Consider the following 144,179-nt stretch of genomic DNA (forward strand, 5'->3'; position numbering starts at 1 on the left):
GATCAGAGGATTCCTTGGTAAAGATAGAATTAGGATTTCAGATTACCTCAAATAATGTCTCTACGTCCTCAGGAATTTGTGTGCCAAGCTAACCTGAATAGTTGCAAGAGCTCATCGTCACCAAGACGATGCAGGAGATAATCAGTACCCTCCTCAGCCTCCCAGGTCTGTGTTTATTCTCAGTGGAATAAAGATCCCAAGGAAAGAAAACCTGGAACCCCACCAAACCTAGTTCTACCGTCTTGCTGTATCTTCTGGCCTTCTGTCTTTGGTATATACATTAAAAAAAAAAAAAAAAAGGTTGACTCACATGTTGCAGCCTGCTTTTTGTCCCCACCAAGCACTGTGAACATAAGGTACTTACATTCTAAGTTGAAGGAATTCTTCTTTTCTAGACACATATCTTTGCTGTTATCTAGGGTTTCCCAAGCTTGCCTGCTAAGAATCAGTGACCATCTGGGATGCTTATGTGAGGAAGGCAGGCAAGGAAAGGCTATTTTCCCCCCAGCTGTTGAGAAATCTCTGAGGGGTGAGCCTGGGAATTCCGGGTGATTCTTTGGGATATTCTGATTTAGATTGTAATAACCAGGTAAGGCCATTTTAACTTCATTGTAATTTGATCGCGATCCAATCACTGTGACATCTGCATTCAACCACATATTTTGTATCTCCCTACATATCGGACTCACATTTAGAACCAAGTGAGCTCATTAACATTAGCTGATCTTCCGACCCTTTCTAACCCGCGGGATCATTCCTCCCCTGGCAACCCCACACGACAGCACTATGCGGTCTCGGGTAAGTGACAGTTGAAAGTGCCGCCGCTCCAACCGAGCGAGGGTTTGGCCTCCTTTCTTTGCCACGCAACAGAACCCCAGGCATCATCTCAGTAACAAAGGGCTTGGCGGTACCGCGTTTGGAAAACCTCAAGCTGTTCCATCTTTTTCATTTTGCAGATGAGGGAACTTGAGTTTCAGAGGCTGTGACCCGCCAAAGGCCACGCAGACTATTTTCTTGCTACGGTTGGGAACATACTGCACTAATCCCCGGGTAACTTGCCAGATCACCTGTGGCGGGTCATTTGTGCAAATGTGCAGATATCAGGATGGGCACAGGGGTCTCCAGTAGAAACCAGGGAGTTGTACTTTTAAAAAGTGTTTTAGGAGCCCTGAAGCAAATACAGGGCCTTTTTCTCTCTACAGTTACTCAGGCAGATGTCCCCCCTCCTCTCCTTGTCATGTGCCATTCACCAGGTTTGTGGCCTTGATTTACTTACGTGGCTTCATCTATATCTGTCTCACGCATAAAGCAGGGATTCTCTCAGTATGCACCTCTGTGGAGGCGTCACGGGGAAGTAAGGGACTGCACGTGAAGTGCCGAGAAGTACCTGGCTCATAGGGCGCCCTCAGTGATTTTAGCTATCACTGCTGCGTCCCACAGGACATCACACAGGTTATTCGCATCATCCTAGTGCCAGTTCATGGATGACACCCTTGGCAGGGATGAGAGCGCCATCCTCCAGGGTATGTTTCGGGCATTAAACCAGCAGTTGGCAAACTATGGCCTGCAGGCCAAATCTGGCCCACTGCCTGATTTTGTAAATAAAACTTTATTGAAACACAATCCCAGGCATTTGTATTTGTATTCTCTATGGCTGCTTTTGCACTATGATGGCCAAGCAGTTGTGGCCGAGATCATTATGGTCCATAAAGCCTAAAACATTTACTATCTGGCCCTTTATGGAAAGTGTGCAGGCCCCTGGAGTAAACCAAGGGTTCTTGTTCCCAGCAGTGACAGTATACAGTAACAGAATACAGGTCTACACGCCAGTGATCTTGGCCTCGCTCAGCATCCTTCCCTTTAACGCATTTGCAGAATTTATGCTTCCCGTCTGCAGCTGTCGGCTCTACGGTAGTGGAGCTCCCAAATCCCAAATACAGGGCGGGTTCCACGGAACCTGAAACTGTCCGCCACGTACACACTTGGAGATTTGCACACTGGTGAAAAGCAGGCAAAGCAAGCAGGTATCACACTGGTCATCTGTGTCAGGAGAGGCTGGACTTGACTGCTGTCTAACGGGGCAGAGAATTCAGAAGTAACCTGGTGTCTCCATGCTCAGTGGTTACCCTCTACTGGCAGCCAAAACCACCACAGCCTGATAAGGGACAAGGGCTCTGAGCCCCCAGCAATGAGGGTGTGATCACTGCACCAAACCGGCGGTACAGCTGAAGTACTGGCCAAGAGTGAGAAACCTCTAGAAACGGTGGGAGAGGAGATAAATCGTTATGGCCTTGTGCGCAGCAGCAGCAATGGGAACTAGCAAGTTCCACTAACCTTCCTGAATTATATTCTCTAGAGATGATAGCTGGCCTCCCTCAAAAAGCCCACAGTGGACTTAATGAGGGCACGAGTGGATCTGAGTGACGCCAGGGTGGCTGAAGGAGATGCTTTTGGTGCCCTGCGGCCTGTCTCCTCTGCGCCTTTGATCTCAGACAGTTCCGGTGAGCTCGTTTCGTGTTGACAGCATCCCCCCCTCAAGCCTGCACCACAGACATCTTCGCTTTGCTGCTGTGCGGCCTGCAAAGCTGAAAGAGCCTGCTTGGCCCGAGTGCAGGCCTGGCCTGAAAGGGTGGGGGTGTCCGCCCTCCACCAATAGGAACCAGGGCCAATGGATAAAACCCCGGCCTTACCTTCTTCAGACAAGGAATTAGGGGAGGCCTTCTGTAGTGTCCTCGGAGGTGGCGCTGGGCTCCTGTTGCCTCCAGAGGTACCTTCAGTAGCATACCTGTGTACTGGCATCTCCTCCCTTCCGGGCTCACGCTGTGTCCTGGTCCAGTTCCAAATAAACGATCTGAATTCAGGTCCTTGTCTCGGCTTTTCTTTCAGGACTCCGAAACACATTCCCATGAATACCAGGAACAAAACAAGCATGTCTACTCTCACTGCTACTCTCCAACATAGTACTGTCCTTTCTTTCAAATGAGCTTCTCTTCTCCCCAGAAAATCCAAAGAACCAATACAGAATCTGTTAGAACCAGTAAAGGAGTTCAACACGTGTGATATATGGAAGATTAATTTATAGAACATTTGTAATTTCCCTTCATATCAGCAATAACCACCTAGAAAATATAATAGATTCTCATACTACCAATAAAACTATATTAAAAATGCATAAGTTCTTTAAGAAATTGTAAGAAACACTTAAAGGACATTAAGGAAGTTCTGAATAAAGGAAGAACTGTTTCTGATAGTGTTAAGATGTCAGTTCTCCCTAAACTAATGGATAAATTCAATGCAATTACAGTTAAATTCCAGTGGGAACTTTCTCTCTGTCCACCCCCGCCCCCATAGGAGCCCACCAACCTTGTTTGCACACTTGCATGGAAAAATAAAGTTTCACAAAAATAGCACAATTTCGGGGGGGGGGGGGGAAGACCTTACCACATATGAACACAAACTATAAAGTCATAATAATAAAAATTGTGCAAGAACATTCATAGATCAGTTTTTAAAAGGCTAAAGAGTTAAAAAAAACCACACATTTATACATGAAACAGAAACGACATCATGAAGTAACAAGGTAAAGTAACTTAAATTATTTAATAGAGAATATTGACAAAACTGTCTCACTGTATGGAGAAAATACCTGTGGGCCTTACACAAGGTTACTCTTACACAAGGTATTAAATGTGAAAGGTAAAACTGTAAGTTTAATAAATACAAGTTTTTGACCTTACAAAGGTCTCAAAACCCGACACAATAAGGCAAAATAAATTGATGGATTTTTTAAAGTATAAAAACCAAGAAAATATTGACAAAATTATCAGTTGGATGAGAGATATAAGAGTCCGAAACCGATAAGGGATTAATACTTAAACCATACAAGGAACTTGATTTGTTGATTCACAAATCAACAAAAAAGGCCGTGACCCAGTAGAAAAATAAGCAATGAACACAAACATACGTGTTTCCCATCAGATCAAAGTGTAAGATTTTAAAGGTTTGAATAGGCAACTTACCAAAAGGGAAACCCAAATGTTGAACAATTACGAGGGGATGTCCAACCTTAGGAATTAAGAGTCAGAAATGCAAAATAAAGTGAGACCTTACTTTAAAACCATGCCATTGGGGCGCCTTGGTGGAGCAGTCATTAAGCGTCTGCCTTCGGCTCAGGGCGTGATCCCGGCATTGTGGGATTGAGCCCCACATCAGGCTCCTCTGCTATGAGCCTGCTTCTTCCTGTCCCACTCCCCCTGCTTGTGTTCCCTCTCTCACGGGCTGTCTCTGTCAACTAAATAAATAAAATCTTTTAAAAACAAAACAAAACAAAACCATGCCATTAACAAAAAGTAGGAAGCTGGATGGTCCTGATGCTGGTGAGGGTATGCATAAAACTGGTAATCTCATGCCCATAGTGGAATTGTAGACTGGGGCAGTCATTCCGGAGGGCAATCTGACAGTTCTGAATAAAATTAAATATTTACAGGGGGCCTGGGTGGCTCAGGCAGTTAAGTGTCCGATGCTTGATTTCAGCTCAGGTCATGATCTCAGGATCCTGGGATCAAGCCCCGCATTGGGGTCCCCGCTCAGTGCAGAGTCTGCTTGAGATTCTCTCTCTCCTTCTCCCTCTGCCCCTCCCCCCTGCTCATGTACTTTCTCTCCCTGTAAAATAATTTTTTTAAAAAAATTAAATATTTATAGACCTGGCATTCGGCACTCTGACTCCTGTTATATACCCATGGAGGAACTCATGAAAAGCCAACAAGGAAATTATGTTCAAAGATTTTGAAATAACAGAAATATTAGGGCCAACTATTCACTATAGAAAAGCATAATAAAAGGTGGTGGCCGCACAACAGGAAGTACTACAGGATCCTCAGAATAACCTCCTAGAGGCACAGACTGCAGAAGGAGTAATATGTCAGATTGCTCTTTGGACATAAAGAAAGAAGATGCCTCTTTCAAAGTCTAAGCCTTTACTAATGAGTCTCATGATACAAATTACCCACTGCTTCTACTTAGGAGACAGACACCTATTACTTATACCAAGTCTTTATTGAGAAGTAAAGTGCTCGATATTACACATGAATGAAATCTCGATTGTCGAGAGACTTGCATATGTAACATCTTAATAATACAAATATAGAGGGGAAGATGATAGGAGAGGGATGAGAAGGGAGTTCTCCATGACTAAAGAGAAAAAAATATGTAACTTACGGGTAAAAAGAAAGAATTTTGTAAAATCTTACAGGTGAAATGAGAAACAGTATAATAATAAGTATATAAAAAGACTTTCTAGTGACCATAACTGATATATGGCACGTGGTCAATACACATGGATACCACATAATGACTGCACTTCAAACTGAAGTTTGTTTACACATAACAACATGGTACACATAAATACGTACTCTGTATCCCTGGAATGCAAACTGTAGTACCTAGTAATAAGCACTTTGTGTAGCATATTCGAAAGAAAGTAAAGAGGGAAAGAATGCCACGAGAAATCCTGTTAAAGAAACCCAATGTGTATCACTTCTACGGAAGCCAGCTTAAAAAGGTTTGTTTGCTCATGTTTTCATTGAAGATTTCACTGACATATTCTACCAATTACATGAACAGCATGTGAATTCAAAACAAGGCACTACAACACAAGCCTCTCTTCTACTGTTCTCTGAGTCGGAGTTAATTCACCAGCACTGCATTCTCTCTTGCTCGTCCCATTAGCTCTCAAAAGGTACCTCATTCAACACTTGAAAAATAAGATCTTTACTTTTTATTGAGAAATAGATTTCTTCTCCATAAATTTGGTGAGACCCTCTCCTAATGAAAAAAAAAAAAACCTGCTGTAAACTCAAACTTCGGGTGATACGTTCTGATAATGAATTTTCAACACCAGAAACTCCTTTTGATTAAACTGAGCTCCACTTAGATGATCAATTCTAGTTTTGAAATACAGGATCAAGAGTATTTGAGTTCTAAGGGCGCCTGGGTGACTCAGTTGTTCAAGTGTCCAACTCTTATTTCGGCTCAGGTCATGATCTCAGGGTCAAGAGATTGAGCCTCGAGTTGGGCTCTGTGCTGAGCATGGAGCCTGCTTAAGGTTCTCTCTCTCCCTCTGCCCCTCCCTCTCTCTCACAAAAAAAAAAAAAAAAAAAGAGTATTTGAGTTCTATATTCTCAAAACAGCATAAAACTCAAACTTTAGTTTTACAATATTTATATATGAATTTCAAAAGTCCTTTAAATTTTTGTGTAAATGAACACATTTGCTGAGTCAAAACCTTCAGTACCTACTTAAAACATTTAGTAAGTTGGCCTTCCCAGATTCATTACAACATAAAAATCAGTTGCAAATAAGCTGGATCACCTGGGAAGAGAATATATGGACAAATCTTTATACTAAACTAATTATTAGAATAAGTCAAACTTAGTGATAGGGCTCCTTCCAGTTTTCCCATGTTATGGTGAGAGATGACGTTTTAACCCACAATCAATCCTTGGTGGCTTCCTGCAGCTCAGAGTAAAAAGAGTGAATAAGCGGAAGTTATTCCCACAGACATTAGATACTATACAGTAACGACGACAAAAAAAAGCACAACATTCAACATTTAGCTTAACCATTCATACGAATTCTAGCATAATGACTACATACCCATTCTATGGTTTGGGGTTCTTTTCCAGCTCATCTTTTAGAAAAGTTTACCCCAGAAAGGTAGTTGAAATAAAAGGCTCCTTTCTTAAAAGAAAGCTCTATATTATGTCCATGAGCTCAGCTTGAGTGGGAAGGAATGCCTCTACTTTCCCCTCACACACTGGGCAAAAAGGACAATACTGATTTTTGTGATGGGAAATAAAACTCAGAAGCCTTTTGACAGTTCTCTCCTCGCTTTAAAGGCTACTTCATTGTCAACTGAGAAGACTCAGCCATGGGAGCAGGTGGGCACACCACTCCGTATACTTTACAAAGACTTTTTCCTAGACTCAATATTTACACCTAGATTTCTTACGTGAGAAAAAAAAAATCTTCTTTGATCCATGGGCAAGGTTTAAAATAAATTAAAGTGCAGAAACATTAACAGCTGGTCACAAAGACCAGCATCCTGTGGTGGTCAGGGCATACAGACAGTGCACTTGCCATGGCAATGCGGGACAGCCCCTCTCTCACCAATCCGAACACATACTAACACATGTCCTAGACGTGGATATTGGAACTCCCGTTTGCACCTGCACCTTCTATTCCTTCTGTAGACTGGGAGGAAGAAGGGCGGGAGCTTCTGGAGCGAGGCTGACCATTCAGTCCCACGGGTGTGCCTAAACCGTGACTTATTTGGGAAGCCGCATCATCAGATTCCCAGCGTTCCAGCTCTTCCCGTACCAGCCGTTCCATCTGCTCCCTGTGGATTTCACCGTCACGACCCAGTCTCTCATCCTAATAAAGGAAAAAGAGACCACGATGTTGGGGGTAGGGTGATGCATACTTTTGTACTTAGGAGTTGCCCTAGGAAATTAAGGGGCCAAATAATCTGTCATTAATTGACACTGGCGATTGATAGCATAGAAAGCAATTCTTGGAGCTACTGGAGTAACTTTTTGCTTAATTCGACCATTCAGTGAAGGCAGAAGCATCAGTGCTTGTAGTACTCAGTAACACCTCCAGAGTATCATCTGATTGCACTGATCTGCAGTTACAGACATTTCAAAACACGCATCTCAGATTAAAGGTTACAAAACATGACTACCCCAATATTTTATAGAATCAGTGTTTCTGTGTCAGATGACCACTTACCTCCACCACCCCATCCAGCAGCCTTCCCAACACTTCCCTTCTCTTCAGTTTGGCCCGCTCCATGATCTCCAGCTTCACGATCACAGCGTCAATCTTGGACACGATGCTGCCGATGGAGTGCTCCATGCGGTCCACGCGTCTCACCAGGCTGTGGGAAAGCACAGGTGAGAGGGTCAAAGCCACCTTGTGTAGTCGGTTGCCTTTTCAGCCCAGCTGGCTTTTCAAATGGAAGTGCTAAGATATTTTTTATTAAACAATATGATAATCTGAACACATTCTAAATAGTCTCAAGCTTTAGCGATAAACTCGTACATTGCTGATGGGAATGCTAACTGCACAACTTCTCTGCAAGTCAACATTGTATTGGAAGTCTTAAAAATATATGCTTAGCTTATATTCAGATATACCATTTAAAAAAAAATTTCTAAAGGAAATATGTATACTTTTTTTGGCTTTTTTGGCTACTAGCATACTCATTAGAGTTCTGCTTATTAATAGTGAGTCATTGAAAAATAGTTATGTTAGGGGTGACTGCGTGGCTCAGTTGGTTAAATGTCTGCCTTGGACTCAGATCGTGATCTCTGGGTCCTGGGATCGAGCCCCACATTGGGCTCCTTGTTCAGTGGGGAGTCTGTTTCTCTCTCTTCCTCTGCCCCTCCCTCTGCTTGTGCTCTCTCTCTCTCTCGCCCTCTCAAATAAAATCTTTCAAAAAAAAAATAAAAATGACTATTTTTATAATTAACAGAAAATTATTCAAATGTGTTATTGTTCATCTATACAATGGAATTCCAAGGAGACACCAGAAATTATATAGTGATGGATTATTTAATGAAATAGTAAAGTTCATGATATATTAAGCAAATAAAGTAGTTAGAAAACACTGTTCACTAATGATCCCATTATTTTGAATAAAAAATTACATAAATGCTTTAAAAACATAGAAATAGACAACCTCTGGAATGGTGGCATGGGGCTCTGTAGGCACTCTCCCCAGAGAAACAACCATAACTGTTGAAAATTATTTAAAATTTTTTTCAAAATTCTGTAAATCTTAAGAGTATACAGCAAATGAAGAAGCATTTATTTAAGAAAATCCACTGGATTTTAGTAAGAAGAGTGAGAGTCTGACATGTGAGCTATGGTCTACGGTCTACTCCCTCTCTGTTTCCCCCAGCTCAGTGTGACAGAAGTGTCACTCCAGTTGGGTTCGGCATGGACACAGGGCCCCCACTCCCTTCGGGTCCCAGTGGGGGGCTGTGGTGTCTCTGAGGGAGGCGGAGGCTGCTGCATGTCTCATCTCTATGCCCCACCTCCAAATTCATGTTGCAGAGGATCTAATCCAGGCAAGAGTGGCTGAGAGGAACGAGGTTCTCTTCCTCCACCCAACCGCCAACTGTGGGGTGGAGTTTCCATGCCAGGAGAGGAAAGCTGAGGAGACTGAAGACCACCCTAGCCCAGTGGCTTATTCATGAAACAGGGGTATTGCTTTGGGAAGTAGACTACCGTCCCTGCCCCTAGCTCCGAATCAGTGGCACATAGGTTTTGCCCACGAGGAGAGTCAGGCAAGAACAGAGAGCTCCAAAGCTTCCCCCAGGAGGACTGGCTTTGTTAGGAACAAAGTACTAAGCCTAAGAGGGCTCCTCAAAACATCAGAGATTGTGGTGATAAGCCGTTCAGACTAGGTTGGTCACCTCATGAGATAAAAAAGGAAAATTGTTTGCTGAGCCTGGGTGGCTCAGCCGTTAAGCATCTGCCTTCAGCTCAGGTCATGATCCCAGGGTCCTGGGATCGAGTCCCGCATCGGGAAGCCTGCTTCTCCTTTTCACACCCCCCTTGCTTGTGTTCCCTCTCTCGCTGTCTCTGTCAAATAAATAAATAAAATCTTAAAAAAAAAAAAAAAGGTAAATTGTTTACCAGCTAGCTTAACAGAAAGAACCAGGAAAAGAGACAGCTAAGGAGACTGCTAAAGACTGGCTTCAAAAACTACCCTTGCAAAGGGGCCTGGATTGAATTGGATCAGAGTGTGAACAGTTTATATCCCAAGGCATTACTGAAAACAATAGACCAATCAGCCAACAATTAGTGGAAGCTAAGAGGTGGAAGTAATATCAAGAGGCAGGAGGTGGGGCGCCTGGGTGGCACAGCGGTTAAGCGTCTGCCTTCGGCTCAGGGCATGATCCCGGCGTTATGGGATCGAGCCCCACATCAGGCTCCTCCGCTATGAGCCTGCTTCTTCCTCTCCCACTCCCCCTGCTTGTGTTCCCTCTCTCACTGGCTGTCTCTATCTCTGTCGAATAAATAAATAAATAATCTTTAAAAAGAAAAAAAAAAAAAAAGAGAGGCAGAAGGCTTCACAGACAGATCCAGGAAAGACAATGAGAGCCCTGCTAAAAGCACTGTCTTTTCAAAAGGACTGTATGTGGTCACGTGGTCACGGCTCTGCCCTCTGAGAGGCAACATCAGAGGCTTTACAATGTGGGGGAAATAGACTTCATTAAAAAACAAGCATGCAAACTGCAAACAGAACAAGCCTGGGGGGTAGGGGGAGGAAGAAAATAAGTATTCTAAATGGCTGTAATATTTCTTTAATATCTCCAGTTTTCAATAAAAAATTATGAGACAGGCAAAAAAACAAAACAGAAAAAAATGTGACCCATAATACACAGAGAAAGAGCCAGCAACAGAAACTGCCTTTGAGAGGGCCCAGACAGATTTAGTAGACAAAAAGCTCAAAGTAATTATTATAAATATATTCAAAGAACTAAAGGAAATCAAGCTTAAAAAGACATAGGACAATATGATGACACTGTCTCATCGAACAGAGAATATCAATAAAGAGATGCAGATTATTTCAAAGAACCAAAGAGAAATTCTGGAGTTGTAAAGTACAATAAATGAAACAAAAAGTCACTAACGGGGTCTCAACAGATTTGAGCTGGCAGAAGAAACAATCAGCACACCTGAAGACAGATGGACAGAAACTATGGAGTCTGAAGAGCAGAGAGGAAAGAAAGAGTGAAGATGTGGGATACCGGTAAGCACTTCAACATACACAGGATAGGAGACCCAGAAGGAAAGGAGAGAAAGCAGAAAAAAAAAAAAATCTGAGGCCATAATAGTTGAAAACTTCCTAAATTTGATGAAAATATTATATACCCCAGCAGCTTAATGAACTCCAACTAGGATAACTACAAAGAGATCCACGTCCAGACAGATCATGGTCAAAATATTGAAAGGCAAAGACAAAGAAAAAATCTTGCAAGCAGCAAGAGAAAAGTGACCCATCACATACAACGGAACCTCAGTAAGATTAACAGCTATCTTCCCATCAGAAACAGTGGAGACAAGAAGAAAATGAAGAAGAAATAAAAATATTCTTAGATAAAGAAAAACAGAGAATTCTAGCTAGCAGGCCTGCTTTATATTTTATTTTTATTGTTAAATATTTTATTTATTTATTTGAGAGAGCACACACAAGCTGGGGGGAGGGAAAGGGAGAGGGAGAAGCAGACTCCCGGCTGAGCAGGGAGCCCGACATGGGGCTCGATCCCAGGACATTGAGATCATGTTCTGAACCAAAAGGAGAGGCTTAACTGACTGAGCCACCCAGGTGCCCCAGCAGGCCTGCTTTAGAAGAGATACTAAAGGAAGTTCTTCAGGCTGAAAGCAAGTGATCCAGATAGTAATTAGACTCCACATGAAAAAACAAAGAGCACTGGTACTGGTACACAGTATTATGCAACTGTAAAAACACAAATGCATATTCCTTTTCCTTTTTTTCCTCTTAACTGATTTAAAAAGCAACTGTGTAAGACAATATGTACCTGATTATATGTTGGGCCACATAAAAATGTAATAATATATTTGACAATACCAGGACAGAGGAGGTGGGTATTATCAAAGTTGTACTGGAATACAGAAATGACACCAGATGGTAACTTGAATCCACAGGAATGAATGATGAGAACCAGAAATGGTAAATATGAAAAAGAATATTCCAAACTCTCTAAATATATACTTTCTCTTCTTTCTTGTCTCAGCTCTTTTATGAAGTGATCATTCTAACAACGTGATACTGGATTTGTAACATATATAGATGACTGTGTATAATAATGACACAAAAAAGGGGAGGAGTTAACAGAGTTATATAGGATATTTCTAGATCTCCTTGGATTAAGTTAATATAAATCTGAGGTAGATTCTGATAAATTGATTTGTATATGTTAAGTCCTAGAGCAATCACTAAAAAAATAACTGAAAAATGTAATGAAAAAAACTATTAAGGGAAATTAAATGTTGCATTAGGAAATATTCACTTTATGTAAAAGAAAGCAATAAAGGAGAAAAAGAGGAACAAAAAAAGACATAAGACCTATAGAAAATGAAAAATAAAATGGTAGATGTAAGTCCAACTATATCAATGGTAACATTAAATGTAAATGAAGTAAACATTCTAATCAAAAGGCAAAGACTATCAGACTGGATAAAAAGACCAGATCCAACTATATGTTGTCTACAGGTGACATACTTGAGATTCAAGGATACAAACAGGTTGTAAGTGAAAGAATGGAAAAAGATGTATCATGTAAAAAGCAACAATAAAGAAGTTGGAGTTGTTGTAGTAATATCAGATGAGAAAGACTTTAAAACAACAACAAAAAATCTTACTAGAGATACAGTAGGACATTTTATAATGAAAATAGGGTCAATCTATTAGGAAAATGTACCAATTATAAACATGCATACACACGAACAGCAATACACAAAGCAAAACCTTACAGAAAGGAAGGAACAGACATATAATAATAATAGTTGGAGACTTTAATACCCCACTCCCAAAAGTAGATAGAACAAATAGGTAGAACAATAGGGAATAAACCAACTAGACCTAATAAACACCTGTAGGACACTCCACTTAACAAGAGCAGAACGTACATTCTTCTCAGGTGAACACGAAACATCCTTTAGGGTATACCATGTGCTAAGGGCATAAAAACATAAAAAAAAACCCACATGTAAATGAAGATACAAACACCAAAAGGTTAACTGGCATTTTGGTTTAGTGGGAATGGGAGAGATTTTAATGTTTTCTTTTGTTTTTCTTTATTTGCTAATCTTCCTATAAGGAATGTATTACTTTTATCAAAAGAAAAAACACCATTAAAAGTTATTAAAAAAAAGAACTGATGGTAAGTAATGGGAAGAATCAAACTGCGAGAAGTAGAAGAAGCTGCTTGGTCTCAGCTGAACTCGTCAGTCCAAATTGTGCCAATTCTTTAATACTTACACTTGAAACTCTTCATAAGAAACCCCACTGGAGATGCTTCCCCTCCTTCTGGAGCTATGCCCACTGTCTTCATCATCGTCCTCCTCAGAGTCATCCAGGCTTCGAGGGAAACTTCGGCTACTCATCGGACGTGGTAAAGAGCTGTGATCCAGATCCAGGTCCTCCTGAAGAACATGGGATCGGTGAGTGAGGAGCGGGAACACCCAGTCCGCGCGGAGCTTCCCTGCGGGCCTGGGCACGTGGGACATGGGCAGGTGCCATTTAACACCAGACTGTGATTCCCACACGTCTCAATTTCAGAGACTGGCAAATTTTCAAAACAGACTTTTAATGACCAGCAAGAAACTGCTAACTTGTTTGGACAAGCAAGAACATTAAAAATGTAACGACAACAACAAAAAAGTCAACGAAGAAATATATTACCACCTTTTCATAAAAGAGAACACATTTAATAGCTACAAAGTAGGAAGGATATAATCTTAGAATAAAAATTTTGACTAAATACAGCCTCGTGAAAGATGATTTTACTCACTGTCCTCCTGCTCACATTTCACCGTACCTGGTCGTTTCCCACCTACGGACACCGTTCTGCAGAGCAGGTTAGAACTCACGTTCTATACTACGTCCTTACAGAAAAGGGACTTTTGTATAGAGTATTCACCTGGGTTCTCTGTACCTCAAATACCATGGATAGTTTTTGGTTTGTTTAACCATTTATTTTTTAAGTTAATGTTAAAAGCTTTTAATCATCCTTTCTGATTATAAAAGACCATTTCATGACAAGTGCTCAAATGGAAGGCAGCTGCTAGTTTTGTTTTATTGTAAATGTTAATTTAGAGAGCAACTAACTTTATATATCTCCTGAGGAATCTTTTTTCCCCCCACTCTCATGAACATTGCGAACTATACATAACTCCTAAGTTTCCCTTTTCAAGCTGATGACGAGAAAGCTTAGGGCCAAATTTGCAGCTCACTCTTTAACAAGCATATATGTATTTGCATTTTTAGCTTCATAATCTAGTTTTATATTTCACTTTTGTTTTACCTCATTTTTCATTTTGTTTTTTTACATTTACGCCAACCTACTGTATTTTTACATATTATTACGTCGTATATCCTTTTTGGAATACGCTGGGTGCTACTGCGTAAATTGACTGAGACAGAGAGACAGAGAAAGAGGCAGAAAGACAGAGAGACTCTCAGTATCCACTGCTTAGCGTGGTGTCTGAAACACTGTGAGGACTGAATCAGATCATGTTCTCCTACACTAGACTCACCCTCTCTTTTTCCAGGTCGTCTCTCATCTGCTGATGTTCATGTTCGGTCAGTTCTTGATCTCCATCTTGGTCATATTTTGTGAATATTGCCTCGATCTCTGCATCGGTATGGCCCTTCCTGAAATTAGCGAGAGGTTACAGAGGAAATCATTCATATACATGGTCCAACGCAAACACAGAGACATCAAGATGCAGGGAGAAAGGAGAAACTGCTGAATCACGGCCAGCCCTCCTCTTGGGATATGTTCCAGAAAGACAGTTACTCTGAAAGAAGAGCGTCTGAGTACTCTGGCCAGAAATATCCTTATCACCAAGAACTTATCTTTATACAGGAATTTGCCAGGGCCTCAGAAGTGTGATTCTCACCCTTTGAGATCTTGTCGAAGTTCATCAAAGTTTAACTTGCCTCCCCCTTGCCTCAGACTCTCAGAAATGTCATCCACAGTATTTTTTTTCAGTTTTAGTTTAACCAAGGCTTTCTGGTAGCCCTGTTGAAAAGAAAAGACTGGGTTTAGTTTACTCTCCTTTTCCATGTGCTTTACCATCCGTTTACACTAGTAACTACTGGTGTAGACCTTGTTTTGCACGGTACTGCAGGACTGTCAAAATAACCACACAAGCCCGAACTGTGCAAAGTGATGTTAATAATCAACAGGAAAAATTATGACTGCTCCGTGACCTTTAAAACATCTTATCAGGGGCACCTGGCTGGTTCAGTCAGAAAAGCTTGTGACTCGTGATCTCGAGGTCATGAGTCTGAGCGCCACATTGGGCACAGAGATTACTTAAATAAATAAACTTAAAAAACAAACGAAACTTTTAATCAAAGCATTAAAAACTCCCTTGGTATTGGTTATAAATTTACAGGGAAATTTAAAAAAACAACAGTAAAATGAGTATCCCTTTAGTATACTGAAATATAAAACACTAGAAACATTAAAATTAAAATGGTTTATTTCTTTGTAAAAATGTTATCCAGAGTAGTCTGAATAGTGCTTCCCTTCTTCCTGTACAACCGGATATGGAGGAAGCCTCTTTTCTATGTCTTGAGGAGCTTTTATAACCCTTTCTTAATATAGATCAGCTCCCAACATTTTATCCTTTGCCCTTTCAATGTTGTAAAGTATCTCCAGAGTTCCTTGAATGTGATGTTGCTTGCCAGTGTCACTTCCTCGGAGACACTGTCGGAACTTTCCATCACCACCACTACCCTCATTCGTGTTGATAAATTTGCCTTCACTAAGTTCTTTGACTGCGTATCTGTCTTTGCACAGATACTTAAGATCTCGGAAGGTGGCAGCATTCTAGAACTCTCTTACATTTGTTTTGAACTTTACGCTCAGTGTTATCAGCCTTTGTTTCTTTGCTCTGCTTTTATCTTTGCAGGCCCATTCTCCCTTTCAGTTATGCACGCTTGTAAAATGTCATGTGGGGGTTTCTGACAGGGAGACAGAGGAGCAACACAGCCACCTGTTTGGTGCCTGCACGGAACAGCAGGTGCTCAGTGACCTAGCCTAGACTTCGTAAGAGGTGATGTTATCGCTCACTGATTATGATACACATCCATTACTTACGTAACAATCTGTAGACTGAAGAGCTAGCAGGGAAGTTTACATGCTATGCTATTACAGTTAATATACTCTGATAACTGAAATGTTCTGTGACAATGGGAAGTGCACACTTTATAGTATTATTCACAGGCAAGATACTGTGATAACTGAAATAGGAAGTGTGTTGCGAGGCTGGTGTTATTTAACATGAACCGAAATCTGTGCATCTCAGCCCCAAAGCGCAAAGTCAGGACTGCTCGTATACACTTTGGAGATTTGCTAACATGTAATAAACTGTTGTGCAAAATTCAGGATAACACAAGTCTTAGGTCCCATCCAAGGGATTTTGTTTGAAGAACTGGAAGTTCTCTGTTCCAACATGATTCACCGACAACACAGTCTTAGGACTTGAGCCAACAGAAAAAGATCACAGTCAAGGAGCCACTGGTATCTTAGCAAAATGATGTTAAAGAACAGGCTGCGTACTTTAGATGTAGTTATTTGTTGTTGCTTAAGTTTTATACTTTAAACCAAATAAAGAAGTCACATTGAGAAGAACAAAGCTACACAAGCTTCCGGTCCCACCCTTCCGTTTATTTAACCACTTCCTGAGAAGGTGTATAAGTGAAAGTTCTCAGGCCCTTACTCTGTGGCCTTTTTCCTTTGACTATTTTAAAACTTCCCTGGAAGGTCAAGGATAAGGAGTGAACCACAAAATGTTTGCTTCTAAAACTTTTTTTTCTTTTTAAAAATTGTGTTCGAGATAGAAAAAGTGGAAGTGTCTTTTGATTCTTCCCTCCCAGTTTATTCTGAACTCGGATCTGCAAGTGACAGCCAACTAGAGGCATCCTCCAAACAAGTAAAGGTAAATCAGCAGCTCAGCTCTTAAGAGTCAAAAGAGATTGTTGAGAATTTAATTCTAGGGCATTAAAAGATTCCCAGAATTTCAGTCCAAGCCAGCAGCATACCCATCTCTAGCTCTAAGACAGAGAATATTTAAATTATTCCTGAAATGTAGCACTCTACTCTTTATTGTAAACCATGACAATGGATCAATGTTGATGTGGAATCTGGCTGAAACAATGCTCATTTTATGGAGAAAATAAAACAATTCTGAGAATTAGGGCTTGTCATACCTTTCTGATAAGATCTGAGAGCTCCATTTCAGCTTTCTGCTGGGCTAAATCAGATTTAACTTCAGAGTAAGTGTCATTGATGATGGCCAAAAACATATTCTGTTTGTAAATCAAAGGAAAGTTGAGATTAAAGAAGAAACCTAAATATACTTCCTAAACATCAATCCAAAATTTGACATATGCATTTTTGTTCTTCTTTTTTTTTTTTTTAACAATCTGATTTCTTAAGAAAACATAAATTAATAGTCTTGCTACTGTACTCTTTGGGAAAATTGTTTTTTTCATTAAGTCATACCAAGAAAAATGCAATATATTTTCTTACTTACAAACCATATATTGTGATATATTTTGCAAAAAGAGACAAGAATGAAAAACAACAAGATATCGATGTATTTACCTGTGATGGGGGGATTATTTTATTATTTTTGCTTGCCTATGTTCTCTACACTTTTCTCATTTGACAGAAATTATGAGAGGTGTAGAACTCTACATAGCTCTTCAAACTCCAACAGTCAATATAGACAAGTGGAATTCTATGCTTCTTCCAAATATTGTTATATAATATTATTAGAGATACAGAGCATATTTTGAAGAGTTAAAAAGATCTCTGCAAATGGGAATACAGTAGGCTTCACAGAAGACAGTCAAGATAAGGTTAGTGAAAAAGACAGACTTTGGAGTCAAGCACACTTGGGTTTCAGTCTTAGCACTGCCAAAACTATACTGTTTAAATGTTCTAATCTTTATTTTAAAATTTATTTGTTCTTACATTAATAAAATGGGAGAAATAATAGTTCCTCCCCTACAGATTTGTTGTAAGAATTAATGAGATAATCTATGTCAAGTGCTTAGGACAGGGCCTCAAGCATGGTAAGCGTTACATAATTTATAGCTATTATTATTCAGTAATGGTAAGTTCATTTTCCTAACTTTTCCCCTCCCCAGGATAATGGTTTGTATTTCCAACACCTGTTTCCCACAGGTTTTCTTGAAACGCCACACCCAACTGATGAGGTCCTTCTTCAACATGCTTTCTTCACTTTTCCTTTCATCTCATAGCTACAGTTTGTAACTACAGAGTTATGTATTTTTAAAAAACATTTTATTTATTTGAGAGAGAGATATAGAGAAAACAACAGAGAGAATGAGCAGGAAGGAGAGGGAGAAGCACGTGGCTGATGACCTGAGCCAAAGGCAGATGCTTAACCTACTGAGCCAACCAGGTGCCCCCAGAATTATGTATTTGATTATGTCTGTTTTCCCCACAAGTTTGTGGAATCTCCCTGAGTGCAGGTCTGGTCTCTTATTTTCCTTACGACAGTACCCCCAGTACCTAGCACCTTGCCTGGAATATAGTGGTTCAGTAAATATTTATTGAACGATTGGGGAATGAACAAATGAGAGCTCTATTATTTTAATGGGCTACTAAATTGCTACAAATTAAGGAGGAATACTATTTAAGATTCTGTAGCAGAAATGAGAATAAAATATAAAATGCATGTAAGTTCCTGGCTTAATGCTCAATTCTAAGGGCAGCCAGAGTAACATCTGCCACTTACTCCCTCCCAACCCAAGCAATCAATGTTCTCTCCCCCTCCTTCTCTCCACCCTGTCTCGGAAGGTTCGCTTGACTGTGTAATCAGAGGTCTTTCCCTGGTGATGATAGGCTTTTGCTTCCTGGCTCCGCTGGACCACCTCACATCACTGTGGCTTCTTTTAACGCCAGGGCAGGGGCACCTGGGTGGCTCAGTCGGTTAAGTGTAGGACTCTTAATTTTGGCTCAGGTCATGATCTCAGAATTATGCAATCCGGCTCAGCGCTGGGCATGGAGCCTGAGTGGAGAGGGGATTCTCTCGCCCTCTGCCCCTCCCCCCACTCATATGTTTTCTTTCTCTATGTAAATAAATAAAATCGTAAAAAAATAATAAAAAAATAAAGTCAGGGCAATAAATTAACACCTGGCAGTCATCTCAGACAAGTGGCCAGTGCTGCACCTGGCTTGTTATTTCTTTAGAGAAAAGTCTGTACTGACAGTAGCTTCCTCCTCTCTCTCTGTGGGGTGCAGGGAGACCATTTCCTTTTTGTGTAATAGCACAAAAAATTACTTTAGTGTAAAGACAGAAGCTAAAAGCTTTTTTACGTGTTCTACTGATTGATTTGATGAAATGACTGAGTAGTTTCAGGGCACTGCCTCCTAGAAAACAACCTTCAAACAAGTCCACATTTGACCACTTTGAATGGCCACAGGTGTGTCCCTCATTCGGCAGAGGGAAAACTCAGTGACCTGCAGTAAACTAAAAGGTCTGCTGCAGAGCTCTCAATTCCTGGTTTTTGTTTTCTTAGTAGAGATTCAGGGATTCAGGTGCTCCAGGATTCAAAGAACTACCAATATTAGAGATGAAAAAGGCTTACTGTTCCCTCTATGTTTTCCCTAACATATAATAGAAAAAAGAAACTAGAAAGGCTTAACTTTAAAACTAATGATACAGGGGCACCTGGATGGCTCAGTTGGTTGAGCGTCTGATGCTTAGTTTCTGCTCATGTCATGATCTCAGGGTCATGAGATGGAGCCCTGTGTCGGGCTCCACGCTCAGCGAGGAGTCTGCTTGAGATTCCCTCTCTCACTCTGTCCCTCCTCCCGCTCGTGCTCTCTCCCCATCTCTCTAAGATAAATAAATAAATCCTTAAAAAACCTGATAAAACTAAAGATACATACGTATAAGATACAAACAGACTTGCTTGATATTCCTGACTCTTTCCGTCTTACTAAAGTAGATCTAATACTCAATCTGTAAACACCGTACACATAACCACTAAATACTCGAACCAACTTTGGGGATTTTACACTGAATTACTGAACTTTACACAGAGGATCTTATAACATCTATTGAAAATGGAGACAATTTTGTTGTTTTCTGATGATTAGATGGTGATTTTATGATGGTGATTTATGAAGTTTAAATCGCCTCACTATGAACAAAAGTGTACATACCAAAAGAATGAAGAACATAAAGAACACAAATGTAGTGAAATAAATTGGTCCCAAAACTCGATTAGCTTCCTCAATCTCTGCGAAGTTGATATCACCCAAAATGATACGGAATTGAGTGAAACTATAAAAACAAAACAAAACAAAACACCACAATACAAAAACAATGTCCAGCATTGACGTAACACTCCTTAAAGATGATTTCACACTTTTGGACCTTTTTATCAGTATAGATAGCTGCCAAATAATAGAATACTGTCAATCCCTTTGGAAAACTCCTGCTACTTATATGACCAATTGAGGCCTCTGGAATAAAAATGATATGCTTTCATGCTAGATATGTTATTTCCATTTGGTTAAAAAGAAAATATAATAACATTATTAGATGACATAAAGCAATCAGCTATAAGAATTTAACACATAATCTGGCTAAAACATGGTAACTCTAAACTTCACAACGGTCACCCTCGTTCTGAATTTAAAACCTCTTAAAAAAAGACTTGAAAGACAGCCAAAATTGTATGCATTCAAAGATCCACTATCTTCACATGCACTCAAAGTGGTGTTGAGTGGCTGTGTGTTGCCAATGCTGGGTCTTAATCAGTATAATCATTTCTGTTCTGGACTTCCATCAAACAGTGACATTAATTAGGTGTCCTCCAGCACAAAGCCCTATTAACTTCTATTATCATAATCCTCTTCTTTCCTAACTAACTTCTTTCTAAATGGCATGGAAATCTAATACTGGTTATTTATTTTTTTTGGTCTTCATATTATATTTGAGAACTTTGGAAAAAGACTGAAAATTGCTATACCGATTTGAGTTTCTCTTAGAATATTAGAAATACTATCACTTTTTCTTAGAAAATAACTCCATGTTTAAAATACATGGCAACAAGGGGCGCCTGGGTAGCGCAGTTGTTAAGCGTCTGCCTTCGGCTCAGGGCGTGATCCCGGCATTCTGGGATCGAGTCCCACATCGGGCTCCTCCGCTATGAGCCTGCTTCTTCCTCTCCCACTCCCCTGCTGTGTTCCCTCTCTCGCTGGCTGTCTCTATCTCTGTCAAATAAATAAAATCTTAAAAAAAAAAAAAAGTGACTAAAATACATGGCAACAATATTGAGTAAGAATGAAAATATAGGCAAATGTCTCTTAAAAGCTGCCACCTGCATTTGGTGCTGAGAAGCCCTCCGTCTTTGTAACAGTAATGGTTTACTACAGCTGTTCCACTCTATCTCGTTACTTTAGAGCTGCTATCTTAAGCTCTATGCATTGCCGTCTTTGCATTGGTGGGTTGTTTCTGGGAAAGATAATTAATTCTTATTTTTAAATAACTTTAAAGATACTTGTTCATTAAATAGCAACCACGAAGATTTTTTTATCCTTCAGAAGGCAGTGACATCTCTGATTAAATTTTTCTTTTTAATTTCATATATACTTACATACACTCTTGGAAAGTACTGAAGTCGTCAACCTGCGTGCCAAAGACAAGGTAGGCCAGTTGAGCATATGCTAAGAAAATAATGAAGAACATAATCGCAAAGCCAAAGAGGTCTTTGGCACACCGAGACATGGTTGTGGAGAGCTGACTCATGGTCCTGTTAAAGTTGATAAATTTGAAGAGCTGTAACAGAAGGAAGATATCAACAGATGAGTGGGTAAACAAAACGTGGTAGATATGCACGAGGGAATGTTATCCAGCCTTCCCAAGGAATGAAATTTTGACAGGCCACAACACGGCTGAACCTTGAAAATATTATGCTAAGTGAAATAAGCCCGACACACACACAAAAACAACTATTGTACGGTTGCACTAACATGGCGTAGCTAGAATATGGAAAGTCATGGAGACAGACGAGGTTACCAGCACCTGGGGCAAGGGGGGAGTTTGGAGTTAGTGTTTCCCAGATATGGAGTTCAGTTGGGATGATGAAAAAGTTCTGGACATGCATATGGTGATGGTTGGACAACACTGTGAATGTAATTAATGACACTGACTTGTCCACTTAAAAACGGTGAAAGTGATAAATTTTGTGTTACATATATTTTACAACAACATTTTCGGAAGAGAGAGAATAATAACTTGCTTTTTCCCCCAAACCCAGGAACTTCTATTTCTCATTCACAAAGTACTTGTTGAGTGCCTACCGTGTGCCAGGCACTGTTTTTGGAGCTGGGAACAGCAGAGAACAGAACAAAGCTCTTGCCCTGATGTTGCTAACATTTTACATGATGGTTGCAATAAAGTAAAAACAGGGTCAAATCATAATTAAGAGGATTAGGAATATTCTATCCCCTAAGAAAGATTAAACTAAAAGAGGGGGAAAAAAAGGGCACAAATGAAAACTAGTAAAGAACAACAAAAAACACCCTCGGAAATAGTTATTGCATGTTATTAACGGTCATTCATTGTTTAGCAACTATGTGCCAGGCATTATGGGAAGAGCTATGTATACTGACTCAGATCTTTGCAATGAGATTGAAATATTGGTATCCTGCCCCCAGGAGGCAGCCAGGGCTCAGAGCCAGCGGCTGAACCCAGCTCCGTCTACTGGCAAAGCCATATTGAACATCTCTGTAGGCCAGACACTAAGATGGCTGTTCAGGTTGCCCGTCACAGCCCAAGGGCATGACAACCTCGCAGCTCTAGCTCAAAGACCCAGTGGAAGAACAGGAGGGGGATACATTAGCAGTTGAGTCACAGTCCCTGCCCTAAAGAACTTTAATGGTTCTTTAAGTTTCAGAAGCAGAACACTAAATAAAACACTTAGCCTGAGGCACAAATCGAAAGGAAATCACCAGAATTTTACTTAAAGGACTCTTATACATCGTTTCTGGCCACCATAAGCATTTTTTGAGGGTTGTTGTAATCACATTACTTAATTCCTATTGGATTTGGATTATTATTACTATTTCATTTTACGGTTTGGTGTGTGAGCGGTGGTTTTTCCTGAACAGGCATGTAACTAAATAAATAGCAAGAGAGATATAGGATGGGGCCTACACCCTCTGATAAATCTCAGGCCTTCCAGGTGTGAATACCAATTTAGGAAAAAAAAAACCAAAACCAAACTATTGGTGAGCAGCTTCTAGAACAGTGTTGTTTAATAAAACTTTCTGTCACAATGGAAACGTTATTTCCACTGTCCAATACAGGAGCCACCAGCCACATTCAGACATTGAGACCTTAAAATGTGGCAGAGTGACAGAGGAACTGAATGTTTAATGGTAGGTAATTTTAATTAATTAAAATTTCAATTTCAACAGCACTTGTGGCTAGTAGTTACCGTCTGGATAGCAGAATCCTGGAACTTGACAGGTGACACGCTGGCAGCTGCCTCATTATTACTAAAATTTCCCGCAACTCCAGAATTGAGGCTCATTTGCATATGAAATGCCCTAACCTTTCACACACATGGAATTGCACACTGTGTCTCAGAAAAGAAGGAGAAAGTAACTAAGGTACTACTTGGAAGAGTATGTATCTGTCCCAACCTCAATTCTAGGTAAAGCTTCCGCATGGCCTCCACCCGGTAGAGAGGCAATCCTTCTATAGACCATTTCCAATGCATCTTTCCATCCCTCCCCATGCGCACCCCTCATTCTTAGTTCCTCTTCCTTCACCTGGTCACACCATGTCAGGTGAAACTCAGACCTGTTCCTGTGGTAGTGTAGCCCTAGGCCCAGGTCTTATGGCATTTGTTAAACAACCTTGCAGGGACAGGTCTTGCAAGAGTTCAGGTCAGGTCGTAGGAAGCACCGTTCACAGTGAGAGGAAGGATCACATGGGTCCCGCGAGTATCCTTGCAAAGTGTGAAGCGGCTATGGCTGGCTATTTGAATCTGGCCACAAAAGCAAACTCAAGTCCTCCAGCATTTTGTGTGACTCATGTTAGTAAAAAGAAAAGAAAAATATTATTGAAAATCCAGAATATGAAATTTGTAAATTACCTTAATCCAGACAAAAAATACGATGACAGCAGCTATATTGTTGAACTGTATTTGCCAGTATGCCAGATGCTCAAAGTTGGGGAAAGTATTTTGATCTTCTAGAAACTGTAGGAGCACCTCCACATTTGATGTTCTATATATGTTAATTGCTATAGCTACCACTGACAGCTGGAAAGCAAAAGATTTATATATTATTACAGTGTTTTAGAAACTTTAAAGGACTATTTTTCCTTACCCATGTATTACTCCTAGGGCTCACCAATCTACTTATCCAAATCACTCATACATATAAGTGTTGAGCACAGCCATAAAACAGGTGTAACAATAAACCACTTGCATTCCCTCCGCTAGGAAGAGAGATCCAATGAGTGCGTGTGTCTGCACTGGAGGCCGCACGGAAGCTCGCGTACACACACACGATAGGTTGCTATGTTACAAACTCAAACTCAAACAGGGATGCCTTGTTTTTTTCTGCCACCCTCATCTAAATCACCTTCTACCTTCTGCTTTCACAGCCTCATCTTGCTTTTTTGTTTGTTTTTTTCAATTGCCAGCCATACGTTTTTTCCCACTATTCAACAAATACAAGCGAGTATCTATGTACATAGCACTGTGCCAGGGGCCAAGAGGAACAGACAGAAGTAAGATGCTCAAGCTCTGTTCTCGAGAAACGTGTTCTCTGGCTCAAGACCAGGTACACACACGAAAATAAGTAACGCAAAAACCTATTTAGGAGTTGGCTTCACACAACATAAGGTCAAGGGTGAGACAAGACATAGGTAAAAAGAGTGCTTTTAAGAGGAAAGAAGATGCTTGGTCTTGAAAGATGGTGGGGATGATGGTCAGAGAGGGCTCAGGAGAACTTGCAGTGGGAATATATGTAAGCCAAGGGTTTCCTTCCTGCTCATCTCTGTCCCGTAACTCACGATCATGCAACTTTTCACATCGGCTTCAGTTCTGGGCTCTACAACCAGGTGTGAGGAGAACACTGGGCCCAACTTGCAACCATCACCATTGGATTAATGTGTAGTCGTGGAAAGTGCTAGAGGTTAACCATTACCACCTGCGCCTCCTGTGGGGTCTGAAGCCATAGCAGGTGGGTTGTCTCAGGTGCTGAGACCTTTGCTGTCCATTCCCTTTCTCTTCTCATGCACGATGGTCTAAGACCACTTCATTAGCCCTTCTTGAGATAGCTGTCCTGACCTGGGCTCCAGGTGATCAGCATAGCAACGACCTGCCCGGCTACCGACCACAGTTGAGAGAGCCAACCTCACCACCTTTTCTTCTTCTGTGAAGGATTCCCAGAGCAAATCTTATATTTTTGTGCTGGTGGTGGGATATTTCCTTTGAGTTCTCTGGAATACACTGAAAATGTTTCTCTATCTTGACTTAGTTGAGAGGGAAGGGTTGACTGACTGAACAACAACTCTTTACCCAACTCTCACTAGGGACAATTGCTTTGTACCCAGGATGTGGTCCTTTATATGATGTCAATATTGTATCAATACACTGAATTTCCTAGAGAATTTTTCTTCAAAATAGAGGACGAGAGAAAAGAGATGAGGGAACGAGATTTTGTAAGCACTTGAGTTATGTCCTCCTGAGTTCCCTTTGGGATTCGCATCCCTATCTACAAAAGAACTTCCCTTCCTTAATATAAGCTTCAGAAGGGCAGGGGTTTGGGTTGCTTTGTTCAGCCCTATATACCCCATGCCTAGAACAACGCCAGGTACATAGTAGATGCTCAAAAAATATTTCTTGAATAAATGAATTAATCATTTTCACCCTTGAAACCTACCAATCAACAAAATTATTTGAATTTAGACTTTTTTTTTTTTTTTAAGATTTTGTTTATTTGAGAGTAAGAGAGCAAGAGCACAAGTGGGAGTGGAGCAGAGAGAGAGGGAGAAGCAGGCTCCTCGCTGAGTATGGAGCCCGACGTGGGGCTCAATCCCTGGACTCCAGGATCACGACATGAGCCGAAGGCAGATGCTCAATCGACTGAGCCACTAGGGGCCCCGAATTTAGACTCCTTAATACTCTTCCTTTTATCAGTAATTCTGCTAGAAAGACTGTTTAGGTCAAATAGGTTGACTAAAGAAAGCCCACAGATTTCAGAGGCTTTGTTAAAGAAACAAAAGGAAAACAGGGAAAATAATTTCAAAGTGATTCCAAGATGTTATATTTTTATCTAGGGTATAATTACTTTTCAAGTTTCAGGTGTGCCTTAGCCCGATAAAAATGCCTTTGCTTTTTTCCTGGGGTTGAAGGTCCCGTGGAGCAGAGGGCTTATTTTGGAGGGTGGGCAGAAGGCGTGCCCTCACTTCTGCTGGGTCAGAGAAGGTTTCCAAGGAGGAGGAGGATTCCAGTAACCCTTCCTTATTCTTTACAAAAGCGCACTGTCTGAATTGTTGTTTTGGCAGTACTAAGAGTTAAAAAAAATAAGAACAATAGCACAGTGAAGCGAGTTTTCAAAGAAATACTTGCAAAATGTTGTGGCTGCTGAGCCAAAGAAACTATCCTCAATTTCCATGATATCAACAGCTATTTTCTCCGAAGTGGGTACAAGGCCATTCCCCGGGGTGTGGAAATAAAATATGAAAACTTCTACCCAAGTGAACAGAAAGTGTTAGAATTCTATTTGTATTTTTTTAACCCAATCTTTCAAATTCTATGTTCTGTATGTTTTTACAAATGTACCTATTATAACACACACACACGCCCCGTTTATAAATAAATGGAATACAATAGGGTGTGTTGTTAACGTTTTCACTGATAGGTGGACGTAATCGAACAGGTTGATTGCCACCAACTACTCTTTTGCTGATACTGAAGGTATTTGGTTGAAACCCAAATAAACCTGCCATCAATTAGCATAATATCACACTCACCTTTTTACCATTATTCTCAATGACTGAACTATAAATATATCCATACAAACTAAAAAGGCAGGGTTTGCAACCTTAGAGTTCCAAAAGATAATTGTTTTCTAGAACAATTTTCAAGGTATATGGACCACACTCTTCCATCTTGCAGCATAGAAATATTTTGAAAAATTACTTCCAGTATCCTTGCCTCTCCTGCTTCCTTAAATGGTGAAATTCCTTTGTTACTGTTATTAATATACTGAGAACTTGGGGATCAAGAGTTTACCTACAGGCACTGTGTGATGTTACACAGCCATCATGAGAGAAGGGATGCACTTCTAAATGCATCAGGGTCGAATGGGTTCCACCCCGTATTCTACAGGAATTTGTATTTTAAGTAAAAGCTCTTTCTGAAGTCCACATGCATGTGGCTTGAGAGGCAATGGCAGAGTGACTAAGGTTATGGTGAGATCTGAAGGTACGTCTGGATGTGAAAAGCACTCGGAACTGTGCCTGACACACACAACTTCTAAAGCGTCAGCGATATTATTGTTATTGCCCCAGTTATTATTGTCATGCAATATAGATCTATATAGTTCTTTTCAATGTCTTAAGCATTCTTTTACTCACATATGAATAACATTTTTGTGTATTTAAAACATCTTAATAACATATTTCAGAGCATAGTTTCTAAATTTTGCTGACTAATTCTAGTGATGCTTTGAAAATGACTTGATGTAAATGCTTCACGAAGCCCAAATGAATTTTTGGTTGTTAGGGGCAGGGGGAGAATAATGGCCAAGAAGTAGGGTAACAGAAGAGAGAACGCTGATAGGGTAATGCACCACTTACTGAGATTTCAGGGGGGCACCTCTGTGAGCGGACAGCAGAAAGGATGGACTTTTAGGCACGTAACAATCAAGCATGTCCTTATCTGCTTCAGTGTGTAACAGGACTCAGCAAAAGATTATGTGTTCTTGCTGAAGGGAGAAAAGTTTGCAAAAATGCATTTCCCCAGTGAGACCCCTGGAAGGAAGTGATGAGGATGATGTGGAAGGGAAGCCATGTTGAACAAGTGTAATGAGTTATAACAGAGTTAAGGGCAGGCAGGGGAGCTACAAGGCTTCATAGTCTCGACCCTGACCTCACTGCCTTCTGATTTCTTGCACCTGATACAGAAAACCCTGATAGTCCCTCACTGGTATTTTGTACACTGAACTATTGGCAGGAAATTTTAAACTGCAGGGAGGTTTTTCTCTGCCACCCCAAATATTTTCAAGATGTTTCTTCTTGCTGTAACTTGACACATGAGCAGAAAAATACAAAATAATTTTTTGCTAGTAGTTGAAGAAAAATATCATTAACAATAACAAAAAAAAGAATAAACAAAACATTCTTTTCTCCCTCATGTCTCATATGGCATGCCAAAGCCAAATATGAATTACTAAGCTATTCTTTTTTTTTTTTGTCTTGGAACTCTAGCTGTATCAGCATATATGGATCTCTTTCATTTTTTAAAATATTTATTGATTTATTTTTAAGTCACCTCTATACCCAATGTGGGGCTCAAACTCATGACCCCAAGATCAAGAGTCACATGCACTTCCAACTGAGCCAGCCAGGTGCCCCACAAAGTTATTCTTGTTATTAGTGTGGCTAATTGACAGCTTCTCATAAATACCTCTCTACTTCTGTATTCGGAAGGGTTACTCATGCAAAATGAAGAAGTAATTCATAACACTGACGTTGATATAGCAGAGGAGAACGTTTAGATTCTCCCTCAGGAATGTCAGGGTCCACAATACTGAGGAGACAGATAAAGGACTCTCATTAACATGTTTTTATAGGGAATTTGGTGGTGTTCTCAAACCTACCACAATGATCACAACATCCAGACAATTCCAGAAACTCCTGAAATAGTGTAGCTTGTGAATGCGAATTTCCAATATCTCTTCCACCACATAGTAAAGGATAAAAAAACAAAAGATAATCTCACAGGCTGCCAGGAAGAAATCAAAAGTTGTGACAGAGCGGATCAGCTTTACAGGCTGAAACTGCCAAGATGGGATCACACCGCCTGTTGCTGGGAATTCAACCAATAACCTGCGTTGCAATAAGAACAATTAAAACAGTAACAACAACAGCACATGGATGCAGCCCGGAAAGGACATCCACCTGTTCTGTCCCTGCACTAATGAGGGATTACAACTGCAACCACAAGTCACCCCAAACTAGCGGCAGAATACTTTTGATTACAGCTACGTACTTGCACAATTCTGTGCCCCCAAAGGAACAAGGTTTCCCACGTCCTCCTAAAGAGACTATTCCTCCTGAGTCTCCCCTCTGGTATTTATACTGCTAAAAATGCTCTAGTTTGGGGTTTTTTTTTTCTTAATGTAGAAGTTAATCAACAAATAAGCCTTTCTAGGACTTCTATTAAATACAAGTAATTTAACTAGGCAATGAAGAACCTAAGAAATATAACTCATGCATTTAAACGTGTATGGCCTGTTGAGAAGTAGATGTGTGTGTTTGTGTGTGTGTATACGTGTGTGTCTCTATATATGCATGTATGTATATATATACACAAACTGGGTTTCTCCTTCATTCATTCGGTATCACCTAACTAGCATTGAATAATTTGCCCTAGGGGCTATTCTTTCTACCCTTCCCGGAGCCTTATCGTTAATAGGTGTTCGGTGAATGTCTGATAGTCTAAAACAGTAACATGTATTTTTTTACATTCATACTGACGGCACTGATGTTTAGTGTTTTAGCATAACTGAAGTGAGGATGTTTCTTGCCAAATTCCCATTTTGTAGGTGTCACAGTGAGAAAGTTAAATGACTCCTTTAATGGTACAGCTTCCCTATCAAACTAGAAGAATATCTAGCTCCTTAACTTTAAGACCTGTAAAAGACCTTCAGTGGACTATTAGGAATAACCATCTCTCCCACTGCAGGATGGGTGGCCACACCTAGAGCCTGAGTGTCTAGGACTCAAGCATGAGCAATAATCAGGTCCAGGCAGAGACTATGGCCAATTAGAACTGGTCAAAGAAGGGTGAAAATTCTTCCTTCTTCTTTACTGTCAATCTCCTGTTTTTTGTTTGTTGTTTTTTATTTCCTATTCGATGTGTTAGAGAAGAGGGCTAAGAACCAAAAGCCCAGGAAGCAATACTGAAATGAAGCGCCTCGTCACAGCCTCAGCGTAAACTCGGAAGGGCAGAAAGTAGCCTCTGTGTGCCCAGTCCTCTCTCTCTGTCCTGCTCTGGCCCTGCATCCATCAGCCCCTCCAGAAACGTAGACAGCAGCACAGATAAATGAAGTAACTGCCTTGACAATATTCACTCGTAAAGTATGGGGAGGACGTGGAGGACATACTCAAGACCTTCTATAGATATTCCCTTCAATGGCAATCAGACTTGAGTGCCCGCTTTTATCCTCTCTCTATCCACACTGAAATCATTAGGAAAAGTTCAATAATGATTGCAACTGATTTTCATTCATTTCTAGTAATAACTCTTATTGGACTTCATGTGATAGTGTTTCCTTCAAAAGTTGTTAAATACACGGTCTGGAAAAATCCAACTGGCCATGTAAAGCTGATGTGCATTTAGCCTCAAAAATGATCACAAAATAGGGATATTATGAGAATGTATCCTTCTTATTTGGTTGGTAAATGTATGTGCAAGAAATTCATGCCAGCGATGTCTAGGTGTTGCTGACATGTTCACCAGGAGGATTAAATGGGGTAACCCTGGATCCCCCTTGCCTTGTTCTACTTTTTCTTTATAGTACATGTTACCTTCTAATATACTTTTTAATTAATTTGTTTCTTTTGTTTATTGTTTATTGTCTATTATCTCTCTCCTCCTGGTTGAGTGCAAGCTCTGCAAGAGCAGGGATCTTTATTTGGTTTACTGATGTGTCCCAAGAGCCGAGAACAGTGCCTGGCACATATTAAGTGTCCGATAAATGTTTGCTGAATAAATGAATGAATGAACAAAAGGCCCCAGACAAGCACGGAGGAGTTTCGTCAGTTTTCTCACCGCTGACCAGAGCGATCATGACAGCAATGTCACAGGATCTTAGAAGGAACTTCATGTGCCTTTGGTGAGTCTTGTGTGTCGGCAGATACGTGGGTATCCTCCTGAATCTAGCCATAGCCCCTGCCTGCTGTGCTTGTGTTCTAAAATAGCATGGGCCTCATCTGAGAATGGGAAACTCAGGGCAATGAGTCGAGATTTGGTGGCCAGAGGCCACTCATGATTATCCTTATCATGAGTAAGAACACATGTTAGCAGAACACAGTGCTTTTTCTGGGAAGCTTCCAGCTTTGGGATAAACTTGGACCAGACTTAAGTTTTTTCCCAACTCATAATATTCTAGGATCCTAACTCCCTTCCACCAAATATATTTATCCCACTAAGCCTTTGGTTTTCACCCTTCCCTTGCTCTCGGCTCTGATCCTCGGCACTCTTTTAGCCAACTGCAGCAATGGTTTCCTGGTCTCTCGCAAGACTAGGATGTACCTACAAATACACAGACGTGGCACGGATCAGGGCCCCTGGTACACACCTGATCACACAGAACAGGTTAATGTTGGCGTTGTACACTGAAAAGTCAATAAACGTTGCCCTGGTTCCTCGGTCCAGCCAGCCATTTTTCTTGAGGCTAGCAACCTGAGCAGCCGTCTCCTCTCTTGTTCGTGACAAATCCAGGTAATAGCCAGCTCCGCTATAGGTTGCAATCATTCCCCAGTGGCTACTCCCATTCAAGTCTTTTTCACTTGTGTAGATCCAACTAATGAAAAAACAAAATGAAAACGAAACAAACAGATAAAATCAGTGGAACACTTACAGCAAATACAAAGACAGTTGGTTCCTGGTAAGACAGAGTATGGAATAAATCAGTATAAGTCTTATCAAGCTGGGTAATGTGCTTGGTGTGGTGCTTCGTGTTTTCTTATTTAATTCTCATACATTTATTATCCCCATTTTAGGAATGAGGGCCCTGAAGCTTAGTGAGGTCAACTCAGTCTCCGAGCTTTTGAGGGTATTGTCAGGAACCTACACCAGGACTGCCTGTCTCTAGAAACTGTCTATCAGCCCTTAGTTTATATGGTTGTCTTCCCTGGGTAACTATACTCAGGGGCTAGATGACTCTAGGCTCTCAGAGAAAACTGCAGCCAAGAGGCACAAGTTCATCAAGTACCACTGTCGGCAAATGAACTAAACAAGACTCCGCAGGGCATTTGGGAATTAATTAATCAATTAATTCCTCTCAAATTAAGAGGGGGAGAAGGGGAGAAAGAGAGATTGGTGGGAAGCAGAGGGAGAGGGGGAGAAAGAGAGAGAATCTTAAGCAGGCTCCATGACCATTGCAAAGCCCAACATGTGGCTCGATCTCAGGTCACTGAGATCATGACCTGAGCTGAAATCAAGAGTCTGACACTTGACTGACTGAGCCACCCAGGTGCCCCAGGGCATTTGGGAATTTAATCCACAAATATTGACAGAGGCTCTCTTAGGAACCAGATGCTTCTTTGGCATTAATGAGGATATAAGGATGAATCAAGGGGCCCCTGGGTGGCTCGGTCATTGAGCATCTGCCTTCTACTCAGGTCATGATCCCGGGGTCCTGGGATCGAGCCCCGCATCGGGCTTCCTGCTCGGCGGGAAGCCTGCTTCTTCCTCTCCCACTCCCCCTGCTTTTGTTTCCTCTCTCACTGTGTCTCTCTCTGTCAAATAAATAAAAGATCTTAAAAAAAAAAAAAAAAGGATGAAGCAAGTTCCTTTCTCTCTCAAATATATAGTAAGTAGGGAGAGAAAAGTAATGAAACAATTAAAATACAAGGTAGGTGGATGATATCCATCAGAGAAGTAAGATAAATGGCTCAGATCAGAGGAAAGCTATCCTTGTCTGGGAGTCCGGTGACAGGAAAGGCGCATCGGAGAAAGCTTTTGAAACAAGCCGCAGTGGACCTGGGCTGTGAAAGGTAAATAGGAGTCAGGCAGGCACCAGAAGATGGGAAGGGCATTTTCGAGCCTGAGGCAGGCAGGGCTGGAGAAGTACGAGGCACCCAGCTGGTAGCTGAGTTCAGCTCTCGTAATGTGAAGAAAGAAGGCTGACGGGTAGACTGTGATCAGATGGTGAAGAGCAAGCAGGAAGGGGTCACTGAGGGAAGGTTACTGAGAGGCACGGAACAGGGTTCCTCTGGTGGCTGCAGGAAAGACTAGAGTGGTGAGAACAGAGGGCTCATGTGTAGAAAAAAGTGGCCACAGCGGGTCTGAGACGGCCTTTCCCTAGGAAGGCCTGCTTGCAAGGTTGTGCCTTGCCTGGCATTCGGAACATGACTGATAAACAGCTCCTTACACTGATACAAAAAGTGCCCGACTGGCTGCTTCTTCCTCTCCCTCTGCCTCACGCCCTCACCCCACCCCACCCCCCGCTTATATGCATGTGCTCTAATACATAAATTTTTTAAAAAAACCAACAAAAACGTTGTGTGACTGGGAAGAGCGGCCGTGCCTAGGCTGTCTGCACAAACCCAGTGGCTTGTGTCCAATGCCTGCTTTCCTTCTGGGACTCTGGGATTTTAGTACCCGCTAGGCAGTGGCTGCCTATGTGACCAGCAGCCAGTGACTACCTGGGCCCTGAGTCTCTAATGAGCCTCTCTGAGAGACAACACTTCACACATGTTGTTATAGCTCGTTACTGGAGGAATTCAGCATGTCCTGTGTGACTTCATTGGGAGAGGACTTTTGGAAGCCTGCACGTAGTTTCCTACAAACTTTGCTCCATGTGCCTGAACTCTCTGCTGCTTTTGCTTTTATCCTTTCATTGCATTGAAGCTTAGCCATGAACATGACCAGAGGACGAATCCTGTGAATCCTTCCAGCACATCCCTGAACCTGGGAGTGGTCCTGGGGGCTCTGATAGCCATGCCTGCAATAACCCAGAGGTGATGATGAGGCCTGAACCACAGCAATGACAGGAAGACAAGAAGACAGGAAGGATGAACAGATGACACTGCAGTGACTGTCGGCAGAATGTGGCCTCTGATTTGGAAGCTGGAGAGAGGGAGAAGGGACATCTAAAAAATGACTGGAGACTCCTTTTGGATAATGCAAAGGAGCTGGTAGGACATAGGTAGGATACAGATTTGTTTTTGGTTTCCTATTAAGCTCTGTGAAGACAAGGGATTTGTTTCTGTCTTGTTTCCTGCTGCTTTGTTACCCAGCCAGCACCAAGGGTATTTCTAGAAGAGGGAGACTTTGCTGAGAAAATGCTGGCACAATGTAACATTCCATATATTTGTTGCAGAAATGATAAATTATCAAATAGACACGAGAGAGGAAGCCACTGGAATGCCAAGGGAAAGAATGTAAAGAAAGAAAATTTAGAGATCTGAATATTGGTACCTGCCAGAACCTAGGAATAAGAGAGAAGCGGGAGAGTTAAGAGGAGGATTACAGAATGAAGGGAACCCAAAGTTTAGTGTCACTCTCAGAAGTCAAAAGAATGAGCAATCAACACGGCCGGGTTGTGCAGAGGTTGCATGGGATGAAGACCAAGAATTGGTCATTGGGTTGGCAAACTCAACAAATCCATTGGTGGCTTCCAAGAGAGATGTCGGAGACACAGGGTTTAAGATTTAAGGGGTGAATCAATGGTAAGGGAATGGAGGTGGCAAGTGAAGGCTATTCTTTCCAGAAGCTTGTGGAGTTCAAGGGAAGGAGAAATGGGAGTAACCTGAGAATAGGGCAGAATCAAGGGATGGTTTAGATACATGGCAGTCCATCTTGTAGTGGAAATCACCATGGTGGCTATTTACTGAGCAGCTTTAGTTACCAGGCAGTGTGGTCAAGGCTTTGAGAATACAGCAGTGAACAAAATATAGTCCCTGCACTCTAGAAGCTTGAATACGGATGAGGAGCTGAGGGTGGCCAGGAGCCACACCAACAGTGTAATTAAAATGGAAGAAGCAATGTGGTTTAGTGGAAGAAACACGGGTTTTGGAGTCAGGCTGGTTAAATTCCAGCTTGGTTCCATTTACAAGCTGTGATGCTTCGGGTAAGTGAGCCTTAATTTTTTCATAGACAAAATGGAGATGACACGTATTTCAGGTTGTTTTGTGAAAAGCAGATGAGATAATATATGAAGTCACCTCTTAAATAGCATCTGGTAGTAGCTGCCACTTCCCTTCTTAATGATATGAGATAGAGTAAAATATTCAACCAGGTACGACGGTTTAAGTCCTTGGTTAAGGGGTTAGAGGATGAATGAATGAATGAATGAATGAATGAATGAATGAATGAATGAGTGAGTGAATGAGAAGTCGGGGCGCGCATGGCCGCTGGGCACAGACACTTACGCAGTTCCGTTTCTTGGACCGAAAGGAGCCCTGTCTTCACTCCTGGCGGAGTAGACATCATAGCACTCTTTAATCTCATCTCTCAAGTCCTGGGGGATAGAACAGGATCCATTTCTGACTTTGAGTTGCCGGATACGGGGCACCCCTAACAGGAGGTTCTCGTAGTAGATGAAGCTTCGGTTGTCAGCTTCGCTTCTGTTGCTGGGCTGCGTCTTCCAATACAGCCCATCCAACAAGGCACTTTCTGTGAACTGAAAACCAAGGAAACATTTGTGAAAATTTTTTTGAAGAGTCCCAAGCTTAGTGACTGCTTTGCTCTTTCCTGGAATGTTTGCATGACCAACAGTTTGGCAACTCTGCAAGCACGGTAGAATGACGAGGGTGGGTTTTGCTGTCAGGAAGATTTGGGTTGGATCTTGCAGCGTTGCTTGCTAGCTGTGAGGCCTTGAGCAGGATCCAGCTTTGAGCCAAGGTTCCTGCATCGATTATATCCATTCTCTGCATGGCTGCTACCCTGGTACCCAGTGGGTGCTTAATAAATGGCAACTCTGATTTTTGCGCTAGGACTGAAGGTGGTGGAGGGGGGAGGTGGTTGACATAAATCCACAACCATGATCAATTTTACTTTTCCTTATTAAAATAGCATCCCACAAGGTTCCAAACTTGTTTGGAGAGAAAAAGACTATAGTTTTGATTGCCAGTATGCCACCTGGTGGATCTTTTAAGTGTCTGGGTTATTTTGTCATATGGTGAACTCTGTAGCTGCCCCTGCCCCTGCTCTTAGAGCCTGGCATTCATTACCATGGAATTGTGGCTACAGGACAAGTCTCTCATTAGTCTGCCTATTGGGAAGAAGCAGCTATTTCTCAGTGCCTTATCTTATTAGACAATCGGTAGAGGTGGACTGATTTGCCCTGCTGAGGAGGGAGAGATCCCTGTCTTACATGCATGGTTTTGGATGCCAAGTATTTTTAGGCACCGGTATTGATGGGTTTACACGGTCCAGTTTCCTCTTTCTTTACAACCACCAGCTCTGACCTCAGGGTTTAGTAGGAGTTTTAGGAAGCATCTCTGCAGGAGGAAACAATTCTTTCCCCTCCAGCGTCCCTTCCAATTTTTTTAGGTTCTGAGCACCATACCTCCCAGATCAGTGTAACATTTCTCCTACGGTATCACTCGTAGCTTATCCTTGGTTACTATGCTGGATTTTGTGACAACTGGGGGAGGGGCTGGGTTGAATTTCACATTAGAGATCTCTGAAAGAACATGCCTGCCTTGTATCAGGCACTGTTCTAGGGTACATGCCATCCTCAACAAAGAGACCAAAGACAAAAAACAAAGCAAGACAAAACAACCAAATTTTGCCCTTATGGGCCATATATCCTAGGAGATACTCAAAGGATATTTATTGAATCATGAATGACTGAGTGAATTATAGACTAGGGTGAGGAACTGCCTGCCAGGCTAGAAACAAGTCCATTTTTCTTACTCCCTAACCATGTGCAAGCATGCTGAATCTTCGTCTCCTCAACTACCACCGGGGCGTAACATTAGCCCTTACCTTGTATGGTTACCATGCGATTATGAAACACTCAGCACGGTGCAAGGCACACACCAGGTTCTCGACAGAACCATAACTTCTATCAACTCACCATAACCTACACCTCATACAGCGTCAAGCACAAAGGGGGTCCTAGAGATAATGCTAACTTGAATTTATGAAGCCAAATGAACCATTTTCAACGGGAAAGAAATACTTTGAAAGTCATTTGCAAATACCTTCCAGAAGTCTTCCATTGAAGAAAGAGTTTTAAAGTTTGTTTTCTCTGTTTTGGACACTGGGGTGTCTAGGAAGAGTTGTGACATGATCCGGGTATAGTAGTACACACTGGAGCTCATCATCCCATAGGTCACTGGAACACAGAAAAAGCCACGTGAACCCTGCAGGGGAACCCGCACACTCACTTGCACACTCCCAGGGGAGGGGCAGGTAGCCACAAACATTCTGCTGTGTCCCCTGCCTTCTTTCCCTTTACCATTCTTCTAGGATGTCTCCCTAGCTCTCAGGCCTATAAAAGAAATAAATTAACATTGGCATATGTGAAACAAAACTGGCTTACTACAGAGCATCGAGTTAAGATCAAGTGTCTTTTTTTTTTTTTTTTAAAGATTTATTTATTTATTTGACAGAGCGAGACAGCCAGCGAGAGAGGGAACACAAGCAAGGGGAGTGGGAGAGGAAGAAGCAGGCTCCTAGCAGAGGAGCCTGATGTGGGGCTCGATCCTGGAATGCCAGGATCACGCCCTGAGCTGAAGGCAGACGCTTAACAACTGCGCCACAGGCGCCCCAAGATCAAGTGTCTTTACTTGACATCTGGGACATGCCTATCCAACCTCATGCCCCTCCCCCCGTCAGCCTCTCCACACGGTGAGGCTGCTCCTGGATCGGCCCCTCCACGTGGTGAGGCTGCTTGGCACAGGCCCCTACCGAGGCCAAGCCTCACTCCTCGTCTTGAGCCTGGGCACGCGCTGTTACTCTCCCTACCATAACAGGGGCAGGACGTTCTCTGCTCCACATCAATTCTCCATTCTTCTCTGCTCTGCACTCTGAGGCTGACCTCTACAGACTGTACCATGCCCTTTGATTTCCCATACATTTGGCCCAGGGGAGGCTGAACGGAAAATCTGGAGACCTGAGAAAAGGGAGGTTGGGTTTGCTTCCTCAACCCTTACTCCATTCCTTCACCACCTAGATGCAGTTTGGCAGGGGACCCTCTAACCTTGGCCATAGCTGCTGGGGGCATCTCTCCTCCCATAGCCACACTGGGTTCATGCCATGTCATTCTCTCCCCTTGTCCCCTCAGGTCTGGAGATGGTAACTGTTCCGAGGACCTCATTTCCCTTGCAGGTTCCCATAACCATCCCCACCTTGGAAATAGTCCCTTCATTAAATGTTCTTTAATTACCACTTTGAGTTTTCCATCTCTTTTCCTTCCAGAATGCTAACACAGACACTCTGCCTCCCATCTACTGATCAAATCTACGGAACCCTCTAAACTTAAGCTACACCCTGGCCAGGAAGATTTGCTGATTGTATCAGCCCATTCTGAATGGTCCTGGAGGGAGACGGGAAGATATTTATAGGCTTAGTAGGTTACAGGAGATCAGAGGTTGAATCTTAGCCGTGCCTGCTACTCACTACATGACCTGCACAACTTTCTTCTCTTTTTCTTTTTCTTTCTTTTTTTTCGTTTCTATTCTTCTTTCTTTCTTTCCTCTCTCTCTCTTTCTTTCTTTCTTTTTTTTTGAAGTAAGGGCTTGAACTCACAGCCCTGAGATCAAGACCCGATCTGAAATCAAGAGTCGGATACTTAACTGACGGAGCCACCCAGGCGCCCCGAGCTGCTTAAACTTTCTGAGCTTCAGTTTCCTTTTCTGCAGGAGGAGATAATTAGCTATCCCACAGGAGTTTTTGGTGCTTACATAAAAATAATAACTAAAAATTACCCAATACAGTGGCTGAAACTTAAATGCCCAGTAATGATGGCTCTTCCTCCTTAATCAGCTTTTAATCCTTAAAAATTTCAGCACTTTAATCGGGGCTGTCTCACACTGGACTCTAATGATCACATGTGCAATATGCTATAATTCCCATAACTGACAAAAAGCTTCAAGGGGAAACACTTCTTTTTTATAATTCTTTTGACCACAGAGGTTTTATACTTCTTTTTACCATAGTTCTCAACATCCAGCTGGTGATTAATACTTAGCTGACCCTGTAATAATCTTCAGGCATCATAAAATGCATTTTAAAACCTTGTTATTGGGGCGCCTGGGTGGCTCAGTTGTTAAGCATCTGCCTTCGGCTCAGGACATGATCCTGGACTCCCGGGATCGAGCCCCACGTCAGGCTCCTCTGCTGGGAGCCTGCTTCTTCCTCTCCCACTCCCCCTGCTTGTGTTCCCTCTCTCTCTGGCTGTCTCTCTGTCAAATAAACAAATAAATAAAATCTTAAAAAAAAAAAAACCTTGTTATTATATGATTTGGAGATTAAGTGCTACTTAATAAAATCTCATCCTTATATAACTCCTTTCCCCACCTGAGCAGCATAAAAAATTATTTTAAAAGAGTAGATAATAGTGATTCAAACACAAGTGTGTTTTTGAGTCTACCTCGAGAGGTCAATGAATCAATGAATACACACAGTCACAAGGCTTATGTGCTCTGTCTGGAGGGGAAGGAACATTTTCCTGTCCCCTTAGTTAGGCTCTCTCACCTGTCCTCCTGGGACCCACAAATCAGGATAAGAACATTCCTCTTCAAGTGTCACGTGACCTGCTACCTCTCAAAACTACACTGGGCCAGAGTTAAGGGCTTAGACTTTTAATCCATTCACATTTATAGGACAAAGTACTTATGAAGATAAGCAAGGTGTGATCTCTGCCCTCAAGGAGAAAAGCCAATAAGCTTCCCTGGGAACAGCACTGCCCACTCAGCTCCCACAGAGGGATGGGCAAGGTACCATGAACTCTACGAAAGCTTTCTGTGGATCCAGAGACAGCTGAGGGAACAAAGCTGATATGATGCTAAAGAGTAGTGGTGAAGGATCCCCAAAATCTAATAAATAATTATGAAGCTGATTTTTTCATTTAACTTGAAATTAGAATTTGCTTTGGATTGATTAATTAATATAGATCATTCTAAATTTTTTACCTCTGGTTTTTTTGTTTAAAAAGAATTATGACAAATGATTTAAATGTTTTGATTTATAAATATGCTAGTTCTATATGTACATAAATATAAGTATTTTAGCCACTGTAACTCTTTTGTTTTCCTATATTTTTAATATCGATTGTTTTTGAAATTTTCAGGACCTGTATGAAATTTCACGGCCTCACTCAAGCCTTCCCTTGGCTATTTAGCACCATCTGTTGGACATCCAGAGAAACAATGTCATCTAGCTTTGAAGGGATGATTATTCTAACACATTTGATCAGCAAATATTAACTCAGTCCCTCCCTTGTGCCAGGCCGTGGGCCAGTCCTTGGGGTATCTTTGAATGGCAGCTCCATACACTCCAGGAATCACCTACACCATGAGTCCATCTAGGTTGGAGCTAAAGGACCCCTGGGATTTGGAAGCAGAATGATTTGGGTTTGAGTTTCAGCTTCGCTTCATCTTGAATGTCTGCTTTGCTTCATGTTGAATGTCTGCCTCTGTGTTTGTTCATGATAGTGGGTCTCGGTGTCTTGGGATCTCAGACAACTACTTAACTTCTCTGAGCTTGAGTTTCATCAACAAGAAAGTGGGGATAATAACATCTAGGGAAGGATTCCCAGGTGGCTCAGTCAGCTAAGCTCTGCCTTCAGCTCAGGTCATGATCCCAGGACCCTGGGATCAAGTCCTGCATTGGGCGCCTTGCTCAGCAGGGAGCCTGCTTCTCCCTCTGCCTGCTGCTCCCCCTGCTTGTGCTTTCTCTCTCTGACAAATAAATAAGCAATGAAATTAAAAAAAAAAAAAAACCACATCTAGAGCTTCTGCATAGTTCAATGGGAGAAATGTATGTGAAGACATTTTGCATGACGTCAAATGCAACAGAAATACAAGACAGCTACATCATTTTCTGTTTGGTCCCTGATAGAGAAAAGCTCACTTGGAAGGTAGCATTCACTCTTTAAATGATCTGAATCATGAAGGAAAAAAATACAGGATGAAACTATCATAATCTTAAATGAGGAACAGAAAGGAGAAGAATGCTAAAAAATATAAGGCATAGGATAGATAAATGTCCTATGTGTATATATTTCTTCTACTATATAGTCCTTGTCTTAATTTCCAAGTTCCCTTTTCCGTAAAATAAGCCAGAATAAATACTATCACAGTATCACCAACTAATCAGCATATGACATAAATAAAGCTGTCTTAAAAACATGCCTCATTTCAAAATAGGCAATAGACACTATTTTGCCCTTAATGTTGAAAAAAATGTAGGCTCAAAGACCAAAAACAAATAAAGAGGACTGTACTGTAAAAACTCCAAATCGTTAGAATAAAAAGCAAAGAAGAATTTTCCAATGTAAATCAAGACAAACAGAAACACGTAAAATAACAAAAAATCCCCCACAAAAACCAAAAAAATGGTATTTTAAAAACCACAAATGCAGAAAATTAATTTAAAAAGGATTAAGCAAACACAGAGATGAAACCAAACACCTCAAAATGAAAAAAAAAATTTTTTTTTTCTTCATAACTCTTGGGTTAAAGAGGAAATCAAAGCTGCTACACAAATATAAATATACCAGATGTAAAGACAGTAGAATCCAGCGTTCCAAGGCCATCTGCCACAAAGTGAAGCCATCATCCTGACCAGGAAGCCGAACTCCTCTGCTAGCTCTGGGCTGTCCCACATCCTCACAGAAACACAGCAGAGATAAAATAAGGACAGATATTTGAAGAGACTCTACAAACGAAAAGTGCCAAATGCACAGTAATATACATAAATCAAAGAATGATTAGGTTTGAACTCTTGCAGTTGTCATATTAGGAATAGTTCTGGGTTAGTGAGCAAGAAGTACTAGTAAACAGAAACGAGAATGGGCCAAGCTGTCAACATTTGGTAAGAACATCCATGTGGCATCTCTGAGATGTGCCTAACAGCATCCCTTCTTCCCTCCCTATGCTGACAAGATGAATGCATAAACAAGTTTGACAACGCAGGGTGACGAGTGTGGTGATGGAGGTGGGCCCAGGACTTCAGCACAGCTCAGGGTAAGGGCTAGTGGATAAGGCTTCTCAACGGATCTGCCTCTTGAGCTGATCTTGAGGGATGAGGAAGAACTGAATAGACCAAGAAGAGGTGACAGCCTAGGCCAAGGCCTTTTTGGGACTCAGGGTGGCTTGATGTGGTAGAAGTAACAGGTGTTCACAGAGAGTGGCAGGTCTGAAGAAGTAAGTAAAGACTGTATAATGAAGTGCACTTTATTATGTAACGATTTTAAACTTCATCTTGAAAGTGAGTTGATTATAGCATGTTAAATGGAAGACTGACCTGGATTAATCTGGTTTCAGAGACAACAGTCTGGAGGCAGTACCTGGGAGTCCTACTAAAAGATCTAAAAAGATCCCAACCAATCTGTGGTCTAATGGTGTTGAGTCATCTTCTTAAAATTTAAATAAATCATGTCACTCCCCTACTTAAAATCCCAGCTTCCTCCAGTAAACCCCTAACCAAAGCCTACCAGACCTATAGGGTCTGGCCCCTGACTACCTTTCCATCCTCATCTGATGGTACTCTCTCTAGTAACTGTCTTCACTCAGCTTCTGGAATGTTCTGAGCTCTTTCCTGCCTCAGAAACTTCACTCATGCAGTTCTCTCTTCATCCAACTGGCTCCCACTCTTGATTTAGGCCTCAGAGAGGCCTTCTTTGTAGGGGAATCCTTGTCCCCAAATGTTTTCTTTCATATTACTTCCACATTTCAGGGCAAGGCCTAAATCTGTTTTTAATTAAATTACTGAACAATTGAATGAATGAATAAATGAATAATCCAGGAGAGAGATGATAAAGGTTAAAATAGGGACAATAGTGCTTTATGAAGGAAGACAGATTTGAGAGGCACTAAAGAGGAAGCATTAAGCGGAATGATCACATGAGAAGAATGAGGGAAAGCGTCTAGAATGATGCCCAGCTTTGGAGAGAGGCATCATGTGGGTGATGTCAACATGAATGCACAGAGAGAACATGAATGAAGCAAGTTTGGATGGGAAGGATGTTTAGTGCAGGGTTAGGAATGTTAAGGATGAGATGCCTGGGAGATATACCAGTGGAGATGCCTGGTAGAAGTTGGCACAAGGTTTGTAGTTCATGAGCCAGTCTAGGGGGGGACTTGGAGTCACCACTATCAAGTACAAAAGATCACCTGAAGAGAAAACCAAAGACCCAATGGCAGAGAATACCCTGGCTAAACACGTTTCATAAAGACGAAAACTAAGAAAGTGAATAGAGCAAGAAGAAAATAGGAAGAGAGTGAGTTCTGGAAGCCAAAGAGAAGCTTCTAGAAAGCCAAATGCCATAGAAGCAAATGCCAGAGAAAGTCTGAAAACAGCCCATAAAATTTAGCAACGAAGAGGTCCCTAAGCAACTGTGGGGAGGCCTTTCAAGAGACAGAAGTGAGACAGCAGAATAAACAGGAGAGGTGAATTAAAGTCATTAAAACCTCCAAATATTTTAATCCAGTTTGGTTAAAATTGAAAGGAAATTATAAGTAACATTGTGATGGAAATCTTTGAGGGATTAAGTCTGTTGACACAAGTGGTATTGCGAATGCCCATACTGAGCTGGTTATTACTTTGTCTTTTGAAACAAGAAAGAAAGATATGTAATATTTATATATGTTATCACAAAGACATAAAGGAGAGAAAGCTATGCACATGGAGCACAGGCCATGTTTAAATTAATATTTATACAAGAACATGCATTTCTTGTCATTGTAGTTTTGTTCAATTTATTGAAAAGGACCAAGAGCTTTTCAGCCACAGGCAGTCTTTAAAAGTTACTTTCCATGGGCTGCAAGCTTCAGACTGAATGTGTTTGCTGTGGAAAGCTGCTGGAATGTTTGTCACTGGAGATTGAATTAGCTTCCCACCAACGTGATGATTAACCCAGGGACTTTGACGTCCCTGACCTAGTTATCAACAGTTCATCTGCATGAATTCTCTTGCAATTAGGAAAACTATCTTTAGCTTGGATAATCATCTTTGCAAGATTTTTACAAGTAAAATAAAATATTCATTTCTTTTTTATTGAGGTATAATTAACATACAATATTGTATAAGTTTAAGGTATACAACGTGTTGATTTGATACTATTCATATTTTCTTTCTTTCTTTTTTTTTTTTAGAATACAAGGCAAAGCCTTCTTCCAGAGATAAAGAGATAGAGACACATAGATTTCTTCTTCTAAGAGCTCTTCCTGTCCTAGGACATAACATGCTGTATTATGATTGTGTTGTTCATTTCTCCAGTTTCATTACTTTGGACGCTGGTGACTTTAAAGTTAAAGACTTTCCTTATACTAATTGATTACATGTTCTACTCTGTGAAATATGTTATATTTTCTACCCTGTAAAATATTTACTGAGGCCTTGGTATTTTTCTCAGTGCTTTGTGGGTAATAAATGTGTTAAAATATTAATCCTTTGTAATATTTCTTGTAAGTATTCTTTACAGTTGTTTTCTGCCTTTTAATCTTGTCTATTTCTTTGACATACAGAAATACCACATTTCTATGATGCTAACTCAACCAACTTTTCTTTATGATGTCCATTATTACGTTTAAAGCTAGGAAATTTGAGAAATTTTAATGGAGAGAGCAGAAAAAAAAAGAGGCAAATGTATTTTTAATCATGGATTCACCAAAGACTTCGTTTGGCTTTTCCAAAGATCTTCAATAATACTATTAATCCCTTTCTTTAAGTTCAGCATCTAAGTCACACAAAGAAATACTGTTGCTGTTTATAACAGCAACCCATATATAAGTAAGTACTTTGAGGGTGGATTCATAGCAACCTTAGGTTTCAAGTAAGAATAAATTCTAAATTATACAGAGAGTGGGATCACCTAGTCCCCATGCTATTTCTCTCCTCTGGGTTAAGCAGACTAATTTTATTTATTTATTTATTTATTTATTTATTTATTTATTTAAAGATTTTATTTATTTATTTGACAGAGAGAGACAGCCAGTGAGAGAGGGAACACAAGCAGGGGGAGTGGGAGAGGAAGAAGCAGGCTCCTAGCGGAGGAGCCTGATGTGGGGCTCGATCCCATAACGCCGGGATCACGCCCTGAGCCGAAGGCAGACGCTTAACGACTGCGCCACCCAGGTGCCCCTAAGCAGACTAATTTTAAAGACATAGGGGTTTAGAACTAACACCAACAAGATAGAAAATAGGTCTTCATGGGCACTTAGTTGCTTCAAATGAATGCCCAATTAGAACCTACCCTTCTTAGAACCTACTGATGAAACAATTCAGCCATTGTCAACTATCTCTGGGAAGAATTTTGATCTTACTAATTATATGACAGTATCCTTGGATCTTTTGGTGTATTAATCCCAATCTTCACAAAATATTTTTCTTTTTTAACTATTTTATTTATTTATTTGAGAGAGAGAGGGAAAGAGAGAGACAGAGAGGGAGAGACTGAGCAGGGGAGCAGAGGGGCAGGAGAGGGAGAAGCAGACTCTCTGCTGAGCAGGGAGTCCGACAACTCAGGGCTCGATCCCAGGACTCTGAGATCACGACCTGAGCTGAAGGCAGATGCCTAACTGAGCCACCCAGGCACCCCACATAATCTTTCAAAATAAGTATTCCACAGATGAGAAAACAAGGGCTCAGAAAGGTTAAATAACTTGCTCAAGCTTACCTAGTATATAAGTAGTGGAGCTGGGATCTGAACCCAGATCTCTGTTGATACAGAAAAATCTATACTTTTCCTACTATCCCAACTGCTTCCAGAATCCTATCTACTTCATATCAAGAGCTTCCAATATGCAAAGCATACAGCTAAGTACATTATCTCATTTACCCACAGAGTAATGTGATTGATATTACTGGTCATTTGATATTGATATTGATGGCAAGATTTTAAAACTAGTAGTTAAAAAGATGGTTTTTGAGAAATGGGAAAGGGCTCAATCACTAAGAGCCAGTAAGGCTTTGTTAGAAGTAAATCATGAGCGCTTATCCTCACAACGTTCATTTTTAATTTGGTCAACAGCCAACAGCAGAGGAATGGTGGAGTTATTCTGACAGGCATCTGAAAAAGTCTTTCTTATTACCCAATTCTTGAACATTCTGAGCTAGATGATAATATAGTTCACTGAACTCCACTCACAGAGCTTTGACTAATGGATGATGTTCTTTGACCAATCTTTTTTTGATTTATTAATTAACAGGATAAGGACATGGATGATATCAACTCTGTTGGTCCAGTGAAGCCAAGAGGAACAGCTGATACATAAGATGAATGAATCTAGATCCAAAATAATTTCAACACATGGAATGAATGAGATGAAATTTAACATAGCAGAAAGGGAAGTCCTCCACTCTGTTCCAGGAAAAAGTGTTCATATACTAGTTGGGGGACTCAGTGCTTTATCATTTTTGGTGAAGGGACTGAGGAATCATTTATGTGAAGAATCGGGTGATGGGAGGAGGCATGAACCACAGCCGTGTATCTGACTGAGGACACCCATGGCCCCATGTTCCCACTCTTTCATCATGAGGTTCCTACTGTGCTTTCAAAGGGACCTGATAAAGAGAACATGTACTGGAGGGAGTTTCTATCACATGGGTCCTGAAATGCATGTCTCCAACTACACGATCAACGTTAAAGGAACCAGAAAGGTTTAGCCTAGAGAAGACATAAGGGAGACCAAATGTTTGTCTCCACACTTCTGATGGGCTAATTGGAGAAGAACATGGAAAAGGTACTTGGTATAGGTGGGCTTGGAGCAGGGGAGCCAAGAAAGGAAATTAGACAGGATAGACTTGGCTTCATATAAGGAAGAACTTTCTAACACAGCCATAGCAAAATGAACTATTTCAAAGAAAGTCCCTTAACTTGAAACTCTTGCTCAATCAGAAACAGGAAGATTGACCATTTGAGAGGGATGCTGCAAGGGGAATTTTAGCATGTAGTGGAGGTTTGATCATATGGCTGCTAAGATCCCTTCCTAGCCAGAGATTCTACAATACTCTGAAAATAAAACTTGGCCTATGTAAAATATGTAGCCACTGATAGAAGAAAAAAAAGTGATTAGTGTGAAAAAGAACAAAAAGCATTAAAAACTCCAAAATAAACAAGAAAACACTAATTATATGACTTAAGGCATGTTTCCTAGAACTCTAGGTATTTGGTTTATTTATCTGGCCTAGTTCCCAAACTTGTCAGTGCATCAGAATACTCACTTCCCTGGGCCACATCTGGAAGGCTCTGATTTAGCAGATCTGGGCCAACTGTAATTTTTTAAAAATTCACTTGGTGATTCTGATGCTCAAGCAATTTGGAGGGCCACTGAAAACCTAGACTTACTTATAGGAATACTTATATTTTGCATAAGAAATATATATGTATGTATGTGTCTGTGTCATGCTTGAAAAAAACTTAATAATGATTCTAATCAATCTGTTAATATTTAAGGCCACTGTAGTTTAATATTTAAGCGCCTGTGTAGGGAACAAACTCTACTTCAGTATTCTAAGCTCTAACAGCTTAGAACAGAAAAATTAAAAATATCACATCTCTGGCTTTACAACTTTTAATATAATGAATAGATCTTTTCTACTTTTTCAACATTTTGATCTTAGATAGAATGTTGTAAAAATTAATGACATTCCTTCCTAAACAAATAACAGAAAAAAATCAAGAAAATGGATGTTATTCACACATACATACATTCTAGCTTAAATACTTTCTTTTTTTCTTAAGCTCCCACTTGGGATGTCTAAGTCTCAGAAAATGCAAAAAGAAGTCATTCCCTGTTAAAGCTCATTAAGAGCTTACTAGTATTAATAAAAAACTGTGTGTGGGGATAGTAAATAAAATGATACTCAATTTCTTAAAATTATAAATATTGAAACTTAAGTGTTTCCTCAATCCTTTATGTTCAACTAACAAGTTTTTAAAAAATTTTTTTAATAAATCTAATACATTTAAAAAATATTTTTAAGGAAGCTTTTTGCACTTAGTCAATTAAATTCAAGGAGGTCAATTTTATTTTATTTTAATTTAATTTTTTTAAAAAAGATTTTATTTACTTATGTGACAGAGAGACAGCCAGCGAGAGAGGGAACACAGCAGGGGAGTGGGAGAGGAAGAAGCAGGCTCCCAGCGGAGAAGCCCGATGTGGGACTCGATCCCAGCACGCTGGGATCATGCCCTGAGCCGAAGGCAGACGCTTAACGACTGCGCTACCTAGGCGCACCCAAGGAGGTCAATTTTAATGTAGTAAGAATGGTCTTATTAAATCACTGATTAAATTTTGATTCTCTCCATATAGAAAGAAGGGGACTCTTCAAAATTGGTGTTAATTTTTTAAGCATTTCTATGAATAAGTCCTTTCCCAGGGGTAGGTGAGAGGTCTTGGTTGTTATAAAGCTGCTCCTTGTCTGTTCTCATAAAGGGCTTTAGAGAGAACAGGACAGAGCTCTCATCATCCAACACCCTTTGATTCAGAGCATCAATCCATTGTCTACGACTTTCTGGACTTGGAAGCAAATGGCTTCTAAGACTTGTCCTGGCTAAGGCTTGACTCACCTCCCATCCCAGGGGATGCACGGACATACTGAAAGAAGAGAGGAAGTAGAGTACGAGGCTGGTGATTACCGAAGATTTGGAAGATATTATGAATTAGAATGAAGGAACCCACACAACAAACACATCCAGATCCAAAAGAATGGGACTTCTAATATATATATATATATATATATATATATATATATATATATATATATATCTCCGTAAAAGCAATATTAGGAGATATTATTTGTATTTCCTGAACATTAACCTTGGAACGTCATTTTGCTGAAAATAATTCTTACATTAGACTTTACGTTAATTGATGTAAAAATAGTTTCAGTGTATTTATCAGGAAACCTAATACAAAAAATCCTTTTACTTGGTTTCTTGGTATCTGGCAGGTTGCCACATGCATCTCGTAGTGAAAATGGTCATGACTGACAATGAACTGGCCAATCAGAGAATGCTGAATTTTAATCAATGTTTACCACAGAAGAGAGGAGAGAGGAGAGCTTTACCAAATTCTAAACTGAAATTGAAAATAGAGAGCTTCTGAATGAACCCCTGATGCATATACAATTCCTTTCAATTATGGTTTCGACAGGTCAAATATTTTCAAAACTTTTCCTTTAGTAGGAGGAAATGTTCTACTTACAAATGCACAAGACTATGAGAAAAAGGAGGTATGTGGCCAGCTCCCGTAAAACACTTTTCAGATACTTCTCTCGGTTAGTGTTGCTTTCTTCCATGAGTCTTGTTCCCCAGAGACCTTTAAAATAATAATGAAAAGTATGACATTTTATTGTTAAAAATCTCATGAATGGCAAAGAGGAAACATAAAATAAATAGTATAACCTTTAAGGGGGATTGTCCTGTATTTTTTTTTTTTTTTTATTGCATGCTCTGAATGTAACTAAGAGATTGTTTTAGCAGGAGTGCCTTTTTTTTTTTTTAAGATTTTATTTATTTATTTGACAGAGAGAGAGACAGCCAGCGAGAGAGGGAACACAAGCAGGGGGAGTGGGAGAGGAAGAAGCAGGCTCATAGCGGAGGAGCCTGATGTGGGGCTCGATCCCATAACGCCAAGATCACGCCCTGAGCCGAAGGCAGACGCTTAACCGCTGTGCCACCCAGGCGCCCCAGCAGGAGTGCCTTTTATTTAAGAATACATCAGCCTCTACTATCTCCCCAGATGTGCAAAACACAGGGTGACAGTCTGGTCATTGTCTAAACTCCCAATCCCATCAGAAAATGTCTTATTAGTAAAAATTTATAGAGAGAACAGGAAATGAGGGTACCCTAGAAGAACATATTAAAAAAGTACGCACATACATCTGCTCTTCCTGTGTGGGGGAGGACACAACCTGGCAACTACCTTCTCACTTAACCTAGTTAGGACATGATGTAACTCTATGGCACATGACACCTTTTGGATCACCCCTGATGAAAAGAAAGCCTGGTCAGAGCATCCTTTCACTACAGAAATATCCACCAAACTTCTAGCACGCTGGCACAAAATCTCGCTACTCTGCACCCGTCTTTCTCCTTTTAAGAAACTCAATGCTGACTGACTACCCTAAACAGGCTTAGCTTAACAGATTTGAAAAATGCTAATTAACATATCATCTTTAAGTTAAAAGCAACCATCATCCAACTTCTCCCTTTGGAGAAAGAATAAAATCAGCAACCATGCTGCATATTTTAGCAGATGGAAAAAGTGTTGGGCTGGCTGAGCAGGGATGACATAACCCTCCATGAGCTTGCTGGAGGCAGTGACCGCAGTGTTGGACTCGCTCCGCAGACAGACGTGGTGGCCAGCCAAAACCCCCATTAATGAACAGTGCGGTAAAATCACATTGCTGGTTACTTGGAAGAGCCTTAGTGTTTGCCAAAAAGGACAAACTTCTCAATCCTTTCAGTTAGATTAGGTTGACTATGAATGGCAGCCAACCTGGCCCCAGCGTTCTGCCTCACACGTTTATTCCACAGACTTTAACACCATCGATCACTGAAACTCACACAGCCACTTAAGCCACCATCAAGCCACACAGAGAACAGGGAAAAATGGCATCTCAGCTTTTATTTCATGGAAATGACTCCATGACCAGTGTTTATGTATTTTTTAAGTCTTATAATAATACATTAATTCTACTCCTAAAGCTGGGTATTTCATTTCCTTTTCTTTTTTTTTCCTCCCAAATTTCCTTTAGGAAAATCAGCATCTGAATTCAAAGACACTGTGTTACGCATTATAGGTTTCAGCACACGGAAAGTGGAGCATGACTTATGACCAGGCTTGCTTCTGCCAAGATCTGGTAGTTGTCAGGGAATTACTCACTCAGAAGAAATGCAGCAAGCAGAATGTTTGTTCGCTGAAACTCTATCATATTTAAAAATTATTACAAATTTAGATGACATGGAAAATTACAACTCAGAATAACATAGAGGCAGCCAAATATTCGGCTCAGTAGCCCTGGACGCAATCACACTATTTCTTTGGTTATATTTCTTTTGGAGACCAGGCCTAAAATATACACGTAAGTAGAGATTACCAGTCTCTTTATCATCAGCAAAGATTGTTGTCTTGCCTCAGTCGGTGATTTCACTCTTTTCCATGGTTTATAAACAATTATGCACTAAGGAGTAGTCATGGTTCTTAATATTTACAAATGGTATTGCTTGACCTATAAATAGAAAAACCAAACTCCCAGCAAATTTTATTCAAGTTAAACGTGCAATGATCTATGGCAATTTAATTCTAGCCCTTGAATGAAACATTTGAAATAAAAAGAAACAAAGTCCCCTTATTTATATTTTTATATAATATACTTTATGCATTTCATTGACTTTCTAAATTAGTGTATCTCCTTCCTCAAATATTTATCACTTTCAAAATTTCATCCAATTTCCCCACTGGGTGTGTGTGTAGGATCTGTATTAGGACATGGGGATCTCTTTACATTCTGATGAGTGAGAAATGGCTCTGTCCACAAATAGAAAAAAATTGCTGTCCTCCGGCTACTTCCCATGTTCAGCAGAGCTGATAGACAAAGAATGGTTAAAGGCAGTGTTCACGTCCAAAATGGCAGCATTCTTCAAAATCAACTGTTGTCTTTTCCCACAACTGTCCTCATCATGGTGGGAGTACATGCCCAGCATTTCAGGCACTCACACTCAGTATGTAAGATGTCTCCAGCTGTTAGGCAGAACAGGATATGAGGGGGACACCAGACCATATCCAGCTTCTCTCATGTTTAAAAAGGTGCTTGGTCAATGCCAGACCCCAAAGTTGGAGGACTTCATCTAGACAGTGTATATTCCCCTAGCCAGTGGTACTTATCAATACGAATATAGGGGAACTCTGAGATGGATCATCTGAAACACAAAAGATGTCTCAAACATCAATAATTGTGAAAAAATGCCATATATGCAACTATCTTATTCAAATACTTTCCAAACTATTATTTTGCAATATATAAAAAACATCACCGAGAGAATGATATAATGAAGTCCTATGTATCTCTCACTCAGCTTCAACAATTATCAACTCAACAACTGACCTTGATTCATCTAAACCCTCATCCACTCCTTCCCAATTTTTAAACCAATTCCAGCTATCGTATCATTTCATCTTGAATATTTCAGGTCCAGGGTTAAAAGATTCCATGTGGATCACGTGCCTCATACCAACCCCGTCCCATCTGATGTACACTAAACCCCCATGACTCATCGATCATGACAAGGTGCAATGTGGAATTTCGGAGTCAGCTGTGCTCAACTGAGGGCTCAGTCACATATGAACTGTGAGACCTTATTGAACATCATGAGCCTCCATTTCCTCAGCTGAAAATGGGATAAGAGTACCTCTTTGTGGGCTTGCTCTGGGCATTAGAAATATTATGTGTAAAGCACATAAAGTACTTGGAAGAGGCCTCCCTATAGCTCCCGAAACAGGTGCAACTCTGAAAAATGTCCCACTTTTGACATCTAGTTGGTCTAAATTTCAGAGCAGTGTAAACACCCAAATCTATACGGACTTCGATTTCACTGTGAATAGCCTAACCAAATTCTCACTGCATTTATATCATGAAAGAATTCTGGTTTTTTGTGCTCAGACACAGGTGGGCCTTGTTTAGGAAGACAAACACAATCCTCCCAAATATTTACCTCAATTGCAGAGCAACTTTAAAAAGGGAAGTGACTTTTTACTACTATCGGCCCATTTACTATAGAATATCAGTTGCCTCCTTCTACGTTATTGACTCCTGGATCTTAAATTCTGAGTCGGCCCTCTCCTGAGGTAGAGATGAGCAGATGCCATGGCTACCAGCCAGTTCTACCTGCATAGTCCAGACAGTTCATACTTGCATGCCCCACACCACACGGAGACTTTTTTCTTTGTCTAGAAACCTACTTGCCCTGTTTGGGTTAATGGTACCAAGCTAGAACAGGCCCTTTTCTTAACCCTCACATGGAGCTGGTCCACAATTCTGATGGCTTCTCCAGTCCAGCTCCCTTCTTATTTTATTTTATTTTATTTTATTTTATTTTATTTTATTTTATTTTATTTTATTTATTTAACAGAGAGAGAGACAGCCAGAGAGAGAGGGAACACAAGCAGGGGGAGTGGGAGAGAAAGAAGCAGGCTCCCAGCGGAAGAGCCCGACGTGGGGCTCGATCCCAGAACTCCAGGATCACGCCCTGAGCCAAAGGCAGACGCTTAATGACTGAGCCACTCAGGCGCCCCAGTCCAGCTTCCTTCTATCCCAGCTCACAAGCCTTGGCTGCAGCCAGTTACCCCTCTCTTGGTTAGTCCTCTCCTGACCTATTCTCCTGCCAAACAGCACTATCTGCCTCACTCCATTCTCGACATTCTTGCTAGAATCATCTTCAGATTGACTTGGGACCATACCAGCCCCCTTCTTGGAGCCTCCACGAGCTCTAACTTTTTAGAGGAAAAAGTACCAATAAGCTACAGGCTTGCTTGGTCTTACTTCTGCTACTTTTCCCTCCTTAAATTCCCCCCTCAACCTCCAAGTTTTAACTCAAGTTTCACTTCCTCTGATCTCGTCCTGTAGAGCTGGTCCTCTCTTCTTTGGGTCCCTCCCATCCCTAGGACCTCACATTGCAATTATTTACTTAATACCTGTTTCCTCTACTAAACTGAGCTCCTTGAGAGTTGGGACCTTGTATTATTCATCTTTGTAACCCTAATATACACCACAAAGGAGACTCTCACAAATGTTTGTTGACTGCACAAATTCTGTTATCAGCATAGCCTTACCACATAACCCACAGCAGCAATCCTCCCTCAAAAAAAAAATCCCCACAGCTATGGAAATACAATTAAAATGCAAATAAAAAAAGAAAAGGAAGAAGTGATGGAATGAGGTCTGGATTAAAAACAAAGGGAAAGTCACAACAGCCAAAAGGTGGAAACAAGCCACGTGTTCACCAACCGATGAATGGATAAACAAAATGAATGTTATTCATTTATTAAAGGGAATGAAATTTGCATACATACTACAACATGGATAAACCTTGAAAAATTATGCTAAGTGAAATAAGCCAGACGGTAAAGGACAAATACTGTATGATTCCACTAATATGATGTACCTAGATTAGAAAAAGTCACAGAGACAGAAAGTAGAATAGAAGTTACCAAGAGCAGGGGAATGTGGTCGTGGGTAGCGTTTCTGTTTGAAATGATGAAAAAGTTCTGGAAATGGGCAGTGATGATACAACACAGTGAATGGGAGAGGAGGTATCTATTTGTTACAGCAGCCTAGCCCACCCTGACCAATACAGCCAGTGCTTTAGGATTTCTCCAGGAAAACAAAACCCCAAAAACCCAAGCATAGATGTTTAAAATAACAAGAGATGACTTTACCAAGTTGATACATCCATAGAACACATTCAATTCTGGAAATTGAGAAAATTTGATGACTCATGTAAAGTGTCAAATTTTATTTTTGCATGAAAAAGAGTTTGCTAAGAAAAAAGTAAACAAGATTATTGGGGATACCTTTAAGTTTGGGGGCAGTCTTTACATCTTTCAGCCATCCTTCACTTTCTTTGGTCCAGACCTTCATCACTTCTTCCCTGGCTGCCTGCTACACGGTCCTTCTCTGTCTCCCTGTGCAAGCTTTTCTGCACAGCGCACTGCCTACTGATAGTCCTTTTCTGCATGTTTCTGGCCCTGTTAACAACTTGCAACTGCTTCCTAATATTTAGGGATACATTCTCAGTTCCTTGGGTGGACACAGTGTTTCCCACAACCAGGCCTCCAACACTTCTTTACCATCTTACTCCTGCTAAGAAGACAGGGCTATCTACTGTACAAAGACAAAAAGGATCATTTTTTGTCCATCTTGGACTCATGTCATTAAAGACCATCACAGAGTATGTTGAAGCTAGAAAAGACTTTGGAGATTAGGTTCAACTCCTTCATTTTATTAATGAGGAACAGAGGCCCAGGAAATCTGAGTCAGTTGTATAAAATTGGGAAAGCAGGAGACCTCCAGGGAAGCTCCTGACCACTCCAACCTTGACTAATTTCTCCTACCTTTAGAAATTGCAAGTTACTTTCTCTTCTGATCCTAGGGTACTTACTTACAAAATGCATATAAGGTTTTTGTCATTGGTATCCCATAACAGAAAAATATCACAACTCATTCATGGTTATTTATTTTACTTTTCTTGGTTTCTGTCCATAGGAAAATGGTGATGGTACTATTTTAGTTCTTTTTTTTTTTTTTTTTTTTTTTTTTTTTTTTTTTGGTGGTGGAGGAGGGAGCACCTAGCACAGTATTTCATAGTAGGTGCTAATTATTCAACAAATGTCACTTACTTAATAAGTGATAAGTATATGTTTAATTTTTAATATATTTAATAAAATAAAATTTATTCTAAAATTTTCTAAGATTAACATTTTCCTGAGTCTCTTCCCCTACTAATTAGACCACTGATAAGGTTTTACTAGAAGTTCACTATGAGCTTATATACTGTAAATTTTTTGCAAAAAATTTTTTGACAAACTATACTTGTATATAAACTCATATAAAGATATATATTTCATTTCATTATATTCCATTATTGAGTTTATTCACAAAAGGTAAAAGTATCATAACTTATTATTCGCTAACTTGTAAAAAAACTTCTCTTACTTCAGTGAATATTTTTTTAAGCACATTTAAAACAATGTAAAAAAAATAATTTGTTTGGATACAGTTTTGAACCTTGAAAAGCATTAGGGTTTTTTACTAACTTACATAGGTTGTTCAAAAGGATCTTTTGTTCCCCACCCTGCCATGAATTAACAGCATATGCACTTACATAAATGAAGTACAAAAGTGTACACTATTAAAAATTTGATTTTATTTATGAAGCACTCACATGTCAGTGACATGCTTGCATTTCACATGTTTCATCTCATTTAATTCTCCCCACTCAAGAACAAAGTATTATGATTATCTCTTTTTAAGAAAAGCAAAAATTGGGGATCAGAGATATTAAGCAATTTGCTCAAGGTCATAGGGCCAGTGTGTGGTGGAACTGGAATCTGGGTGTAGGGCTGACCTGGTCTTAATCACATTGCTATAAAAACACCTGGATTTTTTGTACAAGATTTGCAAAACTGATAGGGAAGAGTAGGGAAGGGAAACTTTCAAAAGAACTGAGAATGTAAACTCTTAAAAGTGGAGATTAAAATAATTTGAATGGTGAGAGCAAATGCAACTCTTTTCCAAGGATGCCTCCGACAAAACTTTGCAAAAACAGGATCCTCTCTGCTCCTGGAAAATCTGTGCCCTCTAAATACGCACTGACAAATTTGAAAATTCCTTTCCTGCCTTTGGAAGGCTGGGTGCACTGAACTCTGACACATGTACACACAGCTGGTATCTGGTGACTTCACTGTTGGAATTTCAAAGAACATTAAGTTAGCTATTTAAAAACATACTACCAAGTTTTTAAAACAATGTAACTTTTTCCTTGCAACTGTTTTAGAAAAATGCCTAGATTAGAAATGGCTACATGTTTTCACAGACATTACTTTATTCTATTTCTGGTGTTCTCAACAGCTTGCTCTCCCCAAAACAACCACACACATCACCAAAACAACATCTGTGACAACTCAATGACACTTCTCCCACAACTTGGATAACACTACAGTTACCCTTTTCAGAATGGAATGAGGGGTAAGGGGGCATCCAGACCAGTGGAAGACCCGATACACAGGTGCAACCACCTTCAGTTATATTAGAATATTCCTTCTTTTTTTCCCTACAAGAAAAAAATCTTCAGAGGTATCCTTTCATTCTTTACGGCTTTCACTTATATACAGAGGTAAAAATATGTTGACCTATCTTCTTTTAGAAGAAGAAGGTATCCCTCAAATTGGCACAAACAAGGGCGTAGTGGAATCCCGCCATGGGTACCGGAAGTAGGGCACAATTAGCAGAGGTGGGGTACGCGCTTCCAAGGGAGGCGGGGACACGAGAGGGATGCGAGGTGGAGCCCCGGAAAGCTGCCCACGGCGGGCGATGGCTCCGGCCGGCGCCTGCAGCTCTGGTTTGTGCATCAGCCGCTGCGGGTCGCGCTCTTACCTCGCAGCCCACGAACCAGCCTCTCGGCCCAGGCCACTCGGGGCGGCTGCCCGTCCAGGGGGAGGTGGCGATGCAGCGGGTCCCCGCCGCCGGCCGGGCTGGAACTCGGGGGGCCCTGGTCCTCTCGCCGGCGCCGCCTCCCGCTCGGGTGGCCAGAGCCGTGGTAACCCCCCAGCCCCCGGCCCCGGGCGCCCACGGAGCTCACGGCGGAAGAGGAGGCCGACCTCCGGCTGCCCGGGCGCCACTCCACGTCCATCTCCACCACCATTCCTCCTTCCTCTCCTTCCACCTCCTCTTCCTCCTCCTCCTCCTCGGCCTCGAAGCCTGGGTTGTCACGGCTCCACGCCTGCCGCGAGCACGACGAGAGCGGAGGAGAAGGCGAGGCTGAGGCTCCGGCCGGGGGGTCCCGCGCGGCCGCTTGCCGGATACGCTCCATCTCGATCTCCAGGCCCCTCTGTTCGCGGAGGCCGCCCGGAGCCGCGAGGCCGGCGCCCACAGCCGCGCCGCCCGCCATCAGCCGGCCGGGGCCGGCCGCTCGGGATGCGGGCGGCCGCTTCGGGTCCCCCGGCTGCTGCGGCTGCACGCGGCTCGAGTTCACCATCGCGGTCACTGACTCCCCGCGCGCCTTCGCCCCGCGCCGCGCTCGGCGCAGCCCGCCGCCGGAGCCATGTTCTTTTCTTCCCGGGGCCCGCCGCCTCCTGCTCCCCGCCCCCGACCTCCCCGCTGTCCCGCGTCCCTCGCCCGCCCCCTCGGCCCGCCTCCCGCTCGCCTCGCCTCGCCCAGCCGCCGCGGAGCGCTGCAGGGGGAGGTGCGAGGAAGCCGCCCCCGCGGACTGCGTGGTCGGCGAGCGGCGCCCAGGCTCCCGTTCAAAGTGGAGCCGGAGCCCGGTGCGGGCGCCCACATTCCATTCGGGTGGAGGGGCTCCGGCAGGGAGCGGTTCGCTGCCCCGCCCGCTCGCCTGCGGAGAAGGGGCTTCCGGAGCTGTCACTGCCTGCGTGACCCTGACATAATGCTTGGGTGCCTCTTAACCCCCAGCCGCTTTTGCCTCGATTTCCCAAAGTGCAGAGAGAGAGAGAGAGAGAGAGAGAGAGAGAGAGAGAGAGAGAGAGAGAGAGAGAAAACCATTTTGTGGGATGGTGTGTACTAGCGAAACTACCAACAAACTACTACTGCTGACTTCCTTGTCCCCGCTTCCGTTGCATTTTGGATGGGTTCTTCAACCTCTGGTTGGCTCCTCTCTCCACACATTGTGGGGACCCCCAAAGATTGCGTCCTGGAACCTTCACATCGCTGGTGCTCTGAGCGTGAGCTCATCCCCTCCCCCCGCTGCCGCCTTAGACTCTGGCTTCCGAGTCACAAGCCCAGGTCAGCCCAGAACTTTATTCCCACTCTACGGAGCACATCCAACTGGATGTTCCTGCAATTGTCTCAGACTTAACCTATCCCAAATTAAATATCCATTCTCCTCCTCTTTTAAGCCTGCGTTGCCTCCTGTGCCCCCAGTTGAAATTTGAGGCATGGCTGTCCTCCTTCTCAAGCTACGCTTCTCCCTGATACCCTCATCTGTCTACTCTTCTCCTCCTACACCTCATCTCCCCAGATCTTGCTACTTCTGCCCCCCAAATCTCTCTGATAGGATCTCTATTTCTCATGCCTGTTGTCAGTGATTTCGTCCAGGGCCCTTGGTTTATGTTTTGTTTTATTCCTCACTGGAACAACAGACCTTTCAGTTCCATCTCCATTCGTCGGGGTCCCCAGGTTCCTGATTGTATTCAGAACCCAAACTGCTCCCGTCACATTGATGCTTAGAGACCTGTGGGGGGCTTCCCACAGCTTAATAGATAAAATTTAATTTCCTTAGGTTAGGTTAGTGAATTTTCTTCATCTGCTCTTGTATTTATTTGTTTGCTAGGGCTGCCGAAATGAAGTACCACAGACTGGGGGGCGTAAACAACAGAAATTTATTTTTTCACAATTCTAGAGCGTGGAAGTGTGAGATCAAGGTGTTGGCAGGATTGGCTTCTTCTGAGGCCTCTCTCCTTGGTTTGTAAATGGTGGTTTTCCGCTGGAGTCTTCACATGGTGGTCTCTTTGTAGGTGTCTGGGTCTTAATCTCTTCTCATCAGGACACCAGTCACATTGGATTAGGGCCTATTCTAATGACCTCACTCTAACTTAATTACCTTAAAAAACAAAACAAAACAAAACAAAACACTCAGGGCACCTGGGTGGCTCAGACCTTAAGCGTCTGCCTTTGGCTCAGGTCCCGATCCCAGGATCCTGGGATCGAGCCCACGTGGGGCTCCCTGCTCGTTGGGAAGCCTGCTTCTCCCTCTCACACTCCCCTTGCTTGTGTTCCCTCTCTCGCTGTCTCTGTCAAATAAATAAATAAAATCTTAAAAAACAAAACCCAAAACAAACCCTGTCTTCAAATACAGTCACTTTCTGAGTTGTTGGAGATTAGGACTTCAACATGGGAATTTTTGAGGGGGACACAATTCAGCCCATAATAGCTCCCAATCTACCTTCTTAGCATTGTTTCCCATCTTGTATGATTCCCTATGTGCTCATTACATGCTGATTTTATTCAGGTAATCATGGCCACCTATCATCAATTCTACAGTTTATCTATTTAGTTATCAGTATCCTTTTCTTAACTTTGAGCTTCTTAAAGACAGAGTGTGTTTTTCCTAATTTACTGCCTCAACCCAAATTCCACTTGGAATTCCTTATTAATTAAAGCTCTCAAACATCTGTTTTCTTTATGCCTGTCAATTCCTCACAAATATTGTCTCTTTGTCTAAAAAATATAAAAACTGCCTGCCTTGGTCATTTGTTTAGGCCTTAATTTCATTATTAGGCCTCTGTGTGCACATAATAGAACTTTGGGGTTTTCTCCCTTTATTAATCTGTCTCATGTAAATTTAATTCTAAATTCAGCTGGAAGGCCGTGAAGGGTAGAGGAACAACTTCTCTTCTCTACAATACTAAATTATATTCTCCCATCTGTTGTTTTTTAGAGTTAGCGTATGTATCTCGCCAATGAGATAACTCCCTGCAGTTAAGTCCCAAGAGTATTTTGTTCTATCTTGGATATTCTATTAAAATAATAATGTTACTTACTAGGCATAGCGAAAGCACAGAACCTGAACCCAATAAATAAATAGTAATTGAATTAATTTTATTAGTCTATTATTCCTTGGTATTATTGTTTTTCCACTCAGTATTCTCCTCCTTGTATCTCTGGACTATAGACTTGCTAGCAAAAAAAAAAAAAAAAAAGTAAGAACAAAGAAGAAATGGATAAACTGAGGAGTCATCTGCTGTGTTCTAAACCTTGAACTGTGGAAAATCAAAACACCCTTGGGAAACCAACATTACAAAATTGAAGATAACGTTTTGAACAGTGACATAATTATAGTTTCATGTGGGGGGCGCCTGGGTGGCTCAGTCGGTCAAACATCTGCCTTCAGCTCAGGTCATGATCTCCGGGTCCTGGGATCCAGCCCCGAGTTAGGCTGTCTGCTGGGCAGGGAGTCTACTTCTCCCTCTCCCTCTGCCCCTCCTCTCTGCTTGTGCGTGTGCGGGCGCTCTGGCTCTCTCTCTTTCTCAAATAAATAAATAAAATCTTAAAAAATAAAGTTTCCTGTGGGCATAAGTTATTCCAAGTCCCCTTGCACCTCAGAGAAGAAATGGTGGTATGTGAAGGTTAAAAAGGGCTCTACGTGAAGGGTTAGAAAACCCCAGTCTTAACCAAAGGTCTAACGGTATGACTGAAAAAGATGACACCTGACTAGGCTCATGTCCCTCAACAATTCTGCATGGAATGCAAACTCCTTAAGGGCTGGGCTTTTTGCCTGTTGCACTGATCGTGTTCTTCCATAGCATTGTGCCTGGCACGTAGCAGGTGCTCAAGAAGTATTTGTTGTAGAAACCTCTGCACCAGTCAGGGAGTGTCTGATCCAAAGAAGCTCGTAATCCAGTTGTGACAAAAAAACAAAAACCACATAAGTTATTGTAATAGATGGAAATATTTATCATAATTGAGGTAGAAGAGCATGGGGCGCCTGGGTGGCTCAGTTGGTTAAGCATCAACTCTTTATTTCGGCTCAGGTTATGATCTCAGGGTTTTTTTCTACAGCTTTTTGGGCTTTAAAGTTCCTATCTCCGGTGATAAGGATATCTTTGTACTTCTTAGCACAGGAAGGGTACCTTTCATATGGGACGCTGATTTCCTGCTGGAGGGGGGTGGAGGTGGTTCTGAGTATCCTTACACCAGCTGTTTCTTAAGTAACTTTTATTTAAAACAATCAGTATGCTAAGGTGCACTTTTTGGGGTGGCTTGCTCTCGGCCCCCAGGGCATCAAGTCAGTAACAAGTCTTTCAACACAAGAAGGGGTTGAGGAGAGAGACAACTCAGGCTGGCATCGGAGGGGAAGGTAGGGCCAGATCATGGAAGGCCTGAGATGCATGTTAAAGAGTAGCCTTTATTCTATATATATAATTAATAATAATAATAATAATAATAATAATAATAATAATAATGTGCCATCTTTTATAGTGTCAATTACTTGGAATAAAATTTGAAACATTCTTTTTTAGGACTATACCATTGTCTCCAAAACAATTCAGACTGACCAAAAATGTGTCCACACATACATAATTCAGAGTTAAATGTGTGCTTACCCAAAATTTTAATTACAAATCTTCACAAGTAATGTGATTTTAAAAAAATCCAGAGAAATATTTGTGTACCATAACGTGGACAGTATTTAATGCACTGCATCCTAAATCTTGTGTTCCAGCAATTTCATTACCAGTTCCAATCTTAGTTTTCATAAACCCATCACCAGCCATGAAATGTATTTCCTGTTCAAATACGTAGTCATTCTGGCTTCCTAATGTTCTCTTTTGTGCTTTTACCTTGGCATGTTTTCCCCCTTCAGAGTGCCTTGCTTTTCCTCAAGTAGGCCTTGAACCTGTAAATTTCTCCCCCTTCCCACAGAATTCCTCCCTTTAATATTCATCTTATAACCCTATTTCTCATAAGAAGTTTTCTCTTATTAAATAAATGAGACGCACAAACTCGTATTTTTCTTCACCTGGTTGCCATAATCCTATTGCCATATTGCAAGTTTCAATAACCTACAGGGCCTGAAATACTGCAGGATAAATAACATAGCTGGAGGCTATTTGGTTTTATTTCATCTGTGTGGTAAGTTCTTCTGGAACATGCTACACAAACCCCATCTCTTTGTCTCAGTGCCATGGTGGACACTCAGACAAGCCCTTTAAAAGGCAACTTTAAAAATAGTCCAGTCCGATTTAATACTTAGTATTCTCCACACTTCTGGCTTCTGTATTACTAGACTTGCTTGTTTGTTTCCTGTTTTGCTTTTATTTTCCCATGTGAACAGATGAAGCAGACACAAGCAGAAGGCCCCATTGGTCTTGCAGATTTCACCTTCCAAAGGAAATCCAGAAGGACTCTCTGGTATGTGTGGTGTTGCTTAGTAACCCACCCAAACAAACATGTTTCCCTCTCAATTTTTTCCCAGTCCTTATTTATTCAAGAACATTATAAAATAAATTTTTACCACTTGACATCTGAAATCATTAGAAAAAAATCTGGTGTTTTGGGCTTTATAAGAACTGCTAACCATACTAAAATTTTTACTTGTTTTTATTTCTCAATTTACAGCACTAATAATGCAAGGCTAGGATTTGTGATATTCTACCTTATGTCTAGAATTTGGTTTGGATGTGTCCCTGCCTCTGTGGGAGTTACCTTGGCACTGTTGTTGGCTGGCACTGTGATTTTGATGACCTAACCTCTGTATCTCAGTTTCCTTCTGTGAATAATGTGGTTAAATATTTACCTTACAAATTACCATAGAATTTTTGCTGAACACATTATGAGGGAATATTAACAAATTCATCAAACACTTACAGAGTGTCCACTAGACATCAGGCACTGTGTTGGATTCCAGGAGGGCAAGGATAAGACATAATTCCTGCCTGAAAGGGGATCAAATCTTATAAATCAAAGATGCCTGGAAACATTGTTACATCATCCCCAAACCCTCTTCTACATCTCCTAAAAACTTAGAATCTTTCTAGACTCAGGAATCATCCCCTTCTAGAAATTTACTTGGCCATAATCCTGGCCCTTAGCTTGAATTTCTTTGTCCCTCTGCCCTGTAAAATTTAATCACAACATTTATCTTTTTGTTAAAAAAGATTTATTTATTTGAGAGAGAAAGAGTTTCTGAGTGAGTGGGAGGAGGAGCAGAGGGAGAGAATCTTTAAGCAGACTCCCCACTGAGCATGGAGCCTGATGAGGGGCTCGATCTCACGACCCACGAGATCATGACCTGAGCCAAAAGCAAGAGTCGGATGCTTAATCAACTGAGCCACCCAGGTGCTGCAACATTTATCATTTCATATTGAAAATACCTGTTAACATAGCTGTCTTCCTGAGTAGAATGTAAATCCCTACGGACCCTGGCTTATTTGGTTTGTTGTTTAGCAGTTCAATAGCCATTCCCCTTTCTTACCAAAACAATAATCAGATTTTCTTGGGGAACCACCCTTCCCTGTTCTGAGCCCATGTGTGCCTTAGATGTGGCTGACACCACCACTAGTTCCCAAGCGAAGAGTGTGGAACTCAGGCGTGGCCGACCAGAGCATCATGAACCCTTGGCTCCTGTGAATGGTATTTAAGAACAGGCGTGGGATCTGGTTCTCTTCAATGGAAATCAGGACAGAACTTTTTTTCAAGTTGTGGAAAAGAAAAGCTTTTCTTCCTGCTAGATTTAGAGTCAAAGGATGTAAGTCTAGACAAGCTGGCAGCCAAAACGTTGATGCTCAGGGGAAATGGATCCAACTATATATATATATATATATATATATGTATATATATATATGTAATGTGAGGACTGGAAGAATACCAAAATTGATCCAGTGGTAATGTTTGGGTGACCATGCTATTTAAGAACACTGTGAAATACATCTTTATCATTTGACATCTTCTGGTTTTGTCAATAGCAGATGTCATATTTATCATCTATATCTTTATTCAAGTTCAAAAGAATTTTGAACAAGGCAGGGCCAAGAACAGAGTGCTTTGGAATACTGCTATGTACTAACTCAGATTTATTCACTAATTCCATTTGGATGTAGTTGTTCAAAAACTTTGAATCCACCTGTATTTTCACTCACCCAGATTTTCCAAAAGAATACAGATTTTTTTTTTTCAAATGCCTTCTGATGCTTATAGCATTAAACTTACAGCATCCCTAGATCTACCGGACTTTACAGAATACCTGTTTAATATCCATCGACCACAATCTTCGACACGATTAGGATGCAGAAGAAATTGTCCTTGCACACAAGAAGCCTGCGTTAACTTGCAAAGACAAGCTGTACACACAGAAAGCGAGGAACTGATAAGTGCTTTGTGGCACTCATCTGGAAAGGGTTTTCTGTTGTTGGTTTTAAGATTCTGGGGTCTAACTTCTCAGGATTCTGATTTATTATGTCTTAGGTGGGTCTTAGGAGATGAAGAAAGACCAGCTTCTGATGATATCATTTGAGCCCCTGAGCCAGCACTAATTGAAGGCAGATCCACCCCTGGACTTCATTAGTTCTAACATTTCCTTTCTGATTAATTTATTCCAGGTTAGGATTTCTGTCCCTGGCAATTAAAACAGTACTAACAAATTTGAATAGAAGTAAATCTTCAGACTGGTAAAAGTTGTGTTAGGTGCATAAGATGCTGTATGACCACAGGTTCGGGACCCCTTGTCTGGGCTTAGGGTGGCCGGTTTGGCCTCCCACTCTGCAAGAGTTAGGAGATTAGAGACTTTAGAGGATGCTGAACCTTACTTTTCTTTTCTTTTTTAAAAAAAGATTTTATTTATTTATTTGTCAGAGAGAGAGAACACAAGCAGGGGGGGCGGCAGGCAGAGGTAGAAGCAGCCTCCCTGCTGAGCAAGAGCCCGATGAGGGACTCCATCCCAGGACCCTGGGATCATGAACTGAGCCAAAGGCACACGCTTAACCCACTGAGCCACCCAGGAGTCCCTGAACCTTACTTTTCTTTTTTTACATAATTAAATTATAGCTTTGAAATCTTTGCTGTAATATTCCAGAAGTCCTTTTTAAAATGAACTCTCTTGGTAATTTTCAATAGCAGTTCTTAATTTTGGTAAAGTTCAATTTGTGATTTTTTTCTTTTATGAATTGTACATTTGGTGTCATATTTTTAAAAATCTTTGCTTCATCCAAGGCCGTGAACATTTTCTCCTATATTTTCTTTTAGAAGTTTTATAATTTCAGGTTTTATGCTTAGGCATATAATCCATTTTGAGATAATTTTAGCATACGGTGGGAGGTATGAAGCAAGTTTTTTTTCCTTACATATAAGTGTCCAATTGTTCTAGCATCGTTAGTTGAAAAGACAATTTTTTCTCCCTTGAATCATCTTCACACTATTTTTGAAAATCTATTGACCATGCATGTGTGAGTTTATTTGTGCATGTTGTATTCTTTTTGTTTGTTTGTTTGTTTAACCTTTTACTAATACCGTCCTACTTTCGTTACAGTAGCCTCCCTCATACTCTTGTTCACTGACTACATATTTTAAATTCGTAAATTTTAATGGTTTAACTTTATTTAATGATTCTGTCTGGTCATAGTCCTTACTTTGCCCTGACCTGTAAAGGGCTTCTCATCGATTTATTAGAGAGGATTAGTGAGCTGTGTTGGGTTTCTGTCTGAATGTTATTTAGAAATTACTTACAAATGTAAATTTTAATAACATCAATTTTTTAAATTAAGCAAGGAATTGTTTTTTGATCTGTCAATTTTTTTCAGTAGGCTTTGACTTTTCTGAAAATAAGGTAAGTACATACTCTCTACCAACACTTTCAAAAATTAATAATTTTGACATTGTCAAAGTCTATAAACTTTTATTTTCTTCTAAAATAATAAATATAATATTTCATCTTATATTTAGATATATTCAGTCGTCATTACCAATACTTTTCAAACATGGGTTCCCCTTCCCCAAGTTCTCTTGATTCAATCCTTTTGGGATAGAGTTTTTATTAAGTGTTCTTTTTTTCGTTTTTTTAAAGAAGGACTCATTAATGCCTCATTATTCCCAGAGTCTGTACAAAATTGAGAGTGCCTTTCTGTTGCCATAAACATAAAACAAATGGGCTGGGTTTAATATTCTTGGTTCAATCTTCCTTCTTTTCAAGATCCTAGACACATTCCTCCACCTTCCTCTGTCATTAAATGTTGCCATGGAGAAGTAGAGTTCAGATTAAACCCACTCTTTCCTCTCAGCTGTGGCAGATGACTTGATTTTCCTACCCAAAATCTACCTGCTTAGTGAATTTTTTATTATCCTGCTCTAGAGTACATCATTGTGTTGATTATTATGCATAATTATTTTTCTGGGAAAAATTATACGGGTTTAGTCAGCAAATGCAATTTTTCATTTATTTTAGGGAAGTTTTCTTCATTTGTAATTTTGGAATAATTTAAATTTTGCTTTCTTTATTCAGGAATACCAATTATGCATATGTTGGAGCTACGGTGTTTGATTTTTGTATTATCTTCTTTCTGATTATTTCTCTTTTTATCATTTTCTATTTTTTAACAGAAGTTTTTACAAATCCTGCCCTCCATGTTACTGTATCGTTCACTTTTTTTTTAATGTACTTGGTGAGAAATAACTGAAATTAGCAGCAGACAAAGTTGATGCTAATTATCCCTGGAAACGGAACATACTGTTTTTATAAGATGGGTGTAAAAAAATCCATGCATATATTAATTTTTAAAATTTTACATGCAGATATGGCCTTTAGAATCAGACTTTTCATTTTATAGGATGCTGCCTATATAAGGAAATGAGATTGGATGGGTGATGTAAATTATATATATATAATTTTTAAATGCCTTAACTTAGGCACTCAAATGAACGTTGTCTATGAAGCAAGGGTATACACTTACCTAAATGCTGTTATTGATATGGAATATGGATATGGAATTCTTTTGGAATAAAAGTTATCTATCCCAACCCTGAAAAAAAAAGATTTTATGTCTTTATTTGAGAGAGCGGAGGGTAGAATACAAGCGGGGGAGGGGGGAAGAGGGAGAGGGAGAAGCAGGGAGCCTGAGCAGGGCTCATCCCAGGACCCCAAGGTCATGACCGACTGAGCCGCCCAGGCGCCCCTGTATCTTTCATTTTTATAGTTTCGAATGTGACTTTTATTTCTCCAATTATTTATTTAAATCCTTAATTCCTCCTGTGAATTCTGCCAGCTCACTCTTTCTTTCTCTGTGGTCATATATTTATTTGGTCTTTTTCATTATTTTTTTAAGTTAAAATTATTTTTAAAGGATTTCTGTTCCCAGCCCTGACAGAGCAGCAGGGACGGATATATCCACTTACCCTCAATTTAAAAAAAACAGAAAACAAAACAGTCAAGTTTTATAAAGAATGGTTTTCAAACATCAGACAATCAGTAGTGATGAACAGTAATCCTTGAAAGAAGATAAACAAACGAGGAGATAAACAAAGGATGACAGTTCTATGGTTTCCCAATAATTACCTAGAGGGGGTTCCCAGGCTGCAGTGTAGTCCCTCCTAGTTGAGAAGACTAAGTTGAGAATTTGGGGGGGCCAAGGTGGCCAAGGAGGCCAAGGTACAAGGTAGGCCAATTTGCAGACAGAGTACCAGAGGGGAGAGAACTGTGGAAGGAGCTCCAGACTTCTCCCAGAATTGCCCTTTCATTTCAGAGTGTGCAAGTGAGGAATCTGCCTCAGCACAGAACTGCCTGCCGGGAAATCTGCGGGGGAAATAACTACCTGAAAGGAGCAAGTGGGAAAATTTCTGACACTCTCACAGAGCAAGAAAATTTTCTAGTTCTCAACATCCAAGGTAGGGAAACTGTAATATATGGGGCATTGAGTAGAAGACTCAGAAAGATAATGCTTCAGTCGTGGGGCCAAATTAGCCTAAAACAAAAGCTGGTCCGTTCTATATAACTCCTAGTCAGATTAGCCTGTTGAGTATGTCATCTATTTCCTAATTGAATCTAAGTGACCCTAAGTGATATGCTAAAATTTTTCACCACTGTTGTGGTTTTCTCCCCCCCATATTTAAAGACTTTATTTTTTAAGAGCAGTTTTAGGTTCACACAAAATTGAGGGAAAGGTAAAGAGATTTTCCATGTGCCTCCTTTCTCACATGCATAGCTTTCCCCATTACCAACATTTCCCACCAGAGTGGTACATTCGTTATATTTGATGAACCCACATGGACACAACATAATCACTCAAAGTCCACAGTTTACATTAGAGTTCATGCTTGGTGTCCTACCTCCGTGGGTTTGGACAAATGTGGAATGACATATATCCATTATTATATTAACACTCGTCTTGTAAAATGAGTTTGGAAGTGTTCCCTTCTCTTCAATATTTTGGAAGAGTTTGAGAAAGATTGGCATTTATTTTTTCCGTAAGTGTTTGATAGAACTTGCCCATAGAGCCACTTGGGCTTGGGTTTGTTTGTTTGGTTTTTTTATTGGGAAATTTTTGATTACTGATTCAATGTCCTTACTTGTCATTGAACTGTTCACATTTTCTACTTCTTCATGATTCAGTCTTGGTAGGTTGAATGTTTCTAAGAATTTATCCATTTCTTCTAGTTTATCCAATTCATTGGCATAAGATTTTTGATAATAGTCTCTTATGATCTTTTATATTCCTGTAGTTGTAATGTCCCCTCTTTCATTTCATTTATAGTTTTATTTATTTGAGTCTTTTCTCTCTCTCTCTCTGTCTAATGAAAGGTTTGTTGATTTTATCTTTTCAAAGAACCAATACAGTTTTGTTATCTCTTCTATTGTCCATCTACTCATTATTTCATTTATTTCTGCTTTAATCTTTGTTATTTCTTTTATTCTGTTAAATTTGCCTTAGTTTTTTCTAGTTCCTTGAAGTGTAAAGTTAGGTTGTTTATCTGAGAACTTTCTTTTTTCTTAATCCAATCATTTATTGTTATAAACTTCCTACTTAGAATTGCTTTTATTGGACCCTATAAGTTTTGGCATGTTTTTATTCCATTTCAAGATTCTTTCTGATTTCTCATTTAATTTCTTCTTTGACTCACAAGTTGTTGAAGAGTGTGTTGTTTAATTTCCATATATTTGTGAATATTCCAACTTTCCTTACTAGTTTATACCATCATGATTAGGAAAGACTGATATGATTTCAGTCTTCCTAAATTCGTTAAGACTAGTATTGTGGCACAGCATACAATCTATCTGGAGAATGTGCTTGAAAAGAACGTGTATTCTGCTGCTGCTGAAAATAACATTCTATAAATGTCTGTTATTTTCATTTGCTCTATAGTGTTATACAAGCTCACTGTTTCCTTATTGATTTTCTTTTTTTTTTAAAGATTTTATTTATTTATTTATTTATTTGACAGAGATAGAGACAGCCAGGGAGAGAGGGAACACAGGCAGGGGGAGTGGGAGAGGAAGAAGCAGGCTCATAGCAGAGGAGCCTGATGTGGGGCTCGATCCCATAACGCCGGGATCACGCCCTGAGCCGAAGGCAGACGCTTAACTGCTGTGCCACCCAGGCGCCCCTCCTTATTGATTTTCTGTCTGATGATGAATCCATTGTTGAATATGGAGTATAAAGTCCTCTACTATTGTTTTATTGCTGTTTATTTGCCCTTTCATTTCTGTTCATATTTGTTTTATATGTTTAAGTGTTCCAATAATGAGTAAATATTTACAATTGTTATATCTTTCTGATGAATCGATAATGATTTTGGATAAATCACTTCCTTATCCAAACCTCCCTATCCAAACTTCCTTTGGATAAATACCCAGAAGTGGAATTGCTGGGTCATATGGTAGCTCTGTTTTTAATTTTTTGAGGAGCCTCCATACTGTTTTCCCTAGTCACTGTACCAATTTATGTTTTTTACCAATAGTGCACAAGAGTTCCCTTTTCTCCATATTTTTGCAAACGCTTGATATCTCTTGTCTTTTTGATAATAGCCATTCTAACAGGTATGAGGTAATATCTCCTTGTAGTTTTGATTTTGATTCCCTTGATAATTAGTGATGTTGAGCACCTTCTTATGTACCAGTTTGCCATCTTTATATCTTCTTTGGAAGAATGTCTATTTATTCTCCTGTCCATTTTTTAATCGGATTGTTTAGGATTTTTTGCTATTGCCTGGTGTGAATCCCCAAGTATTTAGGTATTTTTTGTGTTTTTTTTTTTTAAATCAGCATTTTGTAACTTTTATCATACGGATCTTATACATAATTTTTTAGATTTATACCAAAACATTTCATTTTTTTAGCAAGTATAAATGACATCATTTTAATTTTGGTTTTAACTTGTTCATTGTCAGTATATAGGAATTCAATTGATTTTTGTATGTTGATCTCAAATCCTACAAGTTATTGGAGTCATTGTTTAGTTCTAGAAATGTTTTGTAGGTTTCTCGGAATTCTCTACATAGAAAACCATGTTGTCTGAAAATAGTTTTATTTTTTCTTTTCTAATTTGTGTACTCTTTACTTTTTAAATTAAATTAAATTTATTTTTTCCTTATTGCAATGACTAGAACTTCCAGGGGTATGTTGGATGAAAGTGGTAAAAAGGGACATTGGGTTTGTTTTGCTCTTGTTTGTCAAGTTTTTTGAGGTAGATGAGATCATTGATTTGACACCTCCAGAGAGGCTCTGGAGGCACTGCCAAGTAGAGTCTGCCTGTGTTTTGGCCCATCTCCAAAAGCTTTGAGGCTAGAGGGTAGGAGCTATAGACCAACTGTTCCTTTGTCCACAACCCCCCGCCCCTGCCCCAATTCATATGTTGAAATCCTAACCACAATATGAAGGTATTAAGGACATGGTTAGCTCAAGAGGGCACAGCCCAGAATGACCTTAAAAAGGAGGCTCCAGAGGGATCGCCAGTCCCTTTCACCACATGAAGACACAGCAGAAAGATGGCTGTCTATGAACCAGAAAGTGAGCTCTCACCAGACACCCAATCTTCTGGTGCCACGACTTGGCTTTCCCAGCCTTCCGAACTGTGAGAAATAAATTTCTGTTGTTTATAAACCATCCCGTTTGTGGTATTTTTGTTATAGCAGCCCAAACAGACTAAGACAATAGGGTCCTTCTCTAGAAGAACATGTCAGCATCAGCACTTAATCCGCTTCTTCCCCAGTGTTAGTGTCTGGAATGAGGAAGAAGGTGATGTGTGGGGAAAGTCAGGCATTTGAGCTTTACTAGGGTTAGGCCACCCCTCACCTATTCTCACCTTCAAGAAATTGGGTGTATTATTTCCATGCAAAACTTCTGTACGTTTACTCAATAATTTATAAATAATAACTTCAAAGTATCACCTTGATATGTTCTAAATGATGTTGGTAATACTTAGGGCACCTTTAGGACCCTTATTTTGGATTTTTCCCTTAGGTCTGCCCCACATTCTTTTGGTGGTTCCTCAGAGGCAACTGGTCTTTTGCCTTTTTGGTTGCCAACCTATGCTTTCAATTTGACTAGATGACTCTGTTTAGCCACATAGGTTTCCCGGATTTATTTGTTTGCATCTTAAGGGTGGGGGCATCTATTCTTGGAGATAGGGACCTAATATGCAATATATAGCTGCCCTTTGGATTAAAATAACCACATTAGATTAGTCAGACATGAGTCTTTACGGTATTTGGAATAAAAGAGGTTAAGTCAAAGAGACTGCAGTTGAACGTGTAACATGTTAGTGTGGGCTTTGGGTCTGGGTGTTGCAAGTGGAGAGCATAATTCATAATGCTTCAGGATGGCAATTCACAAAATTGAGGAAACATAAAACGCTGCCTCATGAAACTGTGCCGTAGAAGAGTTTTTTCTTCAACCTGCACAAATAGGGTTTTTAAGTCCTTTTCTGAATGTTCAGTACAGATCCAGAACAGAACTGCTTATTTTAGTGATTTGCCTCTGTCCTGCTGCACAGGCACCACTGACTCACAGGGAAGTTTTGTCGTTACCGTTATAATTGCAATCAATCTTCGGAGCCACTGTTCCTAGAAGCCTGAAATACTGGGTGTGGGAGAGGGGGAGAGGCAGTGCCAGGGACCAGTCAAAAAGCACTCCGAATCATGGTTAGGTTATGCTACTGACATGGAAAAAGGGTGAAAAGATTGTCAGATTGCAACTGAAGGGAGTGTCTACAGGGTCATTAGGGGATATGTAGGCGATGGGACATAGTTTAAATATTGGGGTTTTTTTAGTTGTAAAAATATATTAATTCCTTTTCCTTGATTTTATATAAGAAGTAAACCATGAAGGAATTGCTCTGAGACTTTGATGTCAATGGAGGAGACATTATTTTAAGGACGTTATTCATCATACATTTTTGTATTCTGCTGGCTCTTTCCTCCTACCCCCAATTTTGGGAACATTTCCAAACCTTGACAAAAATTGAAAGAATAATACATTTTGCTACATTAGTTTCTTTCTCCTTGTGTACTCTGTGTGTGTGTGTGTGTGTGTGTGTGTTTTCTGAATCATTGGAAAGCAAATTACAAAAACCATGGCATATCAATCCTGAATATTTCATTATATATTTCTGAAGAACAGGGATGTCCATTTCATAAACATGATGCCATGATCACACCTAAGAAAAATAACAGTAATTTTGCAATATCATCTAACATACTGTGTATTCCAATTACCATGATTGTCACCAAAATGTGTTTTATAGTCTTGTTTCTTTTTCAGTCCAGGTGCCAAAGTTCATGGTTTGCTCCTGGTTATACCTCTTTAGGCTTTTAATCTAGAATAGGATAACACCCTTTTTTTTTCCAGGGTTGAAAGATTTAGAAAATAAAAATACAGGATGCTCGGTTGATTTGAATGTCGGATAAACAATCACTCATCCTTTAGTATAATATATACCATGCTTACACTAAAAGATGATTTTGTTGTTCATCTGACGTTCAAAAAAACAGTGTTCTGTATTTCATCTAGTAACTTTATTTTTTGGAAAGTTCAGGCCAGTCGTATCATTGAGTAACTCAATATCTGGGTTTGCTTGTTTTCCTGATTTGATTATGTTAAACATCTTTTTACAAAAACGTTTCATAGGGGATGTTGTATGCTTCTTATTGTGTGACGTTAGAAAGCAAACATCTAGCCGTCCCACTTGTGAAGCTAAGTTTGATTACTAGGTAAAGATGGTGATCACCAAAACTCTCTAGTTAGAAGCATCTTCTTGTTTTGGAATTACTAATTTGTGGGGTGAACTTCTAGGATGAGGGGAGCATCCTGTTGCCAATAACCTTTTGTGCAATTCTTTTAACACTCATTAGTGATCATTTCCTGAGTCAGTGTTGCACTGTGGGTTGCAAACTGATTTTCTAATTTTATCATTCCTCCTACATTTACTACTAGCTGGCATTCATCTGTAAAGAAGACCTTTCCTTCTTTTATGCTCTCTCTTATAGTTTCGCTATGTACCAAAGAAACTAAAAAAAATTCAATTTGTTATAATTCATTATGGCCATTGTTCTTTTTATTCTCAAATCACTCCAGTTTTGGCGAATGGAAATCCCCTTCAAGTTTGGTCTTTGGTGCCTTGGTTATGACCCCATTTTGTCTTTGAAGGCTTCCTTGCATTCTATCACTGAAGAGATTTCCCAGGCTTATTTTTTACTTGTTTTGCCCAAGGAGGGGAAATCAGCTTTTTCCTCCAAAGAGCCTGTGACAGCTATCAGTTTAGGGCTGTCCCGCTTTGTGGTACTGGATTGGACCCTGTGCACGTGCTGCCTTGGCCAGCTGGCACGATGGCAAGCTTTGTCAGTAGATGGCACTGGAGGGACGCTGCAGGAAACGGGCTTCTTTTGCTGGCTGGTGTCCTATCTTTCTGGTCATCAGTCTGGTGGAGCCGTGGAGCTGCTGCCAGCACTGTGCAAGAACACCCAGGGTCCCTCACTCTCCGGTGAGCTTTCCTGGCCCCTTGGCCTGCAGGGTTTTGCTCTGCAGTCGTGGTCAGTGGTTTCCTGCTTGCCAGCCTCAGCCTCCTGGTACTCCAGTGGGAAGTGTCCTGTTTGCCAGCTACAGCCCCCCAGCTATGGATCAGCTGTGGCCCAGGATAACACAGCAAACTTCTCTGCCATCCCCTGGGCTACAACTCCATTCTCTCTCATGAAGTCTGAACCTTAGTTTTGGGGATTAACTGGATTAATTTGGTGCATCCTAGGATTTGACCACAGTGTGAAGCCACTTGCCAGGAGGAAATGGGATGCTTGTATTCTGCGGCGGGCAGGGGCAACACAATCAATAAAGCCTGTGGCTGATGGTGATGAAGTGGCAGATGAAGCAAGAATAATGGGAGGCCAAGGGGTTGCTGCACCTCATTAATGATGATTTCAAGGATGGTGGTGTCTTAGCTTGTTTGAGCTATTGTAACAAAAATACCAAAAAAGACCTGGTGTCTTATGAACAACAGACATTTACGTCTCACAGTTCTGGAGGCTGGGAAATTCAAGACCAAGGCGTCCGTAGAGCTGGTGTCTGGTAAGGGCCTGCTTCCTGGTTCACAGACAGCCATTTTCTTACTGTGCCCCCTACCCCCACCCCTGCCGTGGTAGAAGGCGCCAGGGAACTCTCAGGGGTCTCTTTTGTAAGGACACTGATCCCATTCATGAGGACTCCACTCTCATGACTTAGTCACCTCCCAAAGGCCCTGACCCTAATACCCTCGTGTTGGAGATCAGGTTTCAACATATGAATTTTAGAGGGACAAGAACATTTAGTTTATAGCAGGTGATATGGGATCGAGTCTTCTCATGGTTAGAAAAGCTTCCCCACACCCAAGTTATAAAGTAACTCCCTCACGTATGTGTCTAATGTTTTTATAGTTTCCTTTTAAATTTACATCTCTGGTCTCTTTGGAGATTATTCTGATGGATAGTGTGAGATATGGAACCAGTTTTATCTTTTTCCAAAGGAATATCCAGTCACTCAACACCATTTACTCAAAAGTCTGTCTTTTCCCAAGTGATCTTAGATGCTGTCAAGTAATTTCCCTATGTACTTGGGTCTATTTTCGGATTTTCTATTCCCTTCCCATTCCATTTGTTTGCCGGTATGACAGTGTTTTTATTAGAGAGGCTTTATAGTCTGATTTAATACTTATTAGGGCTAGTCCTCTCTTACTGCTTTTATTTTTCAGGATTTTCCTTTCATTATTGTGTGTTTATTTTTCCATATGAACTTTATTTATTTATTTTTTATAATAATTTTTTATTATGTTATGTTAGTCACCATACAGTATATCCTTGGTTTTTGATGCAATGTTCCATGATTCATTAGTTGCGTATAACACCCAGTGCACCATGCAATATGTGCCCTCCTTACCACCCATCACCGGCCTATCCCAATCCCCCACCACTCTCCCCTCTGAAGCCCTCAGTTTGTTTCTCAGAGTCCACAGTCTCTCATGGTCCATCCATATGAACTTTAGAATTAGCTTGCGTAACTCTAGGAAAAAGCTTACCTTTATTTTAATTGGAATCACATTTACATATTACTTGGGGAGGATTGTCGTCTTTATGGTGTTGAGTTGTCCTGTATGAGAACAAATGATGTCTTTTGATTTCTTCAAGACTTTTTTAGCTTACAGAAGTGCTTTTCACTTACCGCAGTTTTTCTAATAAATTTTGGCACGTTTCCTTAAGTATTTTATCCTTTTTTGGTTTCTATATTAAATGACATTGTATCTTTTAAATGATTACTGTTTGCATTTTTGTATATATGTATCAGGTAAATTTTATATTATGGCACGTTTCAGATATTATTATCTTTAGTATTGATTCTTTGTTTTCTAGGTGTAGTATTACATGATCTACATAGAGATATAATTTAATTATTTCTCAAGTCTTATGCATCTAAATGCTTATGATTATTAGCTTTTTTTTTTTAAAGATTTTATTTATTTATTTGACAGAGATGGAGACAGCCAGCGAGAGAGGGAACACAAGCAGGGGGAGTGGGAGAGGAAGAAGCAGGCTCATAGCAGAAGAGCCTGATGTGGGGCTCGATCCCATAACGCTGGGATCACGCCCTGAGCCGAAGGCAGATGCTTAACCGCTGTGCCACCCAGGCGCCCCTATGATTATTAGCTTTTATCTCCAATACTTTGTTACATAGTAGCAAAGCAGAGGAAATAACTGCTTTATTCTACAGAGAATTGTTTCTCTATTAAGTAGGATGCTGGTTTTTGAGTTGAGGTATAAAATATTTCATCATGTTAAGAAAGTATATCTTAATTTTTATTTTATTTTTCTGAAATTATGAATGAGTGTTGAAATTTATCAAAGGCTGTGGTACATTTTACTATGTGTTCACAATTATTTCTTTTTTCCCTTCTATCATGATTTATTGTTGGGAGAGAATACTTTACCAGTACACTGATTTTGGGTTTAAGCATGTGACTTGCTTTAAACAATGGAATTTGATCAACAGTAGTCGTGTGTCAAGTTCAGAGTCCAAAGCATCATATGTTTCTGCTCACCCCTCTTGTGTTTCCACCTCTACCATCAGAAAGACATGCCCTGGGTAGTTGCTGATCCCAAATGGAGAAGCATATGGAGGAGACTTGAATTCATCCTGTAGCCTGAAGCATAAGCATCCCTGCCAACCCACAGACTGGTGAGTGAGAACAATGGAAATATTTGACATTGAAAGCCACTGAGATACTGGGGGTATTTGTTACTCACTATTTTCACCCTAGTAATAGCTGTCTAAAACAAAGTCCTTTTTGTCACCTATACATCTAATCATATAACATCTTTCTCTTTAGATCTAACTATATGATGAACTATAGGAATGAATTTACTAATATTGAAGCTTCAATGTCTGGGAATAAACCCCTCTTGATTATGATGCACTCTTTAAACTTGATTTTAGATTCTGTTTGCTGACATTTTATTTAGGATTGTTCCATTGCTAGTATGACTGAGACTGCTTTATAGTTTTCTTGTGTGTGTGTGTGGGTGTGTGTAATCTTACCAGGTTTGGGTCTCAGAATTATACTTGTTTCATAGAGATCATTGAGAGTTTTCCTTCTGTTCTACAATTTAATGGGATTGGGCTTATCTGGTCTTTGAGGGTTTGATAGAATTCCCCTGTAAAATCATTTGGATCTAGTTTTTATAGTTCTCGATAACTTTTTCTCTTTCTTCTATGGAAATCTGTCTACTTATGCTTTCCAAGTATAACAAAGTCAATTTTGATAAGTTGTATTTTCTTAGAAAATAATCCAGTTTACCTAGGTTTTCCATTTTATTTGCATTGAGTTGTGTAAAGTAGTCTCTTTCAATATTTAAAAACTTACTAATGTCATTGGTTATCTCCTTGTTTGTATTTCTGATTTGTTTTTTCTGCCTTTCTTCCTTTACTGGGTGAGTTAATGGTTTATCTATTTTGTTGTTGTTTTACAAAAAGTCAGCATTTGGATTTATCAGTTTCTGCTATTTTTCTGTCTCTACCTCATTACTTTTGCTTTTAAGTTTATTATTTCCTTCCTTCTGCCTTCTTTTGCTTTACTTTGTTGTTCTTTCCTAATTTTTAAGATGGGAGCTCTATTTATTTATTTTCATTTTTTGATGTGTTTGTTGCTGCAAGAATTTAAGGCTATGATTTTTCTGTGATCACTGATTTAACTATATTCTATTGATTTTGTGTTTTCATTATGGTTCTTTTTTAGAAATTCTTCCCCTTAATTTTCCCCCTTTTGTCCTAAATGTTACTTAATAGAGAATTTTAAAATTTCCAAATGGAATTTCTAATTTTCGAAAGAGCAGAGGAGCAAGACATGGAAGTAAAGATGCTTGCTCCACTTCACGCTTCCAGAACTTTTAGTTTTGAATGAAATTGAAAAGCTTGATTATTACCTGAAACTGCACTTAAAAATTTTCCAATAGAAGGGGACCGTTTATTATCTACAGGTGATCCAAATAGCTATGGGACAAAACTGCTATGGAAACTGTCAGTTTTTCATCCAAAGGCAACAAAGCAATAAATTTACTGAGCAAATTAACGGTGAGTGATGAGAAACAATAAAATTGATTTGTGATTGCAACTAGGCTTTCATTAGCTTTTATATCAGCTTTGTGAAAATTAGAAAAAGGTGTTCCCCTGGGTGTCAGGGTCCTGCATGGTTGGAGGATTTCTGGCTGAACATCAACCTCAACTTGAATCCTATTTCTTTAACTAGGAACCCTAGCTCAGCCCGAAACTGTACGGTTGATCCAGCAGACTCTGGATTGCTCTCTACTAAGTTTAGCAGGTTCATTAAAGTAGCAACTGATTGCTAAGACAGTACATCTTGAATGCTCTTACCACAAAAAAAAAAAAAATGATTAGGATAGAGAAGGTGACAAGATAGGGATGTTAACTAATGTGGTGGTGATCATTTTGCAGTATAAGAGTGTATCAAATCATCATGTGGTGTACCTTAAACTTACACAATGTTATATGTCATTTATATTTCAGCTGCAGGAAAAAAAGAGAAAAAAGAAAAGAAAGAAAAAAAAAGAAAAAGATGCTACCAAACTCATTATATTTGAGACATAAGATTTATTCACACACACAAAAAATAATCACAACCAAATATACACTAATTAAAAAAACAAAAGATTATAGTGACATAAAATTTTATATTCTTTTATAAGTGTGTAAAGTGTTTTGTTTGCTTCTACATAAATTTCTATTCATAAAAGAATAGCAAACATTACAATGCAGTGATAGCTTGCATTTCTTATATGAAAAGAACATAGACCAAACCCTGAAGCTTTTAATTCACAAGGGTGTTACCATGAAGCTACACACTAGACTAATGATCAAAAACAGGACCTATTTCCAGATCCATATACATATACATTCACCAACTAAGCTGAGAAATAAGCATTTCATATTCTTTCCCATCCTGCTACAATGTATTTTTTCTTTTTACTAAAAGCAGAGTAAGAAATTGCATTTTCTCCTTTTAATTGACCTCCGAGGATGCACTATCTAATTCATGAGAAGTGTGAAATTTCAGGTGTTTATCTTCCTCACTCTTGGAATCTAGGACAAGCCCCTTTTCATGGCTTTGAACTATTTGGCTGACAAGTTCACTGCTGACTTCAGAGTTTTCCTGACTATCAATCTCATGGGAATGCCTATCGCTCTCATCACTTGCTCTCAGCTTATACTCTCTGGTGTGCCTGCGGCTCTTGGTTTCCATACTGTGGTCATCCAGCTGACTTGTTTCCTGACTGTCTTTCGCATGGCTGTCCCCGTCGGAAGTCCCCCGCACTGTCTGGGAAAGAAGGACAGCATTGAAGTCATCTTCCATACTCCCACTTTTCACAAGTGATGTCAAGTCCTCCTCTGTAGAATCAGGATACTGAATCACAGAACAAATGGAAGGAGAATTAAATGAAGAGCCAGGGATGGGAACATTGTAATTCTGCTTTTTAACTTTTAGGCCAATTATACTGAAAATTGTCTAAATTTGGCTGAAGCAAAAAACAGGACTAGCAAGTTACTTTGGTTTTTTTACCGAGCCTTTTCACATATTCATCTTCTTAGTTTAATAGATACGTCATTATGCATATGATAAAGACTATGACGTAGGTCTCACGATTTCTGCTTTACATAAAGGGAAAGTGAATTGAAAGTTAAAAAGTCAAATGATTAGTAAGCAGCAAGGCTATGTGTCGAATTCAGATCCTTCGACTACAGATTCAGCACAATTTGCAACTCTACAGTTCTTCTTAGGTATTTAACTTCAAAACATGACCATTGTATTGTGAAAATAATTGCTGTTTTCCAAAGTTCTTTTCTTTAATCTAAAAAAGTGAATAGAATAAATACTTTATAGCCAGGATTTGGGAAATAATCATTGTGATTGAGAGACAAAAGTAGGGAGAATTGCATGGGCTTAACCATAAAATCACCAAGTGAAAAAAGGTTTTGTGTTCAATAGTCATAAATTAGGGGTGCTGGGGTGGCTCAGCCAGTTAAGTGCCAGACTTTTGATTTCGTCTCAGGTCATGAGCTCAGGGTCGTGAGCTCAGCGTGGAGTTTGCTTGTCCCTCTCCCTCCACCTCTACCAGTCCCCCTGCTCTCTCTTTCTCTAAAATAAATATGTTTTAAAAATCTTTTAAAAAGTCATAAATTAATAATGCTTACTGAATGAATGAATGAATGAATGTCAACATGCACACTCTGGTTTCCTAGAATCGGGCTCTAATCATAAATATCTGATGTGTCTGTTCAAGGATTTACCTGGACTTCATATCTGTGGGACTTCTTAGATCTGGACCTCAGTCCATAAGCCACACTATCACCTCGGCCATCATTTGAGTCTCTTGTGGGGACAGCTGGAGTGAAGAATTGGGTTGCTGGAAAGTCCGTGGGAAAATCCGTGACCAGTTCATCAGATTCATCAGACTGGTTAGAGTTGTCATCTACGTCATTAGAATCAACGGAATCCTGGCTATCCACATCGTCTCCGTCATCTTCATCCGCATCATCGTGGCTTTCATCGGACTTGCTTGAGAGGGTCTAAAAAACAAGATGGCCAGAAAAATTGGGGTAAGGGTTTTTATTTTCCCTTAGTCTTTAGAGTGCATTAGTCTTTCAAACTAATTTGGTTTCAGAATCTTTGCATTCACAACAATGTATTCAGTGGCTTCTAGGAGCAAAAGTGAGTATCTTCCAATTTCTTTTTTAACACCAGGATAAATGGAACCATAATCTGAGGTATTTTTCTTGCTTTTCCATAAATAATTACTTTCATAGACATTTTCAAGCCATATGACATTTCTTTCGATAACATTGTTTTTCCTTGTTCATATTAGACATTATTTAATTTACCAAATTCAATGATGAAATAAATACAGATACGTAATTGTAAATTATCCTTTATTTGAAATGAGAATTCTCGGGAGATGGGAGCATCCATATATTAATGCATGCATCAAAACCTAAAACCACCCCCTTATCAGCATGGATAAGCAAAAGCTGACTCCATTACGCTTATGTATAAACTGCAACTCAAATCTATCAACCAAATGAACCACTGAATGTCTATTAAACTTCCGATTAGCAAATATACTGGATTATTTATCTAACTTTCCTAATTAGAGATTCATAAAGAAAATAAATTTTAATTATCTCTTTAGCGAATGTATCAGTAGTCCTAATAAAAAGAATAGCTGTCACAGAAACCATTATGTTAGGAACAGAAATGTTCCCTTAGACAAAATCTTGGCTTTCATCAGCGTTATTAGATGCTTATCAGATATTAGATAAGACATCTACAAAATACCTTAAATAAAATGTTAAGAGGCTTAGTATTTCAAATAACAGACATTGGTAAACATTTCCTGCCACACTAAACTTATCTGAAGAAACCTGGTATTTCTGACGTTTAGTAAATACATGTTTTCTTCCTGAGCCAGTTTTAAATTGGAAATTTACTGTAAAATTTGCTAACTAGAATATTGTCAGAATCGAACCCAGGCCATGTCATCAGAGAAAGAGTGGCTTCTTTCATCTATCCAAGGCGTGGTCGGCTTCTGATTCACAGTGAGAACTCACCTTTTGTTGGAAGTCATCAGTTTCTTGAGAGAGCACAGTGTTCTGAAGAAGGAGGGACACATATCAGTTTACATCAAACATGTCTCACACTTTAATTCAAAAGTTAGCCTTTTCTATCCAAAGCAGGTCTCGTTTTGTAGCCTCTTAAGTAGGCGGCCTTGTAAGGGGGGAAAGGCCAACATAACCAGATCAACTGCTATCCTAAGCTCACGTTTACCAACAGGCGGGAAGGATCCATTTAATTGGCCTGAATGGCCTGCATGATGCTGGCTACTTTGTGTTGTTCTCTAAATGTGAGACATTTAATTCTTAAAATTAGTTAAAATGAAAAATACCTGTAGTGCTAGGAAAGTCTGCTTCTGAGATGGGTCAGGCTTTAGCCAAGTAGCTACAGCACCTGGGTATTTGTGGTAAAGCTACAAAAAATGTTGCATATTTGTCATTATTAAAAAAGGAAACATAAGATTTTATCACATAAGTGATACACTGAAAAAACAACTATCCTTCACGGATCTTGATGGACAAGCATAAGATGCCAGTATGTGGTCAACCAGAGCCTTAGATACCTCTTTTATCATTTCCTTTTTCTTACAGATTCATGTAATATACTCTTACATAGCACTTACTTAGGTCAGGCATCCTTTCAAGGTGATTTACCAATATTTATTCGTTTAATCCTCTCAACCCCCTGTGAGATGGGTATCGTTATCATTCCCATTTTACAGATCGGGAGAAGCTCAGCCACAAAGAAGTTAAGTGGTAGCGAGTGGCAGAGCCAGGGTTCAAATCCAGCCAAACTGGCTCTTCGCAGTGACGCATTCTGTGCGTGCTGAACACCGTGCGCTCCTGTTCTGTGCTCGCTAGCTGGAACTGCCCCTCAGATAAAACACATCTAAAGCAGAGGTGCCCTTAATTAGTGGGGATCTTCACTGTTTCCTCTATGGAACAAGGAGGAACTCTCTAAGGCTGTGCTGTCTGATACAGGATCCTCCGGCCATATAACATGTGGTTATTTCATTTAATTAAAATGAAATATAATTAAAAATTCAGTTCCTCAGTCTCACTAGCTACATTGTGAGTTCAGTTGCCACATGTGTCTCATTGCCTTCTGGGCGGACCATGCAGAAATATGATATTATTTTAATAGTAACATCATTGCACAAAAGTTCTATTGCTCCAAGGTGCCAGAGACGTGAATGGAATGGTCTTTCCTTTAGCCAAGTTATTTATCTGGAAAATGATTATCCTAGTGCAGAGGAGTGGAAATTGCTCTGAATAAGTGTCATCTGATGGGCTGTATCACCCAGAGCCAATCCGTTCCCATCCCTGTCATTGAGAATAAGAGCCCTGGCCGTTCCACAGGGTCCCTTTCACAGCCAGCCACCGGGTGGGGGAGGGGCAGGGAGGCGAAGGGTCAGTAGCACTTGGGGTTTCCTCCAGGGCTGGCTCCAACCAGAGCAACTTCATATTGGGCTTCTTTGAAAGCTTTTGCTGAAGGAAGGGGCTCCTTGCCTAAGCAAGATGTGAAACTGCTGCTCTAGGGAGTTACAAGTTTCCCTCTCTTTTTTCTTTAGAAATATATAAAAACGATATGTAAATATGGTATAACATATATATTTAATATATATATTTCCTGCTGCTACATGTAATATGGGCTCAGACAGAAGGCATTTATAAGTTAAATTTATGATTTAGAACAAGGTAATATGAAGACAATATAGATGAACAAAACAAACCCATTAACCCCCCCTAACAGTCGTTAACACTCACAGATAACCGACCTTCACCTTCAGAGGTATAGCCTTATACCTTTCACATATATCCTGCGAGCTCTGAATTGCTAGGATTCTGGAAGGTTGGGTTCTTCACTTCTCTACTAAATATAATTGAATAATTTATACTGTCATAGCTTTATGGGCCATATTTATTCTATGAAAAAGGCACCAATTCTTGCCTCAAATAGTGTAAACTCTATCTTTTCTGGAAATGTTAAGTTTTCTGGCCTATTATTGTGCTTCAATACTTCTTTTCTCAAATCAGTCGGAAAACAGACGTGCCTGTAGCCACCCACTTGCGCACCCAAACACATGCAGCAATACTTCTCCTAATGTCTTCGTTAAGCAATCTCCTTTCAGTGACCCCAGGCAACTCTACACAGGCCTTTATTCTGTTCCTCTGGGATTGAACTCCCTGTGCCTTTTGTCTGAGCTCCTCAGGACAATGCCCGTTTGTTGTTTGCTGGCAGTTTCTCCTGTTTTGGGGCATGTACATCTATGGATTTGGTCTTATGTTCGGTTAGAAAGTTGTTCTCTAAAGTCAGCTGACAAGCGAAAGAGATCCAAACAGCATAAAAACCTTTCTTTTTATAATGGGCTTCTTGACTAATATCTTAGGAAATATTATGAATATTATGGTCATACAAACTGTCCAGTGTGTGAGACAAATTTCAAACTTAGTAAAGCAAAAGATGGGGTTTTCTATGTCTAGTGCAGTATGATGACTCATGGAAAGAAAAAGTCACATGACTTCATAGAATTCCTTTTACATAAATGATAATGCGCCAGAGCATTATTTTATTATATAAAACAACTAGTTTGGTATTAAGAGCATTTATTTACTAGAAACTATACAGATCTTCCTCAACTTGCAATGTGGTTATGTCCCAATAAACCCATCGCATGTTAAAAATATGGTAGATCAAAGATGCATTTAATACATCTAACCTACTGGCCATGATGGCGCCACTTAGCCTACCTTAAACAGGCTCAGAATGCTTACATTACCTTGCAGTTGGGCAAAAGCATCTAACGCAAGGCCTATTTTATAATAAAGTGTTGAATATCTCATTTAATGTATTGACTACTATACTGAAACTGAAAAATGACATGGTTGTATGGGTACAGAATGGCTGAAAGCATTCAGGTGTTTACCTCGTGATGGCGTGACTGACTGCGTGCCTCGACTCTCTACCCCAGCATCACAAGAGAGTATTGGACCATACTTCGCGAGCCCCGGAAATGATCAAGATTCAAAATCTGAAGCATGGTTCCTACTAAATGCAAATGACTTTCCCACCATCGTGAAGTTGAAAAATTGTAAATGGAACCATCATGAAGTCGGAGACCATCTGTAACTGTACTTAATACTGGCTTAGGTTGAAAGCCGGCAGTCAATAAATACTCACCAATTAACAGCCTGACTATGAAAAGAAGTAAAATGGCAACAAATATGTTTGTGGTGCCTCCCATACAGCTGCTTAAGTAATGTGACTACGTGATAAACCTAAAAGATGCTTACCTGCTTTTCCTCAGAGCTCCCGGAATCAGGCTGCTTAATCTTTGAAACAGAAAAGATGAAGAAAGATTACAATGTGAATGTGTTCCTAGCCCAGGGGAGTACACAATTCATTCATTTTGAGAAATTTCCTTTAAGAGTCAGCTGTACTCACGGGAATGGCGAAGGCAACGCCCAAGAGGCAAAAGCAAATCACTGCAATTCTCATGGTGATTTTTCCTGCAAAATATTTTGTAAGGAATATTTGATTTCTTCATAGGGTAAAACGGTGATACCTCTTTATGCTACCACATTACAGAATCATTACAAATAAAATCTATTTTCTGTAGAATATTTTCTACCTTTTGGAGAAAACTTGTGTCTCAATCACTGTGGTCTTTTGAGTTACTATTCGTAACGCCTCCTCTTTACTCCATCTCTCACTATTAGGCAAGGGAGAGAGGAATCTCACAAGTCTATATTCGACTTCAAGAATTTAGAGTTCCAGGGATTATACCATTACTACCCGATAGCTCCAGCTATCTCAGCCTAAAAACTGATCACGAGTAATTTAATTAAAATAATAAGCTAGTGTTGGAATATTTATTTCTCAGGGAAGAAAAACACAGAAAGAAAATGAAACTATACAAAGACACTTGCTTTCTTCATTTTTCCAGCATGCATATTAAGTGCGATTTTTTGCTTAAATTATTAAAAAGTTACTACTTAGGAAAAATGAGGCTGTCTCAAATCTCAGTTATTTAAAAAAGACATTCTAGAAATTTGAAACAAAACCCAAAACACTGAAAATAGTCAACAACTTTCCCAGTGAAGATTATAAGTCTGCATAGTGTCATACAGATATTTTGGTGAAAAATTTAACAGCTGAATACAGAAGTAAAATATTCAGAAAGGGTTTTTTTTTCCCCTTGAAAATAGGATGGATACATTAAATCATTAAAGCATAGCATAATTATTAGCTTACATTACCACTAAAGATCCTTTTCCTTTTAAATGCTTCCACAGCCATTTACCCATTAAAAATAATGTATATACAGTCATTCAAAAGGAGCATAGAATTTTTCTTTTTGTTCTGACTGGAAGAAGGAGTTTCAGTTCTTTTGAGGACTGCAAGTATTTTTGAGTTATATAATTGACTGGCTTTCAAACTAACCAGTTACCTTTCCTCCAGGAAATCTGCAACGTATCTGGCATGCTCCATTAAAAGACTAGAACAGTGTATGTAAGTCTGCTTAACAGCTTTACAGTTCAACACTTTTCATTAGAACTTGCCCTTCCCCCCCGAAAGGAAGCCGAATGCCTAGGACAGCAATGAAGTTGCATGCCTAGGACAGAGGAAGCGCGGGCTTACCTTGCTCTGTGGCTGGCTGAGAAGAGAGCCCAGTCCTGGTTGATGCTGCACTGCTCGCCTTCTCTTCCTGCTGCTGACAACCAGGACCTCCCAGAATTTAAATGCTGCTCCAGACATTCTCCACCAACACAGGGAGGCGGAGAAATGTGTCATGAGGTTTTTTTGCCACTGCCCAACCCACTTGCTCCCACACTTCCCCCTCTGGTTTTTGTGGTTAAAAAACAAAGAAACAAATGCACAAACTACTCTACAGTTAAAACATTACTGATGTACAATATCATTAACTAGCTTTTTCATTTATGGGATTGGCAGTCAGCACCATGGAAGGGCATCTAGGGGTCCTGTAAAAAGGTGGGGAGGAATGACTAGTTCCTTTAGAGAGTTGATAATGTCTGAATTAGAAGGAAAGAGTATTAATATAAATCAGTCTTAAATAAAATGAAATGAAATAGATTTTTGTTTCTTTCAGGTTAAATAACAGATTAAGGTAGTATATGCAACCCAATTTGCCTCACAATTACACTTAACAGCTGCAAGGCTATTGTTCAGAGAGGCTCCCTCCACCCTTCGCTAGAGGCTCAGTGTGATTTCAAGTACGTAGCAGCTAGTCATTTTCACAAATGACATTACTAACACTAAATTCTATGTTTATGCCCATTAAGTTGGATTTACAATGACCTCTCAAGGACACGAATTTTTGTCGCACTGTTTGAATTGTTTGGAGGTGGTGAATCGGATAATTTGCTATATAAGACCGAAGAATGGTAATTTACTCTCTATACTGCAGAAGTAAAGCAGCTTCTGACTGGGAGTGTTTCTGCTTGAGAAGGCTGCTTCTGGGGCCAGAGTGTGGCTCTGGATTCCACACTGACACCCATTAGCAATGTGACCTTGGGCAAATCACTTAGCCGGCCTGGTTTTGTTTCTTCATCTGTCAAATAAATGCACATGATATTACCGAGCTCATGGGGGTTGTGAGAAGTTTTAAATGAATTAGTATGTGTAAAACTAACAATGCTTTGCACATATTACACGTGTATTTCAAGCACTGTGTGTGTTAACCAGGCCTGCAATTTTTGGGAAGAACATGTAGTCATCATTTGTAATGTCTTTAAGTGGACTAGGTTATTAGAATGAGGTTTGGTGTAAGATCTTTAAACTGTGCACATCAATAGGGTAATTTGCACATCTCTACAGGAATGGATTGATTTATGAATCCTCTTTTTTCTAGTTTTTCTCCCAGGATATATAAACTTTGTTACCTAATAAATAAAATTAAAAACGTTTTTCTATATTAAAAAAAAACTTTACTGGGTATTTAAAAGGTATTTAAATGAAAGAAAAATACAGATGAATTTTGAATGTTGGAACAGAAATTAGGGGTAGCAAAGCTCTGAGTCCATTTTAAATATTTAATATTGTTCTGAGATGACTTAACTTCATCTGCTTTTCTCAGTTGTGAAGTGGGGGTTGCACTTTTACCTCACACCCCCACTGTAAGAATTGTGCGTGAGATTAAAGATAAAGGGCCTTATTTATTATTAGTTCTATCTAAGGTGTTGGCTCCTATTTACTAAATGCTGCTTTTAATAGAAATATGGATTAAATAATTTCTTGCAGTTTTATTCTATCATTATAATCCATAGGTTTTGTGGACATTTCGTGGGGGGGTATGTCTATTTTGGATGCATTCCAAATGAGTTGATATTATTGATTTGTGGGATCTAATCACACATTTCAATAATTCAGATGGCAGCTATCTCTGTAAAACATAAAGCACACAGGTTATAAAGTTTCAAAATAGATTTCTTAGTTCTGCCTTTAAAAGTTGTTTTTTCCCTTTAAACGTATTACCCACATCAATTTGTCATGTTGTCAGTTTAGTGAGGGGAAAGTTCACAAATTCTAAAAACAAGATTTCCGCAGGACTCACTATGGTTTACTCTGTGCCCACGGGAATGATTTAATACAAACTTAGAGAGTTATAGGAATAGGTTTTGCTGGAGTCGAGCCATGTTGAGCTGAACCATATGACCCACCGCAGGACTCTTCCGGTCATAGCTCCAAAGTGCCACACGATGGCAGCATTTCTGAAAGGGATTTCAGACCTCAAATCTGGTTCTCTGTTTTCTCAATCCGGCAGGACAGGACATACCACGTATTTAATGACAGAACTGTAAAACAGCTGTGGGGCCTTCCATTCTTGGAATGCTAGGTGAGAAAATATTTCCCAACAATGCTCTGCTACACAATAACAAGGAACACAGAGGCCAAGAGAACTAAAGCATTCCTGTTCTGTTCTGTCATAGCTCTCAGCGGTCCCAGGTAGACACTATTGTCTCCTTCCCCACTTCCCACCCTCACTCAAAAGGCTACTGATTCCGATATCTCACTCAGGGGAAAGACTTGTGAGTTCACAGTTAAAGAATGTGTCTGGGATGCTTCAGAGATGAAAAGATAAAGTGATTGGTAATGGAGGCAGTTCTGCAAAGTATGAAATGGATAGTGTGTTCATTCTGACTATTGAAGAAGCTCGTTCTTCGTGCTTTTTGTAATTAAACGTGCTGCTGACACTTATTTTTTTCAGAGTAAGATTTTTCAACTGTCAGAATTAACGAGTTAAATGATTTAGGTCAGAGAGGCTTGATCTGGAGGCTTGATCTATTTCTATTCTTGTTTAGGCTAATGCTTGGTTGTTAGAATCAAAACGTCAAATCGATCAAATTCCTTGTAAATCTTGTATGTGGAAAGGAAAAATGTTAGTTGTTAAACTGGAATGCAAAGAGGGATTTGTGATTGTAAAATATAGACACTATAAGAGGACATATGGGAACATATAAAGAACATTGAATTTTTTTTCTTGAATGACATGAAAATTCTCATATAATGGAAAAATTGAAGTTTCCAGATGTCACCATTTTATGGAGTTTTTTAATACCAACTTCCAGTTTATTTGGATATTTCTACTTATATTCTTCATAAGGCATAATCAACTACTTAAACTTTTTCAGCTCTGCAAATAATTATTTTTCCCCCTGAAACAGTGTTCAAATAAAAATCTGATACAGTGGTACTATGACTAATCTGTCATAGAGAAGTTGGGAACTGTAACTAAGCAGAAACCTACCACGATATTAATCATTTGTAGGCTAAGGAGGAGGGGCATTATTTATTAGAGGAAAGGAAACAAGGGTGGAAGATAAGAGGGTACTACTTTTAAGTTCAGACATGAAATTAGAACATTTCAGAAATAGAAAAAACAAACACCGTAAAACTTTTATCCTACTGCTCAATAACTTAAATAATAAAATTCAGCTCCTGAAAAAAGTGTCCTTACTATTGATAAACATGACTTTCACTTAAAAGAAAAAAGTTTCATTTTAGACATATAGAATTGTTATAGAGTAAATAAATATTCAATAAGTTATTAGTGATTAACCACTCAACTCTCCATCCTTAACAAATTTGGAGCACACAGTTTGTTCTTATAAATTCAATGCACTAGGCTTGAATTCATAGTCTATCATATGTGGATATCTAATATTTGCTGGTACTCAAGAATCAGATAGTGTTTTTCTAGTAAAGTATTATTACCAACTCTGAGGGCATTCTAACACTCTTTAAGTGATAGATTCTTTAAAGTGGACTAATTTTTTTTTTTTAAAGGACACCATTCTTACCCTCATGGAGCCTCAAGGAGACTTTTATTTATGAAAATCAACTAAGAAATTTGGAACTTGTGTAGCCAATGAGGTTAAGGGGGGGCAGTTAAGTAGTAAACTCAGTGAAACTGTGGATAGGAAAAGGCATATGGTGGAGACCCTGTGTCTATACTGGAGAAGGGTGGGTATTTGGGGACTGGGCTCAGACAGGAAGTCTCTCTTTCCACCCAACATCAATCACAGCAGCATAGAAGCCTATACCTGCGGCAACATGGGGAACAATACAGAAGCTTGTCATCAGACAGGACACGAAAGGGGTTGGGGGGGGAGGGCAAAGCTGCAGTAATGTACAAAAAGAACGTCTAGCAGCTCAGGCCCCTGTTAGTACAGAAAAGGCATTTTGCCAAAATAAGCAATCAGTGATCAGCATTCTGCAAAATGTATTTGAGGGGAAAAAAGCATTCTTCAAAATTGGTTTATGAGAATTCTTATTTAAAATCTGATGTTTGAGGGACACTGGGTGGCTCAGTCAGTTGAGCATCTGCCTTTGGCTTGGGTCGTGACCCTGTAGAACTGAGATCCAGCCCCGCACTGGGCTTCCTGCTCAGCGGTGAGTCTGCTTCTCCCTCTTACTCTCCCTCTGCGCGCTCTCTTAAATAAATAAAATCTTTTAAAAAAATCTGATGTTGGAATAATTTTTGGTAGAAAATCCATTATAAGGTTAATATGTAAAAGTGACTCCCTGAATATAGAACAGAAGAAAATTTGAAGAAAGAGGACAAAAACTGGACAACAAAAGAAGCAGCTAAATCAGTTATATTTCTAGCCACGTTTGGCTAAGTTTTGTTTTGTTTTGTTTGTTTTGCCAGTCCCTATTAAGGAAAACTCACATTAATGTCTCTATTCCATGGAATAACATTTATGTTTTTAAAAATATAATTAGATAATTAGTAATTAAAATTTGAGTCCTTCAATGTTTGAATTTTTTAATAAAATGAAAGCCCATGATATGCTCATCCCGTAGTTTTTGTGTCAACAAATATTTATGCAGTGAATGAAAAAAACTAACTCTATTGCAAAATGTATATAATTCCCATGTAAGTTGAGTCATTCCTGATTATTATCTGATGCTTTCTTAAAGTCCCAAATTGAACATCTGCTTTAGTTCCTATTAGAAGTCACTATCAGGCAGAATGGATTACAGCTGAGAACTTTGGGCAAGATTCCTGTGTCCAAAGAGGGCTGGCCAGGTGAATGCTGTTTTTCACAGAACATGAAGTCCTCCCAGGTTTGGCATTCTCCTGTCTCTACAGCCTTATCTTTCACTGACTCTCTTTCTTATAGTCCCTGCAACAAGCACACAAAGCCAATTGGAGCTCCCCAAAGTGCCATGCTAGTTTAAGTCTCCATGCCTTTGCTCACACTGCATGACACCCGTGCCTCGAATATCCCTCCAGCCCCATCCACACCTGCCTGTGAAATATTTTCTTACCAGACTTAGTTCACATTAAGCATCAAGGCATCCCCTATAAAGCCTTTTTTGACCTAAGTAGAAATAGCCACTTCGACTTTTTGTAGGCCTAAAGCACCCTGCCCGTGATCTAGCACAACGTACCTACGATACTTTATTGCCATTACATGCTTGTCTCCTTACACTAACAAGTAAACTCCCTCCAGGCAGGGACGTAGTCTTATTCATGTTTGTATCCACCATTTCCTGTTAGCAAATCAGTAAATGTTTGAGGAACAAATGGGTGAAGGGGCACACCTTTATTAATGCTTAATCCTATGGATGCTACGTATAACACTAGCGTTTAGCATCAGCTCCACGGGGTGAGAACACCTAACTGCTGGGTTCTCAGAATAATTATCTGCAGTTTCGCGATCCGCAGTTTCGCTTGTTACCGGCGAACAACCGAATCTAAAAGCAGATGATCCTCCTTTTGCCGAATCATCAGGAGGTCAGTGGTAGCCTAACTCTACGTCAGGATGCTACGTCATTCCCCTCACTTCATCTCATCACACAGGCGTTTTATCACCTCACATCGTCACAAGAAGGGTGAGTACAGTACAAGATGCTTTGAGAAAGAGAGACCAATGCACATAGCTTTTATTTGTTGTAATTGTCCTATTTTATTGTTATTGTTATTATTTTCCTACAGCGCCTAATTTATAAATTAAACTTCGTCATAGGTATGTAAGTATAGGAAAAAAATAGTATGTATATAGAGTTCAGTACTATCCGCAATTTTAGGCATCCCTTGGGGGTCTTGGAGTGTATTCCTTCAGATAAGGGAGGGACTGTATATACATTTTTAAAATGCCATTGCAGAATCTGCAGAGCCAGGATCTTTCCCCTTATCTATGGGGTTCTGGCAAGCCCTTTAGCTTGCCTGGATCTCATGTTTCTTAATAGAGTTAATCTGGATTATTTTTAAGGTCAATTTTGGCTCTAAAATTCTGTGATTTTATGTTTCTTTTTAAACTTCATGAGAAATAAAATATTGACATGACAACAGGAAGAGCAAGCAAGTTATAGAAATAGGGATGGCATTGAGATTGTAAGAGAAGAGAGAAGTTCATATTAAAAACCAGAAAGGGAAGATTTTGACACAAAGATTCTCTAATAGGCTGGCAGTCAGGTGAGAGTTGAAGAGTCTTTAAGATGTTTTAAAGTAAACTATCATGTGTTTTTGTTTTTGTTGTTTTTATATTTTAAATAATAGATAAAAAATTAATGAATATTATTACAATAATATTAGTAAAAATAAAACTTTTTTTTAAAGAGACCAATCACTTCCAACATATAACTCTAATGAGTCAATTTTTAAGGTTCTGAGAACTTTTTATCCTTACCTCCCCAAATATGGGTTTTCTAGAGGTGTTTTCTCAAAGTGGGTCACATGAATTTCTTTCGGATTCTGTTACACCAAGAGTGGGAGATTGAAGAGAAAGTGACTGAAGAGGTTGGCTTGTTTCTTTCCTGGAAAATGCTGCCTGTGGTTTTTAGGAGGCAATTTTGTTGCCAAAGAGATCGAGAATATCAGGCGGCTCCATAATCTGGAGATGTTTTTAGATTTTTCTTTCCCGCATTCACATCCTCTTCATTTCCAAGCATCTGCAGATGTGACGGGTCTAGACAACCTATTAATTTCGCTTTGTATGAGATAGAATCATTCAAGAGTTATCTAAAATCAGAGCTTGTGATAAAATTCTGCTTTTTACGTATTCATGTGTAACGAATTTCTACTGCTTGTTTTTTCCCTAAGAAACATTTCCTCATAACTATTATGACCTCAGCATTTACCTTTTCTACGGTAACAAAGAGTGAGCCCAGAATTTTTGCCTTTACCATTAAAATGAGAGATATTAAAATAATAATAATAACAACAATAGTATCTATATGTTTTCATGGAAAACCTATAATATTCTAGATTTTAAAATATACATTATGTCTGATATTCCTAACAACTACATGAATTCAGTATTAGGATCTCATTTTTTCAGGTAATTAAATGGAAGTCATTTACTGTGCAATCATTTCTATATACATGATTTTATTCACTCCTTGCAAAAACCTTTGAGTATACATTTACAGGGTCAGTAGAGGCCCAGAGAAGGTAGTGCCTAGTTCCACCTGTCTAGGCTGGAAAAACTTTCTAAAGGATGCTGGGGCACAATACAGAGGAAGAACTGGTTTTTATTTTTATTTTTAAAGATTTTTTATTTATTTATTTGGCAGAGAGAGAGAGCACAAGCAAGGGGAGCAGCAGGCAGAGGGAGAGGAAGAGGGAGAGCTGAGCAGGGAACATGATGCAGGGCTTCATCCAAGGACCCTGGAATCAGGACTTGAGCCAAAGGCAGATGCTTAACCACCTGAGCCACCCAGGCGCCCCGAGGAACTGGTTTTTAGAGACTAACTTCTAAGATGTGATTCTAAAGAATAAGCATCCAACTTTGACCAAACTTGGTTGAAAACAAATAAGCATACAAAAAAGCTATAAGTGACAGTGATATTGGTGAGAAATTTTGTTGAGAGTGAATAGTTTTGTTTCTCATAGGCTCAAATCTAATCAAAATGCAGAGTGCTACGTATCCACATGCCATCCAGCTAATGTCTTGCTCTGATTATGAGCCATACAGTATCAGAGTGTTAACACATCTCTGCTAATCTTATGCTGCTATGAATCACCAATTCAAAATACACAGATTAGTGATTGTGGGTTAATATCATTAGCTTCCTGTTTAATACATACAATGACCTAAAATATTAGTTGTCTTGATTAGCAGAGCTTTGAGTGAATTTCTTGTCATACTTTAACGGTCATCGTATACCTAGACAAAGGAACAATTCAAAGGCACAAATTCATAGTTAGCCTTATGTCTTGCTACATATGGATTCATTATAGCACCCACAATAATAATTGTGACAGGCATTGCTAGCTGCACACCAAGAATTCATCTTCTTCAGAGTAGTTGCTGGGAAGTGGCTGCCCAGCTGAAACTACATTTTCCAGCTTCTTTTACATCTGGGCTTGGCCGTGTGACTAGTTCTTGCCAACAGAATATAAACAAAGTGATGTGTTTTACTTCCAGGCTATAGTGCCTATTTAGTTAATTGTGCCTCCTCCATAGTCTTCTTTCTCATCCGTTGGCTGAATGAAGAGGACTATGAAGCATTTTTGGAGGGCAAAGACCCAAGGAGGAGATAGCTTGAGCTGTCTGCTGACTAGGAACCCTGGTATTGAATGTTATATGAACCAGAGATATGCTCTATGGCTTCAAGTCCCTGAAAGCTCTTACAATAGCAGGTGTTACCTTAATTAATGCAACCCCTGACATTACATTACATGTTCAATCCATAATTTTTTAATGTTAGCAAGTAGGCTCCAGATTCTAAACTCATGAGACTGGATTTACATTATGGTGCCATAACTTTATTTATATGATTTCTGTATTATAATTTCTACCTATATAGAGAATCTTCTATTCATTTTTGCTTCCTCTTTCTTAAAACCCTGAATTAGTCCATGTGAAATTACTAATATGTTAAAATTGGAGTTGATTGTTTCATACAATAAGTATGTGACTCATTTAACTTCAAAAGGAGATGGTGTATCATCTCATTTAATTCCAAAAGGAGTATCAGTAGATATTTAAAGAATTAAGATAGCAGGTTTCTTTTGGTCCTCTGTTTTTGTTTTTCTCACTTTTACCAGAAGAGAGTTAGCCTTGGTACTGGTTTTTGTGGACAGTGTCTAATGTTGGAAATCAGGGAACCTGATTTTATCTTGATTATGCTACAGACTCCACTGAATATTGTTAAATTAGCTCTCATCCGAGAAGAGAGAGGCTACGCCATCTCCCAATAAATAATAAACTCATCTTGCAACTTCTCATTATTCACACAGCATCATTTACTTTAACTCTTAATTAGGTCACTTGTTTTTTGGAGCACCTTTTGCTTTTCACCAGGGGCCAGACAGGAGAAGGTAGAGATGAAGTTAAAATCTACATACCTGGGGGCACCTGGGTGGCTCAGCTGTTAAGCGTCTGCCTTCGGTTCAGGTCATGATCCCAGGGTCCTGGGATCGAGCCCCACATCGGGCTCCCTGCTCAGCGGGAAGCCTGCTTCTCCCTCTCACACTCCCCCTGCTTGTGTTCCCTCTCTTGCTCTCTCTCTCTGTCAAATAAATAAGATCTTAAAAAAAAAAAAAAATCTACCTGCCTAGTTACATTTGAAAACTTAAAGTCATGTTCTCTGCAGGTTTTGGATGACTTCTATTTCCTGGAAAACATGTGTTTATAGATTAATTTTAATCTTAGGTGACTTTTACCAGATCAAATATTGAGGGTGGTAAATTCTAAGACACTTGAAGAATTTTAAAGCACTCTACCGTGGTTTCTAATATGGAGATAACCATAATTAGAGGAAAGGTAGATTACATCACAAACTGTTTATGGTGGGGAGCTGGAGTTTTGACCCTGTCCTGTATATTTCACTATCAGTGAAATCCTATATATTTCACTTTCCCCAACCTGTGGTGGTCTTTTGGTCTGTAGACCTTAGCTTGGCCAGGGGGTTAACTAGAGTTCTTAGTGAAGTAAAGAGGTCATGTATGACGTATCAGCAGAGTTGGTACACCCACTCGTCTGGGTTGGGGAGGAAGTGGAGGTTGGGGTCAGGCAAGGGACCTTTTTCTGCTTTTAGACCGTGGCAAAGCATCTCAGACTGGGGTTTCACTTTATTTTTGTTTATGTGGAGTTGGTTCAGACACAAGTAAAATTGCGGTGTCCTAACCTCTAGTAAGATTTCAAACACATCTTGCTTCATCAAGGTTGGTCTCTTAAGAACGCAGTTTATATCTCAGACATGATGGTATTCTGAATTTAGAAGGATAAAAGTGACACACTTTCATTCAAATCTCACAATCTGACTGTTTGGGGATGTAAATTAATGAAAAATGTTTTATTTTTCTTTTTAAGAAGAAGGATAAGAATCCCATACACAGGAAGTTAGTTTTCCTAAAATATTTTATTTTCATAGTATTTGTATAAAATTGGGCAACTGATTTATTTCTTGTGGTTCTTTCTTCTATACCAGTTTTTATCCATGGGGGCCAGAAGATAAGAACCAGGAAATAAAATCAGTTAAACTTTTATCCCATTGTGCCAAGTAGGCGTGAACACATAGCTAGCTGCATGTAGATCTTTTTCTCACACAAATGATTTGAGGGTTTTGTTTTGTTTTTTAACAAAAATCAATAAAACCCAAAGACAAATAATTGAGAGATTTGGGGAAGAATGCTAGGAAATCAATAAAATTTATAAGCGTTGGTGTAAATTTAGTATAAAATATAAAATGTCTAGTTCTATACATTGGCTTATAAATACTAATTTAGTTGCTTTGAAATAACATAATGTAGTATCAAATGCTTAAAAATACTAATTTTAGTCAATATAATTAAAAATATAGATTGTATATATCTGGTTGGCTATCAGGGATGACACTTCCCAATTTGGTACTATTGTTTTAGGTCTAGAATGTCCCAAGAACCTGGAGGAAAGATGGTAAGAAGGCAGGCATGGAGAAAAGAAGGGGTATTCTTGACCTGGGTTTAATTTTAGCTCTAAGACAACTCAGGATCTAGGTGGGCAGAAAATCACTAAGATGGGAGATCAGAGCAGAAGTTTTGGTTCAAATAAAAATCAAAGTCTTCAACAGTAGTCAAATCAGTGTATTCAGAAAGCAACTCTGGAATTGCATTATGAGCTAGGGGATTTCTTCTTGAGTCTTTAAATCAGGTGCCAAACTGCTGTCTTGGATATCCTTTGTTTTAATTTTCTAGATAAGGGGTCAGTAAGCTCTTGGACCAAATCTGTTCAAAGTTTATTTTTGTAAATAAAGTCTTACTGGAACATGGCCTTGCCCGTTATTTATGGTGCTACAACACTAGAGTTGAATTGTTGGGTCAGAGACCATATAGCCTGCAAAGCCTAGAATATTTATTATTTGCCCCATGTACAGAAAAGGTCCCACACCTGTTCCAGATGAAAGATCTTTTTTATTTTAGTCTATTCTTTAACTCAAGCATATGAGTCAGACTCTCACCCTAGTTCCCACTCTGTCATTTCTGGCTACATCAAGTCATTTTTGTGGTGTGATGAACAGTAGTCCATGTATGGACCTGGCTTTGAACCATGCAATACAATGCTTTCTGTTTTGCTTTCATTCATCCTGATAATACTCTGCTTTACGGTCAGCATAGGACACTGAATCAGTGATGTTAAGGATAAGTGGTTAATGACTCAGGGATCTCTTTCTGGTTATAAGCAATAGCTCATTAGATACAGTTTTGTAAATGTACTTGGAATTTCTGCCAGATATAAATATCCCTTTTTATATGGGCTCATCTGACATTTATCTGTCACTTCTGCTATTTCCATATAGTCCCATGTGAAACAATTCTTTAATTGTTCCTGTTGTTCTCACCGGCCTCAAAAGTCTTAGTATCATTTGTAAATCTGGGAATTTTAGTATGAATAGTGATATTAATACCTTTAATATATTTATCATCTTTTAAGCATTTAAGGTGCTTTGAGATCGATGATCTTAATTGATGTTTGTAACAGTGTTTGCCACTGGGAAAGGGATCTGATTGGCTAGAGATAAGGATGGGAAGGAGACTTAAATTTATTGGCTTTTAAATTTTGCATCATGTATGCGTTTGTTGTCTATTACCGTATAGCAGAGTTACCAAAAACTTAGCAGCCTAAAACAACACATATTTATTGACCCAGAGTTTCTGTGGGTCAGGGATCCAGGTGTGGTTGGCTGGGTCCTCTGCCTCAGAGTCTTCATACAGCTGTAAGTGAGGTGTTGACAAAGGCTGGAGTCTCCTCGAAAGGCTTGATTGGGGAAGAATCTACTTCCAAGCTACATAGTTGTTGTCAGGATTCAATTTCTTGAGGACCATTGGCTGAGAGCCTTAGTTCCTAATTGTTTGTTGGCTGGAGAGCTCCCCAGTTCCTCTTCAACATGACAGCTAGCTTCATCAAAGCCAGGAAGCCGAAAAGGCAATAAAAGTCTGCTAGCAAAATGGAAGTCAAATTTTATGTAACCTCATCATGAAAGTGACATCACATCATTTTGTCCTATTATGTTTGTTAGAACAAGTCTTTACGCTATCCTACAGTTCAAGGGAGAGTTTTACAAAAGGGCATGAGTATCAGGAGTTGGGGATCATAGGGGGTACATTTTAGAGTCTGCCTGCCACAACCTGCATATGTATTATCTGTTTAATAAAATTAAACAAAGTATTTGTAGACATCCAAGAATGAATGAAAATGGAAGTCTCAGTGTAAAAGGTGAAATGTGATTCATTTTTGTAAATAAAAAATATAGCCTGTGCATATATACATATATATGTGTATATAAATGCATACAAAATGATAGGAATAATACAAATCAAATGGTTAGTGTCTTTATTCATTCAGGCTGCTGTAATAAAATACCATAGACTGGATGGATGGTTTATGAGTAATAAATATTTTTTTAAAGTTTTTATTTAAATTCCAGTTTATTAACATACAGTGTAATATTAGTTTCAGGGGTACAATTTAGTGATTCAAAACTTACATACAACAGCCGGTGCTCATCACAACAAGCACACTCCATGAATAACAAATATTTATTTCTCACAGTTCTGGATGCTAGGAAGTCCAAGATCAAGGCATTGACAAATTTGATGTCTGGCGAGAGCCCACTTCCTATTTCACAGACAGCCATTTTCTTGCTATGTCCTCACATGGTGACAGGAGTGAGGGAGTTTTCTGGGATCTTTTACAAGAGCACTAATCCCATTCATGAGGGCTCCAGCCTTATGACCTAAGGACCTCCCCAAAGGCCCTAACTCCTAATGCCATAACTTTGGGGATTAGGTTTCAACACATGAATTTCAAAGGGATACAAACATTCAAACTACAGCAGTTAACAATGATTACTTCTGTGGAGAAATGAGAAGAAATGGATATAAAGGAACTTTTATAGTTTAATCTAGTTCTTTGTTTTCTTCTCAACATGACAGGAAAGAAATTAGAATCATTTTGTAAAGTTGTATTGGATAACTGGCTTTCCAATGGCATATGGTAACTTAATTATAGGATCAGGATTCAAAATAGTTCTGTACATCAAAGGTTTCTTTTTTCCTATTTATTTATTGGCTTAGTTATTTACTTCAAAACTAATTTTTTTTGCTCAAAAAATTATTAAAAAATTTAAAAACTGTTTATAAGAATTTTGAGTATTTATTCCTTTGGTGATGCCTGGCTAACCGCATTGCTGCATTGGGTGGCCATAAATATTTCTGGTAATTAAGCCATTTTTAAACCATGATAAAATAGAAATTTATATTTAATCCTATGGTAGGGTTGCCAGATTTAGCAAATGAAAATATAGGATGCCCAATTAAATTTGAATTTCAGATACATAATGAATAATGTTTTAGTATAAGTATGTCTCAAATATGCACATATTTTTATATGTACAATATTAGGACATACACTACAAAATTGCTCATTGTTTATCTGAAATTCACATTGAACTAGATGTCCTGTATTCTATCTGGAACTCTATCCTATCGGCAATGAAAAAAAGCAGTGTAGTGTCTTGAGCAGAAGGATTACATAGTAAAATAGAATTTTAAAAGGATCACTCCCTGCCTCATTAATGTCTGTGATACCCCCAGATCCTTATTCTTCTCGTCTGACGCAGGGACTAATCCATTCGACAAACATTTATGAACCCCTGCTAGGTATGAGGCACTGCACCTGCTACTGGGGACACAAAATCAAACAAGCTTCCATTCTCGCCTTCAAGAAACTCAGAGCCTGTTTTGGCTGATACTTGTTGCAGGATTTTTCCTGCGGGGGTGGGGTGGGAATTACTAAAGGTAAGAATATACCAAATCTGATAAAAACAGACCAGTATGTTGTGTCTCTTAACTCTCAAAATTTAGTATTTTTTGGATGGTTTTAACGCACTTTAAAGCTTTTAAAATTCTATGCTATAATGGATGCTTTTGACAAGAATATTTTTTAAAATTGAGAAATTTAAAAAAATAGTTTTAAAGGATTTTGTTTTCTTTGAGTCCTCATCATCATTTCTATTCTTCTGAGATAGTCACTGAAATATCTCTGTGGAAGTCTAAGGAAGTAATATAATTTTGCAGAATGTGATTTACCAATATAAGTTTGCTAAATTTGACTTTATGACTATATTCCAGGAAAATAGAAAAGCAAAATTCAATAAGGAAATAATCTGCAACTAAATTTTAATAAACGTCCCAGAAAGAGCTTTGTGTCAAGTCCTCTTTGTACATTGATTTAAGAGATTTTTTTTTTTGCTGTTTTAAGCACATTATTCCCTGAAGTTTATCCCAGTGATGTAACATAGTTGGATGACTGACTAGTTAGTTACTGCATGAATTCTAAAGTTCCATATTTTTAGATTGAGTAACAGCCCTGTGGTGGGGAAAGGATGACTGTGTAGCCACAGAAAAGTGGAAGAGAGAATTGGAGTGTGCCGTCCACGGCCTGATGCTGTCAGATCCAGTCCTCATGTCCTTCTTGTTGGCTGTGGATCAGAGGGAATGGCCCTGTAGGCTGCATGACCAAGCCCTCATGTCAGCTCACCTTTGGCTAGTTTTAGTCAATAGATGGCAATGACAGGAGAGAGGAAGGCAGCAGGAAAGGAGAAGCTGGGGGTTTTTGTTTGTTTCTTTGTTTTCCATTCACTCTCTGCATCAAGCAGCCTCTCTGACAATGCCTGTGCCTTCCCCAGGGCCCCAGCTTTCACCTGGTGCTCCAGGGCCCTGTGCTCTGCCAGTCCCTTTCCCGCCCCTGGTCTAGGGAGGGCAGTGGCTCGCTGACGTTGCCTCATGGAGCCTGTTTCATTTCTCAAGTCCTCCATCTGCCATGGTACCAGTTCTCTGAGTTAAACTCTACTATAGGTGCTTGAAACGGTTTCTAGCTTTCCAGATAGATGTTGGGAAGAGGGGAGTTTTTGGAGAATATCTGGAAATCAAGGATCCATATTTCTCGCTCCTTGACATCATCTTTAGGGAGCTTCAAGTAAACAAATGAACAGCTGCTCCTTCACCACTAATGCTTTCTGTTTCAAGGCTCAGAGACTGCTCAGGGTCTTCTGGGGCTGAGGATGCATGAGAATTTTTAGCTAGTAGAGCATGAATCTGTGCCTTGCCTCAAACCAAGTTTTTCTTTATTTTGTGAACACATACAGTTTCCTTTTTTTAAAATAGAGGGGAGTTGGTATTATTTCTAGATCAAGAATTCTTTTTTTTTTTTAAGATTTTTTAAAAATTTATTTATTTGACGGAGAGAGAGACAGCCAGCGAGAGAGGGAACACAAGCAGGGGGAGTGGGAGAGGAAGAAGCAGGCTCATAGCGGAGGAGCCTGATGTGGGGCTCGATCCCACAATGCTGGGATCACGCCCTGAGCCAAAGTCAGACGCTTAACGACTGCGCCACCCAGCCACCCCTAGATCAAGAATTCTTAAAATCAGTATGTAAGAGAAAAGGAGAATAAAGGAAGGCAGAATGAAATGGGGGGGGGGGGAGGAGTTCTGAAATAAGGGAAAGCCAAAAGAAAGACAATATGGAATCAGGTAATATAACTATTTTCTTAGAGAAGGGCAGTACCTTTGATTAAAAGGGGATTAAGAAATCTATTTTCTCAAAAATGTTACTCTGAACCCTGAAATTCATTAAACACATTGCAGATGTTTGTGTGAAATCATAAACCATAGTAAATATAGGAAATGACGTTTACCATATACATTGTAAATGGTAGTAATCACAGCCTCGCAGTGAACTTTGTTGGCCAGCAAAGGAAAGGGAACTGTTTCATAGTGAAAGCAGTGCGCTTGACAAATGGGCAGCAGTAATAGACACCTGATGGAGGGGAGGAGGCAATCACATGTCTTTGCTTTATTATATAGGTGTAAAATGCCTTATTCCAGAATACTTACTTATAATCTGGTGAGCGAAGGGCCTTGTTAACTGACTTGTTGAAAAAGATTAAATCATGAAATATGATTTGTGTAAATCATAGGTCTCACTGCTTTCTGGCATCAACTGTAAGGAAGACAAGCCCTTTCTCAAATGTTCCAAGGCATTACTGCTGTGCACTATACCATCACCCTTCAGAGCAAGGGCTTTGCACTCAGGCTGCCTCCATTCAAATGCTGCCTTGCTCATTTCGTAACTGAGGCATCTTGAATCAGTTAACCTCTCTGGGCCTTTTTTGTAAAATAAGGACAGAAACAGGACCTCCTACATAATGTTGTTGTGAGGATTCAACACACTCGTAAAACTTAGACCAGTACCTGGAAGTTAGGAAGACCTCGATAAAGGTGAAATATTAATAATGCCAAGGGTGATAACTGTGATTTTAGAGCTTGTGTTAAATTTAAAGTATGGGAAATACATTTTGGAGAAATGCATCAAGTCATATACCATATTAAATGTAAGAAATCCTGTTGGTTTATAACTTGTTCTATCTTACAGGAAGACAAAACAAAAAACCCCACAGTGACAGCAGGGAGATTTGACAAACAGGAAGCAATAGTAAAACATTTAACATTGAAATTCTTTTCTTCAGGCACATTCTGCACATACATGTTGAAGAGATATGTGACTGTAGTTATAGTAGCAAAAAACGCAGAATGGTTGGGATTGGGAAATCCGCAGCAGAATAAATTCACTCATTTAGATGGACAATGTATTATGAAACAGGTCTGAAACTGTTACCACTCAGCTTACGTACCCTTTGTTTCCTGACAGTTTTTAGCTTACTGAAGTCAAATGACCTATTTTGACAGATGGAAATGTATACACTGTTTAGGGAAATGAGCACATGTCTTGATGAGCACCTCACCTTTTCCATAAATGTAAATGGAAGTTTAAAAATTGTTTAGATAGAAAACAATTGGTAGAAACTTTCTTTCTCTCCCACTCTTTCCCGCTCCCTTTCTCCCCTCCTTTCTCTCTCTCACTTCCTTCCTTCTAATGGATAGTGGTCCCAATCTTTATATAATCAATCCAGCAATAAAGACCGACAGCTGCCTTTTTGAACGGACATCCATTTTGTCACTATCGCTGTTGGGACACCAGTTTTATAGCAGGCTCTGCCCAAGTCCTGCTCTAATGACTTTGATGGTTGATAGGATCCATGTAGGATTTTCCACATAAGAACTCTGGAGAGAAAAGACTTAAATAGCACTATTTATAAGTGCAGTCAAGTTTAGGAAAGTGTAAATGATCATGCATATACTTTCAGGGAACTTGTGATCATACTTTTCCCCTCCAGAACAAAGCTAACCCTTGTTGACTCAGATGGTGTTCCATCTCACCCAGTTCATTTGGCTGGAACAAGTTTACGTGCCAGTGTGGGGATGGCCACATGATTCTTCTAGGAAACAACAGGAGTATATTGGTGTGATTTTGAGTTCATCAGCATTGAGCAATGCTTCTTCATAGTGAATCCATTGACCTACCTGTGGCAGTTTGTACCAAACATATGCTGTGTTTTGACACCAATCCTTTGTCTTTAGAATTTGGAAACATCTATGGTTTTTGAATAGTTTAATGCCCTCACATAGTCAAGTGTGCAAAGGTGCTCAGAACATTTATTAAAGATGACCTTATAGCAACATTTACAGAACTAGAAATAAGAGCACATGGTTGTGAGTAAGAGAATGGTCACTGTGTGCCCAGGCCTGAAGGAAGATGAGTGGGAGGCTCCAAAGCCCAGTTTGCTGTCTTTCTCCTGTTCTTATTTGTATATTCTGTGGAATTGCTACCACATCACTGCCCTGGACTCTCTCCTACCATGAGACTCTCTACCATTTTGGAAACACTCAGAAGGATAAAGGGCCCAGAACAGCTGAGGCAAATATGATTAACTGTAACTTCTTAATCACTAGTTCATGGGGGCACCTGGCTGGTTCAGTTGGTGGAGCATGCAACTCTTTAACTCAGGGTTGTGAGTTTGAGCCCCCCATTGGGTGTAGAGATTACTTAAAAGTAAAATCTTTTAAAAAATCGCTAGTTTATGAGCAGAGGAGAGGCAAAATGAACATAGTAAAAGCAGTGACATTTGACAAACGGGCAGGAAATAACACAAAGCTTATAGAGGATAGGAAGTTGGACTCAAATGGGATAACTATTCCCTTTTTCCTGAATGTTCCAGTTGCATAAGCCACCTCTACAAGAAGGAATGCCATCTCTTCTACTATAATGGGAGGAAAAGCCTCTCTTCTGCAAAATGTTCCTAGGTCATCCCAAAAGAAGTACGACTGCTCTTTTCCAAATTACCTTAGAACTTTAAATGTGCTCCTTTGCATGGTAATTAACATCTCATCTCCCTCAGTTGGATGAGACTGGAAGAAAAGGAAGCAAAATAATACAAAAATGAATCTAGATAAGCAAATCTGATAATTACAAATAAGTTATTTTGATAGTGTGGTCAAGGAAAGGTTCTTTGAGGAGGTGACAGATAAGCTGAGACCTAAAGAATGAGCAGGAACTGGCTATAACATAAAGGAAAAGAATATTCCAGAGAGAACAACATGTGCAAAGACCCCAAGAAAAGAAAGGATCTGGGCTGTGTACTGAGAGGGCTGACCATAGGCCAGTTTGACTGGAACTCGGTGAATGTTCTATAGCAGAGGAGAGCCTTAGAGAAGGCAACTCCGTATGCAGATTGTCTATTCTAGTAAGGGCAAAACACTGCCCCTTCCGTGATGGAAGTGGTATCAAATGTAATAAACTCGCCACCACATAACTAGCTGATCACCTACGGAATGGTGCCAAATGGGAGCTCAGTATTGGTCTCTGTTGCTGGCAGATCAGGCACTCAGCAGCGGCCATAGTTACGTTGGCCTTTCTGAGCCAATGCATAACCTCCATCCCTGCCACCATGGTCATTTTGTTCATGAGCCCATTGGGCAATGACAGGCGTGGTTGGGGAATGAGGCTGACTGGTATCCACAGAACAGGTCATCCTATCCACTTAATTATTAGGATTCTCCTCTTCTGGCATTGTCCTTTGGTGAGCATTCACATGGGACACAAACATCTTCACAGTTTTTGCCCATTCAGGTAGGTCTGTCCACAAAACTGTTTCACAAATATCTTTGTCTCCAATTTTCCAATAATGTTCCTTCTAAATCCCTGACTATCTAACAAAACCATTGGCTACCACACCACCCCTCCCCCCAAAAAAGAAAAGAAAAAAGAGAGCCTGACTAGTACATCTAATTTCATTGGTCAAAGTGGTTTTTAAAAATCATTTTTTATGTGTGGAACATATTGCTTGATCAGACACAGTAGATTTACCCATATAATTTAGCATACTCTGTCCAATGCACAAAATGTAGTAATTATTTTATACTTAATTACTGGAAAGCTTGAATCATAAAAGGTAATTGTCAGCTGAAGAGATTTCTACTTAAACTTTGGTTTTGCTCAAAATATGTATGAAAATGTATGAATGCGTTTACATTTAAAAACATACTTAAAACCCAATTAAAAATAATCACTTTTTTTTGAAAAATGCATCTTTTTGTTATCCCATCACCTTGAGGGAAATATGATCTTGCCAAGTATCTTTATTACTGTGCCTTCCATATTTCACTCTTGTATCTAAAAATCATGGAAAACCAAAGCTAGAGAGAAAAGTGGTAAATAATGTAGTACCCACAGTAGTCACAAAATATTTTTTGATTAATTCTGCTAAGGTTTTCAATTATGAAGTGGCAGAAATATTTTATTTTGGGAGCACCTAGGTGGCTCAGTCAGTTAAGCGTTTGCCTTCAGCTCAGGTCATGATCCCAGGGTCCTGGAATTGAGCCCCAGTCGGGCTCCATGCTCAGTGGGGAGTCTGCTTCTCCCTCTTGCTCTGCTGCTCCCGCTGCTTGTGCTCTCTCTCTGTCTCTCAAATAAATAGATAAATATTTTTTTTTAAAAAAGAAGCATTTTATTTTGTATCTTAATATCATGGTGCTATTTAATTATTTTTCTAGAACAAAACAAACATGATACAAAAGCATGTGCTGGTAACTATCACGAATTTATTCAGTTAACAAAACCGCAGTGAACCAAAAGACCTGGCCTTCAAGGGGTTTGAATTCAATGGCAAGGCTAACTGTAAATAAATTAACAAATAAATATATAATATAACATCATGTAATGATAGATGTATTAAAATAATGGATTGTGTTTATAGCATTGATTACCAAAATACTTGCATTCAAATTTGGCTATTATGAAATCTTTTATTTTTGCCTCCTCAGAAAATCATGGAAAGCATGCTCCTTTGTAAAAGGAATCAACAGGGTTTGCTTCCTGTTATAAGGAATAACTTGGAAGGTAACTTGAAGCTAAAGAAGAAGGTATCAAGCACTTATTTTTGGTTTTAGTTTCTGCAATTTCTTTCCAATATGCAAAGTTAGGTTTGTGAAAAAAGCTCTCGTCTCTTTAACTTCCTGTTTAAGTAGTAAAACAGAAGTCTAGGAAAGTCGACTATGACCAAGCGATAATGACAGTTTACTCATTGGAGAACTTTGTTTTTCTCCTGCCCATAAGCATAGCCTTAGGAAGATGAAACCCTCACCACAGCACATGTGTACATTTTGCTGAATTGACCAAAAATTGCACAATCCAAATCCCAGTCTAAAAGTTGGGAATTACACTGGAAAATCTAACTGAAACTGACAAAAGACTATAATTATAAAAATGATTAGTATTTGAGACCCCAAAAGTCAGTTGTTTAGAATAGTAATTACTAGAAATAAAATTCAATAATATTTTAAAAATTTATTCTTCAAAAACTGGTCACTAGATGGACCAGTAGAAATCCTTCTTTAGCTGGCTGGAAAAGTAAAGTTTTTTTTTTTTTAAGATTTTATTTATTTGACAGAGATAGAGACAGCCAGCGAGAGAGGGAACACAAGCAGGGGGAGTGGGAGAGGAAGAAGCAGGCTCATAGCAGAAAAGCCTGATGTGGGGCTTGATCCCATAACACCAGGATCACGCCCTGAGCCGAAGGCAGACGTTTAACCGCTATGCCACCCAGGTGCCCCTGGAAAAGTAAAGTATGAAAATAAGTAGCCCTGTTTCGTAGTAGTTTCTTTTGCATGTTAGGTAAGGCCTTTAGAGGTACTGACATATTTAGAATATCTAAGCAAAAACTTTTCAGTCTACTTTCATTCTTTCTAGTATTTTTAACATTAATTTCACAGGGTATTTATTCTTGGTTATATGGTGATCTGTCAAGACAAAGATGAGTATTGAGACACCAGTCTAATCAGGATTACTTGCCATTAAATTTAGGAGCACAGGCTCATCACATACCACCCAAGCTCCTGTTTTCTGCTAATGTTAATTCAGCACAATATTGATTATTTCCTTCATTGGATTTTTCAGAAGGAATCTGTGCTCAGTCTTGGTGGGTCTATGTAATTGTCTTGCCCTAATGTGAGATTCAGTGTAAACTAATACGTCAAGTGTTAAGTATCTATTAAAATTTTTCCTTTCTTCTATCTACTTAAGATTCACTTTCCAGACACTTCAAAATCCCTCTGGGCCCTTAAGGGCAGAAGCCACACAAGGCATTGATTTAAGACCGTCTGCTCACGCTAGGTGCAGCTGTTTGGATATCTTCAAGTCTCCAAAGTCTCCTCTTGCTCTGGTATCTGTATCTGTTTAATTTTTAGTTTTTACCTCCCTCTTGATTCTTGGATCGCAATCCTTTTTCTAAATTAGTGTGCTCTACTGTGAACACTGCCCTGACTCGTCTTCATTGACCAACAACACAGGCATTTGTATTCAGCAGACTATGCTGAAGTTTGAAATTGTACAGTGGCGTTACATGCAATATTATCGATGACAAGTTAAATGAGTTAAATTAACAAAAGTTAAATTTTAATAGTAGTTATCATGGTTCTACCATGGCCTCCATTAGCCATTCATCCTGGTTTTCCTTTTTGTTCCTGGTTGTCTCTCCTTAGAGACAACCTTGTTGCCTTCACTTCTGGTTAGAGTCTCATCCTCTCTCCTGCCCTTTCCCTGGAATCTGTTGGATTAGTTTGCTTGGGCTGCCATAACAAAATACTACAGACCAGGGAGCTTAAACAATAAAAATGTATTGTCTCCCAGTTTCGGAGGCTGGAAGTCCAAGACTAAAGTGCTGGCTGGTTTGATTTCTCCTGAGGCCTCTCTCCTTGGCTTGCAGATGGCTGTGTTCTCCCTGTGTCCCCACATGGCCTTTCCTCTGTGCATGAATTGCAGCCCTGGTACCTCTCCTGTGTATGAATTTCCTCTTATATTGATACCAGTCAGAATAGATTAAGGCCCACTTTAACAGCTTCATTTTAACTTAATTACCTCTTAATTACCTATCTTGAATGCAATCACATTTTGAGGTACTAGGGCTTAAGGCTTCATTGGAGGAATTTCAGGGAGGACATAATTCAGTGGATAAGTACTTGTTCTTCTTCTGTTTCATTGCCAGCCTCCAATGCCTGAATTTTGGTTCCTCCAATGCCTGAATTTTGGTTCCATTTCTTTTCTTTTCTTTTCTTTCTTTCTTTCTTTCTTTCTTTCTTTCTTTCTTTCTTTCTTTCTTTCTTTCTTTCCTTTCTTTCGTTAGTCTGCCCTTCCTTCCTTCCTTCCTTCCTTCCTTCCTTCCTTCCTTCCTTCCTTCCTTAGATAGAGAGAGAAGGGGCAGGGGCAGACAGAATCTTAAGCAGACTCCCATGCCCAGGGCAAAGCCCAACATGGGTCTCGATCTCATGACCCTGAGATCATGACCTGAGCCAAAATCAGAAGTTGGACGCTTAACTGACTGAGCCACCCAGGCACCCCTCAGTTCCATTTCTATTTTTTTTTTTAAAGATTTTATTTATTTATTTGACAGAGAGACAGCCAGCGAGAGAGGGAACACAAGCAGGGGGAGTGGGAGAGGAAGAAGCAGGCTCATAGCGGAAGAGCCTGACGTGGGGCTCGATCCCAGAACTCCGGGATCACGCCCTGAGCCGAAGGCAGACGCCTAACCGCTGTGCCACCCAGGCGCCCCCTCGGTTCCATTTCTAAAGCAGAGCAACTTTGTTTTCTATTAAATACTCAGTATGTTCCAAACAAAATGTTATCTACTTTCAGACTTCATTTTTTTTAAGCAATATAGCTCAGGTGAAAGTTTTAAGATTACACTTTCTCTTATAATATAGTTAAGTTCCATGGTCTGATTCCATCAATATTTGTGCAAAAGAGGGACAAATACCATGATTTATTCTCCTTGTCTTGAAGTTCCCTCAGGGCCACTGGATGGGTGGAGTTGGCTGAGATGCCTGGTTTTCCTTTTTGAACTCATGTATTTTCTCTTGAGTTTACTCACTTGACTTAAAATAAGAACTTGTAGAGATATTAATTCAGAGGAAATATCTTGTCAGCTGCTAATATATCAGCCTCAAGACTTTTTTTCAAACAAAAGGTATCCAGTGCATAACTGTTAACCTTACATTAATAAGCCAAAAAAATATACTTGACTCTCTATACTGTTCCTTCCCCAGTCTCTCTGGTCCTGACAGGCCCTCCTTCAATTCCATCCTTTTGGGGACTACTTTTTTAATTCAAGCACACTCTTAGCATTCATTCATTCCAATAAATCTTTATAAGCAGTTGGTCTATATTGTCTTTAATCTTTTAGATATTTTTGCAAGGTAGCCATTACTAAACGTATTAGAGGAGAAGTTATAGGTCAAGGCCTCATGCAGCATCTTAGTTTCATGCTATTCATTGACAGGATATGAATTTGACCTATGTCTGCCAAGTCCTAATGTCCCTGCTCTTTTAACTGAACAAGAATAGCAGATATAAGAAACTTCTGTTTTTGAAAGTGTCATAAGATTTTGGAATTCTCAACATTCATAGTCCTGTCTTCAAATATTTGGATACTATAAAGTCTATCCCTGTTTATATTCCTCTTCCTCCCTTTTAAAAATTAAAGAAATTTGGTGGTGGTGGGGGGGAATTTTCCCTAATCCCATAAGCCCCTAAGAGTACTCTAATTAATTTTACATTTTACTTTCCCATCCTGGTTGACATCAGTTAACATATTAGCAAGTCTCCTTAGCCAGCCCTTCCTGGTTGAGGCAAGGAGATAATTGAGTCCTGCCAGTCAAGGTCATATACAGCAGGAGGAGGTACACAGCAGTTGGTGGGAGGCTCTGAAGGGAAGGTGTCCTGGGACAATGCCAAAAGAGAGTAAATTATTGAGACATCATTCCAGGAAGCAGGAAGCTGGTGAAAGTTTTGGGAAATAAATGCAACTTCATGAACCAAGAAATAGTTCAGAAGGTGAATCAAGAAGAAAAACCCAGGCAAGGCAACAGACTAAAACAAAATGGCCAAGAGCCAAAGAAAATAAACACAGGTTGAAGGGCATTCAGGAACAAAATGTTTGATTGTGTTGATATTATCCTTTATGCATTTCTTAGCTCTATCATTAAGGCCCAGTTAAAATGTCACTAGGACTGCAATTTTAGATCTACCTTTTTATAATAAGAAATTATTGTGTTATAGATATTTAAGTTAACTGCTTGGTGAATATTATGGTGTTCTTCTGAATTCCTTTTTTTCTAAAGTCATCATGATGGAGAAGAGAGACACAAAGATAATCAGTAGTAAATTTTTATTGCATGTTTAAATCCTCCTAACCACCTCTATGAGAGAAACATACTGTTATTTTCATTGCACAGGTGAGACAGTGGAGGCACAGGAGGCTGAATAACTTTCTCATGTTTACAAAATGAGTAAGTGGCATAGCAAGGATTTGAATTGATTACTATGCGGTGTGTTAAGAGATAAAATAATGATATAGTAAACAAATGAGGATCCAACGATTTCTTCTTGGATGAAGATCAGGGAGAGTTCTGCTAATGGGATGCCATATCTTCTATGAGTCATCCCACACCTTGGTGCCCATGTAAACATTACCTCTGTGCTCTCACATTAATATTACCCTTGATACTGCTCTCATTACCCAGACACTAAAAATAATACATGAAAAAAGGATTCATCCTGATTTTTCTTTTACCAAACTTCCCCAAGTTTTAAAGACATTCTTACTCCACAGGGCTGGGGTATTCTATTCCAGTTAATTTTTTTTAAGTTTTGTATTTAAATTCTAGTTAGTTAACATCTAGTGTAATATTTGTTTCAGGAGTAGAATTTAGTGATTCATCACTTACATATAACGCACAGTGCTCATCACAACATGTGCTCACCTTAATGCTCATCACCCATTTAGCCCATCCCCCACTCACCTCCTCTCCAGCAACCTTCAGTTTGTTCCCTGTAGTTAAGAGTCTCTTATGGTTTGCCTCCCTCTCTTTTCTTTTCCCCTTCACCTATGTTCATCTGTTTTGTTTCTTAAATTACACATATGAGTGAAACCATGTGGTATTTGTCTTTCTCTGACTGACTTATTTCACTTAGCATAAAATACTCTAGCTCCATCCACATTGTTGCAAATGGCAAGACTTCGTTCTTTTTGATGGCTGAATAATATTCCATTGCATATATAAACCACAACTTCTTTATCCATTCATCAGTAAATGGACATTTGGGCTCTTTCCATAATTTGGCTATTGTTGATAATGCTGCTATAAACATTGGGGTGCACGTGCCCCTTTGAATAAGTATTTTTCTATCGTTTGGGTAAATACTTAGCAGTGCAATTGCTGGGTCATAGCGTAGTTCTATTTTTTTTTTTTTTTAAAGATTTTTTTTATTTATTTATTTGACAGAGAGAGACAGCCAGCGAGAGAGGGAACACAAGCAGGGGGAGTGGGAGAGGAAGAAGCAGGCTCATAGCAGAGGAGCCTGATGTGGGACTCGATCCCGGTACGCCAGGATCACGCCCTGAGCCGAAGGCAGACGCTTTAACGACTGCGCTACCCAGGCGCCCCGCGTAGTTCTATTTTTAACTTAGTTTTGTCAATGGTTTCCTTCACTGTGAAGATTTTTATCTTGATGAAGTCCTAATAGTTCATTTCTGCTTTTGTTTCTCTTGCCTCCAGAGACATATCTAGTAAGAAGTTGCTATGGCCAAGGTCAAAGGGATTACCGCCTGTGTTCTCCTCTAGGATTTTGATGGTTTCAAGTCTGACGTTCAGGTCTTTCACCCATTTTGAATTTATTTTTGTGCCTGGTGTAAGAAAGTGGTTTGGTTTCATTCTTTTGCATGTAGCTGTCCAGTTTTCCCAACACCATTTGTTGAAGAGACTGTCTTTTTCCCATTGGATATTCTTTTCTGCCTTGTTGAAGTTTAGTTGACAGTATAGTTGTGGGTCCATTTCTGGGTTTTCTATTATCTTCCATTGATCTGTGTGTCTGTTTTTGTGCCAGTACCATTCTGTCTTGTTGACTACAGCTTTGTAATATAACTTGGGAGTCGGAATTGTGATGCCTCCAGCTTTACTTTCCTTTAACAAGATTGCTTTGGTTATTTGTGGTCTTTTGTAGTTCCATACAAATTTTAGGATTGTTTGTTCTAGTTCTGTGAAAAATGCTGGTGGTATTTTGATAGAGATTGTATTAAATGTATGGATTGTTTTGGGTAGTATAGACATTTTAACAATATTTGTTCTTCCAATCCATGAGCATAGAATGTTTTTCCATTTCTTTCTGTCTTTTTCAATTCTTTCAGCAGTGTTTTATAGTTTTCAGAGTCCAGGTCTTCCACCTCTTTATTTAGGTTTATTCCTAGGTATCTGATGGCTCTTGGTGCCATTGTAAATGGGATTGATTCCTTGATTTCTTTTTCTGCTGAAATGCAACAGATTTCTGTACGTTGATTTTGTATCCTGTGACTTTCCTAAATTCATTCTAGTGAAAATCAGTTCTAGCAGTTTTTGGTGGAGTCTTTTGGGTTTTCTACATAGAATATCATGTCATCTGTGAACAGTGAAATTTTGACTTCTTTGTTGATTTGGATGCCTTTTATTTCTTTTTTTGTCTGATTGGCAAGGCTAGGACTTCGAGTACTATGTTAAATAGTAACGGTGAGAGTGGACATCCCTGTCTTGTTCCTGACCTAAGGGGGAAAGCTCTGTTTTTCTCCACTGAGGATTATATTAGCTATGGGTCTTTCCTATATGGCCTTTGTGATGTTGAGGTATGTTCCCTCTATCCTTACTTTGTTGAGGGTTTTTTATTAAGAATGGATGCTATACTTTATCGAATGCTTTTTCTGCATCTATTGAGAAGATCATATGGTTCTCATCCTTTCTTTCATTAATGTGGTATATCACGTTGATTGATTTGCAAATATTGAAATTCCCTTGCAACCCAGGAAAAAATCCCACTTGATCATGGTGAATAATTATTTTAATGTGCTGTTGGATTTGATTTGCTAGTATTTTATTGAGAATTTTTGTATCCATGTTCATCAAGGATATTGGCCTGTGGCTCTCCTTTTTAGTGGGTTCTGTATCTGGTTTTAGAATCAAGGTAATGTTGGCCTCGTAGAATGAGTTTGGAAGTTTTCTTTCCATTTCTATTTTTTGGAATAGTTTGAGAAGAAAGGTATTAGCTCTTCATTAAATGTTTGATAGAACTCCCCTGTGAAGTTATCTGGCCCAGGACTTTTGTTTGTTGGGAGATTTGATTTTGATTCAATTTCTTTGTTACGGGTCTGTTCAAATTTTCTATTTCTTCCTATTTCAGTTTTGGTAGTTCATATGTTTCTAGGAATTTACCCATTTCTTCCAAATTTCCAATTTGTTGGCATATAATTTTTCATATCTCTTATAATTGTTTGTATGTCTGTGATGTTGGTTGTTATTTCTTCTCTCCCATTTGTGATTTTACTTATCTGGGTCCTTATTCTTTTCTTTTTGATATGCTTGGCTAGGCATTTATCAATTTTATGATTTCTTTCAAAGAACCAGCTCCCGGTTTCATTGATCGGTTCTACTGTTTGTTTGTCTGTTTTTCTATATCAGTTATTTCTGCTCTGATCTTTATTATTTCCCTTCTTCTGCTGGCTTTAGGCTTCATTTGCTGTTCCTTTTCTAGCTCCTTTAGGGATAAGGTTAGGTTGTGTATTTGAGACTTTTCTTGCTTCTTGAGGTAGGCCTGTATTGCTTCTTGAGGTAGGCCTGTATTGCTCTTACATTTTTGCTGCATCCCAAAGATTTTGGACTGTCGTGTTTTCATTTTCATTTGCTTCCACGTATTGTTTTATTTCTTCCTTAACTTCCTGGTTAACCCACTCATTCTTTAGTGGGATGTTCTTTATCCTCCATGTATTTGTGGTTTTTCCAAATTTTTTCTTGTGATTGACTTCAAGTTTCATAGTGTTGTGGTCTGAAAATATGCACAGTATGATCTCAGTCTTTTTGTACTTGTTGAGGGCTGATTTGTGACCCAGTATGTGATTTATTTTGGAAAACGTTCCATGTGCACTCAAAAAGAATGTGTATTCTGCTGCTTTAGGATGAAGTGTTCTGAATATATCTATGAAGTCCATTGGTCCAGTGTGTCATTCAAAGCCTTTGCTTCCTTATTGATTTTCTGCTTAGTTGATCTGTTCATTGCTGTAGTGGGGTGTTCAAGTCCTGTACTATTATTGTATTATTACCAATGAGTTCCTTTATGTTTAGTATTATTTGATTTATATATTTGGATGATCCCAAGTTGGGGGCATAAATATTTGCTTGTTAGATCTTCTTATTGGATAGTCCTTTTAATTATGATGCAATACCCTTCTTCATCTTTTGTTGCAGTCTTTTGTCTAAAACCTAGTTTTTCTGATAAAAGTATGACTACTCTTTCTTTTGATGTCCATTAGCAGATAAATGGTTCTCCATCCCCTCACTTTCAATCTGCAGGTGTCTTTGGGTCTAAAATGAGTCTCTTTTAGTCAGTGTATAGATGGGCCTTTTTTTTTTTTTTTAAAGCCATTCTGATACCCTATGTCTTTTGATTGGAATGTTTAGTCCATTTACATTCAGAGTAATTATTGATAGATATAAATTTAGTGCCATTGTATTACCTGTAAAGTTGGTGTTTCTGGAGATTTTCTCTGTTCTTTTCTTTGGTCTTTATTTCCCACTCAAAGAGTCCCCTTTAATATCTCTTGCAGGGGTGGTTTGGTGGTCACAAACTCCTTTAGTTTTTGTCTGTCTTGGGAACTCTTTATCTCTCCTATTCTGAATGAGAGCCTTGCTGGATAGAGTGTTCTTGGCTGCATATTTTCCCCATTCATCACATTGAATATATCATGCCACTCCCTCTGGCCTGCCAAGTTTCTGTGGAGAGATCTGATGCTACCTTATTTGTCTTCTCTTGTAGGTTAGGGTTTTCTTTTCCTTTTTTGCTTTCAGGACTCTTTCCTTATCTCTGTTTTTTGCCAGTTTTACTATGGTATGTTTTCATGTTGGCCTGCTTTTATTGATTTTGATGGGAGTTCTCTGTGACTCCTGGGTTTGGATGTCTGTTTCCTTCCCCAGATTGAGGAAGTTTTCACCAACAATTTGCTCAAATAAACCTTCTGCCCCATTTTCCCTCTCTTCTTCTCTGGGACTCCTATGATATGAATATTATTATGCCTTATAGAGTTGCTGAATTCCCTAAGTCTATATTTGTGACCCAATATTTTTCTTTCAGCTTCATTATTTTCCATAGTTTTATTTTCTATCTCACTAATTTGTTCCTCTGCTTCTTCCATCCTTGTGGTCTTTACATCCAGTTGGTTTTGCATCTTGGTTATAGCATTTTTCTTTCAGCCTGACTAGTTTTAGGCCTTTTATCTCTGTGGTGAGGGAGTCCCTGGTGTCTTCAATGCTTTTCTCAAGCCCAGGTAGTATCCTTATGATTGTTGTTTTAAATTCTGGTTCAGGCATATTACTTGTATCTGTTTTGATTAGATCCTTGGCCGTGATCTCTTCTTGCTCTTTCTTTTGGGATGAATTCCTCTATCTTGGCAATCTTGGCATTTTATCTAGGTCTCTGTCTTCTGTGTGTTATGAAAGCCTGTTATGTTTCCTGCTCCTGAGAGTAATGGTTATATAAAGAAGAGGTCCTATATGGTCCAGGGCCCGGTGCCTCAGGAAGTGTTTCTGGTGTATGCTGTGAACACTCTGCTATTGTGTTCTGGCTGCTCTTTCCCTCAGATCAGTCCTCTGCAGCGTTTCTCCTTGTCTGCAGTGGGGAGCGTTTGGGCCTTGTCAGCAGTGTGTGGCAAGTTTTAACTAGGTGCATTTTGGTCTGCTTATTAAAAGAGGCTAGATCCTCTTTCATAGAGCTTAAGCTTTGCAGCACTCTATGTCAGTAGACTTGGTGCATATGGGGGGAAGGGGGGGATGTTTGTGCTCGTCTTCTGAGGGAGGGGCCCACTGCTGCTGACTCTCAGGCACATTTGCCCTAGTTCAGAAGCACCTGCAGAGCACATAGGGGTGAGGCTTGATCTAAGTGGCTCAAGCCTCCACTGTGGGGTGCTGTGCTGCTCATTGGAGTCAGAAGGTGCTGATGGGTGGAAGGTGGGGAATGGCATCAGCCTGCTTTCTCATCCCTAGGGAGGGGAGTTCATGCCCACCAATTCTGGAAGCCCTCACAGAAGAGTGAATAATTTCCCCTCATTTGTCCCAGACATCCCTTAGATCCCCGCCTTCACCCTGTCTATGTCTGACACACAGTGTTATAGTGTTCCTGTGTTTTATCTCAGGTGTGCCAGCTGGGTTTCCAAACCCAAATTTTAGGAACCTGGCATGGTGTGGACCCACACTGATCCTTTGGGGGAAGGTCTCGCTGCATTGTGCCAGGTGCCGGTTTTTCACAGAAGGGCAGTTGCATGAATGTGCAGGGCTTGGTTTATGGTAAAGCACAGCATAAAGCAGGTGTCCAGGTTAGCTGCCCTCTGCAGGAGTCTCTGCTCATATGCTAAGGAATGGGACAGCTTAATGGTGTCCACTGGCTCTTTTGTCCCTGGAGAGGCAGTGCCACCTCTCCTAAATCCATGCCAAGATGGAGAGCTGTCTCTCCAAGGGTGATTCAGGGGATCCTTAGACAATACTGTCTGCTCCTGGACCTCTGCCCTTTTTCTCCACAGAAGCACCTCTATGCCCACCAAGTTCCACCTGGCAATGGTGTGGACTTCTAAAACTTCAGACTTTCAGATCTACTCCTTGAAAAACTTACCATAATCAGCCCCTCTTATTTTTCCCATCAATTGTCTTGGGGAAGTGTTTGTTTGTTTGTTTGGTTTGTTTGGTTTTTTGTGCAATGCCCTGTGCTGTGTTTTCTCTCTCTCTCTTTCCTCTCTCCCTGATTAGGGCTCTCTTCCCTCTGCAGCCTGGTGGTTCTCTTCTCCCTCAAATCACATCTCTATATCTTCTGCCTTCCACAACGTGGCTTCTTTTCTTCCTCTGATTGTGCAGTCTGTTTTCTCAGTCCTCAGATCAATTTCCTAGGTGTCCAGATTGATTTGGTATTGATCTAGCTGTCTTAGAGGGATGAGGCAAGCATAAGATCCTCCTACTACTCTGCCATCTTAACTCCTCTCCTCAAGTTAATTTCAGAAATTCTGGATACCAAGTGCTATAATTATTCATTGCTTGCACTGAACATTTTATAAGAAATAGTAGAGTTAGATAACATGTTAAACTCCATGTGACAATTTTTTTTTAAAAGATTTTATTTATTTATTCGACAGAGAGACAGCCAGTGAGAGAGGGAACACAAGCAAGGGGAGTGGAAGAGGAAGAAGCAGGCTCATAGCGGAAGAGCCTGACGTGGGACTCGATCCCATAACGCTGGGATCACACCCTGAGCCGAATGCAGACACTTAACCGCTGTGCCACCCAGGCGCCCCACCATGTGACAATTTTTATGCCTCAAGCAGTTTGGATAAAAGAAGTTACTTTCTGAACAAAATGTTTTCCTGTGAATAGTTCTTCCTGTAATTATTATCCCAAGTATAAGAGTAGGCTGGCCTAGAAATATTAGTTAAATACCCTTTTCATTGGCTTGGTTCTTTAACAGAACTTCCATAAGGAAAGTTCAACAGAGCAAGGAAAACTATTTCCTGAACATTTATCAGTTAGTGTGAAAAGTCTAGTTTCTCCATATTTCCACTTATTTTTAGGTTGTATGATCATAGAAGTAAAAAATATGTATAATAGTGTCCACAGCAAATAAAGTTAAGGGGAAACCATAGCTAATTCCAATGCTCAGGAAATGGAGGCTTTTGAAAAATGATTTTGTCATTTTGAATACTTCTGTAATTATCAATACACCTGCCTATAGTTGAAGAAAGTAATGACATTGAGGGGATTAATTAATAATACATAATATTTCTGCACTGGATTTTATTAAAACAAAACAGAATAAATATATTCTGGGGAAGACTTCTGGGGAAGATGGCAGAATAGGAGAATCCTAAACTCACCTCATCTCATGGATATGCATAGATAGCACCCACATCATATAAACACCCACCACTGTAAATAACCCAGAAAATGACCCCAAGATTGGCAGAACAGACTCTACAGCTACATGTAGAGAAGAGGTCACATTGAAGAGAGTAGAAAGGGCGGAGACACAGTGGAAACCAAAGTGACCCTTGAGACTGTCCACTGGAAGGAGGGACACCATAAGCACCAAGAAGGGAAAGGAGCAGACCCCACACCAGGCACTCCAGGCATGGGGGACCTGCACTGGGAAGACGGATCCCCATACCATTTGGCTTTGAAAACCATAGGGCTTAACTTTGTGAGGTTTTTGAAATTAGTGGGACTTAATACCTGGAACTGTAAAAATCAGTGGCTCAGCTCTGTGATAGAAAACTGAGTCCCTAATCTTTTTTTTTTAATGTTTTTTTATTATATTATGTTAGTCACCATACAGTACATCCCTGGTTTCTGATGTAAAGTTCAATGATTCATTAGTTGTGTATAACACCCAGTGCACCATGCAATACGTGCCCTCCTTACTACCCATCACCAGTCTATCCCATTCCCCCACCCCCCTCCCCTCTGAAGCCCTCAGTTTGTTTCTCAGAGTCCATAGTCTCTCATGCTTCATTCCCCCTTCTGATTATCCCCCCTTTCTGAGTCCCTAATCTTAAAGAGACAGCATGGCAAACAACCCCACTGAGATACAACATAGAAACAGGAGTTTGAAAAATGTCTGGGGTATGAGGCAAGATTTACTTACTAATCTCAGAATGTGTACTGAAGGGGCAGGGATGTTTGGGAGACTTCTCCAAAAGAGCTGGTGGGCAGCATTTCCCGCCCCCACACCCCAAACTAGATATGCAGACACCTGCAGGAAACAGTGCGGCATGAACACTCTCCACCTAGTTTGCTAACAGTGTACTCCACCTCCACATTCTCCTGCAGACCTGTCCCCTCCAACTCGGCTTCTACAGAAGTCCATCAAAAGTGACACCACACTCATGGCAGTGTGCAAGCAGCCCCAATAGGGGTCAGTAACAATGTAACAAAAAGACAACCTACTGAATGGGAGAAGATGTTTGCAAATGATAAATCAAGTAAGGGGTTACTATCCAACATATATAAAGAACTTATACAAATCAACACTATAAAAACAAATAATCCAATTGAAAATGGGCAGTACATGAACAGGCATTTCTCCAAAGAAGACATACAGATGGCCAACAGACACATAAAATGATGCTCCACATCACTAATCATCAGGGAAATGCAAAGCAAAACCTCACACCTGCCAGAACGGTTAAAATAAAAAAAATACAAGAAATAACAGGTGTTGGCGAGGATATGGAGAAAAAAGAACCCTCATGCACTGTTGGTGGGAATGCAAACTAGTGCTGCCACTATGGAAAACCATATGGAGGTTCCTCAAAAAGTTAGAATTACCATATGGTCCAGTAATTCCACTACTGGGTATTTACCCAAAGAGTGGGAAAACATTAGTTAGAAAAGATATATGCAAAAAAAAAAAAAAAAAAAAAAAAAAAAAAAAAAAAAAGAAAAGATATATGCATCCCTATGTTTACTGCAGCATTATTTACAATAGTCAAGATATGGAAGCAACCCAAGTATCCATCAATAGATGAATGGATAAAGAAGATGGGAGATATATATATATATATCTCCTCAAAGAAGTGTTGTTGTTCTGTGTTGCAGATTGTATTTTCCGGAGATGGCAACAATATTTCATATCCTGTGTGTTCTTTTTACAGTGTGACCTTGATATGCCTCCCATCAGAAGGGGGGGGGTCTAAGTTGCCTTTCCTCAAAGCTGGAGGACCTCTACAACTACTTTGATCAAGAGAGTATGAGAGAAGTGATGCTATTTGACCAATGAGACTAGGTCATAGAAATGCCTCATACTTCTGTCATATTCTCTTGGCAGATTTGCTCTGAAGGAAGTCAGCTGCCATATAAACAATTCCTCTGGCCTGAGGCACCATACTGTAAAGAAGCCCAAACTAGCTCAGGTAAAGAAAACAAAGAGACCTTGAAGCCAAATGAAGAGAGAGAAAGAGTGAGAAAGAGAGGGAGGAATGGAGAGAGGGAGGAAGGGTCATAGAAGGAGAGAGAGATGCTTGACCATCATCCAGCTGCTCTATTTCCCATTAATCATACCAGCTGCAGTCACTGTTTGCCTGCTACTACTTAAAAGCCCCCAAGGCAGAGCTACTCAATTGAGCCCTTCTGAATTCATTACACAGAAGTTCTAGTTTTAATAGTAATTATTTTTCTAGTAATTATTTGTTTTTCAGTAATTATTTTTATTTAATAGGAATTATTTGTTTTTCAGTAATAGTAATGAAACATTCTGCTTTTATCACTTGAGCCTTCCTAATGGGAGAGAGGTGTTCTCGTAAAGTATGAAATAATAGAGTAGATAACTTCATACTGAACAAATCTTAAGTTTACTTGCAGAAAAAAAACACTAAAATGTGAAATGTTCTTAGTTTTGGAAGGAGTTAGGGGTCTCAAAAGCATGGGCCTTCCACTGAACGCCCCTATCACCTATATATCAAAGTACAGTTACTCATGGTTTGATACTGTTCTTCAGCTAACTTTTCTCTTCGGAAGGGAACAATTATTATATTTCTATTATATGGAGAAGTTTGAAGTCTATGGGCTAATTACTACTGAACACTTAAAAGTCTTCAAAAATTAATAACTGTTACACTAAAGGAGAATTTATTTTTAAAGATTTATGTATTTGAGAGAGAGTGTGCACACACGCACACACTTGAAAGTGTGAGTGGGGGGAGCGGCAGAGGGCGAGAATCTCAAGCACACTCTCAGCTGAGTGCAGTGGATGTAGGGCTGGATGCAATGACCCATGAGATCATGACCTGAGCTGAAATCACCAACCAGGTGCTTAATCAACTGAGTCACCCAGGTGCCCCACTAAATCGGAATTTAAAATGTAGGTCTGAGCGTGTCACCACCTGGCTCAACATCCTTCTAAGTCTTTCCATACAATTTACCACTTAAATTTATAGTTGGATGAGTGTTATATGTCCTCTTTCTCATAGCTTCCCTCCCTAGTAGTATATTGGGAATGTTCAGAAAAATTCTGCCACATGTATAAACAATTATTCGCAAACAGGTGTAAAAGCAGTTATTTAATCTCATTTAGTTTTTAGACTTTTGTCACATCACAAGATTCACTTTAAGGCAGCCATGTTACTATTCCAATGTAGGATGAGCCAAACTACTAATAGGATCAAGCAACAGATTCCGTGTTAGGTTTCTGTGTGTGTATGTGTGCCCATGGCAGTGGGAAGGGTTGGGGAGACACAGGACCTTATGGAACTCCAGGTCAAAAGCCCTGCCTTGTAAATCTCATATGTCTTGGGCTTGCCAGATTTTTATACTTTTTTCAAGCAAGGACAATAGTGCTTATACAGATTTTCTGGTTAAATACATTTATTAAATATTACCAATCATGAGATGAACAGCATCCTTAATGCTGTTTTAGAACACTTTTAGTAGAGATTCAGATAATGATATTTGAAGCACTTGCTGAAACAACTCTGGAATGTGGACTCCTGATTATGGTCTTCCAAACACTTAAAGCATCTGAGTGTGAATTACGGCGCAGAGTATTATAAATATTAATTAACTGCCCCCGGAGTGTGGATTAAAGTTCACACATGCGCGCGCGCACACACACACACACACACACACACACACAATTTAGGTGAAGTATCTTAAAGTGTATTCCTGACAACTGAATGGCATCATATGCACAATGTAATACTATTCCTTGACCTGTAGGTCCTTATATTATCTACCTTATGTTATCTTGTTTATATTCTCCTCTTGCTTACTCCACTCCAGGCGTACTCACCTCTGTGCCATTTCTCCAACATGCTCTGACTAATTTTGCACAGCACCTTTGCATCTGTAGTTTGTTTGCCTGGAATGTTTCCTCCAATATTCATATGGCTAGCTCCTTCACTTCACTCAAGTACCTTGAACAGATGTTACTTCCTCAAGAGAGCTTTGCTGATCACCCTAGCACTTCTCACTCTTTATCATCTTCCCCCTTTTTCTTTTTCGTAGAACTTACCCTCACTTGAAATCTTGTTATACATTAATTAATTAATTTGTTTGTTGTCTGTCTCCTTCACCTGAAATAAGGTCTATAAGAGTAGGAAATTTCCCCTTTTGTTCACTATTTTATCAATAGTGCTTGGAAGATGGTAGTGCTTAAGAAAATCTTTGCCAAATGAATAAATGACTCTGTATTCATTCAAACTGTAGTATCTTTACTTATATTCTCTCATGCTATTGTAGATTCTTAATTCATTGAAAATCTGTTAGATGATGCTTAACTGATTCTTTGAAATGGATCCAAATCACAGGGTAGGCTAGTGGCAGCTGGTGCTGAAAGTGGCCCAGCGTGGTACTTGTGGCATTCATTTCTCCATTTTGTTTCTTTCTTTTTTTTTTTTTTTCTCTATTTTGTTTCTTTATACAATACATATTTCTGGAGCATTATGTGGCAGGCACCATGATAGCTCATCAGCAAGTCAGGAGTCTGTCTTTATCAGGTAAAAAGTCTATGAGGGAAGACAGACAATTAAACAAGCAATTAAAATCAACAATGGTAGGTGCTATTATAAGACAAATTCAGGATGCTGTGTACAGTGGTATGTTGTCACTAGTTCTTGTCTGTTCAGGAGAGCTGATTATTAAATTTCTAGGGACTTTGCAAGCTGTTATTAAATATAGCTGTTATTAAAAATTGAAATATGTAAACTTGCAATCAGATAATTTATATTAATAGCAAAGTTAATAAATGCTCAAAATTTGTCATTTCCTAATTATCTGGCTCTTGAAGTTATTTACATCTATTGTATCTGTTTGGTGGAATCATTGTATAATGATGTGTTACTGTGCATCTTTCCCCAACTCTGAATTCAGTGATTTCACATTAGTAGTTTGAAATTAACTATGGTGTATCTATACCAATGAAATTGCTGCAAGTCCAATTTTTCCCCTCAGAGAGCCAGCTAAAAACATTTATCAGCACACTATTGCTATAAAAGCACATAGGAAGGGCAGCTAACCTTGCTTGGTGACATCAGGCAAGGGACCTGAAAGGGGAAGCAGGAGTTAACCAGTTCAAAGTTGCATGAATGGTGGAGAGCATTCCTACCAATATGAGGCCAAATAGGTGAGATAGCGCTTATCCTCATTAATATACACCATGCCGTTCTAGAATCATAACCTTCTCCTAACTCAAAAACCAGGTATACAATGCATGGTCTTGGGAAGTTCACTGTGTGGTTACAGAAAGAGGACTATCTCTTGCATTCTTGCTCCCTTTCTCTGTCCTCTGACTCTGTTTGTGTCTGTCTTTGTTATTGGACGATCTTCTGAAATGGTTGCTTCCTGTAATGGCATCATAATCTGCTACCTGATTAACATTGCCTGGTGTTTAATAAGAGCTAGTTTGCAGAATTCTCATGTGCTTGGCTTAGCCTGGGAGAGGAGACGAGGAGGAGACGAGGAGTCAAGGCTTAGGAACTGTGCAGTCAAGTAAGGTCCTATGCTTGGAAGGGCACTGCCACATTTGGTTTAATATTCTGTTGTTACATTGAAATTCTTAATACTCTTTCAGCAGGGGACCCCCACATAATTATTCTGTACCGAACTCTGCAAATTATATGGCCAGTCCCACTGGAGTTCAAATAGGGATAGCACATGGGTTTCTTTTCTTTTTTTTTTTTTTAATAATGATTTTTTATTATATTATGTTAGTCACCATACAGTACATCCCCGGTTTTCGAAGTAAGGCTCGATGATTCATTAGTTGTGTATAACACCCAGTGCACCATGCAATATGTGCCCTCCTTACTACCCATCACCGGTCTATCCCATTCCCCCACCCCCCTCCCCTCTGTAGCCCTCAGTTTGTTTCTCATAGTCCATAGTCTCTCAAGCACATGGGTTTCTAATAAAAATAAAATCCTTATGAGCAACTTGGTATGTCAGGCATGGACTGACAAAATATAATCCTTTAAAAAAATTTTTTTTAAAGATTTTATTTATTTATTCTACAGAGATAGAGACAGCTAGCAAGAGAGGGAACACAAGCCGGGGGAGTGGGAGAGGAAGAGCGTGGTGTGGGGCTCGATCCCATAATGCCGGGATCACGCCCTGAGCTGAAGGCAGACGCTTAACCGCTGTGCCACCCAGGCGCCCCAATCCTTTAAAAATTTTAATGAATGTACAATTTAGTCATGAACTACAATAAAATTGATATGATAAAAGAACACTTTTTAGAAAAGATTTATTTATTTGACAGAGAGAGCAAGAGAGAGAGAGAGAGAGCACAAGCAGAGGGAGCAGCAGGCAGAAGGAGAAGAAAAAGACGCTCCCTGCTGAGCAGGGAGCCCCATGCGGGACTCCATCCCAGGACCCTGGGATCATGACCAGAGCTGAAGGCAGACACTTAACTGACTGAGCCACCCAGGCGCCCAGATAAAGAACACTTTAAACAAATCAGGTTTAAAGTTTTAAATGGGAATTTTTGTTTCATAAGATTAACAATACTGCCCATTTCAACATATTTCATGAATTTGTCATGATGTGAAATGTGTTTCTTTTGACAAGAAAAGTTTTGGCAATATTAGGTTGATCAAAAACATCATCAAAAGAGAAACCACAAAGCTTTTTCAAGCACAAAATGCCTTAGGCTACAAAAACTAAATTCATAGATGATGCAACACCAGTAAATGTCATTAAGATAAATGTCAAAGGAGCCATGTGCAATGTTACTACATGATCTAGTAGCATCTAGTAATTTTCAAAACTTTGTATTAACTAAGTTCTTATTCCTTTAGAATTGCATTATATATTTTTCATTGATTTCATCTTTTTTCTAAACTTGTTTTTATTTTTTATTTTTATTTTATTTTATTTATTTTTTAAATTAACATATAATGTATTATTTGTTTCAGGGGTACAGATCTGTGATTCATCAGTCTTACACAACACCCAGCGCTCACCACAACACATTACCCGCAATGTCCATCACCCAGTCGTCCCCCTCTCCTTCACCCCCCTCTCCTTCAGCAAACTTCAGTTTGTTTCCTAAGATTAAGAGTCTCTTACGGTTTGTCTTCCTCTCTGGTTTCATCTTGTTTCGTTTTTTCCTCTCTTCCCCTATGATCCTTGGCCTTATTTATTAAATTCTGCATATCAGTGAGATCATATGATAATTGTCTTTCTCTGGTTGACTTATTTTGCTTAGCATAATACCCTCTTCTTTGATTTCAGATTCTTGAAACAAATCCAAAGCAATAACTAACATGACTGAAAAATTTTTAACAATCTGAAAATTATTTTACTTGTTTTGCTATTAAGCCCTCCTCTGGGAGAACTTCTGGTAGTACTGGGGACTAAGCTGAGGAGAAGAGTCCCCTCTCACTACAGACACAGAAATGTTGGATAAAACCTAACAACAAAACAAACAAAAAAACAGAGCTAGACTTGAGATCAAGAAAGGAAAATCCTGTGATAACTAGAAACCAAGAAGGAACTCAAACACATAGTGGTAAACAGTAGATAAGGCAAATACCTCCTCAGGCCTTTCTGAGGCGAACTGTGGAAGACTAGCTTACAAGAAAAATTTGCAAATCCTGTCAGGAAATGATAAACATAGAATGAAAACATTCAATAGTTAAGAGAATTAACCCTTCAAACCTGAGAAAATAAAATAACGAGATAACAAAATGAATGATAACAAAACTACAGAGATGATAAATTATATGATTTACCTGAGTGAAGAGATCAAAGGAAGGCTAGAAATCTGTAGTGAATGCAACATTGTGCTGCCCAGAATCCCCCTCCTACCCCTCCTCATGCCCCCTTTGGAAGTGAAGTGCTCAATCCCCTCCAGCTGGAAGTGTTGGCAATTGATAGCTCTCAGCTGGGCCCTTCTCTGAGCATGGGCAGTGACTGGGGAGAGCTCCAACATCCAAGGTCATTTCCCCTTCCTGGGGGCAGCCCACATCCAATAACTGGCTCTACGTGACATTTTAAAGGCCCAACTCTATTAGTCCAATTCAGGACAGTTCTGAGGGGGCATCCCAGCCAGACTTCCCAGTAGGATTGAAGTGAAATGTTGGGGTCTGGGAGCAAACAGTCAAGAAAGAATTCTTGTGATGTCTTTGGTGCAAAATGGTGGATTTATTAAAGCACAAGGACAGGACCCGTGGGCAGAAAGAGCTGCACTGGGGTTGTAAGGAGTGACTGATTATATACTTTCAAGTTGGGAGGGGTTTAGCGATAGCATAAGTCTCTAAGGAATTTGGAAGCAAGCTTTCCAAGACCTTGAGGGGCTAGCTGCCATTAGGATAAGGTCATTTACTACTGTCTAGTAAAATGTTAGTCATGAGACCCTTCAGATATGTATCAGTGGGCAGTATGCTTGGGGGATGATTGCCAACATATATCTTGGGAGGCAGAGATAAAGGAAGTTTCCAAAGGGATTTTCATATGTTAAAGAAGACAGAGGAGGTCGGGCTAATGTCACGAGAAGGTAGCCTCTTGCCTTTAGCGAAGTATTAAGATTGAGGCAGTTGAGTTCCTGGAGAAAAGTTACCCTGTCTTAAGTACTTGTCAATGGGCTGTAAGTTATAAGGAAGTTTAATTTTTTTTCCCTTTGTCATTGTTCTCCGCATTGGGATCAGTCCGGTCTTTGTTGTCACTTCACTATAGATCAACTTCTCTGTCTGCCCAATCCTGCTTCCTTCCCTCCCCTCACAGATGCTGAGCCATGAGAACTTTTCCAACAACTTCCTGCATGAACATCTTCATCTCTGGGTTTGATCCTCTGATTTTCTTATCTTTTCTTCATATTGTCCATTACTCGCCTTTTCTTATTAATCCCAATACCTTCACTAATTCCTCTAACAATTTAATTATAGTTTCTTTGACCTTTTCTTCTTTGAGCTATCTCTGTTTATTCCACATTCTCTTTTTAAAAAGTATTTTTTGGTCTTAGTCTTTCAAATTGGAGGACTCACTGAGACTGCGAGGTGATTTTTGGCCATTGATTCTTATTTAGGAGTGAGGTATCAAAAGGATATTAGACAGCACTTACTATATATCAAACATAGTAAGCCCTTTGCATAATTAACATATTTAATCTTGTTATGGGCTGAATTGTGTCCTCTCAAAATTTGTATGTTGAAGTTCTATTTCTCAGTACCTCAGAATGTGAATATATTTGGAGCTAGGATTTTTAAAAGGGTAATTAAATTAAAATGAGGGAATATGGGTGGGCCCTATTCCAATATGACTGATGTAAGAAGAGGAGATTAGGACATGGACATATACAGAAGGAAGACCATGTGAAGATACAGAGTGAAGGCAGCCATCTACAAGCCAAGGAGCTAGGCCTCAAAGGGAATAAATCCTGCTGATTGCTTGACTTTGGACTTCAAGTCTCCAGAACTGAGAGATAATAAATTTCTGGTGTTTAAGCCATCCAGTGTATGGTACTTTGTTATGGTAGCCCTAGCAAAATAATACATATCCCAACAATAGCCATGAAGAAGAAACTGTTATTATCCCCATTTCATACATGAATAAAAATGAAGTATTAGCCCAAGGCCAAACAGAGGCATGGGTAAAGCCTGGATTTGAATCTAGATAGTTGTGTCCAGAGTCTGAGCTCTTAACCAACACCTCCCCTGTCTCTCTGATTGAACACTCTCAGTCTTTGGGGGAGTCTTATTTTCTAATGGATATTCTCACTGTAAATTGGCCCAGGGTTGAGCTTCCTTTTTTTCTTTAGGACACTCCTCAGGGTCTGTGTCTCCACCTCTTCTCTTTACGGCCAGTTAATGTCTCCAGAGAGGAGTCCTCCAGTCTCTTACATGATGGTAAGGGGAGGAGGCAATGAAGTCCTACAATTCACTATACAAACTTCACTTAATCTCATTTTCAGCCTCAAGTTTCTCCATACTCGTTCCAGCCAATGTTTCCAGATCTGGAGCTTTTCTGATTGAGTGCCTTCAGGAACTATGTCTGTGGTCCATACGGTGGCCACATAGGTGGTGAGGAGAATGAGGGTTAGTTGCCATGATTAACAAAGTGGAGGAAACTACCTGGTTTCTTCAATATAGGCTTTCAAATAATCTGTTGGATTCAGACTCACACCTTGAGCCCACCATAAAAATTACCTAATGCTTCAAATCCTCAGCCCTTCTAATCTTCTGTAGGAGTATCACATTTCCTCCTCTGTGCCCTGGGGTTGCTACTCCCTGTATCAGCCATCTCAGTTACTATCACTCCTACTTCCCATCTTCCAATGTGCTGACATCTTTTGGTCCACTGTTGTTTCCTTTTCTGCTTTCTCTCTCTGATTTATAAGCTTTGGTATTGTTCTATGGCCATGTTACTGAGTTTGGGAAGAGAAAGAAGCTAAGCTTTTAATCTGAACTATTTTCCCAGATCTTCTCATACCACCTGTTCCATGAAGTTGCTCAAGTACTGGTCTTTGTACTTCCTTCTGCTATTGGCTTGATTAAAATGGTTATATTAGATGGGAAGAACACAGTAAGAGGACATGTTTTGATTTAATTTAGACTTGCTTTGCCAATATTGAAAGTAGGATGGGTCATATGTGTCTGTTCTTAGAACCACACAGACATGATTCTAAGAGAGTAACAGAGCTCTTTCTCAAAAGAGTGCTGCTCTAGTTGAAGTAGATTGCCTACACACACCAGGCTTCCCCAAAACATAATATTATCTGACTTTGGAAAAATATTTTATTTTCCTTTTGGTAAGTCTTTTATAGTAAACCAAACAATCCAACCAATCAACCAACCAACTGACACTTGTCAGGTTGCCTATAGACTGGTAGGAAGAAGCACACCCTCCACTTTTACCCTCCCTTCCCCCACCAGACAGACATACTGTTGAGTTTGATTACAGTTCTTTCTTAACAGGAATGAGAAACTTAACGAGAGTGATGTGGCTAGAGATGAAGAATGGAAGTGAGCAAGTTAGCATTCCTTAGGACAGTAACAGCTGGTTTGTATAATCCCTTTTGTGGAGGGATTGCAGGGATCAGGGATTGCAGGCTCTTGTCAGTGATACTGACAAGACCACAACCAAGGAGAATGGTTGTGCTGACATTGAGAAACTGAAATTTTGTGTCTGCTTTTTTTTTCCTCTTAAATTTCACAGCATTACATCACCCATTCAGAAAAAATAAAATAAAATTTGTATGATTTCATTTAAATCATAAAATATTTGCTAACTTGGGGTTATTTGTGGGTCTTACATCAACTTGAATCAACATTATTATTCATGGAGAGAAAACAGAAAACTCCCTAAAACACTAATCAACTACTACCATCATCACTAAAATCTTTTTCCTTTGCAAAGACACTGTTTAAAAACCTGCAACGTACTATATTTACTAAAAAGAGTACTACAGAGAAGATAAATATTTAAGAAAGAAGTAGCCTGTATCCATCTGCCAAAGGTACATTTTATATTGTTAGCACCAAAGTAAACTTTGATGATCTCATTTTTTGGCTAACAAGCCAGGGGTGATGATGCATCAGGTGTTGGTTCTAATACATTTCACTAATTTAAGTTGATTTAGGTTGATTTTTAATTAAAAAAAATCATAGAAGAGCCATAACAGGTCATATTTTACCTGTTTACTCAGTTCCCTTATTGGTAGTAGATTCAAAAGCTCCTCTACCAATGATTTCCATTGTGCTATTTTTAGTGGTAATTTTTCTTTTATAAGATTTAAGGGCTATAAAATCCTTCAAATTCTGGCTGAAAAAAAATTTTAAACACTGACTTTGGGTCCTAGGAGAAATAATGCATGGACCTGCTTATGTGCAGCTCTGATGCACTGGTGTCCTGGATGAGACAACTTGGCTATTTATTGAGTGCTTATAAAACCTGTAAATGTATTAAAAGACAAACCCCTCTTAGAGGTATCAAGGACTGGACCTCTCGCATTTTTGGAAAACATCCTAGAAAACGCTATTTCTAGGTGTTTTGAACATTTAAGATCTACAGAAGTCACCAGAGTATAATATTCTAAGAGTTTAAATTTTTTTCTTAATTTTTGAAAATCGCAAACCTTGGAAAAACCTGTCATTTTGATGAATGATGTATCCAGAGTCTATTACATCATTATTAGGCCACAAGTGGAAAAGTGAAAACAAATGGGAGTAAATGAAAGAAACTGTGTTTACAAAAGTTATTTTGGCATTTCCACTCTCTCCTTTTTCCTTTAAACCTCTGAACCTCCCAGCATGTGCCATGTAATGACATTGATGCCAGATTTTCGGATGTTTGTGAAAGGCATGGCTCTTGAATAGTTTGTGGCCATGGCTTAAATGTCCTTGGATTCCCATGAATATCTTGCAGTATGACTTTAAAAATACTTTTTATAGAATTGTTTTTTGGGAAGTTCTGCATTTTTTAATATGCTTGTGCTAAGTGTTCATTAGCCTAGAGCAAGAAAAATTCTCCAGGGATTTGTATCATTTCAACTCAGACAAGAGTGTGGACAGGCAAATGGACTTCCGGTGTTAACATTTATTGAGTTAAATAGGGTGCCATTTCAAGGTTATCATTCAGATTTGAAGGAGAGATAAAGAGTTTCCCAGATTAACAAAAGATAAAGGAGTCTATCATCACTAAATCAGCCTTATAAGAAATGTTAAAAAGGAAATCTTTAAGTGGAAAAGATACGGCCATAATCAGACATAAGAAAAATATGAATTAAAAAATTTAAAATATAACAACATATACATAAAATGTGGAGAAGGGAGCAAAAAAGGGAAGAGGTGAGGGAAAAGAAGGTGAAAGATTTTTTTTTCTTTTTTCTTTTCTATTTTTAGAATGAGTTTGAACTTCACTGACCATCAAATTAATATGGACTGCTATTTATGTAGGGTGTTATATATGAGCTTCATGGTAACCACAAACCCAAAGTCTATGATAGAGCCACAAAAAATAAAGAGAAATAAAGCCAAACAAAACACTGTAGATACTCATCAATCACAAAGAAAGAGAACAAGAGAAGAAGGAGCAAAAGAAAAACTACAAAAACAACCAGAAAACAAATTTTAAAAATGGCAATAAATACAAAGCTATAATTATTGCATTAAATGTAAATGGCCTAAATGGTCCAATCAAAAGAGATGGAGTGGCAGAATGGATAAACAAGACCCATCCATATGCTGTGTATAACAAACTCACCTCAGACATATGGACTGAAAATGAAAGAATGGGAAAATATTCAATAAGTGAATGGAAGTGAAAAAGAAGCCAGGAGAGCAATACTTACATCAGACAAAATAGACTTTAAAACAAAGATTGTAACAAGAGACAAAGAAGGGTATTACAATGATAAAGGGATCAATCCAACAAGATAATATAACAATTGTAAATATTTACTTACCCAACACTGTAGCATTTAAATACATAAAGCAAATATTAATAGACATAAAGAGAGAACTTGATGGCAATACAACAACAAGAGACTTTGACACTCCAATTACATCAATAGATAGATCATTCAAACAGAAAATCAATAAGGAATTAATGTCTTTGAATGACACATTGGACCAGATGAACATAACAGATATATACAGAACATTGCATCCAAAAACAACAGAATACACATTCTTTTCAAGCGCACATGGAACATTCTCCAGAACAGATCACTTATTAGGCCATAAAACAAACCTCAATAAATTCAAGAAGATTGAAATCATACCATGCATCTTTCCAACCACATGGTATGAAACTAGAAATAAATTACAAGAAAAAAACTGGAAAAAACTCCACAAACATGTGGAGACTAAACAACATGATACTAAACAACTAAAAGGTTAGTTAAGCAATCAAAAAAGAAATGAAAAAATACATGGAGACAAATGAATATGAAAACACAATGGTCCAAAACCTCTGGGACACAATGAAAGCAGTTCTAAGAGGGAAGTATATATACCAATACAGGCCTGTCTCAAAAACAAAAAATTCAAATAAACAATCTAACTTTATGCTTGAAGGAACTAGAGAAAGAAGAACAAAGCACAAGATGAGTAGAAGAAAGGAAGTAATAAATATCAGAGCAGAAATAAATGACATAGAAAAAGAAGAAGGAGAAGGAGAAGAAGAATGAGAAGAGGGAGAAGAAGAAGAAAGGGAAGGGGAAGAGGAAGAAGAAGGGGAAGGGGAAGAAGGAAAAGAAGAAGAAGAGGAAGAAGAAGAAGAGGAAGAAGCAGCAGCAGCAGCAGTGGAGGAGGAAGAAGAAGGGGAGGAGGAGGAAGAGTAGGGGAAGGAAGAAGGGAAAAAAAGAAAAAAATCAATGAAACCAAGAGCTGGTTCTTTGAAAAGTTAAACAAAATCGACAAATCCTTAGCCAGATTCATCAAGAAAAAAAGAGAAAAGACCCAAATAAATAGAATTAGAAATGAGAGAGAAGTAACGACTGATACCACAAAAATACAAAGGATTATAAGAGAATACAATGAAAAATTATATCCGAACAAACTGGACAACCTAGAAGAAATGGACAAATTCCTAAAACATGCAATCTTCCAAAACTGAACCAGGAAGAAATAGGAAATATGAATAGACTTATTATAAGTAAACAGATTGAACTGGTAATAAAAAAAACTACCAAAAAATAAAAGGTCTGGATCAGATAGATTCACAAATGAATTCTACCAGTCATTTAAAGAAGAGTTGGGGTGCTTGGGTGGCTCACTCAGTTAAGCATCTGACTCTTGATTCTGATTCAGGTCATGATCTTACGGTCATAAGATTGAGCCCCATGTCAGGCTCCATGATAGGCATGAAGCCTGCTCGAGATTCTTTCTCTCCCTCTTCCTCTGCCCCTTCCTCTCTGTTCTCTCTCTCTCTCTCAAAAAAAAAAAAAAAGAGTTAATATGTATTTTCCTCAAACTATTAAAAAAAACTTGAAGAAGGAAGGCCTCTAAGTACATTCTACAAGGCCAGCATTACCCTGATACCAAAACCAGACAAAGACACCACAAAGGAAAGAAAACCACAGGCCAAGATCCCTGATGAACATAGATACAAAAATTATTAATGAAATGTTAGCAAACTTTATACAACAATACATTAAAAAGATCATTCACCATAATCAGGTGGGATTTATTGCTGGGATGCAAGGATGGTTCAATATTCACAAATCAAACAAGGTCATATACCACATCAACAAAACAAATGATGAAAATAAATGATCATCTCAATAGATGCAGAAAAAGCATTTGACAAGATTCTGTATTCATGATAAAAACTCTCAACAAAATGGGGTTACAGAGAACATACCTCAACATAGTAAAGGCCACATATGAAAAACCCATAGCTAACATCATCCTCAATGGTGAAAAACTGAGAACTTTCCCTCTAGGGTCAGGAACAAGACAAAGATGTCCATTCTCACCAGTTTTATTCAACATAGTACTAGAAGTCCTAGTCACAACAATCAGACAAGAAAAAGAAATAAGAGGCATCCAAATTGGTAAAGAAGTTAAACTGTCACCAATCACAGATGACATTATACTATGCATGGAAAATCCTGAAGATTCCACCAAAAAGCTATTAGAAGTAATAAAGGAATTCAGTGAAGTGGCAGGATACAAAATTAATACCCAGAAATCAGTAGCATTTCTATACACTAACCATGAAGTTGCAGAAAGAGAAATTTAAAAAAATACACCATTTACAATTGCATCAAAAATAATAAAATCCCTAGGAATAAACTTAACCGAAGAGGTGAAAGAACTGTGCTTTGAAAACTATAAAGCACTAATGAAAGAAATTGAAGATGACACAAACAAATGGAAAATATGCTATCCATGCTCATAGATTAGAATAATTAATAGTGTCAGAATGTCCATATTATCCAAGCAATCTACAGATTCAATGCAATCCCTATCAAAACACAAACATTTTTGGTAAAACTAGAACAAATTATATGAAAATTTGTTCACAAAAGACCGGAAGTGGCCAAAGTGATCCTGAGAAAGAACAAAGCTAGAGGTATCACAATTCCAGATTTCAAGATATATTACAAAGCTGTAGTAATCAAAACTGCATGATACTGGCACAAAAATAGGCACATAGATCAGTGGAACAGAATAGAGACCTCACATTTCTATGGTCAATTAATCTATGACAAAGGAGGCAAGAATATACAATGGGGGGAATGCCTGGGTGGCTCAGTCAGTTAAGCGTCTGCCTTTGGCTCAGGTCCTGATCCCAGGGTCCTGGGATCAAGTCTTGCATCAGGCTCCTTGCTCAGCAGGGAGCCTGCTTCTCCCTCTGCCTGCCACTCCCTTGTGCGCTATCTCTCTCTCTCTCTGACAAATAAATAAATAAAATCTTGGAAAAAAAAAGAATATACAATGGGGCAAAGCAGTCTTTTCAATAAATGATGCTAGGAACACTGAACAGCTACAGGTAGAAGAATGAAACTGGACTACTTTCTAACACCATATACAAAAACAACTCAAAATGGATTAAAGACCTAAATGTGAGACCTGAAGCCATAAAAATCTCAGAAGAGAACACAGGCAGTGATTTCTCTGACATCAGCCATTGCAACATTTTTCTAGGTAGTATGTCTCCTAAGGCAGGGGCAACAAAAACAAAAATAAACTATTGGGACTACATCAAAATAAAAAGCTTTTGCATAGCAAAAGGAAACCATCAACAAACGAAAGACAACCTGCTGAATGGGAGATATTTGCAAATGATATATCCAATAAGGGATTAATATCCAAAATACATAAAGAACTCACACAACTTAACACCAAAAGAGACCAAACAATATGATTTAAAAAATCTGTTCAAAACGATACTCAGATCAGAGGCTTGGAACAGACATTTTCCTAAAGAAGACATACAGGTGGCCAAGAGACACATGAAAAGATGCTCAACATCACTAATCATTATGAAAATGCAAATCAAAACCACAATGAGCTATCAACTCACACCTATTAGATTGGCTCAAATCAAGAAGACAAGAAACAAGTGTTAGCAAGGATGTGGAGCAAAAGGAACCTTTGTACACTGTTGACGGGAATGTAAATTGGTACAGCCATTGTGGAAAACAATATGAAATTTACTCAAAACGTTAAAAACAGAAATACCATATGATCCAATAATTCTATTATTGGGTATTCACCAAGGCAAAATGAAAATACTGACTCGAAAAGATAAATGCGTCCCTATGTTTATGCAGCATTCCTTACAATAGCCAAGACATGGAAGCAACCTAAATGTCCATCAGGGAATGAATGGATAAGGAAAATGTGGTGTATATACATAATGGAATATTACACAGCCATAAAAAAGGATGAGGTTGTTCCCATTTGAGAAAACATGCAATCACTTAGAGGGTATTATGCTGAGTGAAATAAGTCAGACAGAAATACAAATACCATATGATTCTACTCATTTATGGAATCTAAACAAATGAATAAACAAAAAGCAGAATCAAACCTATAAATCCAGGGAACAAACAGATGGTTGCCAGAGGGGCGGGGTTGGGGTGGAGTGTGGCTGGGCAAAATGGGTGAAGGGGAGAGGGAAATTCAGGCCTCTAGTTATGGACTGAGTAAGTCATGGGACTAAGAAGCAGAGCATAAGGAGTACAGTCAGTGATATTATAATAGGGATGTAATGGGACAGATGGTAGCTATACTTGTAGTGAGCATAGCATAATGTCTAAACTTATCAAATCACTAAGTTGTACACCTGAAACTAATGTAACATTGTATGTCAACTACAGTCAAATTTAAAAATAAAAAAAATTATATAAGGTGCCATTGATTTTGCTAATTAGAGAAAAACTATTGACTTTGTTAAAAATACATAATGCTTAGGTGTTTTAAAGTTTGTTTTAAAAATTCAGTGAAACATAACTTCCAACTTCAGGCTGAAGACAATTTTCTTTATAGTTTTTTTAGCGATTATGCAACTGGGAAAGGCAAGCAGAGAATGCTTTCTTTGTGTCATGCTAGAATAATGGAGAAAGCCACAGACCTTGGGCAAATTACTCCTGTAAGTGTGTTGAGAAGTCTGCATTTAATTAAGAGTTGATGGAATGAGCAGCATTTTTCGCATAGCAAGGGTGATTTTTAAAATTGTCTTGTGAGAACATTTCATGGAAGAAAAATCTTCATTTCAGTTTTTGTTAAAGTAAAATTTTGTTGACTTTCTTTCAGAAGGATGCAAGAAAGCAGGGCAGCAAATTCTCCTTTGAATAGTCTTCCAATAGTGATGCCTTTTTAACAATATTTAAAACTTGATATGTTGACATACTGTTAAGACTACTATAAAAACACTTGTGAGGAAGCAGCATGAAAGCAAGAGCGACAGACTTACACAGAGGGAAGTGAAGTGTAGTCCCTTATTAGAAGCTCATTTCTGCATTAGCCTCAACAGACTTGCAACATTGTTAGAACATGGTTAGGCTGCTGCTTTCTGTGTACTTTTACACCCAGGCTTCAGTGGGCTTTATAAATATACACACACCGGAACAAAAGTACCTTTAAGAATCTTGCTAAATAAATGTAATTTGTCTTACCTGCCTGAATAATGGGACATCCAAATCCAATAATTTCTCATGGACTTTTCTTTCTTCTTTCCTAGGATTGTGCAAGAACTGGCTTCTGGCTTGGGTCCACCCTCGTCACCATGGAAGTGCTAACTGTGCAAGCTCTTAAGAACATTTTCAGGCGGGTAACTGCACTGGCTCCTTTGTGCCAAGCTTGGCCATCAGCACCTTCACTGTGTGAGGTAAGGGTACTTAGTGGCTCTATCCCAGATCCATGCTGCTACTCCATTCAGAGGCCTGGCAATTTCCAAGGGTGCTGCCCTGGATAGGCCACTGAACCCTGCTTCTTATGGGAACTGCTACCTATTCATCCTTTTAAACGGAGTTTAAATTTAATTTTAAATGAAGTTTAATTTAAATTTAATTAAATTTAAAAGGAATCCAAATCTCTCCTGGTGTAAGACCACACCTCCCTCTGACCTCAAATCTCAACATTTCCCCACCAACCACAAATTGGACAATTTACTTTATTCCTATTGTAGCCCCGAAATCCAAAAACTATTAACACTTCATTGGGCAAGAGAACCCGGCATTCAGGAAAGAGAGGCCAGGTATTATTTCTATTTGAGGAGATGAATTTTTCATTCTTTTGCTAATGAATCCACTTAGCAGTGGAAGAAATTCATTAAGATTTATTTATTTGTTTTTTTGTTACTATTTATCAAGGGCAGATTTTCACAGACGTAACAAGATGGTAACGGTTGTAGCTGCAGATCTGGATGTGACATCTTCACCAAAGCAGCAAATAAACATAGCCCCCAGCCTGGTGTATAGCTCTTCATCTGGTAAATGTTTTTTGACACCTCTATCAGCTAAATAACAAGATGCAGTTTGCTTTCAAGTTAGGAATAGCGGAAGACTGACCCGCCTGCTATCTATGTCAACTCATTTCATCTCTGTTTAATGTGGTTGAGAGGGAACTCGGTCATCTTGATGCTTTACAGCACATTGTTTGACTGCATTACTTTAACGAAATTATACTAACGGACCTAGTCAGCAGGAACTATCAAGGAACTACGTGGCTTCCTAAGACATGCATGTGCCAAAGGGTAAGAGATTTCAAGGATCTGTCACTAGGTGAAGTGTCTAGGTAGCCAGGCTTCTTAGGTATATTGGGAATATCCCTTCTAAACTGAGAAATAAGTTTCTGCATCTTACACACCTGCCGCAAAGAATGAGCACAACATTTTGTGAGTCTCTTTGGAGCTGGGAGGCTGCATGTATAACATACAGGGATACTGGTGCTACCATTTGTTTGAAGACCTATAAGGGTGCCAGTTTTGGAGCTTGGAGCAAAAAAAACCAACAAAGGCTAAAGGCTCTTTGGCAAGTCTACGCTGTTCACACTAATGACCTATTAGATCCAATGGTGTTAGGCGTTTGTTTCAGAGATACTGTACAGAACTGCTGGCAAGCTCACAGTGTAGGCCCTTAGGTGTTTGGAAACCTTCTGACAGCTATTCTCCACTTGAAAAACACCTTTTAGCTTACGATTTAGCCTGGCAAAAACTGCACATCCAACCTTTGAATATAAGTGAATATGTGACCCAAACTGCTCATTATGAACTGGATATTATATAATTGCTTGCATCATAAATTTAGACATTTGCACACCATTCCAGTATAAAATGAAAATGGTATATATGAGACAGGGTCTAGGAGAGTCAGAAGGCAAAATAAACCACATGAACAAGTGGCTGAGTCCATGCACAGACTCCCATGGCAGCTGTGCTTACTGCTTTCCTGCATTTTCCACAGACTATACCTGCAGTCTCATGGGAGACTTCTCTATGATCAGCTGATGAAAGAGGAAAAGGAATGGGACTGGTTTATGAACAGATAGCATGTGGGCATTAAAAAGAAATGGATAGCTTTAACGTATCACTTAGGGGTAGCACTGAGAGACAATGATGAGAGAAAATTTTCTCAGTGGGAAAAACTTTGAGCAGTCATCTGGTTATCTACTTAAGGTAGAAGAAGAGATAGTCTGAAGAATTAATTTACATAAACTGCATAGGCCAGCAGTTAAGGCTTTGGAACGGAAAAATAGGAAGATTGATAGCAAGGTCTGGGGGAGAGGTATGTGGATGGGCCTCGTAGAATGGGCACAGGGTGAAAAGATATGTATGTTCCATGTAGATGTCCACTAGACAGTATCCCAATGGTGAAGAAATGCTTTCAATAATTAAATGGATAAGATTATTCCTTCTAGGGATGTCTGTCAGCCTCTTCTCCTAGCCATTCATATGGTTGGTCAATGGAGGTATATAAAGTGGGCATGGCGGCAGGAATGGAGGCTATTCATGGACTCACCAACACGGCACACTCTCATCAAGGCTAATTCACCTACACTATCACTGTGGATGCAGTCTGCCTATAGCCATTGCTGAGCTCTCAATACGACACCATTCATGATATTCAGGTCAGTCTCCTAGAACTATGGAAAGGCATCTGAAGGCTCACTTTTGGCACCACCAGGAGATAAATCCTATGAGGACAGAGTGTTATCTACAGGATGGAGGGCCAGTATAAGGAACCATCTTCTCTAGTACTGGAAACCACTTATGCAGGAGCCAAGGGCTGGAAGTGAGAATGGACTTTCCAACTATTATACCAAGTATGTATTTGGGGGATTTTTTTTTCCATCCATGCAACCTTGGTCTCAGTGAATCTATAGTACTGGAGGGTGGAAACCATCAATTAGGGAATTCAATAAAAGTTCTATTGCATTAGAAACAGAAACTGCCCACTGGCAGTTTTAGGCTAATGAAGCAGTAGACAGAGAAGAGCTTATTGTACTGGCTGGAATGATGATCTTGATTACCCAGGGGAAATGGAGTTACTGCTGTACAGAACACAAGTGGGACTCAGCTACTGAGGACTTTATTATTCCAATGGAAAACGCTGGCAACACAGTAAAGATAGGGCCATCAAAGGACTCAGCTCCTACAAGACTACAAGTTTGACTCAGGTAACTAGGTTGAGAAGTTATACAGCTAATGTGCTTTGGGAGAACAAGGAAAATATGGAATGAGAATTGGAAGAAAGTCACTATGGTGACAACTTAGGCCTATTAACCACCTACAGAAGCAGAGATTGTAGCAGCTTTGTCTTATGACAATTGCTTCTTTTCCCCATGTCTCCTCCCACTCCTTTTATGAAGAACACTGCTGGTGGTTAACGCTTTAGGTTGCAAATGGTGATATGACCAAACTGACTGCGATGATATGGTAGCTGATTGGGACAGAAATTTTTTACCTTGGCAAAGAATGAGAGTGGATGCTGAGAGGCAAAATTTAAGTGTGCTGGATCCTTTCTGCTGCTCCTCTGTCTCCGTTCTCCGCTCTTCCTATTATTCTCTGTGCAGATCTTCATCAATGGACTTCTTTCCTCCTGATTGGGTTCAGCCAATGGGGTTGCAGAGGAGAATGACTTGTGCCTCCTCCCCTTCATAGGGCTGCAGGTTGTCTGTATCAATTTCCTGAATTTCAATAGGCATTCTCCACATAATTACTTTCTGTGAGTTTGGATAGCTACTCCCTTCAGGTTTAGACTGTAATGGGTTCCCTTTTTTGGTAGCCCATGGGTACTAAACTTTTTCTGGTTTGTTTCCTAAAATCTACTTTTGGCAAATAGTTTCTTTAAAAAATTCTCAAATTTCCTGGTCTGAGTGTGGTCTGATTCATATACAACACTTCCTTTAATCTTTACAACTATTCTGTGATATAAATTGGGTAGATCTTGTTGCTTCCATGTTTGGAATGTTCCAGTGGCTTTTTATTATACTTGTAATAAAACCCAAATAGCATGGTTCACAAAGCCCTACTTGATCTGGTTTCTGCCTCTTTCTCCAAGCTGATCTCTTATCTCTACCCTGAATCCCCACCCGTTGCACTCAGCCACTTTAAGACCCCTCTCTGTTCTTTCTCCTGAGATCTCATCCCAAAGATCTGCCTGCCTATAATTCAATTTTCAGTTTAAATGTCACCTTTTCAGAGAATCTCTCCCTAGTCTTTCCCATTTGATAAAAGTAGTCATCCAAATACTATCACATCATCCTATATTAACTCTTCTCATAGAACTTATCACTTACTGGTATTTTCTTGTTTATTTTTATACTTATAAAATCTTTCTCTCCCTACCTCCCTCTGTTCTTCCCTCCCTCCTTCCTAGAATGTAAATTTTCTGAGAACTGGCTTTTAATATTTGTTGATATTGAGTAAAAAGCAGGATTAACTCCACTGTATCAATAAAGTAACAGAAGCTCAGATTTTAAATTCCTCAAGGTCTCACAGAAATTATGGACAGAATCACCATCTGTGACTTCTGATATTTATATACCAGGGTCCGTTCTCCATCTGGTTTACTGAATATTAATGGGGCACATGGCTGGCTCAGTAAGTAGAGCATGTGACTCAATCTCGAGGTTGTAAGTTTGAGCTCCCTGTTGGGTATAGAGATAACTTAAAAATAAAATCTAAAAAAACAACAACAACACAAATAACAAATAAAATGTCATGGGAGATAGAATGGCATGGGGACGGGTAGTAAGTACAGCTTGAATTTATGTCAGACCCAAAGCTCCTGGAAAAATAATGCTGGGCCTACTAACTTCTTAACCCATTTCTGGTTTGGAAATGAGTTATTTCCTCTTATTACATTACCATTTCCTCCCCCAAATTCCACTGGACAATTCAGTAAGATGTTGGAAGTGTTTCATGATTTAGTGGCCAAAATAACTTTGTTAAATGCTGAGTTGAGCATGTCTCTTTACTGTGGGAGTTCCCAGAGCACTTGATATATACATTGTGAGTTTCCAGGAGACAGATGTACTATGTGAAGCTACCTAACCTGATTAGGATAGAATTCTATTAACATCTCATAGAACATGTATTTCCTGGTACACAGTGGGTAAATATTTAATTAAGTCTTTTGTAATAGGCATCATGTTAACAGAACAATTTTATTACAATGATAAATTTATTAATGGATTATTTTGTGTGTGGGAAAGGAAGAGTAAGTGTGTTGGTATTGGCATCTTCTGAATTTGTTCTTATGTATGGCTTATTCAGTTTTGTGAAAGTCTTATTCTTTTTTTCAAGTATGAGGCTGCCGATTTTTTATTTCTCTGGTCAAACCATGTATTATTTCTGACAGTCTCACTATTCTGGCAGAAGTGTTGAAACAATTTAAGCCTATTACAGTGTCTTCTGTCCAGGTCCAGACAATTTTTAAAGGAATCTGATAGTCGTAACTTCCCCTACAGTGCGCTGCTGTAGTGTGTAGCCCATTCTGCTATAATAAGAGTAATATAAAAAATTGAGTAATACAGATGTTTCAATGAGAAAAAGGAACTTAGCACTAGGATATAGAAGAGTAGCAATAATAAAGTTATTTTTTCCACAGAAATTTTAATAATAAAGTGTTTTCCAAACTATAACACGATTTTATTATATGCTAAAATAAGTTAGCTTATCAAAACTGACAGAAACAGACTTAGCAACATCTTCCTTATCTTTTCATTAATATAGTTAGCAGCCGCTCAGGTTCCCCTCTTACCTCTAGCTTTGCCTTGTTCTCGTGCTTGTGCTTGCAGCGCAGTTTACAGTCACCACCAACTCTAAAAAAAAAAAAAAAAAAAAAATCCATGAGTAAAGAACAGGTGAGGAACTGAGTAGCCTGACACTTGCATAGTTCTTTGTATTTGAACCCCATTGCCTTCCAGAGGTCCCTGTTGCCTTCAATACTTAAGAAAGACTGCCCTGAGAACACTTGCTGTGATGAGCACTGAGTAATGTATAGAATTGGATCATTATATTGTACGCCTGAAACTCATACAACACTCCATGTTAATTATACTTCAATTAAAGACAAGGTTTCTAAAAACCTGCCCTGAGGATATGCAAAACGCTCCCGAAGATCTCTGTGAGTTCTCAGGGCCTCTGCTGTTTCTGCATGCTCTGCACCACAATGACGCATCCTTTTGTCAACGTATACTACTGTCCTCCATATACACCCACATCATCCATGAGGATAGCAGATTTTACTACCAAAATGCAGGAGAGAGGAATCACATAATCTTCAAACCATGCAACTTAAACTGCATATTAGGTATTTCTATCTATAACTATATAATCTATATCTGTATCTATATTTATATCTATTTATCTAATCCAAGAAACTTCTACTTCTGGAAATGGCAGAATAATTCATTTGGATCAATTCATCCACTGAGAACAAATAGGTTATCTGAACAAAATCTTAAAAAAAAATAGCAGCTTGCAGGCATCAGATAGCTATAAT

General features: G+C 39.5%; 2 protein-coding genes across 3 annotated transcripts; both read right to left on the minus strand.

The window, feature by feature from the left end:
• Positions 1–5,036: 5,036 nt before the first annotated feature.
• On the minus strand, positions 5,037–57,831 carry PKD2 (polycystin 2, transient receptor potential cation channel). The gene is made up of 15 exons (XM_045791618.2): positions 57,128–57,831; positions 49,177–49,290; positions 37,003–37,136; positions 35,224–35,474; positions 31,425–31,649; positions 28,719–28,947; positions 23,978–24,145; positions 21,470–21,651; positions 20,031–20,151; positions 17,039–17,137; positions 14,719–14,840; positions 14,353–14,470; positions 13,076–13,239; positions 7,789–7,936; positions 5,037–7,431 (listed from the first exon to the last, which is right to left on the minus strand). Exons 1-15 carry the CDS (start codon positions 57,726–57,728, stop codon positions 7,195–7,197), a joined length of 2,913 nt encoding a protein of 970 aa, XP_045647574.1. The 5' UTR covers positions 57,729–57,831; the 3' UTR covers positions 5,037–7,194.
• Positions 57,832–78,792: 20,961 nt separating this feature from the next.
• SPP1 (secreted phosphoprotein 1) lies at positions 78,793–86,591 on the minus strand. 2 transcript variants are annotated; one of them, XM_045791599.2, is made up of 7 exons: positions 86,470–86,591; positions 85,273–85,337; positions 85,122–85,160; positions 82,160–82,240; positions 81,825–81,866; positions 80,508–80,786; positions 78,793–79,623 (listed from the first exon to the last, which is right to left on the minus strand). In XM_045791599.2, the coding sequence occupies exons 2-7, from the start codon at positions 85,324–85,326 to the stop codon at positions 79,222–79,224; spliced, it is 897 nt and encodes a 298-aa protein (XP_045647555.2). In that variant the 5' UTR covers positions 85,327–85,337; positions 86,470–86,591; the 3' UTR covers positions 78,793–79,221. The 2 variants fall into 2 exon arrangements, with proteins under 2 accessions (XP_045647555.2, XP_045647565.2); XM_045791609.2 differs by lacking the exon at positions 82,160–82,240.
• Between the last annotated feature and the right edge of the window lie 57,588 nt (positions 86,592–144,179).

The sequence above is a fragment of the Ursus americanus genome, chromosome 8 (assembly GCF_024610735.1).
Source record: "Ursus americanus isolate L20-20 chromosome 8, mUrsAme1.1.p, whole genome shotgun sequence".
NCBI lineage: Eukaryota > Metazoa > Chordata > Mammalia > Carnivora > Ursidae > Ursus > Ursus americanus.

Bases quoted from the DNA above. Each gene is read 5' to 3' on its own strand.
- SPP1 (XM_045791599.2), bottom strand. From the start codon at position 85,326: ATGAGAATTGCAGTGATTTGCTTTTGCCTCTTGGGCGTTGCCTTCGCC. The intron at 85,161-85,272 runs GTGAGTACAGCT...TCTGTTTCAAAG, and splicing joins GCGTTGCCTTCGCCATTCCC to ATTAAGCAGCCTGATTCCGG. The intron at 82,241-85,121 runs GTAAGCATCTTT...CATTTTTTGTAG, and splicing joins GGAGCTCTGAGGAAAAGCAG to CTTTACCACAAATACCCAGG.
- PKD2 (XM_045791618.2), bottom strand. From the start codon at position 57,728: ATGGTGAACTCGAGCCGCGTGCAGCCGCAGCAGCCGGGGGACCCGAAG. The intron at 35,475-37,002 runs GTATTTGCAAAT...CTTGGTTTTCAG, and splicing joins CAATGGAAGACTTCTGGAAG to TTCACAGAAAGTGCCTTGTT. The intron at 28,948-31,424 runs GTGTGTACCAGG...ATTGCAACGCAG, and splicing joins AACCTGTTCTGTGTGATCAG to GTTATTGGTTGAATTCCCAG.